Below are 144,179 nucleotides of genomic sequence, written 5' to 3' on the forward strand. Positions count from 1 at the left end.
CTATAGGTTCTGTACTGGTACTAGTAGTTCACCTGTTTCAGTCAATGCAGTCTGAGCCGGAAAGAGAATTGATTAGTTCATCTCTCGAGTCTTGGGGGTTTTTGAATCGTTCGTTCATCACGTGACAGACCCATAAGCTTTAACTTATGCAGTCTGAGTCAGAAACAGACTAAATAATAATAATAACTTATTACTTATTAATAATTTATTACCTTTGTTACAACATTCAGTGTATGGAAAATAATCATCATGACAGAAATTCACACATTTATGAACTGTAAGAAGTAAAAAGCTACAATTTGAGACAGAAACACAGTAACTGTAGAGTTAATAATAATAATAATAATAATACTATGCCCTCTTTGTACTAAGCTTGTAAATTAATTTATCCCAAGCTATGTGACAAAACAATAGGTTAAAGCCTTTTATACAGTGTATGGTTAAAGCTTATGGGGCTGTCACAGTTTTTTCCAACCTGTGGGGGCGCGGCTAGTGGGTCGCGATGGTATCCAGGTGGGCCGCCAATACTATTAAAATAAATAATATTTTGTAAACGTAAAATGTCCAAGTCAAACATAATAACATCATTTCCTATATATACTTTAAGCCCGTTATTTTCTGTTCATTGCCATTGCTAGGGGATGCGATGGAAATTGTGTAAAATCATGATTTGCCAAACGCGAATTTCTAAATTTATCAACGATGTTTCCGCTGCCCTGACCTCCCAGCATATGCCATGCAAAATCTATCAAAATGCATGCTCCTAGCGCGATAAGGAGAAACATAACAAACTGGGCATTGCCTATTAACTCCAGGTTGACAACACTGTCTGTGATGCCCTTTTTTCTAGCCCATTTTAACGGATGGAAGCGTTCACACTTTTGGACGCGGTAAAGATAATAAAAACGTGCGGAAAATAATTTAATATCTAGCACATGAGCAAAAGAGAGTTGTGAGTGAACAAGGACCCAGTGTTGAGCGCAAAAAAGTCAGTATTTGGTGCGCGTATGTTTCTTCTCTGGTGATGTGCAGCGTGTCTCTGAACAAGAGCGTCTGGTTTTGAGACAGAGCAAAATTCGTTCAGTCGTGCGTGCGGACATATTCGCGCTAGGCATTAATTTAATGTGCTTTCGCGTGTTCACTCGTTAATCAGTCAACTGCAGTCTGAGCGCGGGATACAGAACTGTTATTAGTTGCAAACGAAGTAAGTTGTGAACTTGGGGAATGTATAACAATCTATTTCATCACGTGAGGCACACCCATAAGCTTAATAAGCTCTATGACAATGTGAGGCAAAAAGAAAAAAAATAAATGGACACAGGATTTATTTATTTTATATTTATATATTTTTTTGCCATATTAGAACCTTTGTTACAACCTTTACTATATGGATTATTTTGACTTATCTGTTCTAGAGACGTTACACCTTTTGATAAAGCTGTAATTGAGTCTTTTGGAAGCTTCAAAATTTATCCTGAAACACATTAACTGTAAGAATATCTGTAATAATCATAATTGTGATTATAATCGAAATCGCAAAATTAATAATAATAAATAATGAATAATAGTTTTTTTTTTTTTTTGTCCAACTATTTGTAAGGAGCCCTAAATTCAATAAATACATTAACAATGCTAGCTGTGAGTACTAAGTGACAACCCAACAATAGCGGGGTCAGTTGTTTTTTTACAGTGGGCCGCGTTAACATATGTTTTGGGGTGTGGGCCGCGAGTGAAAAAGGTTGGGAAAATTAACAAATTCTCTTTCCAGCTCAGACTGCATGAGGACTCGATAGATAAATTAACAAATTCTCTTTCCAGCTCAGACTGCATAGGTTTAGCTTGTCATGTGATGAAAGAACGACTCAAACCTGAAGACTTGTCAGATAAGAGGTGAGGTGAGCTAATCATAGATTGAAGACCCATGTAAACAATGAATTAATCTTTTCTGTTTCTTATAGCATTATAGTTTTGTATTCTTTGTAGTGTGATCAACGTTTGAGTAAGTACTATTAGACATGTTAGGGAAGTAACAAGTAACATTTTAACTATATTTTGATAAAATGAACAAAATGACTCGAAAAAAGATTCGTTCATTTTGCTGAACGAGACTCAAAGGTCCGAGTCGGTACAATGATCCGAACTTCCCATCACTATTCTTCTCCCAACATTTAGACTGATTTCACTGATTTTGTCTGTGGTGTATAAATCTCTATTTACCATTTGTTGTTCATATAGGAATTTATAACAGGTTTTAGATCCATATGAGATATTACTTACCACAGAATTCCTATAATGTGCTTGCTTGTGTTGTGATCAGTAGGCATATCCCTAAACACCTATACAAAGTAGACACTTGTGTAGCTTTCACCTGTTGCACTTTTTTCTTTTTTTTTTTTTTTAAACATGACCATGTATTTTTTATATTTATACAGGTGTGTTGTAAATGTTATTTATGTAATGCCTTCACCACATCTGTTAATAAAACTTAAACACAGAATCAGTTTCTGTCTTTAATCAGCAAAAGCAATCTACTTTTATCTTTAAAATGAAAATATACAAATTACTGTATGGTTTGATTTAGCCATTTGTTATTAAAATGTAAAACATTTTAATTGTTGTAAGTTTGTAGAATATAAGTAAAACATTGTTAAAGTACTGTAACATTGCTGATTTCACAACTTGACCAACAAACATTTGAGTCAAAATGATTTTCATCTGAATCACAATGCACCACAATGCAGTATATGATTAAAGACAAAAATCACACGGTTAAAGAAATTTTCACAATCTTGTAATTGTTGTCTATGAAGGGTCAGAGAGCTCTCAGAAATATCTTAATTTGTGTTCCAAAGATGAACGGAGGTCTTATGGGTTTAGAACGACATGAAGGTATTTAAGTAATTAATGACAGAATTTTCATTTTTGGGTGAACTAACCCTTTAAAAGTGAAAGTGAAAGTGACATACAGCCAGGTATGGTTACCCATACTCAGAATTCATGCTCTGCATTTAAGCCATCCAAAGTGTACACACACAGCAGTGAACACACACACACACACACACACACCCGTAGCAGTGGACAGCCATTTATGCTGCGGCGCCTGGGGAGCAGCTGGGGGTTCAGTGCCTTGCTCAAGGGCACCTCATTCATGATATTGCTGGCCCAAGACTCAAACCCACAACCTTAGGGTTAGGAGTCAAACTCTCTTACCATTAGGCCACAACTTCCCCGAGGCCTAAAGCTGTTTCCTCATAATGGTTATCTGAGGGAGAAAATGCTTAAAGTCATAATATTTACTTTATCTGTGGAATAAGGTCTCGTTCTTTTCACAATATATAGTTTATCACAAAATAATTTATCAAAAAAATTTGGTTTCCCCTGTCCTTGTGTTTACGTACGTTAAGTGTTTTTCACGTTAAGCGTTTTAGAATGTCCCCAGAAACCAAATAGCTCCAACTCCACCTCCTAATATGTAACTCTGTTATATATTTCATAGCTCTGACTCCCAGGAAATTGACTGTGTATTGACCAACTTTGCATAAAAATTGATTGGATATTTGGTTGAAGTATATAAAGATGAAAGCTGAAATTTTATGAATGTGACATTAGCAAAGAAAAAATAAGGACATGTGGATGCACATGATTCAATGTAAATCATCTAATAAAATTATTAAGGACATAAAGGAATATTATATACAACACATGCATCGTGTCATTAAATAAAATAAAATAAAGGTTTATATAATAATCTCCTTAATATTAAAACTTATAAAATAATAAAAATATGTACACTATCAAAATAATTAAAATTAATAATAATAAATGAAAATCACCTGTTGATCATCGACCGGAATCCATCCAAGTTCGAAAGTCAAAAGGATTCAAAATACTGAAACAACTCAAACATCAGACACTGCGTATGAAGATGAGAAACAAGCCCCGAGCACAAATGAACCTGTGGGCTACAGAGGAAACAGGTTTCTTGTTCAGATAAATCACGTGATTTCTGGTTCACCGGAAGACACCACTCCTCATTATTCCACAATAAAAAAAACAACAAACAAATAATAATAATAAAAAATCTCCAAAAACAGAACAATAGAACAAGTATATTGACAGAGGTTAAAGAAAAAACCCTGCAAAGTCAAATAATTTAAATAATACTTCTTGTATTCCTCAAACTCATCAAACCTGACGTCTGCACAGAGAGAATGGTTTGTTTTATTTATTTAGACCTGTTTTACACACGTCATACTCCTGTACCACAAATAAAGCATTTACAAATTGACAAACCTAAAGTAGAAAAACAGACATTTCTGACAACATTGTATTGTAGAGATAAGTTATTCAGTTAATTCTAGAAATGTAACTAAATTTTAAGAAGTCTATTACTTGCACTGAAAAAAGTTTATATAGATGTTATAAAATACATGTAGATGTGAATCAAATTTTTTTAATTGGATGAATGAAACACTTTTTTCAGTATGTGTTAGAGATTAAGAGAAGGGCAAAGGATGCAATTAGATGATTTACAGCCATTGTACTGAAAAGTGAAACTGAAATCTAAAATGGAGTGTAACTCTGCCCACCAACGTGTGTTTGGCCAAAGCCACTAGAAGGAAAGCCTGCAAACCAGAGCCCGTTATTTTTAATGGATGCCAATGGAGGAGAGGCTTCACTACGCTGAATAAACAGCTTTTCAGAGGAAACAGCTTATCATTTATTGAATCGAGAGCCTGTCATCTAATCTCCAACATGTTTTACACTAAGCAATACTTTTGAATTGAACTATTTTTTAGAGTTTACAGCGAAAACAACACAGTTTTATGAGAGAAGTCACTGACTTTTTGCGACAGGCAGCTTATGGCACTTCTCATTTATTCCTATGGTATCCGTAAACGGCGATTGAGTGTTGCAAAACTTTGACTGAAATTCAATGGCATCAAGGCTGTAATGTGATTGGCAGAGATTGTCTTACTAGATGAGAGGGTCTGTATTCAGTGGCGGAGCCAGAGGGGTGTCCAAAATTTTATTCACTACTGCGAGCAGAGGACGAGAGATTATCGTTGCAACACCGAAGAATTATAAGAAAACATATTTGAAATAAGTTTTTAAGGTTTTTAACATCCGGGTTGTTTGCTCTGAATACATTTTATGAGACGATGTGTGAGTTAATAAGGCTGCAGGCTACCAGTTAATCAGAGAGATCGGTTTGCAATTTTTAGCATAACAATCCGTGCGCTTACACCTGTGCTAGTAATACATGCATATTATACCATGCCGTGTATACATTATAGTATACAAATGTTTAGCTAATGTGGGGAAGTAAGCTACAGCTGTTAGTGTTCAGCGAGTTAACATTTGACAGTTTGAAATCGATTAGGTAGCTCAGTTACTTCAGTTCAGAATAGGACTAGCAATGATCAAATTGGTAACTTAAACTGGTAGTTGATTTTAAGTTATCAGTTATGAATGTAATTTCAATTACTCTCTCTCCCCGCCATTGACGAGTTTACGGCTTTCTGTGTTTTCACTGTTATAAGGTAGGGGGCAATATTACGCATCTCCTGAACTAGTACCTCCAGATCAAAATGCAAGCAAAGAAGAAGCAGAAACAAGCAATATCATAATGCGATCACTTTGTTGATAGACTCTACTTACTCATCTGTGTTTTGATCATAATTCTGAATCTGATCTGGATGTATAGTCATTATTAAAAATGCGATTTTCTCAGCTTTTTGCTCATGTTGCTTTTTTATGAAACTTACCAACATCCAGGTGTTGATAAAAAAGGATGCACAACTTTTTTGTCTAAAAGCAGAGGGTGTCTGTTCTTTCTTTTGATATATTGCATGTTCAGATATTCATACAACAAAATATTTTGGGTTTTCCCAAAAATTTTAAAAAAAAAAATAAACTAATTCGATGATTAAAAACAACCTTTTTTTTTCTTTTTTGTTCTTTTTTTCTTTTCTTTTTTTATGCTGGCGGGAAAGAGTTAAGATAAAAATGTTGGTAATTGGATGATTAGATGTAACCATAGGCGGTCATATTTTTGCACAGGATCAGTTAAACATGAAAAGAAAGGGGGAGATTTCAGAGTTCTTTTTAAAGACAGTCACAACAGTCAGATCAGGTGCAAACAGACCCCAGCCCTTGCATCACAACTGGACCCCAGAGCAGCTCCCTACTTGAGGCTAGTCAGAGTCAGTGTGGTCAGACTTCAGGACTACCAACAGGTCAGAGCATCTACCAGACACAGGCAGTCAATCACATACCCAATTCAGGAATTTAAGTTAAGATGATTTTGTCAGATTAAAAGGATAGTATGTGTGTAAATGTGAGGGCTTTTTTTGTAAATAAATAAAGCAGTTCATAACAGACGAATGCTACTGTATTTTATCTCATTGGTGCTTAAGCTTTGTTTTCTGAAAATATTTTGGATGTTTAACACTTACAAATACAAACAGAGTGACCCAGTTCCTTCCACTGTGTGTGTGTGTGTGCCCCCTTACCCCCGAAAGTAGCAGTGACTACCCCCTGGCCACCCCATGTATAAAACTCTAGTTCTGCCACTGTCTGTATTACTTACTCTTGGAGAAAGCCTAACTGCTAACTTGGATCACGTGTCCCTTAATAACCAATCATTGCACAGCCTTGACTTCATTGAATTTTAGTCAGAGATGTGCGACACTCAATCGCCGTTTACAGATAGGAATGAATGAGAAGTGCCGTAAACTGAATCCCACCTGTCGCATAAAGTCAGTGACATCTCTTATGAAACAGCATTTGTTGTAAACTCTAAAAATAGTTAAATCCAAAAGTATTGTTTAAGTGTAAAACATGTTGAAGATTAGCAGATAGGCTGTAAGTGAAAGTGACATGACATACAGCCAAGTACAGGTGCATCTCAGTAAATTAGAATGTTGTGGAAAAGTTAATTTATTTCAGTAATTCAATTCAAATTGTGAAACTCGTGTATTAAATAAATTCAATGCACACAGACTGAAGTAGTTTAAGTCTTTGGTTCTTTTAATTGTGATGATTTTGGCTCACATTTAACAAAAAAACACCAATTCACTGGGCTTTAGACAGTGTTCTAGGTTATTACGTGCAGAGGTTTTAGGTCCGATAATAAACACCTCTGTTTTTTTTTTTTAAATCTAAGAAATTACTCATCATCAGGGTCAGAAAAACAATGAAATGCATGATTTGTACGTCACACTGATACTTTTTGAAGTGGATTGCCGAACATTGCATTCTTTTATTCCACTTGAGTGTGTATCTGTGCTGTTATGCAGTTGGTATTTTCACTCCAAAATGGCAGCCGGATTACCGAAGTGCCACCTAGAGGCTTTTCCAAATAAAAACAAAAGTTTTGCCTCTAGGCTTCTGTACTCTTTGCTCTAGTGGCATAGATGGTAAAGCGTGTATTGGGTTTGTTTTGACACGATGGACCCAAGTTCAAATCCACCTTTTTAACATCTCATTCCACATTGGAAAAGTAAGTAAAGCAGTAAATAATCGAAAAGTTGAAAATAAAGTATCGGGCAGGGTTAGGGTAGGTGTAGGGAGGACTTTATTGTCCCAATAAGGCAGCATCCATTTAATAATAATAATAAAAAAAAATTATAATTTAAACTCAATATGTTATTGCATATTATTTTATAATGTACTGCAATACTGAGGTGCAAATATTTGCCATTATTTTCAAGTAATATAAATAGCAGAAAATACTGCAATTTATACATAGTGTATTTTACATAGAAAGTTAGAAGAAAGTTTACATAGAAAGTTCGGAAGAACAGTATTTATCTGAAATAGTAATCTTTTGTAACATTATAGCACCATTTCTATATAAAAGTATTAATTTCTATAATACTTGTATATAATTATTTTACATAATTCTATAATACCCCCCGATTATACTGTCTCCAAGCTTTTTAATGGTGCAGTGTATAATGTTATAAAAGTTTTTATTTTATTTTTTATTTCAGATAAATGCTGATCTTTGGATCTTTTTCTAATCATCAAAGAATCCTGAAAAAATTACTCAACTGTTTTAAATATAATAAATGTTTTTTGAGCATCAAATCAGTATCAATGTTAAAATGATTTCTGAAGGATCATGTGAAACTGAAGACTGGAGTAAGGAGTAATGATGCTAAAAAAAATCAGCTTTGAAATCATAGGAATAAATTGCATTTTAAAATATTCAAATAGGAAGCAGTTATTTTAAATGGTAAAAAATATTTCACAATATTACTGCTTATCAAATAAATTCAATCAAATAAATCAAAAGATAATTCATCAAAAGAGAATTCTTTCTTTAAAAACATTAAAATCGTAGTTTTCAAAATTTTTTGATTGGTAGTGTATATATTATAAAACACTATTATAAGTAATATATAAGGTAACATTTAAGTTGTATCACTATATATTAATTATAAATCCCCGGACGCTTTTTTGGAACCAGCATAGGCCTACTTCAAGTAATCAAGGTTTTGGTTAATCAGCCGAGAGTTCAGGGTATATGTGACTACAAATTTACCTTGCTTTCTGGAATACACCCCTGGTTAGTATGTCCATGGTAGCCCCTGCTGGTAGACTACACCACCTAACTACAAAAAGCATCTTTCTCCACTGACAGACATTCAGAGATGCGTTTAAAGTGTAGCAAAGATGGCATCGAATGCTAACGGATAACTATTATAGAACCTATTACAGAACATGAATTGTCTTGGTGTCATTTGCAAGTTTACATAATTTGTACAGATTTAGCCAGGTTGGTTCCACTGTGATATTAAAAACTCTTGTTTGAGAAAGGCAGTAAACAAATCCAAAACAGCATAAACTTATATAGAGAGTTTGATTACAATACATTAATCTATATTAAAGGTACATGATGGAAGCAAAGAAACACTAATTTATAACATCTGTAGTAAATGATTGAAAATCCTTGAAGAGAAATAAAACAAACCATCACAAATTACCACTGTCAGATCAAGACTCCACGCCAGACATATCAGATCCAGCCCATACCCAAAACCCATTTAAAGCAAGTCTTGTCTGGTACCCAAAACTGTATTTACAGTCTTCTATCAGCCAAGAAGTTGACTGAGAAAAACAAATAAACAGCAGAAGCAAGAGAAGAAGTAATGATGATAAAAAGAAGTGTCATGATGCAGGCAGAGATGAGGAACTAAGTGCAGGAATTTACTGATAGAAACAAAACTGCAAACACAGACACTAGAGGCATGAGGAACTGGGGCCCATTTCAATAAGGTGGTTCAAATAACTAGGAGTTAAAGGAGTTCCACAGGCAAAAAAAAATAATTAAATAATTTTAAGTGTTTATCAAATTTTTCTTATTTTGGAAATAAACTGCCAATGGGGTAAGAAAAATAATCTTGTTTCCTTTTGCATTAATATTATTTTTCTTACCCCACTGGCAGATAATTTTATTGTTTTAAGTAAAATGCACTTTTATTTAGATTCCAAAATACTCACTAAAAAAGCATTTTTGCAGCATGAATGAATGAGGTATTTAAGCATCACTTACACTTTAAAAAAGAGGAGGAGACCGAAAGAAACTGGGTTTACCAAGTTCACAGAGTAAATTGCATGGTAACTGACTCTGAGTATAAGTAACCTCTCTTTCAGAAAAGGGCTTGACTTACTCTGCTTTCTCAGGTTTGACAAACCTTCCATTCTGAAACAGAAAACCCAGAGTTTCTCTCATTTCAGGGTTACTGTACTCAGAGTTTTCACTTAACCTTCTTTCTGAAACAGAACTCTAAAGAATAACATCAAACAACTGACATATACACAGATTAACAAGGGTAACAAGGGGGAAGAGCTAATGAATTACTATGGTGACTATTAGGTCAAACTATGGTAACAAGACTGGATTGTGACAAAAAGGAGCAGAGTTTATTGAATAATCTTAATTATATATGTTTCAATGCTCAGACATCGTCTGACCAGTAAAAATACAAGTGTTATTATACCACAAGCCAAAGTAATGGAAAATCACTGCTTCACAACAACGTTGCGTGATGTTGAAAACCTTGAATTTCCATAAACATTCCCTCTTATCTTATTCATGGAAACAAATAGCCCTAGAACCCACACAATCATAAGACTAAGTAACAATGGAAAAATAATGTAAAAAAAACCCCCAATAATAATATAATATCATATAAATGACTAATCAATGAATAGATCAATGAACAAAGAGTATATAAATGGCTTAAGTGATTATTATAAATGATTATATAATTAAATGGAATCATAAAATGTCCTATTATTAAAGGGAATGTTATACATTGCAAGAAAGTCTTCGTAGTATTTATAGAGTCAAATGGAACCTATTAGTCTGACTGTATAAAACAGTGTATGAAATTTCAAATAACGAGTTGAGTATTTGTTGCTAACAGTACAATCTTACTTCAGTTATTACAAAAGCAAAGATTTTTTGAAACAAGATTATTTTGTGCATTTAAATTTCATAGTTGTTGTGCACCCAAAGAAAAATGAATTATAAACCTAAATCTATAAAATAAGGTGACACAAAACTAGACACAATGATGTATCTTGGTTTGATATCCTACAGACCAATCAAATATCAGCCTGAACAGTAATCATTAAAGGGTTAGTTCACCCCAAAATGAAAATTCTGTCATTAATTTTTCACCCTCATGTCGTTCCAAACCCGTAAGACCTTTGTTCATCTTTGTAACACAAATTAAAATATTTTTGGAATATCTTTCAGATGGAATCTGAAAGCTCTCTCACCCTCCCATAGACAGAAACGCAACTGTAATGTTCCCAGGTCCAGAAACATAGAAGGACTTCAATAAAACAGTCCATGTGACATCAGTGGCTCAGCTTCAGTTTTGCAAAGCTACGAGGATACTTTTTGTGGGCAAAGAAAACAAAAATTACATAATTTATTTAACAATTCTTCTCCCCCGAGTTACGTCTCACGCCATTTTGGAGGGTATCCAAGAACATAATCAGCGTTGTTTAAGTTCGAGGGGACAAGCATGTGCATGGACGTAATTGGCGTAATCAACGTTGTTTACGCTTAGGGTAAAGCATGCGTATGCATTGTGATACTCTCCAAAATAGCGGAAGACAGTAACTCTGGGGAGAAGAATTGTTGAATAAAGTCATTATTTTTGTTTTCTGTGTGCTCAAAAAGTATTCTTGTAGCTTCGCAAAACTGAAGTTAAGCCACTGAGGTCACATGGACTGTTTTACCGATATCTTTCTATCTTTCTGGACCTGGTAACAGTACAGTTGCATTGCTGTCTATGGGAGGGTCAGAGAGCTTTCAGATTCCATCCAAAAAATATTAATTTGTGTTCCAAAGATGAACGAAGGTCTTACAGGTTTGGAACGACACAAGGGTATGTAATTAATGACAGAATTTTCATTTTGGGGTGAAGTAACCCTTTAAGTACTAAACATTTTTTTAGTACTACATAATCTATTTCAGGTTTAAATATTAGATAACTTATTTCAGTAATTTTGAGATGGCAACCCTGTTTTATTCTTGCAGCAACAGTAAAGGACCAAACCAGCAAACACTATCACTCCCACAACAACACACACAATAATGAGCACAGTCATGAACGATGAACCATAGGAGAGTTGGAATCATCTCTCATTTTCTGGAAAGTAAAAAAGAAGAACCATAATAATCATATTATTCATCGTAAGTTAATTAATATAAATTTAGAAAATGCAGCTTGCAGCATCTAAACCTAGAACAGAGATTTGAGGTGTGAGATAAAGACTAGTTATTGATGTTGAAACAGATATTTACCTTCACAGAGCTGTGTGATGTTTATTCTGTCTTCTTTCCAGCTGACAGGGTTGCTATGGTTACAGATGATGGATTCCTCACTGCAGTCCAGGATGAGAGTGTTGATCTGTGATGTCACTTCCTCTGGAGAGCATCTTTTGTTCTGATAGCTAGAGTCAATCATGAGCTCATGAGCTCTGCATGTGAAGTTCACAGTACAGGAGTCACTGCTGGACCGGTTTGAGTTCACAGTCAGCACAGGAGCCTCCACAGCATCTGAAACACATTTACTCCAAGATCACCGTCACATTCACACCAGTGATGCAGTACACATTCACATCTAAACACAACACACATTATAAACATACAGGAAAATTATTTATATGAGCAACAGTTTTTGCAGAAGTAGAAAAAATCCTACAATAAAGACAATATGCCACAAGCTGGTTTAAATGTGCACATTGTAAATAAAACAAACAAAAAAAATTAACAACAATTATGATTATGAATTTTCTCTTATCCAAGAACACATGAAATCAGACAAATAAATGAGACTCACCTATAACAGATACTCTGTATGTAACAATATCCTTGTCTGATTCTCCACTTGCTATTGCTGTGTAGAGTCCACTCTCTGTCTTCTGCATGTTCTTCAGTGTCAGAGAGAAGGTTTTATTATTGAAATCCACTCTGTCCTTGTAGGAAGAGTGAAGTCTTACCACTTTAGTTTTATGAAAATATTTAACTATACTCTCTGATTTATCATTACTCCAGTATAAAAGATCAAACTCCTGTAGTTGTTGTGTCTGTATATCCAGCTGAACAGAATCTCCCGTCTGAACAAACACAGAGATCTCAGCACTGAACCCTGAGGAGAGAGAAACACACAGTTCACAACATTTTACACCTCCATCTCACTCCGTGTCATTCACTCACACTAAATACACCTGTTTGGCTAAATAAACACACCACAAGGGGTTCATAAGCAATAAAAGTATTTTCCCTTACATAATTATATTATGTCATCTGTCACTTTAACATTGCCATTCAGTTCATTATATTTATAGTTAATATATCAACACATATATAGAAATACATGTAGGTATGTGGTCTCTCTAGACCATGAGACAAGGAATCAATGCATGGATATAAAATATATGTTTCTGTTATATGTGATTCATAATATAACTAATAATTCTAATAAATATAAATAAGATACCCTTACTGAGATGTAGAACTATAGCAAACTAAATGTAATTGCTTTTTACAAACATCATCTCACAAAAAGCACTAGAAAAAGACAAAACATAGATTAGAATTTGTAATTACTGTACATACTTTAATTGAGTTTATTACCTGTGTTTGAGATAAGGAGAAGGATGAAGGATGCAAACAGGTGATGTACTGCCATCGTAGCAAACATCAAGATGGTTGATGGTGTATTCTTAAAACAGGAAGTTGAATATGTGTGCAATGACACTCGAGGAGCCTCTTTATAACTCTCCCATCACAAACACATCAGTTACTAATCAATTACTACCAGATATATATGTTGATTGTTTTCCCAAAAGATAACATTCTCAAACATCCACATAGGGTTTTTTTTTGTTATATTTAGACAACTTTACTGCACACACACACACACACGCACACACCACTGTGTAATGACTGTTGCTAAGGCTGAAACAAATGAAAACGTCTCGTCACACTCAGTAACAATGTGTGTGGTTTGAAGTGCTGCATTCAAACACTATTTTGCAGACATCAGCAAAGACTTTATTTAGAGTGAGGAGGGATTTCTCGCAATAGAGTTATAACATTGAAATTATGATAAACAAGTGAACATCTTCCTGCACAGAGTTCTTTTGCAGACAGCAGTGGGCAGTAATGAAGTACATACAATCTGAATTATGCAATCATATTTACCTAGACTAAGGACATTTTAAAATGCACATAACCCTATTAAAAATACATCTCTGTGTGAATACTGAATATAGATAAAGATACTTACATTGAAGACAGTGTGTATGATTCCTCAGTTGATCACATACAGAAAGACCTTTTCAGTGAGGTGCATGGATAAAATTAGGAATGTAAAAAGCTCTGCCCCACTGTGGCAACAAACAGCTTCACATCCAGTCGAATGAATGAATGGGAGAAAATACACTCTACCAAACTCACTATAAAAGCTAACCTTGTAAGGCAATTTAGAAGACTATTTTTTGTTAATATATATATATATGTAATTCATTTTTCTTTTTGACATTACACAGAAATATACAGAACAGGCATAATCATAAGCAAAAGTCAGAAACAAATAAGTGAGACAAATACATTACATTTAGCTGGCTTTTGTATTTACACTTTGTGATATTTTTATGTAGTGTTTATTATTATTATTATAGTGTTTTTAATGTATTATTTAAATGAACATATGTAATAACTTTTTACAATAAAACAAAATACAGACAGTAACAAAAAAAGAAAACAGAAAAGAAAAAAGGAAAGAAAAAGAAGGGGATTGAATGTGGTGTAAATTAAAAAAAAAAGTTTTGACAATAAAAACAGGAAAATAATTTCAAACAGATAATGTCTTTTTTGTTCTTGGAGATTTAATCGCTGTGAGGTATTGTTCAAATTCTTTCATGAAAACAAAAAAGAGAGATCTAGAATTGTAATATTTAGATCTGTGAATGTGGAATTTGGCAAGCAACTGAATCAGACTCATTACGGTGAAATCAGCAAAAGTGGGACATCAGCTAAAATGGGACAAACAAGCTTAGTGCTTCTTTAACCCTTGTGCTGCATTAGGGACCTTTTTGCTCATTTGCAGTTTAATTTCTTTGACCATTTTGGCTGTTTTAATGCAAATGTATGTAATTTGGCAAAATTGTGACTTTTTGGATAAATGTAAAAAATCTGATCCCATTTTCCAAAATATGTATAACGCACACTGTGTAGATCAAATAGTAACACTCAGCACCATAATGACAAAAAATGGCCCATTGAAACCCATTAAAACATTAAAGCCTGGGCTGTCATTAATACATGAATCATGATTTATGTTGAAACATCCTTTCATTTTGAAGCAAAAGCATTATATTTGCATTATATAGTGTATTCCACCAGATGACGTCACTACATAGGTATTCCCTATGGGTGGAAATGCACGTTATTTTCCTGGTTTCCACTAGGGGCACTATTGACTGTGTTATGAAGCATTTTAATGGCTCAATGATATAAAATGATGTTTCTGAGTATGTGTGGATGTCTGAAAGCAATGTGTGTCTGCGTTGACAAAAGTGTGTGTGTGTAGGGCCTAAATATAATACATGGTGTTTAGGCGAGTGACAAATCACAATATCCTGAAGGTCATATTTTACCCTTTCTGTCTACTCTCTCTCTCTCCCTCTCTCTCCGTGTGTGTGTGTGTGTGTGTGTGTGTGTGTGTGTCAGTGGTGTAGGCTAATATTTGACATATTCAAGACTGTAATAATCCAGAGCCAAGGTTTTCACTTTGCATTTAGTATATGGAAAATAATTACATTTTTGTGTTTTTTCCTCTTATACAAATTGATGGTATCGTCACCAAAACTGGAATTTAAAGGGTTAAAATCCTGAAATTAAATAAATATTTGATAGTTATGATGAGGACTGATGCTGGTTAAAAGATTTAACTTAGTAAAAGTGGAAAATAATATATAATATTTTAGGCAGTGTTTAATATGTGACCATTTTTGGTCATTAATGCAATCAACGGCGTAAAATATATAATGCAGCACAAGGGTTAAAAGAAATACTGATAATAAAGGGTGCTGTTGAAATGATGCAATAACAGTATTTAATTTGAATATCAATATTTGATTGGTCAAATGTAAATCATATGGGTGTGGTACCGCTCCAGTGCTGGAAAGTCTGAGAAAGTACATAAGTGCCCATAGTTTAAGTCTATTAAAATGTTCAATTCAAACAGTATTTCAATCTACAATATAAACGACATTACTTGTATTACACGTGTTCATGTGATTATTCAATTTTATGCAATGATGTGGAAATGTATTTAATTAATTTTTTTTAAATATCAAGTTTTGTTACTGTCCCAATTTACCTTAACATGTTAAATTGGTACAGTTGCATTCAGCTAAAGTGGGACATCCTATATACTAAAATAATAAAATAATTCATTGCTTAATGTGATAAATTATTTTGTTTTACAGAAAATGTCACAAACTGTCGTTGTCTTTGTCCTTCTGCTGGGGAGTTTTAATCTTTAAATTACATTTTTATCGAACATTCAAATTGAAATGACGAAGAAATGTGCCGTCAACATTCCACCTCAAAAAGGACCCCATTGGAAGCCCTTCATACCGCCTGCTAGAAACTATACGGATAATTTAACGCATTAAACTATGTGTAAAGCTCGGTTACTATTCAAACGGAGCATTTTCTCAATATAAAGTACGATCGTTTTACCCTAAGGATTATTACAGAATTGATTTGAGAGACATTATTATTACAAACATTGTAGCTACCTATTTACGCGACGCGGCGCCGTCAGGACCTGAAAACATGGAAACGAAGAAGCATCGTAGGAGCCGATCGCGGTCCCGCTCTGTAGAAAGATCCCGTAGACATGTCCGCTCACCCGAGGACAGACATGCTCGTAACCGCTCTCCCGTGAAAGGTCCTCGCAGACGAGCGCGGTCTGACAGCGGCGGCTCCAGGAGCAGCGGAGGTTCCGCAGGCGCGAGCCGACACCGAGGGCCAGAGTCCGGCCGCTCCAGCGACTCTGACCGCGATCACAGACACAGAAGAGCACGATCACACGGAGGATCGAAAGACAGGTAACGGTTCTGAAAACCGAGATATTAAACAATCCAGTAGGAATTTCAGTTTTTATAATAGGAGGGGGTCCGTGGAAAAGTTTAGAGAAAAACAGTGACAAAATGATTTATGTAAGATTGAATGAATGAATGAATGAATGAATAAGTAAGATTAAATTAAACGAACGAATTTAGTTAAAAATGTTCAGAATAACTGCATAAAAATATATTAAAATAACAAAATAAACAAACAAATCAACAATACAGTACATGTTGATCCAGCATCATGATTCCCAAACCCTGATTGTAAACATAACTTTTTAATTTCTTTATTGTTTAAGCTCTTCAAGCGATAATCACAATAATCAGAAGAAACATAAGACGAAGAAGAAACACAAGGATGAAAAGAGCAGCAGGAGGAGGAGCTCCAGCTCAGAGTCCAGAGGCAGAGATGGTAGGAGCAGCGAGAGAGAGCGGAGGAGACGACAGAGCAGGAGCTCCAGCCGAGAGAGACGGAGGGAGAAAGACCGAGAGGGGGGGAGGAGAAAGAGCAGAGAGAGGGATCGAGACAGATCCTTGGATTCCTCGAGCTCCTCCGCTGATTCTGATCAGGGAGGGAAGACGGCACAGGGAACCTCCTCCACCAGAGAAGACAAGAAGAAGCAGAGGGAGATGATGAAGTCGCTGGAGACCCCGGAGGAGAAGAGAGCCAGACGTCTGGCCAAGAAAGAGGCCAAAGAGAGGAAGAAGAGGGAGAAGATGGGCTGGAGTGAAGAGTATATGGGCTACACCAACGCCGACAACCCGTTTGGAGATAACAACCTGCTCGGGACCTTCAAATGGCAGAAGGTCAGAGAGATGTTTTGGATAGCAGAGTTCAAATATGTGTTGATATTGCAGTGATGTTGCAACGCAAAGTATGGTTCAGAAATAAACTTCACTTACTGGGGAAGTCGTGGCCTAGTGGTTAGAGAGTTTGACTCATAACCCTAAGGTTGTGGGTTTGAGTCTCGGGCCGGCAATACCACGACTGAGGTGTCCTTGAGCAAGGCACTGAACCCCCAACTGCTCCCCGGGCGCCGCAGCATAAATGGCTGTCCACTGCTCTGTGTGTGTGTGTTCACGGTGTGTGTGCACTCTGGATGGGTTAAATGCAGAGCACGAATTCTGAGTATGGGTCACCATACTTGGCTGTGTGTCACTTTCACTTACTGTGTGTGTTTGTGTTTCTCAGGCTCTGCAGAAGAAAGGCATCGGGCATTTGTCAGAAACAAATCTGAAGGAGAGGAATAAACACATCCAGCAAGAAAACCGCAGGGAACTACAAAAGGTACCAAACAGTTTTTAATAATGAGACCTTTTTTGGGGGGGAGGTGGGGTTTAAAGTGGATTTTGAAATTTAATTACGAATTACTACAGAAAAGATAATATATACTTAAAGGGATACTCCATCCTAAAATGAAAATGTTGTCATTAATCACTTACCCCCATGTCGTTCCAAACCCGTAAAAGCTCCATTCGTCTTCGGAACACAATTTAAGATATTTTGGATGAAAACCATCCACGCCACAAGGATGCGCTGTTTTATTTTTTCAAATCAAAGCTAAATACACATAGAAACAGCGCATCCTTGTGGCGTGGATGATACAGAAGAGCATACACAGCATACGGTGATATTGAGAGACACAGAGGAGACTGTTGACAAAGGAATTATTGAATAAAGTCGTTATTTTGTTTTCTTCGCTTACAAAAATTCTTCCAGTCACTTCATATAACCCAGATTGCACGTCTGATGGCAGATGGAGTATTCTGAAGACGACTTTCATATCTTTTCTGGACCTTGACACTGTTATTTATTTGGCAGTCTATGAGACAGTCACAAGCCTCCCGGTTTTCATCCAAAATGTCTTAAATTATGTTCCGAAGATGAACAGAGCTCTACGGGTTTGGAACAACATGGGGGTACGTGATTAATGAAAAAATGTTCATTTTGGGGTGGAGTAACCCTTTACAGATTCAAAAAGATGATATAGAGTTATAGTATATAGATGATATATAGAAAAACGTATTTGGTTATGTATCAAGTGTATATTTTCTACAATCAGTTTCAAAAAAAAAAAAAAAAAAAAAACTTCAAAATGTTGTTAATGAATTGTTAATGACTAATGAAACATTTAAAATTTACAGTAAAACTAACAAATTCAAGTTTTTAGTTAACAGGAGGAACCATAAAGTAATATATGATAATATATTTTTAATAATTTCATTAGTCATTAACAAACATGCAAAGATGTGTATATATATATATATATATATGTATATGTATGTATAATTAACATAATAACATAATATTAATTACTTTCTCACAAAAAAAATACTGCATTTTTGTAGTATTTAAAATATTTTTTAATGTCTAAATGCTGCAACCAAATTGCATTTGGGAAATGAAGACAAACTAAACTGAAGTAAAGGTGTGAGATCTGTGCGTTCAGGTGAAGCAGCTGCGTCTGGAGCGAGAGCGGGAGAAGTCCATGCGTGAGCAGGAGCTGGAGATGCTGCAGAGAGAGAAAGAGGCTGAACATTTCAAAACGTGGGCGGAACAGGAGGACAACTTTCACCTGCAGCAGGCCAAACTGAGGTCGCACTCTTCAGACGTGTAGTGTTTTTATACATACATATGTGAACGGACCATTTGTAACGTGTTTCTGTGATGTAGGTCTAAGATCCGTATCCGTGACGGCCGAGCGAAGCCCATCGACCTGCTGGCTAAATACATCAGCGCTGAAGATGATGATCTGTCGGTGGAGATGCATGAACCGTACACATTCCTAAACGGACTCACCGCCACAGACATGGACGACCTGCTGGAGGACATCAAGGTGTGTGATGAGAGAGAGATCAAAAATCATTTTAACACTTTTTACACAAAGTAGAATTCAAATGTAAAGTAACAATATTTCTTACACAGGTTCTGTGAAGGTTTTGGTGTTTTAGTGTGTTTTAACAGCTGTGTTACTGGCTGCAGGTGTACATGGAGCTGGAGCAGGGCAAGAACGTGGATTTCTGGAGGGACATGACCACCATTACTGAAGACGAGATCAAGAAACTGCGCAAACTAGAAGTGTCAGGCAAAGGACCAGGTGATGACCTGCACTACATTTACACCCTGGATATAGTTTACAGTTGAATCATTTCAGAGTAAATGTTTACTCAATTTCAAGATTATCTTTCAAAAATCTTGGGGTCAGCTTTTTTTCTTTTTTTTTTAAGAATTTTTTTTTTTTTTTGTCAGAATGGATTCAATAAATTGCTTAAAAAATGTTTCAAAAGATTTCTACTTAAAGTTCTTTCGAACTTTCCATTTATCAAAGGATCCTGAAAAAAAATGTAACCACAAAAATATTAAGCTGAACAACTGTTCTAAACAATGCTCATCATAGGAAATATTTATTGCGCATCAATTCAGCATATTAGAATGATTTCTGAAGGATCATGTGACACTGAAGACTGAAGTAATGATGCTGAAAATTCAGCTTTGATCACAGAAATAAATTACGTTTTAAAATATATACAAACAGAAAACAGTTATTATAAATTGTGATAATATTTCACAATATTACTGTTTTTACTGTATTTTTGATCAAATAAATGCATCCTTGGTGAGCAAAAGAGACTTTTAAATGGTGGTGTATGTTTTTACTAATGTATTATAGTTTATTATTATTATTATTACAGTTTTTAATATATTGGCCACTAGTTACCCTGCTCACTACTAATTTACTAACTAATTTAAAATCTGTAAATTCATGAAACAATGCAAATGAAATGTATATGTAATCTGTGAAAATGTTATATAGGTGATATATGAATATTATTCAACCCTGTAAAGCATTATAATTTAGTAGATTTAAAGACAACCCCTCGTTCACCTCTGTTTTTGGTGTCATGTCAGGTGACCGTCGTGAGGGCATAAACACATCCGTCAGCACAGACGTGCAGAGTGTGTTTAAAGGGAAGACGTACAGTCAGCTTCAGGCTCTTTATATGAACATTGAGAATAAGATCCAGGCCGGAGGCTCCAACCTGGACGTCGGCTACTGGGAGAGTCTCCTGCAGCAGGTGCGGGTCTACATGGCACGAGCCAGGTGCGTATCAGACTAGAACTGTAACAGGGCCTCTGGGGATTTTCAGAGTTCAGTGATGTCTTACACTATGGGTCTGTGTGTGTTTGTGAAGCTGAGAGAGCGGCATCAGGACGTCCTCCGGCAGAAGCTGTATAAACTCAAGCAGGAACAGGGTGTGGAGAGTGAACCGCTTTTCCCCATCATCAAAGAAGAGCCCGAGAATGAGCGGCCCATGTGAGTGATTTCACTTCTACTTGAATGTTCAGACAGAAATTTTCATCGAAATTTCCAATGTACTGAACTTATGACACAACACAGCCTGATCCTGCTAAATTAAATATGCAACAGTGAGGTCATGTGACTATGTAGCATGCTACATTTTAAAAGTTTGTTGCATTCTGTATACCGTTTCACATATAAAATATGCATTATACAGTTTTTTAATATGCATTATACAGTCTATACTACGTATCATCAATATATACTAATATTCAAGGGATTTCATGGTGATAGAAAGCCTGTAACTATTTGGGAATTTTAACATAATTGGGCCTGGTAATATCAGACATTTTAATACTATCATAATATTAATATATGATTAATATATTTTGTTTAATATTAATATATTTTTTTCTAGTTTTAAAGATCTCAAATTACTAAAGTTATTCTTGGAATGTAACAAAATAATGTTCAAAAATTAAAAAATAACCATCACAAACAACTGGAAAATTCAGTGAAATTAACTGCATTCAAAACACAGCCAATGTGTGATTTCTTAACATTAAAACTTCTGCATATAAATGTCTTTAGACAAATTAGGATGGCTGATAAATGCTAAATTACACTATTTCTAAGATTGAAATGAACTGGACAACCTTAAACATGCAACTTAGTGCAGTCATGTAATGAAGTAGTTTACTACAATTTGAAATAATCATTGCGTTCTGCATTTTTTTAAAAATAGCATGCATATACAATATGTACTTGTCACTAAGCATTATGCTTATATATCATATATAAGCAGAAGAATGTTATATAAATTATATATACAGAAATGTTATATAAATTCTATATAAATAATCTTATCACAAATGTCTGGATAATTAAATGAAATGAAATGCATTCGAAAACATACCCAGCGTATGTATGATTTGTCCATTTTGTTTCCCAGTAGCCCTAGAGCAGCTGAGTCTGCAGACGAGGAGGCGGGTAGCTCTCGGCAAAGTGATGATAGAGACAGACGGACCGAGAGGCTGGATGGAGAAGAGGGTGAGCGGTCTGGAAGGAGCAGTCCTGAGAAGAGGAAGGGAGGGGAGGAGGGAGAGAAAGATGAAGCACAGGAGGCCGTGTTAACAGAGGAGGATTTGATCCAGCAGAGTCAGGCGGAGTACGACTCCGGCCGCTACAGTCCCACCCTCCTGCAGCCCTCAGAGTTACCGCTGGACACACACGTCATCAACGTGGAGGAGGACCTGCAGAGACTCGTGCTGGCCCGGACACAGCTGCAGGTGACCGGTGCGTATCGCTCTGCTGCTTCAGAACCATAGTGAAATTACACACACACCACATGCATTAAGATTTCAGAACTTGATGTGCAGCAGGAAAAAAGATCAGATTTGAAAGTTGAAAATAATGTGCACTTTCATTGTTTGAAATTTTTTATAGACCTTGTATAGAAAGATGTTTTTTTATTTTAATTGCCACCCTGTTCTATTTACTATTTTTTTCTGCGTTGCTTAACATAAAAAATTTACATTTTACCCATTTTTTCCGCAAATTCCCTGCATACTGGGTGCCCAGAAAAGGTCAAATAACATGTAATTGTAACATTGGCCACAAGGAGGTGCATTACATTTTTGTCCTCCCTTCATTTTGTAACTCGCCCTGATGTATAAAGTGGATGAAAGTGCAGGAAATAGACTTAAGCACACACTTAAATTCACCAAAAGAGTAAAAGTGATTGGAAAATGTGTAAACAATTTGGGGGTTACAAACAGCAGAAATACAGGAAATTTACTCACTTAAATTCAACTTTAAAACCCATCCTTTAAGGCTTCCATTCTAATGGGCCGATGGTTACAGAAGAACATGTTTAACTTTAGAAATTTTCAGATTTCCATCCAAAGTGGAATATCCCATAAAACATTTGTGAATGAAGCACTTTTTCCATCCCATGTACTCAAGAGAACAAACTTGTCTCTTCCTGGGAAAGTATCAATAATAAATTGGCAAAGCCACTGTGGCTCTTTTTTTTTTTTCTTCATAATAAATTAGTTGCACCTCAGAGTGCCCCGACAAAATGCAATAAATGCTTTCATGTTATCTTGCGAAGCCTGATGTTTGGAAACACAATCATGTAAGACAAAGACCAAATTAATTTATAACACACTTTGTCTCAGGCATTTCAGAATGACTAAAACAATATTCGAGATGGTGTAGGCTACAATGTGATTGGTCCACTGGTTACTCCAGTTATCCAGTCTTAATAATCTTTTGAGGCAAAATCAAATCTTTAAGGAAGTTTTCATTGTAGTTTATGCAAGTCGTCTTATTGGATAGCGCATCTTGCCATTTCCATCTAGTGTTTTTATGCAATATCACACATTCACATAAAAATACATGGATAAAAAACAAGTTCTGAAAAAAATGTGGCAAATTGAATAATGTGGTCAACAGCCCTGGAGTTGTTTCATAGACCTATAATTATAGAAAATTAATCAACATGCCAGCCAGCCAATTGGAAATGAAGAATAGAGTGATCTAGAAGTATGTGACTGTAAAGATCTTCATTACTGTTAGGAACACAAATCTAGTTTAGTGAGAGTCTACATTTGCTTTACTCATACTAATGCTTTTTCTTGAACAGGCGATGCAAATGAAAGCGCTGAAGATGCATTCGTGCGTCGCGCTAAAGAGGGCATGGCCGGCGACGAGGCCCAGTTCAGCGTTGAGATGCCTTTGACTGGAAAAATGTACCTGTGGGCCGACAAATACCGCCCGCGCAAGCCCCGCTTCTTCAACCGCGTCCACACCGGCTTCGAGTGGAACAAATACAACCAGACGCATTACGACTTTGACAACCCGCCGCCCAAGATCGTCCAGGGCTACAAGTTCAACATCTTCTACCCCGATCTCATCGACAAGCGCTCGACTCCGCAGTACTTCCTCGAGCCCTGTCCCGACAACAAAGACTTTGGAATGTTGCGCTTCCACGCCGGACCACCGTACGAGGATATTGCGTTTAAGATCGTGAACCGTGAATGGGAATATTCCCATCGCCATGGTTTCCGCTGCCAATTCAACAATGGAATCTTTCAACTGTGGTTCCACTTTAAACGATACCGCTACAGACGATGAAGAGGACGAGGTTGAGTTGAATTAGCAAAGTGATGATTATCAGGAACACTGAACGTTTATCTTCAAATGCTGTAAAATTGGTGTAATTCTAGAAATGGTAGTACAAACTCTGTTTATTGATGCCGTCCGTGTCTCCTATTAGTGGAAGAACGGGTTTTGAATACGGAAAATCCAGTTTTGTACATTTTCTGGTTTGCAGGAACTTAGCTTGCATTCGATTCCTTTTTTTTTTTTTTTTTAAATCATGTTTGTTGGTTGAGCTTGAAAAATGCTATTCTTGTACTATTTGTTTTTTGAGATGATACATTAAAGATTGCTTGCTTATTTTTAATTTTTTTATAGTCATCATTTGTGCTCATTTTTAAAATATTTTACACCATGACATTTAATTTGTTCATTGGGTTTAGGTATTTAAAAATACATTTTACAGCATTTTAGGTACAAAGATGGTATTAAAGTTAAAATTACGTTTCTGCAGTACATTCATAAAAAAAACAACATAAGCTGCATTAAACTTTGATATTTGACACTTGTCTTGGCATCCTGAAGATACAGGAAGTTCATTCTTGTCCATGTGGAGAGGCAACATACTTGGATTGAAGCAACAACCATGGCAGGTTTTAACAAGACACCATGTCTCACTTTTTGTCCTTAAATGGAATTACAAATGTCCAAATGTTTTTTTTTTCTTTTTCAGTCCACCTGGAAACAAAATCACTTTTACAAGATGCCAGGTTGATAAAATTATAACTTTTGAGCAAGAACTAATCACTGGTTTTGGGATTCAGCTTTTTTTTTTGTGACTAAAGTTTTTGTAGCAAGTGAACTACATGATCATAAGCAGAACTGTATTTTCGGCCCATTCACCCCCAAGGATGGTAACTATGACTAAAGTTTTAATAATCATTCTAATTCTTTGAAAAAAAAAGGAAGTCTACACCACAGCTATAAGCATAACAACAGAGAAATGATGTTGCAATCTCAATATCGCCAATGAGAATCAACCTGAATGTAATGAGCGAGCCTTTAAAGTGACAGACAATGTAACTAAATCACATGCTTATAATAAACAGAACATTATCTTCTATTGGTGTGAATGCTAATATGGTTATTATTGTTATAGTTATCATTCTTGGTGTGAATGGGACTTTAGGCCTACTTTTGTGGTATCCATTTCACATAAACCACACAAAAATACACATGATCAGACTGCCATTTTCTGTGTAAGACAGTCATTTCCTATAAGACTATACAATTTTTATACAATTTTCGCCAATTGCAACAGTTCATACAAAAACACTCAGTGTCCTGAGACTCGTGCTTAGCAAATGCATTTTAATGTTACATTTTAACTCTATTTTAATGTATGAAACAGCATTTATGAGGCGGTTTATGTTAGAATTTTGAAATATTGCCAAGCAGTTCTTAAGATTTCACTATTTCCCCGATCAAGCAGATAGAAGTTGGTTTTGCTTGACTGAAATAGCTGCCTGGTGGCATTGAAAATATGGCCACCAAGTGATTTGACTGTCTTTGAAAAGTACTTTGGTGATTCTTGGCCAAAGCAAGCTGCAATGTAGACAAACTTTATGCAAAAATGCGGCCACTGGACATGTTGGTGCATGATGGTTGAATGATGGTATTTGGAAGAGAATGTAAAGATTCATCAAGGATAAAAAGTGGGTCAAAACAGCAGTTTAGTCAAAAGTTAACAGCTGCAAAAGAGGAACCAGCACCAGGTGGCTCGGTCTGCATATAAATGATGATTAGCAACATTAGCAAGTCTGCATAAAAACATCTTAAATCTCAGATTCACCGTCTCTATATTTCAGTGAGATCTGACCTGAGGAACCAACAGTGGATGAGAGTCTGTCTGTTTCTCTAGAGCTGGAATGCCTCTGGACGTTCACATGGTTGTTGTTGCTGTTCATGTTCTCCGTTGGTGATGCTAGTTTATGTTCTGGAGGCTGGTTCTCATATAAACTTTGCTCGCACACGTTTGCTGTGTCCTTTACCCTGCTGTGGCAAAACGGCAAAGATAAATGCCCTTTGCACAGGTTCCAAATGACTAGCACAGCTAGAATTAGTGACAATACCACCACTATAGCCACCAGTGTATTTTCCTTTTTACAGATCTTTAGATCATACGCTACGTGCTGGGTTGTGTAATTCCTCTCTACAGAACTGCAGGTGTAGTGGCCGCTGGTGTCTTCAGAGGCATTGAAGATCATCAGGCTGTCGGAGAGGATCTGGAAGGTGTTTGATGCTTTGATGGGTTGTCCGTTCAGCTGCCACTGGACCTGAGCCAGGTTGGAATAAGGCTGGCACCACAGCTTCACGGTATTGTCGTGGAGAAACGAGACGCTGACTGACTTACTGTCATCTGTAACACAAGGTCTAGATGTAACTTTTAGTGTTTCTACAAGAACATAGAGCATGAAGACTCTGGGGTATAATGCAAATACCTGTTTGTGGACATCGTCTGGCATCACCATCACTCAAACTCTGAATCATGGTGCTGTAGAAGAAATAATATTACAGCAATCAGCAATATGCCAATATCAATTTTCATGCACACAAAAGTTTGCATTAAGAACACATTTCTGCATTTTCCTGTGAAATTTCCATTACCATAAAGTATGCAGATATTTTACTTTTAAGAATAAGGTGAACTGCAAAGCATCAAATGATAATTCGGTAACACTTTAGTTGTGGGATCACTTCTCACTGTTAACTGGTTGCTTATTAGCATGCATATTACAAGCATATTGGCTGTTTATTAGAACTTATAAAGCACATATTAATGCCTTATTTTGCATGGCCATATTTTAGATCCCTTAATAATACCCCATACCTAAACTTAGTAATACCTTACTAACTATTAATAAGCAACAAATTAGGAGTTTATTGAGGCAAAAGCCACTGTAGTTTATGGTCATTTAGAAGTGTGAGAAGTGAGAAGTTGTCTCCAAACTAAAGTGTGACTGGTAATTTTCCCTAATTTATGCTGTTAAGTTTAATACAATACAGACAAAGCATCAGACATTAAAACAACTACCATGATGTATTCATAATTTACTACTTAAATATTATTAATAATAGATTTCTATTTTATTACAGTAAAACAATGCAATTTTTTGCATGACAAATGAGTTTAAATCTTATTAAAATAATGTGGAAATACATTTTTTTTTTTTTTTGTAAATATATTTATTTGTCTTTTCACCTGGTTCTGGTTCTGTGTGTGCTGTTTATGGTAGAGCACTTGTCAGCATTGAGGTCCCAGCCACAGTACGGATCCCTGGCCAGAACACAGTCCAAACACTTGTGGTACCGCCCACATTCGCTGATGGACAGCTGAACCACGCCCACCTCCGAACCCACGTACAGCTGTTGTTGGCATGACATCACACATAACTTAACATAACATCTCTACAGACAATAGAGATTACAATAATTTTGACTTGCTTCAGTTTAATGTATATAAAATATTCCTATAAAACGGCACAGTGGAGATACACTACTGCTAAAAAGTTTGCGTTCAGTAAGATGTTTTGAATTAATAGTTCTATTCTGAAAGGATGCATTACATTGAATATATATATATATATATATATATATATATATATATATATATATATATATATATATATATATATATATATTTTTTTTTTTTATTACTTTCTGTATCCACGTTTCCATAAATTAAGCAGAACACCTGTTTTCAACATTGATAATAATAAGAATTTTTCTTGTGCATCAAATCAGCATATTAGAATGATTTCTGAAGGATCATGTGACACTGAAGACTGGAGTAATGATGTTGAAATTTCAGCTTTGCATCACAGGTATAAATTACTTTTATAATAGAATACATTGGGAAACAGTTATTTGAATGGTAATGTATACAGAAAATTAATGTTAATAACTGCTATTTAAACTTTGACTTTTGAGTTACAGGAATACAATTAGCTTTGCTGAAACAAAACAGACACACACAGCTCATGATGTTGCTAAGTGAGCAATAAACATCAATAAATGCATCTGCTTATTACCTTGGTGTTGGAAATTCGCAGTATCTTCACTGGCTCTGAGGGCTCAAATAGCTGAATCTCTTCCATAATGACCATCTCGCCGTCATAATTCACAGCTTTCAGCACTGAGCCGCTCTCTGATACATAACAGAACACAATACAATGCAGAAGACAAGACAACAATTTCAGTTAAACATACTTGGCTGAAAATATTATATATACTTTTGGAGGGTTTACTGATTATAAACACCACAGATTTACATAAAGGCATCTTTACTTGTTCCGATGAACATGACTTGATGGCTGGTCCCGTTCAAGGCCGTTGCTGTGGCCACCACAATTCTAGTGAAAGCAGTGCCTCTCTTCACCAGCAGGGGTTTCTCTTCACTGGCCTTGACGGCCTGGTCCATCAGAGGCTTGTCTTTGATAAACTGCAAGGTTTTGTCTGGAAGATCCAGAGAACTGGTGAAACCCATTCTCCTGGCATTATTATCAATGCACTGTAATTGAAAACAAAGTGAAGGTTAGTGAACTCTGGCAACTGAACAAGTGCTGAACAGAGTTACTGAACAGAAGACTCACTGCTCCGGGTCGGGGGTCAGGCACATCACCTGAATACATCACCCACTTCACGAACGACGTCTCAACAGTAACAGGAGCCTTAAATTTGCCCTTTGAGAACACAGTCTGGATGTCTTCAATTTTGTATGCGCATACCGCAGAGTACTGAAAAGAGTCTCTGTTGATCAAACACAGTGTTTTTATAAATAATGAACTGTACAACCTCGACACTATTATTTAACTAAACTGAATCAACAAGGAACTGTCATAAGCTGAATAATGACACTATTATCTTTTTTAAAGCTGCTTTACTGTAGAATTTGGATTGGTCTCATATCTGAGGAAGTTTGTGTCATTGATTCTGCTATTTTCTTGTTCATTACTGTCCGTGAAGCTGGTTTGAAACCATCTGTATTGCATATAGCAATATATATATATATATATATATATAAATAAATAAATAAAGGTGACTTGACACCATCAATTAAGTTCACTGGGAGAACACAAGATTTGTTTGAGGCAGTAAGCAATCAAGATGCTCAAGGATGCTGTTTTCAAAGTTTAACAAAAAGATCACAAATTTACAATTGTGAGGTAAAGACAGCATAAAACACGCAGGTGGTCCAGTTGCCGGGGCACAAGTGGAACACATCCTGGACCAGAAGCGGCAGGTTGTTGTTTGGAATGGGACAGTCGAGCCTTGCTTTTAGAAATGAAGTCCACTTCCTCTGCAGCGTCCTCAGCCCACCCAAGTCTCCCTGAGAGGAAAAAAAAAGACATTTTGCACTGATATAATATGTAGTACAGACAGGAAATTCTCAGTACGGCTCATTCACATAAATATTACTCCAAGGCAGTTCACCTTGCACACACGAGCTATTCGAGAGACGTCCACCTTGGTGTATGAGTCATATTCCACTGCTGTCTCACTGAAGAACAGATAGATCTTGTCATCGTCCCCTTCAGGGGTTGAATCTCCCTCACGTATATGGGCCATGTGGATAAAATTTGGTTCTTAAATGACAAAAAAACAAACATATTTCACCTTCCTGTCCACGACAAGGCATTTTCACCCACAATCACTGCTGTTTTTTTTGTGTGTGTGTGTGTGTGTGTGTTTTCGCAACATTCTCTGTAAATGACTGTCATCAGCAGACACTCAAACCACTCCACAGTGAAAGTATGTTCTATTATACACTTGTGTTAATGACAACTGAACTGCTGTTATACATTGGCTTCTTGTCACATGATTGGTTGGTTAGATATTTGCATTATCAAGCCTTTGGACTTCAGTACCCAGGCTTGATTGCTTTGCAAGTAGATGGCATAAAAAACCCATTATGTGGGCATTTTATATTGATGGTCAATGAAAAGTAGAATTCAAAATCTGCATGGCAACTGGTAAAAAAAAAAAAAAAATGCAGGTTTTGAATGCACCAACCAAGAAAACTAATGGAAATGCTACAAATAGTATATTAGTACTAAATAGTCATTAAGTGCACAAAATCTTTGACTAAAAAAAAAATCATATTGGGAAAAAATTGTTGACATTTTCTAAAGAAAATGTAGTGGTGTTTGCCTGTAAAAACCTGTTTTGGTTTGTTGCAAGGGTGCTACGATGAGTTTGCTAATATGTTCTGGCTGTTTTTGACCATACTGGGGTTGGAGGTTTGGTTAGGTGTCATCTTTATTGGATCTCACCATTGAGCCAGGTGCTCGCAAACTCTGTTCGTATGGATTCCTCTGAGCTGCGCATCATAACTGGCTCTGAACCCCGGAAGTTCATTGAAGTTGCAGAGTACAGTACTCCATCTGCAATAGACAAAAAACAAGAGATTGATGATGCTGAAAACTACTGGCACCAAAGTAACTCCATTATATGTCATGGCTATACTTTTGAAACAGTGTGATTCATTATAACTATCAAGACATTTACAATTATGCATTTAGCAGATGCTTTTATCCAAAGTGACACTGCAAGGTACACATGTTCTTTTATCATTTCTTGCTTTTTCTGGAACCCATAACCTTGGTGTTGTTAGTGTCACACTCTGGTCTATAAGAATATAACTTTAACTGGCAATATTATAAATGAAGAGGCAGTACCTACCAACCATCTCTGATGTGTATCGCTGAGAAGGATCAAAGGGACATTTCCCCTTCCCATCTTCTTGTTTGCCCTCTAAAATCAGATTGCCATCTGCATAGGACTAAGAGAATAACATGCAACAAACATAACATAAAACACTTTATACTGCACATTTTACATTTGTAGTCACTAATACTTAATGAGACTCACCATATAGTCACAGGTTGGGATGAAGGCTTTGGTTCCGCAAACATACATTCTGTCATCGTTTCTTTTATGAAGAATTTTGATATAATTTTTGCAATCATTCTAAAGAAAAAACAAACAATGTGATCAAGGGGCACTAATAAGTGATGTGACGTGATGTGAAAAAATCTGACCAAGCACAAGCAGAACCAAACAGTTTCCTGCATGTTCCTAGAATCTGCATTTTCATTGGTATTGGCTTTTACTTAGTATTTGATTTTTATCTGTTGATATCTGCTGTAGTTATCAATAAGAAGAGGAATCACTTTCTTGCATGTTGCTTTGGTTAGACAGTCTTAAAACATCCTTAACCATCTAGTATCCTTGATAATTGTATAAATTATGAAATTCATGCAGAGCAAATCCATGCATATGACACATTTTCTATTTATGTAAAAAATATAAATTATCCCATGAAAAGAGTGTTTTGAAAAGTACATTTTGCTAAGATATTCAACATTTTACCGAAAAATGTCTTAAAGCTTTAATAAACTGCATTCTGCCCACTCATAATAAAAACATATATTAAAAGCACAAAAGATGTGAAAACTCACTGCAGCATCTTTTCCCTTATTGGAACAGACTTTTTGCTCCTTATTTGTGACTGGCCAATACACCTGTGGAGAATAAATACAATTTACCATCATCTCTATATACAAAAATAAAAATAAAAATAATAATAAATAAATTTAAAAACTGGCTACAGAGTAATATTTAATGACTTAGCAAACAAATTGAATCGTGGCATAAGACGTGTATGTAAATATGCATTTAAGACCTCACCTTGGCCTTTTTGACTGTAATGTCATCAAGATCAAGGGCAAAAATGGCTTCCCTGGCACCCAGGATGAGCATGTTGAGATCTTCCCTCAGAAGCATAGTGGTGTAGTTCCAAACACCCTCCTCACGAAACAAACGTCCTCCATTACCTAGCAACACATGAAGACCACAGTCAAGGGCAGGAGTAGCTAACGTTTGCCAAAACTGGACGTCACACACAGAACAACTAAATGTTGTTTGAAGAAAGAACTATGGTCCTGTAATATATATACAAAAATAAATTAATAATTACATAAATAAATCTAATGTTACTCCAATGAAAATACTGGCCTGCAATAGAAAAAAAATATATATATATATTATTTTGGACACTATCATGGTATAGTAATACCATAATATTTTTTAAAGCACATTACCTTTTAATTAAAGCACCTTGATATATGAAAATGTAAATAGAACACCAAGCACCAAGGTATACCATGGCTTTTACACAAATTGTTGCAGATGCCACCTTTTGATTTAATATATTTTTGTATCTAATTTTTAGGAGCCCTAATATTTTCTGAGACCACTTAACATCAAAGTACCAAAGTACATGGTATTTTGTAACGATGTCCAAACATAATTATCATAAAGTCAACTTACTACTAACTGGCACTGTTTTGCGAGGTATGGTATTCGGTGTGGATCCCAATCCACCGGTCAGAGTTGCCGGACTCCAGACGCACAACACGCACAGAACACCCAGCAGAAACATCATACAGCACTTCAGTAAAAAAAATCAGTCCGTGACTTTGGTCTAAAGACTGTGCGAGTGCTAGATTCCTGTGTCGTCTGTCTGTCAGAGTTTCCTCATCCTTGCTTCTCCCTCGTTTCAGTCTGGAGTGCTTCCATACTGAGATATATGACTTCAGCTGCAAAGAACACTCTTCAGCAAAGAACCCTGTGAGACCATCTGAAAGAGAGAGAGAGTGTGAACAGGCAGGGGTGCTGGCAGCAGTATTTCTGCCACTGCTATAGTGATGCTAATGAAGAGGATGAAAGCTTTTGCTGCTCTAGGACCTTGACAGAGACATACAGTTCTGCTTTTCAAGCCACAGAATGACTGAACATAAAAAAAGCCCCCACCACATCCTATGATATGTCTTAAAAACCTCAAGAACAGTTTTCACAAGTAATTCGCACAGATGCCCAATCTGAAAAGTTATTTTAAAAAGTATTTAAAAAGTAATCTCTCATTCTGATCTTGTTAAAGATGACAGACTGATAAAAACTCCCAGGAAATATCTATTGTCTGAAAGCTGTTGCTAACTACCTGACGTGATGAAGAAACAGGATGAACAAACCCATCATTTTGCAACCTGCTTTTGCTAGGAAGTTGCTTACTAACCCATAACCTCTATATACATGTGGCATGTAAGTATATATCTATCCATTTTATTGCCTTCCAGACAAAAAATATTTTTGCAGATGCAGAAAAAAAATTATGTGCTTAAATTTAGTACTTGCATGTACTGTACAATATATTAATGACAGGGAGTAAATGTAAATGCATGACAAGTTTTGGGTTTCAACCAGTCAATCAAACCCTATCCTGTCCTATTAAAACCAGTAACCCTTTGTAAGTAAAGACAGAGCTGCTAATTTCGACAGAATGTCTGTATTGTAACATTTGATTGCAATGGCGGTTGTTTACAATGCTGACTGAGAGCATGATTATGGCATGTCAAGAGAGATGAGCTGTAGCATGAGCGTTGATCTCATCAGATACCGCTCATATTTCACCATAACATGCACATGTACACACAAGCTTATTTTTAAATCATCAAGGGGACTTCCTACCCTAATAGATGCTAATATAGGCCAATTATAATTACCACAACCTTACACACTACCAGCCCTAAATTGCACCTTTTGGGAGTTTTTAAGATACAACATGAGTCAAATATTTTTTAATCCCTTAAATGAATCATATTATGTCTAAGGACACCCATATAAGGAAGTCATTTTCAGAAACTGCGCAGGTTAGCTCAATCTGCCCTCAAACAGGTTTCTTACTTCAAAACACCATCAAAGGCATTGTGAAAATATATACATATACACACACACACACAAAATCTTATTAATTTTATCCAAATCATATACTTATTCAGTGTATTTTATCACTTTGACAAGTTGAAGTGTGATTTTTGTGCCACTATGTCAAAAACATTGACTGGAATTCTGAATAGCATACTAGGAATACCACAAATAAGAGTAGTATGCTAGTAGTTTATCTTAAATAACATGCTGCCGGAATGAGTCCTAAAATCCAGGGACAAAGATTTGACTTTTTTTTTAACCTCCAGTTCCATCATCAGTTTTTTTTTTTTTCTGCTAAATACCTGAAATAACATAAGCTGAAGATATTTTCACGTTTTATTTTACAACATAAAATACAACAGTAATACTCACTTGTGATTTTATTTTAAGCTTTTATGCGTCTTGAAAAAGGTGGCTGCTGAGAAGCAGCTAAATAGGACTACAGAGGTTGTTGGGACTTTAAATGTAATTATGTAAACTCATCTACTCACTTGTCCACTTTTACAGATTTTTTTTGTTTAGAATTGTGCTTTTGCAAATTATTCTAGCCCAAACTTTACAACTTTAGCTTTCTACTTATACCAACTACGATTAGGCTTGGCGATAAAAGTTGTGCTCATCTGTGGAGATTATCTTGATAAAACAAAATGTTTAAGAATCATAAACTTTCAGTGGTCACAGAACTTATTTCCTGCATTAACCTGGCAAAACCCACCAAGTTATTATAATACAAATATAGCATTATTGGACAATACATGATGGTATTTTTTAAGTACTGTACAGAGTTATTTACAGTGTTGTTAACCGTATTTAATTATTTAATGTTAACTAAAACTATAAAATAAAATGTAAATATTAGATGAAAAACTTAAACTTAAAAATGTAAATTTAAATTTAAATGGAAAATTTAAAAAAAATGTTGCATTGACAAATAGCTGAAAATAAGTTAAGCATTAAATTACTAAATCTGAAACTGAAATAAACTAATAATGGCAAAAGCACATTACTACTTAAACTTCAATTAAAACTACATTTGAAGAAATAATAATGACATCTAATTCAAAACAATAAAATGCAATAGTAGTATATACATAATTCTTGAATAACATTGGAATAACACAAGCAGACAGCATAAGGACATCACAAATGATACCAAAATCTAATTTTTAATTAGTGATGTTTACACATCAACACATTAAAAGAAAAGTGTGTGATCAGTGAATGCCTCTTTAAACCTCACAACAGCTGTTTCAACTGTGTTCTTTTCAATACGGTTCTCAGTTCCTCTGAAAATAAAATTTAAATGCAGCAATGGCTGAAAAATATGGGTCAGCAGCAACTCACCATGCAACCAAATTTTCAGTTAGAATCTCAGTTCTCCTGTGCCCGCATGAGTGGTTCCTCTTCTCACACACACACACACACACACACACACACACACACACACACTCACAGTTCCAGCCCTCCGGTGAAGAACAGATCAAAAGTTGTCTAAGTCTCAAAGGCAGCAGAGTGTGAGAGTCGTGGCTTTGCACTGAATGGATCTCATGGTGTCTTCTGCTTTGTGTGAGAGAGCATTAAACTGCTCAGATCCTGCAGTGTGAAGTCAAAGACATTCTTCTACTGGAGAAGAGAGAGAGTGAGAGAGAGAGAGAACATGCTGTAGTGCAAGTCACTACAAGTGTCAGCAAGATATTGTGTGTGTGTTGTAGAAAGAATAGTGTAGGAGAGGCTGTATTGTGTTTTCTGGTCTGATGTTCAAGAAAATCTAGTGATGTAGTAAACAAAAGAGATACATTTCTTGATTTCCTTTGTTACAACAGTTTACAACATTCCGTAGAGTTTTTTTGAACAGTGGAAATTCTAATATAATAAATAGTATTTAGTGTATATAGCAAATAAGTTTCTATATACTGTGCAGAACCCTTAAGCTCCCAGGTCACTGGTACAGAACTCGATCTTGAAGGTAAAAAAAAAAAAAAAAAAAAAAAAACACCCACTAGGCTGAGCTTGGAAATATAAAACTATTTAATACAATTAACGCAGCATCCATTTTTTCCGTCATAATTATCATCATAATAAAAAACACAAAAAATGGCATCACTGACCATTACTGTTCCTTCTTGCGATGGTTTTTGTGTTTGTTTGTTAATCAATCCCTATAGGCAAAAATTGGCACAAAAAGTACCTGTTCTTAATAATTAAGACATATTCTATTCATCAATTATTGTTTTGTTATTGTTTTTTTTTTTAAAGGGACATATGCTATCCAAGAAAAGGTCATTATTGTTTAACATTCACATTTTTAACATGTTGTGATAACTATCTATATGTCCCTAACTGGGTGAAATATTTTCATGGCCAGTGTCTGAACAATCTACCCATAATTATTATTTTTTGAGTCCCCGAGCTTGACCAATATGCATTCCTAATAGTTAAATATGTCACTATTTTGGTAGAATGCAAAAAAAAAAAAAAAAAAAAAAAAAAAAAAACACTTCCAACACTGAAGCCAAAACCGCATAGCAGGAAAGACCCATAACATGTGAAATAAATCATAATCCGTGTATTACGAATCGTTTTACAGGTATGAACGGCTGAGGTAAGAGTTGCAGGCGTAGTTACTGACGCCCTCTGGTGTTCCTGACAGGATTCAGTTTCACCTCTCCTGAAGAGATTTATTTTGCGATAAACCCCTTGTGATATTGTCAAATAACCGGATATTTACCGAATAAATAAATAGTTTAAAGTATTTTATGTTTTACTTGTATATTAGCTAAGCTTCCTCTAAAACAGTCCATTATAACATAAAAACAATCGCCCCAGCAAAAAAGAAAATCCCCTCTAAGTTAGTTTTTTTTTCTTACTTGAACTAGACTCTCCTGAACTTCTAGTCGATTATCAAAAGGTAACGTTATATGCTCACCACAGAGAGAATACGGAAGATCTCCTGGTCCGACTGTTTTCAGTGCCGCTAAAGAGCTGTGGGCAACGATCAAACGCAGTTCACAACATGTAAAACTAGAACAGTGGGTGAATTCTACAAAACCTTCCCTTTAATTCCCATAAATATCACAGTTCTAAATAACAACATGATTTTAACATCACATGACGTATCTACAAAGTCACAGTAGCACCATGCATGTTCATAAAACTGATAATGATATAATGACACAAATGCAACGGTCTCACAACCTATCAAACTAAATGCTTACAAATCTGACAAAGTCTCACCTCTAGAAGGCTGAATTGTCCTTTATATTCAAATACCATTTTTTATGAGCGCAAAACCTGCTTCATATAGACTTGGACGTTTCCCCTGCAAATGTGTCCTAAAGCATCATACACATTTCAAAACATACTAGCAGATCTACTGAGACACTAGGAAGCAGGGTCAAAAATTAACTTTATGACACACCTCTCAATTTTTATGGCCACAAATATTTCCTAATGGCCATAAACTGCTTTATTTCTGTTTAAGGAAATATATATATAAGTTGTATGGCTGGTTTTAGCTGCTCTTCCAGCCTTCTAATAGCTGCTTTGCAGGCTGGTTTTAGAGTTTTTTTGACAACTTTTTTATCTGGTCAGGCTGGGAAACCAGCTAAAACCAGTTTATAATTTTGGACCCTACCTTAAACATCACCAGATTCACATTCATCTGAGCTTATAGATAAATTCTCTCCAGTTCACAGTTAGTGTTTGATTAAAACCAGTAATAAAAGTCCTTCATTTTAAGACAAGTTTGATGTGCTTCTTTCTTAAATGTGTGGAAATGCGCTCTCGACTCATGGTTTTGTCAGTCTAAACCTGAGTGTTGATGTCTAATAATTAATAGAACAGAGAGTGTAAGAGGTATCGAGAATCTTGGCTCAGACTTTTCCCATTTAAATTACAACAATCTCAAAGGAAACTGCATCATTCTGTGACAGCATTATTATGAGGCAGGATATGCTGGTGGACCTCGGCTCTTGTGTCATTGATTATGCCAAATAAAGTGGCATTGTTTCAGTCACACTGAGGGAAGAATGTCGATTAGAGGGAGTCCTGTCTGTTCAACGGGACATCAGTCTTTATTGGAAGGCACTGGAAGAATGAGACGACGAAGGGTGGGGAGAAACGAGGAGGAAATCACTCTTGACTGGTCCGTCTCTTCTCCAGCTTCTGTTTGAGCTCGTCTGTTAGACCTGATGGCAAGAAAACTTCCTAGTCATCTTTTAAATATACAGTCATATTTTCACCCTGTTCTGTTTATATTGATTTTACTTTCTGTATGTTTGGGGTCCCTGAGACAAAAGTGCACATCGGAAAACAATATACACTACTGTTCAAAGATTTAAGAAATGCTATTAAAAAAAGTGTCTTATGCTCACCAAGGCTACATTTATTTGATCAAAAAGTTTTGTTAAAACAGTAATATTGTGAAATATTGTAACAATTTAAACTCTATTTTAATATATTTTAATTTGCAATTTGATACAAAGCTGAATTTTCAGCATCGTTACTCAGTGTCACGTGATCCTTCAGAAATCATTCTAATATTCTGATTTGGCACCCAAGAAACATTTATTATTATATTTTTGTGGAAACAGTTTTTCACAATTCTTTGATGAATAGAAAGTTCAAAAGAACTGCATTTATTTGAAATAGAAATCTTTGTAATGTTATGAATTTCTTTACTGTCACTTTTGAGCAATTTAATGCATCCTTGCTGAAAAAAAGTAATTTCTTAAAAATGTAATTATTATTTTTAAAAATTATATTATGTATTCATACAATTTAAAATATATTATTCAATTATATTTATTATATTTTTCCTTCCAAGATTTTCATATTATTGATATTCTTTCTGGCTATTTGAGTCCATATGTTGGAAAACACAATAAAAATCAGAAACCCCCTAAAATGCTGTCCATTGAAATTTTATGATAAACAGTTTTGGAGCCGTTTAGAAAATGCCCTTGGGGTCTTACACTGAGAGAGCGGTGAGGGAGACAGAACAAGCCTTCTCATGGAGTTGGACGGGGAGCCAGGTGGGGAAACGGATCTTGGTGAGGAACTGGGAGATCTCGTCTGTGACCGCAGAGACCATTTGTCTGTACCTACTGAACACACACATACAAACTCACTCACTTAGTCAAGAGAATCTGAGGTGGACATAGGCAAACTGTACTGTATATTGATCTGGATAAAAGCATTCACTAGTTCACATTGACTTATAAGCATGGGCAGCCCTGCATTTAGTGTTTCCAGACAGCCAGCAACATCTCCCAGGGTTGTGCAATTCCTACAAGCCACACATTCCTACACAAATTGCTCAAACACACAGATTGAGACTTGTTTCATACTTTTGCAACAAGAGTCACTACAGCATTCAAGTGTAACTGTTCCTGCATGTTATTTGGCAGAGGCACTGAAACTGACATAACAGACAATTCATTATAAAAGTCACTATTTGACCATTTAGTTAGCAGCTCTTGTACCATTTAAATCATATGACGCTGCAGCAATCTCAAAATATGAACAAATGGCAGCAGATGTAGTTGTGTGAAGCTGTGGAGCATGAGATGTGTGGTACCTTGTTTAGGCGGCAGTGATGGAGCACGAGAAAGAGGTCCAGAGAGAGCAGAGTGCAGGGTTCGCTCTCCATTCTCATCGTTGGAAGACACAAACGCTACAGGAAAAGGAAATTTGAACACTGAATTCAGAATGTGTTATTTTATGGCCAGACTCAACAATGTAGATGCACAGATTGTGAGCATATACAGTACATGTGTGAGCGTGTTTGTGACGTACTGATGTTCTCCTCATAAGGCTCTTCTAATATAAAGGGCTGAAGAGTCCCGGCAGTTTTCTCCATCAGTGCATTGATGACATCATGCAGTGTGGGACAAGGGATCTGCAGGAAGAGACCAAGAATAAGAGGAGTGAGATTTCCCCAAGGCTGATGTTTTCACACAGATTCCCTTTATTGAGAAAGACATTTTCACATACTGGGTTTTCCACGTCGATGATGTAACCACCCTGCTGCTTCTGTGTCACTCTGTAATGCCTGAACACTGATCTGAAACAGAGAAGAGAGACTAATAATACATGACTCTGTTCTGATGTGTACCAATGACATCCAGTGCAATGTTGTTATTGTTAACTCGAACTATTATTTTTCCCCCCATTATTTGAAATAAAAAAATCTAAATAGTCAAAATACACGTCCTTGTCCACAATGACACAATTTAAGTACTAAAATTACTAAAACTGAAATTAAAATAAAGCTAAATAAAAATACTAAAAATAAAAATACTAAAATTAAAATGAAAACGAAATTTAAAAATAAAAGTAAATTAAAAATATTATAAAATACTATAATAGTACATAACACCAAAGTAACACTGATCCAGTGAAATTAAGTGGAAATCCAGTAACAATTACATAATAAAGGAAAATTCAGTCACGTCTATTCATTTGGTCAAAATGAAATCCAGCAGCATGTCATTATGATAATTTATGGAGTCATAATGAAATCAAGTGATGATGTCACAACAGGCACTTTTGATTTCATAATGAATTGTCCTAAAGAATACATTGCACAAACCTCAGTGGAAGACAATCCAAGCTGCCAGATCAGATCAAATGAAATGTCAACTATATATGCTTTGTATATTTTATGTTCTACTGGAATTAACTGGAGTCCAGATTCATGTGTACTACATTTCATGAGCATTATTTGTGTAGTGTTCAGAGTTGCTATCTATTAAGAACATCTAATTAGTGACTAATGAGGTTTTATGTGGTTTAAGATGCCTATGTATACAGTCGACAGCAAGACATCTTACTAGATTATAGAACAGAGCCAAAGTGTATTTTTGGAGGTTAATGCTCTCAATGATAGGAATAAATCATACTGAGAGAGAGAGAGACAGAGAGCCGTTTCAGTGTTTTTACCCATTCAGGTCTTGTCGTGTGGTGACGGCGAGTGAAGATCCGTCTCGGCCTGGTCTGAGCAGCATGTTCCCGCAGTCTGGATGTCTTTCTAACAGCACCTCAGCTTCAGTACGAGACACAGGCCTGAAACACCTGCCAAATAACACAGAAGCACAACTTCATTAGCATTTGTCTCAAGTATCCACTAAGAATCAGATTATTCAGTTAAGTATAATAACATTTTGGTTAAAAAAAGCCTAAAAATTACAATCTACAAATAGAGAACAAAATAAAATAAAATAAAATAATCTAATCACAGCCAACTTTAGTTTGGAGTGTTATTTTAACATGGCAAGACATGACAATATTAGTCTGTAAATAGATGAGAAGTTATAAATAACACATCAGCCACAGTGCACATACCTCATAAAACATACACCTTCAAAAAAAAAATCCAAATGAAGATAGGATAATCCCTAAAACATCTCATTTATTTGAGTTTGACATATGAAATTAGTTTTACATTGTTGTTATTGTTTATTTTTATTACTGGGTAGGACACATTTTTCATCTGTTTTATAAGGCAGGCAAAATTGTTTAAAAATACCAGCCCTACTTCTATAAGAGCAATATTAAGAGTGATGTTTTAGCTATGTATAAACACTCAGACAGTCAAGAATGTCATCTATGAACCTTCTCCACCCAAACGCACTCGCTCACATAAACAGATACTCACGCAGGTATTTCCCCCACCAGCGGGAGCGAGAGGGGGGACGAGGGGGCTCTGGAAGACACGCGTGCCTTTCGACGCATTTTTTCTTTCTCCACGACTTCTTTCAGCATGTGCAGCTGCCCGGGCAGCAGGGTGAGAGACGTGGGCACAGCCAGCTGGAATCAAACCCAAAGCATATGTCATTCTAATCTGCACGGTTAAATATACAGTCCATAGTGACGCTGTATGCATGGGGACTCTGATCTCTTTATCTATTAAAAACAAGTGAGCAGGATCACTAAAGCAGCGTGTGGGAGGTGTTTTGGTGGGGTTGAACTAGAGATGGTGGATATGATGCTAATAAATAGTTTTTATAATACCTGGTCATGTTTTATGATGGATGGAAAATCGACTTTATTATACATCTAAAGTCCAACAAAAACATTCATATAAACTGATTTAATTATAAAATAGATAATATAAGTTAAAAATTAAAATCTGAAAAAACATTCACAAAACTATCAACAATATTAGATTTAACAAAGTCTACAGTAGTCTAAAAAATGAGCATAAAATAAAGAACAAGTAATCTAAAATAGCCCATTATAATCCTTTTTCCCAAAAAGCTTTTGTTACTTTCATAACAAATCCTTCCTAAACCCAAAGAAACAAAGGCATCTATTGCATTGTTTAAACCTGGTTATAAAACTCAAACCCTGCAGTTCAAAGGTCTGAGATGTCATTAACAAACACAGAACAACAGTATTATTCAGCACTACGTGCTAAAAAGAATGAGTCTGATCGGAATTCATTGTTCTGCAGGAGAAGCTGTAAGTGTTTATTGACATACAAAACTTGACCTGTTTTTAGTGTGCAATAACAAAATGCTCGCGCTTTCTCACTAGCATTCTGCCCTTTTATGTAAGGGCATAAACTCACCTATGAGAATAAAGAATTTATGTCAATTTCTGTTAAAAAACATTTCCTCATTTGACTGAACTTACATCTACGACAGAGTAGAGAAAACCTTTCCACAGCTCACGCGCCTCCAGATTTGGAGCCTGAGAAGAAAGAGAGACATTGACATTAATTATGTTATTAATAACTATCATTCAATCCAATATTTCCTTTCACTACTGTATTACATTAGAGACATGTAATACCTCACAGTCAATTAGATCTCCATTACATTTATTGATTTAATCAATACTTTTATTCAGCAAGGACGCATTAAATTGATCAAAAGTGACAGTAAAGAATTTATAATGTTAATAATAAAAGATTTCCATTTCAAATAAATGCTGTTCTTTAGAATTTTCTATTCAACAAAGAATAATAACATTTCACAATATTTTAGTTTTTAATGTATTTTTGATCAAATAATACAGCCTTGGTTAGACTTCTTTCAACAACATTAAAAAATCTTACTGACCCCAGACTTTTGTTTTAATTTACACTTTTTTTGAGGTATGGAAGGGCTGCTCATGGGGTCTGTAAGAGGATGTATCGAAGTACAGTGTTTTCGTGCCTCTCTGTGGTGGTAATCTCTGTATAATCACTCTAGCCTCTGATCGGCCCTAATTCTGAATGCAGAATAAGCCGAGGGTTTCCTGAGCAAAGACTGATAGGGATCCTTCACTGTACAGTAAGTGCTGTTTAGTCTTGACCTGACCATAATATGACCTGGAGCTTTGTGGAAGTGTTATAACTGGCATCAGATGTGGTGAGCACAAACATGAGTAAAATAGTGGCCTGTGAAAGCGAAACTCTCTTTAGTGTGTCAAAGGTAAATTCCATGTTTGTGAAGACTGAAAGACTCACATTTGCTCAAACAGGAGTGAGTGAAGGTTGAGATGTATTTGGAGTGTGACTGACCACGCATTCAACCTGGAGCTTATCGTTTTAAGAAAGCTTTTGCTATTCAGTGTGCAATACACAGCAGACGGTCTGTGTGTGCGAGACTGAGATTAAGGGCATGAGAGGAATGAGATGCATGCATACTGACAGACATCTGATACTCACAGTGAGTTTGATTTCTCCATCCTTCATCCGGAGGTTCAGTCTGGCTGCCTCCAGATTCCGATCACGACTTGGGTCATCGATAAGAGACACAAACCCACTCAGATCCAACTTCTCTACATACTAATCAGAAAACACATATACGCAGAGCGGCATTTAAAGGAACAGTTTACCCAAAAATGCCTTTCCAACCCTGACTGATTTCTGTGAAACACAAAAGAGAGATTTTGTGCAGAATTTCTAATGTATATTATTTAATTTTTAAAATAATATTAAATTCTATTAATAAATATTTATATTAAAAAAATCAGGTTTGAATAATAATAAATGGTAATATATTTTTGTATTATTTAAATTATAAAAATGAAACAAATAATACATTGTTATTATATTAAATATATAATATTAATTTACAATTGCAATAATACTATTGTACAGTAAAAATGACTGTTTACTACTATTATTATTATTATTATTATTAATAGCAGTTTAGAGAACACAATAAAATTACAATACTAATTTTTTATTTTTTTTGCTTTCAAATGTTAAACTATAAAGGTCTTTTGTTTTGGAGTAAATTATTGTAAACAATCAATCAATTTAAAATAACATTTTTCTCTGATTTACACAATTCACATGGTTCATACTTTTTCTGGTGGGAAAATACAAAAACATATATAAATACAAGAAAATCACACGACTGTTCAGTGAAAAACAGTAGCTTGGACATTCTGCCTAAGATCTCATTTTGTGTTTCCTGGAAGAATAATAACCCAGGTTTGGAACGACATGAAGGTGAGTGAATGAAGTGAACTATTCTATTAATATTAAAAACACAACTCAAAATAACACACCAGAATGAACACACTTTATAAGTGATCACATTCCGTGAACATCTATGTAAATATTACACTCCCACACAGTGTGATTCTTCAGCAAACTTTGCATGTTACTCAACCCCCCACCCCCTTCCCATCCACAGCTGAGGTTAAAGAGGTTGAACTGCTATCTGATGGGTTCAGAATTAAAATCAATACTGAAACCACAATAAGTAGAGTCTGATAAAACTCTTAACCATCTGCTTTCACATGGCTGACTGCGCTTATTGAGATAAGGTTACGATGGACTTTAGACTTGAAGGGGATTTGCAGAAAAATGTCCTTCTAGATCTAGATCCTAATGCTTCTCAGACTGATATAGGATTGTATGTTGTAAACAGCTGTATGGGTTGCCAGTCCCTGAATATGTCACTTACACTTGTGTCCTTAGTGGTGTTGAAGAAGTACAGCGTGTTTCCACATAAACAGGTCCATAAACGCCGAGCAACCTGCATCCAGAGAGAACAGAAGCGATATTTCTATATCTGTTCTATAAGTAAATATAAGATCTGCATGTCAACTAATTTGCATTATATTTGGGCATTTATATAAAGACACAAAAGTGACAAATCATCTCTTTCTGGTTGGTTAAATGTCTGTTCAGGGCTCTAACACATAATTTTGACATGCTAATGTTCTGACAGCGCAGTAAATGGCAGTCATCTCTGCATAGATTACTGCTCTTCTGTCTGTAATTCTCTGCTCTGTCTGGCTCAATCCTGATCTCAGTGGCAGCTCATGGCTCCCCAGGGCACGGCTCTCACACACACAAACACACACCAACCCGGAGCACAGCTGTCCTAAATCTGAGACCCACCCCCCCTACACACGGTGCACCTGAACCCCTCTGAATATTCCCTCCTGAATATGCGGTTTGGGACTCATTTGTGTAAGTGGCTCTCTTTGTCAACACATTTTCGCTTTGGGTAATATTTTAGCTTAGAACTGAAATATATTTGTCAGTACATTGCGCTGTTTAACAGCTACTGCATATTCAGAGTTTTACATACTGCCTACGGTGCACATATATTACAGATAAAAATAGAAAATACAATGTAATATAATTTGGTTAAAATTCATTTGGTTACTTCAAGAGAAGATTACATTTTATTCACTAATCACAAAGAATACGTAAAATATTTGTCTGCACTTTGTTTATTGTTTAGTAAATATTATTGCATATTCAGAGTTTTACACACTTTCTAAAGTATCCATCTGTCTAGATATATAGAAAATATAATGCACTATAATAGAACAAATTATATTATAAAGAATGTTATAATAAAATACAGACCAATCGAAAATGCTGATACTTAAAAGGCAAATTTTTATGGATGATATATTGCTGATATAAATGAAGTCAATAAAATCAAACACTTATTTTGCACAGTATTAACTCGGTTCACTAAAATTTGCATTATGCATTGATAGTAAGGTCGGTATGTTAATGATTTCTAACCTACAGTATTTATTATTAACTTTTGCGTATCAAAGTTACATAAAAACAGAATCTGCAAATGTGCACTTGGTAGAAGTCATGCACCACTTATGAAGCCTTTCAAAAGACTGGATAATTCAATCCCAATCTATCATATTAAATTACAATTGACAAGATTAAACAGTCTGCAGCAGATAACAGTGAACTCGGATCTGCATGTAACATGATAGATGCAATGCAGCAAGAGAATGTGAGGGAATGAATGAATGAATGCTTGAGGATTAAAACACGTGATGGATCATATTTATATAAGCACACACTTCCGATTGCATGTGGTTTGCATTAAGATGTGTCCATTACCAGAGTAGCTGCCGACAATTTAAAGCACCAAACAGAAGAAACAGCTCAAATATGAGTTATGGCATTTAAAGAGCTTTCAGACAGCGGCATAACGCTAGAGAGACACCAGTGTTCTGATGATTTGTGCTACACCGGCTCATTCATCCATGAAGGTTACAATAAAATGTACAATCAACATTTGAGTGGTCACTTGGCAAACGAAATAAGGTTCAGACAGCTGATCCATGCGAACCTCGCCCATATCCACACAATATGATACGCCGCTGCGCGTGATGATATAATCTGATCAAGTGTTTGACACGTAATAACAGCCGCTTACCTTCTCTTTCGCTCCTCTTTTCTCCAGGTATCCCTCGTAATAGCAGGGCGGCAGCTGCGCTCTCGGGCTCCCGGAGCGGGGGTTCGCGGGCGCCGCCGCCATGACTCGAGCAGCTCAGCCCGGTACTGACACACACACAGCAGCGGGACAAAGAGCTGCTGGATGATGTTACTTCCAGGGAAACGACACGCCTTCTCTGGGTGAGAGATGGATGGCATTCAGCAGCTCACCCGAGTGACTACATTATGACCCGCAGGCAGAAATCTCTCATTTTTTTGGTGAAAAGTATAATTGTAAGGTTATAATACTGCTCGTATATTAATGTCTATTTCGAAGATAAGAGTTAATTTTACTGTAATTCCGTTAGAGCTGTAGGTTAGTTAAGTATATTATAAATTATATAATTTATTAGAAATATAATTATAAAAGCTATGACATTACATTAATAACTTTTATATTATAAATAACATTATTGTATTAATAACAATGTTTATATTCAGGTGTTACGATACACAAAATTATAAAATAGCCTATATAAATTACTGTTTAAACAGTATGATATAAAATAGTGGTTCTTTGCTCTAATATTTAACAAAATTGATATTATTAAAACATTTATTACTATTAAATGTTAAATAACAAGCTATACCATTTTATAATTTATATATACTATACATACACACGCATCTCATACAGGTTTTGAAAAAACATGAGGTTAGTAAATGATGACAATTTTCATTTATTGGTTGAACAATTCCTTTAACGTGCCATTCCAGTGACGCAAAACCTGAGATATATTGAGTGAAGCAAAAAATAAAAAATGAAGACCTCACTGTCGAAAGCATTCTGTAATTACTCAACTCCAGCTCCAGTCCATTCTCTCTACTTCACACTCACTGCTGAGAGAAACCTGCTCAAACTGATCACTGACCAAGAGAAAACACAGACTGATAGTTTTCCACCTTTATTTAAAATTTAAAATATACAATGTTCTCTTAACCCTGTACAATTTTATAACAAAACATAAATCACTCATGGATTACGCAGGAAATACTGATTCAAAGAAGCATTCTTTCTGAAACACTTTCTAAAAAATATTTTTAGATTTGAGGTCTAAATGTTAACCAGGGACAATAAGAGGCACAAACAAGGTTTTCCATTACATATAATACATTCTACCCATAATATAATATTATTACGTACTTTTAAGTGTAGTGTAAGCAACATCAGAGGGCATGTAAGAGGTTGAGAGTACAGTACTACAGTGTGAGGTAAAAGAGTTACCAGAGCAAGACCCGAACCTGAAACCTAGGACCAGCATCCCTCACCTGAAACACAATGACGTTTATACTTCACAAAAACTCATCACACTGGCTCCTTTCGGGATGAAACTACTGAATAACATGAAATCAGATCTGCTGACTACTGTAACTGTAATCACATGAGTAAAAGAGTAAAAAGGCACATCGAAGGAGGTGATGGCTGAAATCGTTCTTTCTGAACATGCTATGGTATATCCTTATCTACCTACCAATTATGATGCACAACATTGAACATTACGCTTTCCAACAGCTCTAATTTTCTACCGTGTTTTTTTATTTTTTTATTTTTTTTTTTCCACTACAGTAACTCTAGACAGATTACAGCCTGATCCCAGTTTTCACGATTCCTTTGTCAAGATCTCAGGAATGGGAAAGAGGGATGAAAAAAAAATAAAAATTGAAATATAATCCGATCCAAAATGCTAGATAATCTTAACCAGTCCAATCTCTCCTTTTGTCATCTAAACTACTGAGCATGGATATCATTCTAAGATTGTCCTTTAAAAAAAAAATTGGAAGTATGTACTTGATATTTGCAGTGATTATACACTGTATCTTCAAAATCAAAAAGTAACATACAAACAGTTGAATAATATTATTATTGCAATGAAAAGACTATCAAAATTCACAAATACAAAGATATAGAAACCATGTAAACATTTGTTTGGTACGGTTTATGCAAGGCAACAGATTTCAATGGTCAGCACTTTAGGCAAGAATGTCTTGTTTTGTTCCAAACATGTTGAATATTATGAATGAGCCCCTGTGAGTTTATCTGTACAGCAGGATTACAGCAGATGAACCTTTTCCCTGAGAAATAGAAACTGAACCAAGATCAGTGGCTAGAGGAACTTCGGATTTCCCTCTTTGAGGAAGTGAGACAGATTTAAGCCATAATAATCCAGAAGGCACACAAAAAAAGGCTTAAAGGCTTAAAAAAAAAAAAACAATAACAAAAGTGGTGCACGCACTTAATTTACCTTTCAAGAACTCAACATCCATGTGGAACTTTAATATCTGTAAGCTGAGGTTTTTGATTGTGTGTGTCCTACTATAGTTCTCAGAAACACAAGTACAGGTCAGAAGTGGATTTGTAAAGGTTCCCCTTTCTAGAAAAGAGAGCGAGGGGTGGTATCATGCAGAAAAATAAAAGTAAAAATGACTGTTGTGTACATAAACACAAACTGGTACTTCTGGTTCGTGTTTGGAACAGCATGAGGGTGAGACACTAAAACTTAGTTTCTATTTTTGAGGAAACTATCCCTGTTGGTGCTCATGTAAAGACACCATTTTATTTTTCTGTTGACCTTCCTTTTTGTTTTGTTGTTAGAGTAAACTCTGAATTAATTATTAATGCATAATGAGGTGTTATACACAACTGTGGCCACTAGAGGTCAGTGATTACCAACAGAAGACACTTCTTTGTAACATCATTATAGGAAACTGATATGAAAATAAAATCCATTTGACTCTAGAATGAACACTCTCAAAACAGATTTATCTTTGACATCTTCTCAGTGATGTTTATTGTACTTTGGGGAATGCTAGAGTTTCCTAAGATGAACTAAAATGCTGGACCTGAAGGCTAAGTAACAAATAATAATTCAGACTCGTACTATATATTATCCAACATTTCTTTTAGGAGGTCAAAGTGCTTATAGTGAAGTCACAAATGTCCCCCTATTCCCTGTCCTGTACCTGACATTGCACTTCCTCTTCCCGTTTTGTGTGTGATCAGTGCCGCAGCGGCACCATCACCTCTACGTAGTTGCAGGGGAACAATCCTGTCTGGCCGTGCACGGTTCCCTCGAACCAGTTCTCGTCTATTTGATTGGTCAGCGTGATGACGTCGCCCTCGTAGAAGCCAAGCTCTCCGTCGTTCTCCGCTTCAAAGTCATACAATGCCTTGCAGCATGGCTGATCTGTCACTATGGAGACGGAAGATTTCATTAGAATAGAGCAGATAAAAGGTGAAGATGCACAGACAGAGGGAGGAGGAGGAAAGGTAAACAGAACGAGAAAAAAATAACTATAAGAGGACAGATTACTGTAAGCAAGCATAAGGAACATCAAATTATAAGGGCTTTTCTAACCTCTACTTTGAACAAATATGGTACAAAATAAGACTTGAAACTGAATTATTTAATAAAGTGTTAGCAAAACTTTGTATTTTATCACGGTTTGCAACCATGTTACATGAATACATTTTCAAAAAACTGAGTTATGTAATTTTTAACTAGCATAAAGTAATCTTTACAACTGAATTGATATAATAAGGAAATCCTAGGTTAATAAATAAGGTTAATTACTAATAAACTAAAAAAAATATATATTACTTATAAAGTTCCATTTAGGTTAGGATGCTGTCTTAGAAGGTACCCTATGTAGACAGTAGACAGTGAGGCAGCTTGTTTGTGTATGTGAGATGTTCTTAAACTGTTCATGCAGATTTTAATAACTCATTTTTGAGCTAAACAAGCTCCCCGGTGGATAATTCAACACGTGGCAGATTGAGCACTTGTTTGAGTTATCTTATGAAGGGAAACTAAACGCGTCTCACTCACAGAGCACGTCATACACACGAGTGATCTGTCTGTGCTCATCATGGGGCTGTTATATGTGAGTGCGTTTAGCAGCTGGCTGATTCACACCACTCATTTTTGAAAAAAAACTGGCATAGAATAAAAGCCCTTCACCATGTCGAGTGTGTGTTTGTGTGTGACTCACTATTGCGTTTTTGACGTGAAGACGCCCTGTTAAAGGAGGGGGCCGCTGACGTAAAAGAAAGAGAAACAATAGTCAGTGTTTGCGTGGCTCCACACACAGTTCACAGTGAAAAGCAACTGGCACAGACATCCATCCACACAAACATGCACGACAAGCTCATCTTCACACAGAATGGCATACTCCCTATACAGTGAATTTTCTTTATGCATAATTACCAAAATGTGCTGTACACTACAGAGCACACTGCCTTGGACACTATATCCCACAATGCATCAGTGTTGTTATTGTTAACGGGAGCAAAATGAAAAAATAGAGAGGAAATTAAAAATGTTACATTGGCAACTAAATTAAATAAATGCATTTAAGATTAAGTGCTTATGTTACAAAAAAAAAAATAAAGCTAAATAGAAATATAAAAAATTCATAAAAATAACAACAAAGCATGAACTAAAATTAAAATGATTCAAAACATTAAAAAAATACTATAATATTATGTAACACTGCAATGTACTTAATTTGACCAGTTGAACATTTTTATTTGAATAATATTAATAATAATAAAATAATAGATGAAAAGCTTAGACTTAAAAATAGTTTAAGAGACTAACTGAAATGCAAGTTAAAGTATTACAATTACTAAAACTGAAACAAAAATAAAGCTAAACAGAAGATAAAGCAAAAACTAATGAAAATGACAAAAGCACATAACAAAATGACTAAAACTTAAACCAAATAAAAAAAAAGCTAATTCAAAATATTAATAGATACCATAATAATTATATAAATAAGAAAATAACACTGAAATGCACTCAACTTTACCACTGATGAATGCATGAAGTTTAATCACTTTCTTGACTCAATAATTGATCAAACTCGTAAAATTCAGTGTATATGAATCAACAAATAGCTGAAAGAATCAAAATGCTGTCTGATTGAGCAATTGAAAAAAGTCAAATTATTTTTTCAGCATATGAATAAACTTTTACAAGAAATAAACATATGCGTCAGTAAAAATTGGCTTTGCTATGTTTACAGCTAACTTCAGTTTTTTCTAGATTAATAGACATTACATTATTGTGCCTTGGAAGGCAGCTTGAAACCTCAGACAGTCTGTTTCCATTTTACACAAAATCGAAACACTTTTCAGTAAGTCACTGACTGTCTGGGCTGTCCGACTGGCGTAGGTTTTGGAAAGCCAGCGTTTTAAAATACTAAGTATTATACAGTATACACTCTACAGCATGTAGTGTTCCATACGGAACATGTGTTGGTTAATCAACTGCGTTGTCTTGTCTCGTCTCCGTGGAAACTAGAGACTGTATGAGAATGAACTCTGTCTGTCTTGTGCAGCATGTGGAAATCTGCTGAGCTTCTCGTTACATAAATCGATGAATACGACCTATTAGACTGACTTCCATTAACCCTTGCTCTTGATTAAAAAGATTTTCAGAAAAAAAGGTTTAATGTGTGAGCCAAAGGATCATTCAGGAAGGCCATTAAATTGCATGAAGGAAGGTCTAAAAGGAAGTTCCTAAAGGAAGGTCTGTCATTTGCACACGTAATGGCCTTCTGTGTTTCATATCTACTGTTAATATTCAGACTGTGACTCTCTGACAAATTCAAATCAAATCTAGGCCACCCCAAAAATGTTTAATTAACAGTTAACAGTTTAATTAACAATTCTTTTTTTATAATAGTTAAACCAAAAATTAAGATGTAGATACGTTTGTTTCTTTAGAAACAAAGGATATACGTTTTTAAATGTAGCATTTCATCACCTGCTCATCAATGGATGCTCTGCAGTGAATGGGTGCTGTCAGAATGAGAGTCCAAACAGCTGATAAAAACATCACAATAATCCACACACTCCCCACCAGTCCATCAATTAATGCCTTGTGAAGCAAAACCATCATTAAGGTGTTTTAACATTTTTCTTTTACTTCTGGCCAAAATATGAGTCCATAATTCATAATAATGCTTCCTCCAGTGAAAAAGTCCTTCCCCTGTTGTCCTTTCACATCAAAATCTACCCATATATTTGTTTAGAATTGTTTTTGCCTATTTTCTATTATAAATGGTGCTTAAAACAATATTCTCTCCTGGTTCAGACGAGATGACTTTCACTGGAGTTAGCATTATTATGGGTTATGGACTTTTGCTGGAAGCAACAAATTTGAGGTCAAAACATTTTAATGATAGATTTGTTTCTTATAAACACAGCTTTTTACTTCACAAGAAGTTAATTGAAGGACTGGAGTTGTGTGGATTATTGTGATGTTTTTATCAGCTGTTTGGACTCTCATTATGACGGCACCCATTCACTGCAGAGGATCCATTGGGGAGCAAGTTATGCAATGCAAAATTTTTCCAAATCTGTTCTGATGAAGAAACAAATCTACATTTTGGGTGGCCTGAGAGTGAGTAAACTTTCAGGAAATTTGTATTTTTGGGTGAACTACTCCTTGAAGCCTTATGTTAATAAACAGGGTAAGTTCACCTGTGGACGGTGATGATGATGGTGCAGCTGACGGACTCCAGCCTCCGTTGGAGTCTTCCGGCTCCAAGCAATCAAAACTGGGTCTGGACGCAGGCATCCGTTTCTGGCGTGGCTGAGATTGGGCCTTGTTTACTCTGCAGAGCACATACACAAACATGAACACAAATGCATGCAAACACAAACACACACACACACACAGGCTGCACACAGCAAAACCATCTATCAGGAGAAATAGTCTGAAAATATTTGACCAAAAAATGAATTTATTATATATAGAACACTTGAAGTATAGTGCAGAGGCCATATGGATTTCTTTAATAATGTTGTTGCAATGCTTTTGCATTCTATTTGTAGCTTGAAAGCTTTAGTCACCATTCAATGTAACTGCATAGAAAAAAAATGACTATGAACATGAATCCAAATTTCCCTTCGTGTTCCAGGGAAGAATGTCAAATGGGTTTGGAATGACGTGACAAATATTTATTTTTGTGATGAAGACAGAGAAAGATACAATGGATGTTCATCTCTAACCTTTCTCTCATGCTCTTAGCCAGCTCCTCCAGGACCTCCACAGACTGTCTGTGAAATTGCAGCTGTGATTCGACCAAAGCTGTGAGCTGACTCACCTGCTCCACCTACAAACACACATACAACACACAGCCACACACACGCAGAGCATAAAAGGATGTTATTTCCTTAGAATAAAGAGCTATATTTGTAAGCTTCCTCATTTATGTTTCACTGATTTTGCATCTCTATTTCTGTTACTTCACGAGGGCTTCAACTTTCAGGAAATATCTCAATCTCAATAACCAAATTTACTTTTACTATAGAATTGGTAAACAATCTTGCTTTTAGCTTAAACCTCACTAAATTTTGTTAACTTATTAATGAAATGACAAATGGGACACTCTACGCACCTGTGGCTTTCCACCAATGTTATTATAGAAATTAAACCTAAAACTAAACTAGTTTCAAGTTTTGTAACTTGAAATAAAATAAATGTTAACTGAAATATATATTTTTTTAAATTCAGCAAGCTGCCAAGTCAACATTTTAATTTACTAAATAACTTGAAATATAACTGAAATAAAAATTATTAGAAACTACAGACATACTGTATCTAAAAAGCAGAAACTATACAAAATGACTAAAACTTAAAAATTCTAAATAATGATTCAAAATAATAAAAGCTACGATAGTGTCTCAATGACATTAAAACAGCACTGTTTTCCACAGCATAAACATCACAACACAATGATAAAACTAGCATTGCATCAATAAATTAAAACCCTTTGAGGAGTCATACTGAAGAGTTTAAAGTACAGCTATATGCAAAGATGTTAAAATATGCTCCTAAAAACAGCTGAAGGAGCTTTACATTAAAATCATATAACACTGAGTTCTATTAAATTTTTTTTTTTATAAAAATGCACATGATGTATGAATCTTTTGTCGCTTCCTCAATTAACATTCCAATGTTGAACATCATGTGCATTTTTTAAAGATGCAATACGCAAAATACAATAAATATTATAATGTTCATGAAAATTAATGGTACAGTCTTTCCCTGTTACTTTGATATATACAGTACCACTGAACTTATCGACTATTACTGTATACATGGCAAATTGAGGAACTTTTTGTTGGCATACATTAATGACCATGTTTAATTACAGGCCTGTGTTTAAGAACAATGTAGCAAATAATCAGAAACATCACAAAGTTTTCACAGTCTCTGGCCTGCAGTCCAGTGTCGATAAAACAGACTGATAAATGTGTTGGCTGGAAAATATCCAGCACTCACTGATGTGGATCACTGTAGCAACAGTACAATTATACGACTCTCCCTGGTCCCAGACTATAAAAACTTTCCAATAGGGGGTCATTTAATTAGAATTTTAGTGCTGTTCGCTCAGGCAAGCATCACTGTTACTATTACATATTACTTTAAGCAACCTGAAAGAATCTAAGCAACCAAAATAATTCTATAGTAGAATTTATTGTATTTTGTAATTGTACTTTTATTTTTGATCATTTAGATATTTTTTAATGTTTGTGACGCTTTCCAAAATGAAGACAAAGTTTCAAATTGTAGTTTGCATATATGGCTTTTAAAACACATCTGCACCTCGACATTTTCATCGCTGTTTTACAAAAGCGATTTGTGACAAAGTCTGATTACCATTAAAAACAGCTAATAATAAACCACATCCTCAGTGTTACAGAATGCCACCAAAGCTTTCAGCATCTTAAAAAGGAGGTGATCAGAGTCTGAATTGAGCTTACGTCAGTATCCAGAAGGTTCTGCATGCTGGTTTCAGCCACTTCTTTGGACTCTTCAAACTTCTCTGCTGCTAGCTTGAGCTCCTCATCCGGAATCTTCCCCTGACGCTTCTTCTTGTAGTCGTAATCCAGTCGACGGCCCTCCAGTTTCTTTAGATGATGCTGGGGAAGAAGAATCAGAGCATATTATTGTATGTAATTATATGTAATGCTCATACATTTAGCCCATGATTCGTACATATTTAATGAATAAACTTTAATTTGATTTTAGAGTCTAACTGATTGCAATTTTCCACCTGTATGTCTTTCAGGTCCTTGTCGACTATAGTTTGGAAAGGGTCGATGAAGTTCTGTTTGACGTCAATGTCTAGAGAGTCTTTCACTTCTGCCAGTCTCTTCATGGCCTCTCCCATCTCCACTAAAGCGCCACCTATGGATCCGATGAAGAACATGCATAAAAATGTTACATTAAAAACAAATCAAAAGATACTAGATTATCTGTATTTAACAAAGAGAAATATAATACTCTTGTATTGTGCTGATACATGTTGCTGTGAGAAAATGTTCTATGCTTTGGGCAAATAATATGAATGACATGGTTTCCCATTACAGTTTTTTGTAATTGCTGGTAAGAAAGAACAGTCCTCTCACCAAAGTTGGTGTCTTCTCCCATGTCTCGGCCGTATTTGAGCATACACTCTCCCAGAAGGCCTTCTGCCTGAGGGTAACCTGGGCTCTTCACCTGCCCCCGCATTTTAGACATAGTGTTCACCATGGTCAGCCTCGCTCTTGATGCTGCAGTACAAGACAAACAGACAGATGAATACACTGAAATATACACTGCATATACACTGTTTTCCAGCACAACTCTCAAAACATACTTAAATCAAGATACATAATGACTAAGATATTAAGTCAAGTATAACAGTTCATCATTTAAATTAAAAAATTCACGCTATTTGAGATGTAGATAAGTTTGTTTGTTCATCAGAACAGAGAAATGTAGCATTACATCACTCGCTCACCAATGGATGCTCTGCAGTGAATGGGTGCCGTCAGAATGAGAGTCCAAACAGCTGATAAAAACATCACAATAATCCTCAAGTAATTCACACCACTCCATCTATCAATTAACATCTTGTGAAAAGCTGCAAGGAGCAAATCCATCAAGTCATTTTAATTTTACACTGTCGCTTCTGGCATATAATAAGAGTCCATAATCCATAAATACACTTCCTCCAGTGAAAAAGTCCAGCCACTGTTTTCCTCTCACACCAAAACCCATCAACATACAGTACTTGTTTAGAACTGCTGAGACCTTTTCCATTTGTAAATGGTGCTTGATTTGTGCATATTTCTCCCCTGAATCAGATGAGATGACCTGTTCACTGGAGAAAGCAATATGAATAGAATAGGCTTTAGCCGGAAACAACGGTTCGAAGTTAAAAATGGTGGATGTGTTTCTTACAAACATGCAGCTTTTTACTTTACAAGACATTAACTGATGGACTGGAGTGGTGTGGATTACTTGTGGATTATTGTGATGTTTTTATCAGCTGTGTGGACTCTCATTCTGACGGCACCCATTCACTGCAGAGGATCCACTGGTGAGCAAGTGATTGAATGCTAACCCCCCCGCCAGTGTAAAAATAATTAATTATAAACCGTATCTTGTACATGACTTTAAATTCAGCACATTGGGAATATTAAGTCCATGTTTTCACCTGGGTTAGGCTGCAGGTATTCAGCAGTTTTGCAGAGCACATCTGATATTGCTTTACTGGTGACGTCAGCCTTCTGTGAAGCACAAATGTCAGAGAACAGGTGTGTGTCTCACTGACAAAGAAGCGAGACAGACCTGAAACAATCAGCACCGGTCACACCTACTAAAACAACAGCCATTCAAGAAGCGGACTGATACCAAGTTAAAGGAATATTCCGGGCTGTTTACAACATAGGCTCAACAGACCGTGGCTTGCTGTGGTTTTCCACAGAAATAATGCAAATGATGTGTTTAAACCAGAAATGTAAAGCTTGTATTAATGTTAAAGCTCTAACAGGAATTAAGCAGTAGAAATATGAGTTATGAGCTGTAAAGTTGTTTGAGAAGTCATTTTGAGGTGGGGCTTCTTCTCAAGGTGGAGGAACATCCGGTTATGAATAACTGACGTACTTTGGGAGGAAGTGGTATTAACCACTTTTTATTATTATTATTATTATTATTATTATTATTATTATTATTATTATTCCAATCTAATGTCAAGAACTACTAAAGCCAGTATTGTCAATATGATACTGCAATTAAACAAAAGACTTGTGATTTTGCAGGATAAAATGTATAATAATGGGCTTTTAACATTATATTTAAAAGGCAAAATATAAAGCATTTGTTTTTTTTTATCATTTAGTACAAACAATTATCTGAACATAAATGAATTTTGTAACTGCATTTCAGTTTATGCTAAGTGGAAGTAGAAATAGTTCACATCCTATACAATTTTTTGACAATTAATTTTTTCCCACAATAAATTTGTGCTGGCTAGTAATATACAGCTTTGTGTTTGTGTCTGTCAAGGATGTTTTTAGTTAATTTTACAGCTGAATTTCTTACAAGAACGTCTTAAAAGTAGGAAGAAGGAAGTCTTGGTTGTATTTACGTGAACTTGAATATTGGCATTGCAATGTGAATGTTAAAAATGTGTTACCTTCTCAAGGTCTTTGAAGTCCTCATCCAGTTTGGTTCCTTCTGCACCTCCCACCTTCTCACTCATCATCTGAAACACACACGTCGGGACTTCTATCAGTACAAGGACTTTCAATAGACATAATGTGTGTTTTTTTATTTATTTTTTTTAGCTAGTGCTATTTTCTATCCCCCTAACCCTTACAGAAAACATTTAGCAAAACTTTCTTTTAGTATTAACCTAATAAGAGATATCATCCTTCAGGAAACATGCATGCAGTGCACACATTTAGTGAGTTTGCATGATAAAATGCTAAATGCAAGAAACATTGATTGGGTTGCAAATGGAAATTTGAAGAGACAGGCAGCAGCTTTCATCATCTCTTGTGCTGAAGCCTCAGACTTTCATCTAATTAGCTGCTACACTTTCAGTTCACGTTAAAGAGCGAGCAGGAAAGAGCAATAGTGTTTGGCATGTAAAGAACTTAAAATATGTTTTAATTTGTTGACTTTTGTGAGCGTGTTCACATAAGAAGCTGTAAAATTTTACTTTGTCACTCTAAAAAAATAAAAAAAAAATAACGACAAAAATGTTTAGATTTAAACCACATTCTCCTGTTCAGTGATATTTTAGTAAAATTTATATACTTTTATAGGTTTTGTTAATATATTAAATCTGATTTTATTTTTATACTTTTTCACTTTAAGTTAACTTTGTTGTGTTATTATTAGTTTATTTACAGTTATTTTAGCACTTCAAATTAAATTAAACTTTGCAAATAGCTGAAATGAAAATTTTATATACATTTTTTCAGTTAACGTTATTTCAAGCCACAAAAATATATTTTTTAATGTCTTTAGTTTTATTGAATAACCCTGCTCCTGATACATTGTGCTTTACTGCTCATTTGGGTGTTGCAGGTTCAAGTCTCTGTCACATTTCCCAAGTCTATTCCCAGTTTCTATCTATTATTTCATACACTCTCCACTATACTTTACATCCATCTAATTGAAAGGTTCTGGCCAAAGCATTGTTATGCAGTTGCTAAGGTGATTTTTAACTCTTTTATTAGTGGTTGCTTATTAATAGTTTTATTAACCATCAGGTGACAACTGAAAGTCAAATCACTTAGAGACCTAAAAGCACACTTCTCCTTAGCCTTAGCAAACTTCTAACAACACTTGTGTGTATAGAAGAGAAAAAAGAAATAACAGCAAAAGAAAGAAATTTGGCCAGGAATGGACTCTAGTGACAACATGTGGAGTTCCCCATCGGAACTATTTCTGTTTGTTGATTGTCAGATACTTCCTGTAGGGGCGGCACAAATGCTTTCACTCAGTTTCACACAACACTAACTTTTAAAGTATCAGGATGCTTTTATGTTTTCCACATCATATTTTTTAACAGAACTGGTCATGCTTAAGCTGCAAAAACAACAAAGTTGTGTTTGTGAGAGTTTATTTAAGCAGATAACTTTGGAAGCAGGTTTACAAGTGACTAAAAGTTGAAAGTTAATTAATGTGGAAGAAACTTCTGATCATACGGGCCAAATATTAAACATAATTGGCCTGTTTGTAAAACACACACCCTGTCTTCAGAGAGGAACACATGCATCTTTGCCTGACAGCCCTTTATACAGTGGCTCTTTATACGGCTCCGAGTCGCTAGAGGCCTAATATGAATCAAACTGAGGTGTGGACACAGATAATGATCAAGACAGATCACTTTTCTATAGAGAAATGAAATACAGTTACACAAAACAGTCTCATTTTATGACTCATCTTAAAACACTTGTTTTCATTTAAAGTAATCAGAACTTTTCAGGTGTTTTGGTCAAAAACATTCTCATTGTCAATTTTTGACCAATCCTGATTATTTACAATAATTCCATTTTTATATTGGCTGGTAACTGATATTATGACCAATATCATAAATATATATATTTTATATCCCGCAAGGTTACAAACATACCACACTTTCTGTGTTCTGTAGAATTTTTATTTAATATTTTAATTAATGATTTTGAGATTTCAGAGCTTTATTGTGAACTTTGTTTTGCTTTTAATTTAAAACAACAGTATAATTTATAAGCAATCATATCTAATCCTATATGCTTGAAATTAACTTTATATACTTGAAAAAATTAAAGCCCTTATTTAATTAAAAATAAATCAATAAAAAGAAACACTCTTAATATTTGTGCTACAAACATTTTCATAATGCGTTGCACGATGCGGAAGTCATATACTTTGCAATTTGCATAATTATCTCTGCCCTACAGCAATTCTGACAACTTTAAGTTTCTAACGTACAGGAACAAAGAAATCACACAATAGGAAATACACAATATAAGAGCCCGCATGGAAACACAGTTCAGTTCAAAGATATTGTGATATGACCATTCAAGAGATATCGGGTGCAGTAAAAACTTCGCAAAAACCCGCTTGTCAAACTGTAAATGAAATTGCTATCTAAAGAAAAAGAAGAAGGAAAAAAGGGGGGAGGGACGGAGGGAATTAGCCTGAAAGAAAATTGTCTATTTGTTGGGCATGTAGCCTATGCTGTGAACAAGAATCCAGTCTGACGACTACACTAAACTACAGTACACTGAATTCCTCACACACCTGTAAAACTTTTTCAGTGTAAACACACATACTGTACAAAGCTGGACTTTTTCAAGGCTAGCAGGTGAATTCAAAGCTGGTATCTCTATTACACAGATAATGTGATAACTAGTTTGCAGCTAGAAACAGTTAGAAAGCAGGGCAAATAGCATGCTGGTATCTGACACTGAAGTGGCAAACACAAAGGATGGCATACTTGCATTCAGTCTACTATTTTTAAATGTCTTTGGCTGTTGCATTGTATCTTTTTGTTATAAAATTAAAGTAATAGTTCACCTCAAAAATGGAAATGCACTCAACCTCAGGCCATCTGAATTATAGATGAGTTTGTTTCTTCATCACAACAGATTTGGATCCCCTGCAGTGAATGGGTGCCGTCAGAATGAGAGTCTAAACAGCTGATAAAAACATCACAATAATCCACAACCACTCCAATCCACCAGTTAACATCTTGTGAAGTGAAAAGCTGCATGTTTCTAAAAAACAAACAAACCCATCATTAAGAGGTTTTTAACTTTAAACTGTTGCTTCTGGCCAAAATACGAGACCAAAATCAATAATAATGCTTCCTCCAGTCTTATTGGATTATTGTGATGTTTTTATCAGCTGTTTGGACTCTCATTCTGACGGCACCCATTCACTGCAGATGATCCAGTGGTGAGCATGTGATGGAATGCTGCATTTCTCCAAATCCGTTCTGATCAAGAAACAAACTCCTCTAAATTGGCCTGGGGGTGAATACATTTTTAGCAAATTTGAATTTTTGGGTGAACCACCTAAATACTTTATAACTTTAAAAATAATATATTTTAGAATTTTTAGTAGAATCAGTATGCATGTTTTTGTCTCTCAAGAATTTAGCTGACAACAGATATCTCAGCTTTCAGGCCTAGTAAACAGACAATATGATCCTATTCAACTCAAACGGTGACAAGATCAAGATGGAACATGTTCTCTGTACAGACAGGCACACGCCAACAAGGTGAAATAGTTAACTAATGGCATAGTCTTTAGTAACTATGAACAACAGGAAGTTCTGCATTTTTGACCCTGCAGGGTTTAGTTTTTATTTTAATGAAGCTCAGGGACTGTAAGATCTCCAGTCTGACATTAAGATGCATGGCCTGATTCTTCTGCAACATGTAGGTGCACGTCAGACTTGTTTTGCTTAAGAACTGGAATGTAAGACTGGCTGATGCCAAAAACAACTGAATGTCCGAAATTGCATGTGCAAAAGTTAATCTACGCTGTGTTTGATAAACAGGCCTCTCTCTGACCGAATGCATGACTATGTTGGAGTAGAAGACATGGATTAAAAACTAATCCAGCTAAAAAAAAATAAAGCACATCATCTAAGAATCTCATTCAAAAAAATCACTTTCTTTATCTGCCAGGCATGAGCTTAATATTCTACACATGACTCACAAGTATCTGACAATGGGATGTTTATCAACCACACAATGAAATGCAGCATCATTAGTCACAGTCAACAGAAAAAAAAAGATACATTTGGATCAAATTACCTCACTCAAGTCAACCTTCTACAAACACATCGCAAATGTTCAATAAAAAAAAAAAAAAAACTGTGTCAATTGTAAAAGTATTTGTATATTATGGGATTATTTCTAATACTTCCAATACTTTAGAGTAAAAATCACTGTATTTCAGAATTTTGTAACAAATACAAAGAAAAAAAGAATGTAAAATGATGATGGTAATGAGAATTAGATTTTTTCATTAGAGTAAAGAGAATTTGAGAGGAAAATGTGCACAATCATCATGAGTACAGTATTCCAATTGCATAACATTGCGCTAAAAAAGGGTTCATTTTGTTAATGTAAAATACTCATTCTTATATTTTACCTCTTGACTGTGACCTGGACATGTTTTCGTACAGTATAGAGGATGAATGTTTTCTCTGCACATTACAAATTAACACCATGCATCATCTGCAGACCAGCTGAACAAAGTGAGAATTCTGCCAATAAAATACATCTGCTTCCTGCTCAAAACCCACAGTATATCATTTTACATTTCATCTGAACTGCTGACCACATGTTGGTCGAGGTGGTGTAAGCAGCTATGTGTTGCAATGTTTAAGTCATGATTCTGCATTAAAGCAAGCTGTTAACTCTTTGATATGGAGTGTCATAGCCTGTGTACTTGACTATAAAAATCTTTACAGGAAACATTTTTAGATCTAACTTTAAAGACTTCACTTCATTTGGAAATATATGAGCTTGGTTTAGTCATAAAGTGTTTGTATTGATGCTCTTTTGTAGTTCTGTGGCTGGCAAAACAAACTACTGTGTTTTTATGCTGCAACTCAAAGCGTTTACTCTTATATATTAGATGTTAATTTTAGATATATAAAAATATTGAATATAAATAAAACGAACAGAGATTGTGTCTCAAAATTTAAGGAGACGCCTGCATATACGCGTTCAAAACTTAAGTTTGATAGCCGAGTATGCTGTCTAGGTAGTGCGTTCACTTAATTTTGAAACACAGCCATTTTTTTTACTTTTACTTTACCAGAGCAGAGGAGACCCCGGATGAAGTAAGTCAAAACAAGTGGAACTGACAAAATAAATGTTTCTTTGTAACTTGCGGTATATTATTTGTGTATTGTTGTATCTAGTCTGTAAGTTTACACTTGTGTATCAGCTGACGTGGAAACACTTACCTGACTCGCTTTATAAAACTGTTTCCTTAGTCCGGCAACAGACATCTTTGCGTCGGATCCTTTCGCTTTAACAAATTTAGATGTAATTTAATTCACCCAATATTTTAAAAATTAAACTCTAGGCTTCTATAAAGCTGTGAACAAACTCTCGCAATCTCCTCTTCCTGATCAGCCAGAGTTTAAACCCGCAGTGTGCACGTCACACCCCATCCACACTGCGACGCGACGCGACGCAACTAGAACGCTCCCATTCACGCGTCGAGTTTAAAAGGAGAGTTCTGATTGGTCAATCATGTGACATTCTTATACATTATTGTTGTAATGTATTTATATTACGTATTTTATATTACTGTACATGTATTTTGTTATGTATCTCTGGCAATAGAAAAATTATTTGCGTAACTATCTGATCTGATTGGCAGATTGAGTGCGTCGCGTTGCTTGCAGAAATACAAACTATCCAGCTTCCGGGTTAAACTTTATCTACTGGGTGTTTAAGAGCAGTTTAGGTTGTGATTGTTACTACGCTTTTACTAAAAAAACACCAGTCAGACAGCATTAATTCACTAAAAAAAACACATATTAAAAAGCCTGTCCTCAACTACATTATATATATATATATATATATATATATATATATATATATACATATTAAGTCTGGTATAAGTAACTGACAAGTACCTGAACTGAAATAAAGTTCAGTGAAGCAGACAAATCACAAGGGACAACATTTCTTTTTCAAGAATAAAATCCATCTTTAGTTTTTATTTTATTTTCTTTCAATAAGTCATATTCTGTGTCTTATAATTCAGTCTGAAAGAACCTGTAATAGTACACTATCAGAAAGAAGAAAGGTCTTTGACACTTTGTGATTGACATTCACAAAAAAAAATATATATATATATTTAAATATAGCTACAGGACACAGTGATCAAGAATATGGGTCTCCTATTCCGTGCAAAGTGTGTATGTGTGTGTAATGTGTGTGTGTGTGTGTGTGTGTGTAGTCAGCAGAGGATACTGGTGAGACAGAGACCAGTCATCTTCCTGAGAATAAATCTTTGTGTGTGTGTGTGTGTGTGTGTGTGTGTGTGTGTGTGTGTGTGTGTGAGAAACACACAGAGCAGAAACATTTCTTCTACAAAAATTAAATAAACATGAAACCCCAGAAATTGCTTTACAGGGTGACTGAATGAGACAAACACAATTGCGTCTTAACAGGAAGGCATGCATCAAAGGCCTAGAGGTGGGGATTATCAAAACAACACATTTAAAAATACATTACACAGACAGAAGTCCCATACTTCTCATTCTTAAACAAGTGCAGTTTCTTGATGTGAGAGGTTGTAATGTTGGGCACACAAAAAGTAGACTTCCTCTTGTTCATTAAAAACCGAGATACAACACCATATTTTATCTTTCATACAGAATACACACTCATTCATTCATCTAAAGCGCTTAAAACCAGTTGTGTAGTATATATAGTAGTACTATAACAATACCATGAACCTTGACTCAAAGAAGTAGTGGAGAACTCTGTCAAAGCGATGTTTTGGTGCATGAGAATGGAAAAATATGATGGAAGGATGCGATCCGGGTAACAGAAATGGACAAAAGGAGATGCAATCAACAATTTACAAAATAATACAACGGAAACCACACTGGCCATGAGTTGCATGTGGGGTATCTGTACCCAAAACCTGCTGGACTGAGCTTTGAGTGAATCTCTATTTCTCTTGTTCTTTTCTTTCGATTTGTGAAAACAATGCTTTAGCATCTGAAGACCACCAGACAGGTGATCCCATACGAGGAAGGTTCTCATAACACGAGGCTGGGGTCATCAAGGTCATCCCAGCTCTGTGTGTGTCCCAGAGAACAATGTTGAAAAGCCATCCAGCCTGGCTTGGAATAACTGTCCGTCTCCTGTAAGCGTTTCATCTGAGTCACTTGTGGAGGGCAGTTCCAAAACAAAATCCATGCCAGTTCAACTTCTGGATCCAGTATTCCCATGCACATGGTGAAGGAACTCAAACGTCAGCTGATGAAAGTCCTGGATTTTTTAAACATTTCTATCTCTCTTCCTGCTCCACCTTTCTTTCTCTTTCTTATAAAATATACTAATTTATTTACATTCCTATTCAAAATAATCTTTTAGAAATGTCCATATAAATTATATGAACATTTAACTTTCTTATTTTAAAGTGGCATTTACAAGGGAAGGGGATGTGGGACTGAGGTTTCTCATTGCATTAAAAAAATAATAATGATTAAATTAAAAAATAAGGTGCAGCACCAAACACTGTCAAAATGTGCCTGAGCAAACAAGAGCATGTGTGGGTGGAACAATTGTGTCAAATATTGTATTTGCCAACAGTCTGGTTCTGGAAGTAAAAACTGAACATTTTTTGTTAATTGGGTAGTTAATTGATAGTATATTCTTTTGTTAGAATTCTTTTCAGCTTATGTTTAAAATAGTCATATTTAACATAGGAATTTGTAAGGAGAACAATTACCCATGATGCTGTGCAGACAATCGCACCAATCAGAGAGTCGCACCCAACAAATCTCATCAAAAGAGCTTGCAGGGAACGCAAATGACATGAGCCAGTCAAAATACTTAAATATTTCTGTATGTATGTGCATATTTTGAAAAAAACTTAAAATATATTGTTTCTATTGATTCAATCCAAAACTTTAAATGAATAGTTTTTTATTTCACCATCATTAACTCGATTCTCAATCACAGTGCTTCATGGGTTTGTAGATTTTCCCCTCACTAAAGACAGTAATACAATCTTGTACCTGTGTTTTTTTGTGCTTTTTGTTTTTTTTTACTAAAAGTTTGTAATGTTGTAATTCTACCTGTAGCTCATTGGTTTGGTTCATGGCTAGTAACACTTTAACAAAGACAGAATCGCTATGGGGAAAAATAATTATTGGAAAAATATACTTCCAAAACCAACACTGCTGAAAAATTGGATGGACACTAATGCACTCTATTCTTTATAGTCATGCCATAATTTGCAAACCCCTTATTCATAAGACTGTATTCTGTTGAATACGTTTTGCATATAATTACGTGTTAATGCTAAGCACTGTTGCACTCAGAAGTTGTTTACTAGAGTCTAATACTGTACTAAATGTGACAAATTCTGCTGAATATGAGGTATGAGGTCATGTAAATAACTGTAAAAGTGAGGATTTTATGGTTGCTGCTGCGTTATTGTAACAAAACAAGGTGTTTACAAATATTTGGCTATGACTGCACACTTATGGTGATTACCAGGTGGATGACTAAAAACTGGTTTGTTTAAATATCTGTAAAGGAATATTCAAGGTTAAATACAAGTTAAACTCAGATGCTATCAGATACAGTTATGAACTGTAAGGTTATGAAAAGCTGTTTTATAACTGTACAGCTGCCCCACAGACTTCCACTATAAGTGCATTTCTGTCAATACTTGTTCGTTTTCTGAGATGATTCAAAATTGTTTTTGAAAACATTTTTTCTAAATATAATATTTTCGAAATTTTTATTTATTACTGATTATTATTAAATTAAACAATTAAAAATATAATTTTTTTAAACTGAGAAATGAGCTTGACTTGTATTTAATGTGGAATGTTCCTGTTGCACTGGTAACATTGGTCCCTTCATTTTTAATAAACAATGTGGGCACATCAGTTTTTTTGTTTGTTTGGTTTTTCTGAGTGGATTGTCAAAGTTTTATAAAGCATAACGCAAGACCAAAAGTGCATTGTGTACATTCGGTCTCAAATCAAAATAAGTGCTTTTGGGATACATTCATGATTCGTCTGAGGGTGAAAAATGAGGGAGGAAGAAAGGTGATATTAGTGCTTTAAGAGTGATTCGACGGGGAAGAACGGGTGACGGTCACCTAGTATGTTGTAGTCGCGTCATTAAAGTGTTGTGCTCTCCTGAATGTTGATGTGGAAGAGAGTTTGATCCTGTAAAACTCTTAAAATGATAAAACCTCTTATAAAACTCCTTTAAATATCTCTGTGTACAGATGCAGAAGCAATAGTGCCATGCTTAGACATCAAGTTGGGACAAAAGCCATTGCAAGCATACATCTGTACATAGAAGATAATTTCAGAGTGTTTCCATAAAATAAAAATGAATTTGAGAGCGAAACTCCAGGAATAATCCCAATACGAATAATGTTTTATGTGTTGTCGAATCTGAAATATTTTGTTGGCCCCTATGTTTGTGTATGAGCATTTGCGCAGCAGGTTAAGGGTGTATGTTTGTAGTGTATTGTGTGTGTATGTATGCTAATAGTGCTGCAACAGACTGAGGATTCTCCCTGGAGGTTTTTGAAATGCTGTTTTTACACGTAATGGCATGCTTTAACACTCACTCGTAATTTCCCCTTCACACTCTGTCATCCTCTCCCTCACTATCTCCCTCTTTTTCCCCACTCTCTAACTGTTGGTGGAGTCAGGGAAGTTGATCTCACTGCCAAACACTTCCCTGTACAGAGGTGGGAAGCTGTAGGCTGTTTCTGGGTGAACCAGACGGAAGAACTCCAGCTTGTCAATATGCAGGTTACAGATGGACTTCATCTGCGGTAGTTTGGACACCATCTGCAAACACAATAGATAGACACTTTAGACAACAAACTAAAACTACTGGATGTCTTAAGCCTGACCTTTGGATTAGTGCACAAACACACTTTTTGCATGGCTATTTAGTAATAGCAAATCAACCAAACCATGGAACAGAAGTTAAACTACTGTTTAAATGTTTGGGGTCTAAACGATTTTTAAAATTGCTTTTGAAAGAAGTCTTTCTATATTCCTATATGTTTTCCTGAGGTCCCTTGTTGATCTATTCTCTAAGTTAACTCCACACCTATTTCTGTTCTCACTGATCTCTTTCCTCCAATTATTTAAGCCCTGTGTTCCCAGTTTCGTATGATGTTTGATGTTTTGTGCCCATGTGGTTGTTCTGTTCTCCCTGTGGATTTATTAAAATTACTTCCGTGGACTCTACTCCTTCGTTGTGTGCTTAATACTACAGCCACATGTAAGAGAATACAGGGCCAAAGTTTAGATTTGCAGAGATTTCTGTTTATTTTGTTTTATTTCTTTTTCTTTTTCTCCTTCCTCCCTGATGGATCTGCCAACAGTCCAACTCCTATGCCTGGAGCAGGTAGATCGCTCCCTTGAGGACCACATAAGGGACTTCATCAACCTGGTAAATCTCACCACCTTCCCGGACTGAGGCTGACTTAAGAGACAATACACAGTTAGCAGCCTGGGAAGGTGGTAAGATTTTTGGTTCTGCGCTAGCTGCCTGTGGATGGTCCTCAAGGGAGTTCTGCTGCATTTGTGGAGTAGGTGCTGGAGAATAATGGATTATATTTCTCCGTCTGCCCTGCTGAGGACATCTCCAGCCCATCTCCCGATCCAGAGCCCAGCCAGCCGTCACCATTACGCTATACGAGCGTCTGCCTGAGCCCACCGCAGACGGAGAGCCAGAGCACGCCGCGATCAACGAGCTATCGCAAACAAGAGCGACAGAGCGGATCATCGCCCTGGAGCCAGAGCCTCAAGGCACATCGAACCAGGTGCGTGAGCCGGCAACACCGTGTATCGCCTTGGGTTTAATAGTGGAGATCGACAGCTTGGAGGGGAAGTCCCGCCCACATGCCCGCCGCCGAGGGTGAGCTGCAACTGGCCTCTGGATATTATGAGGAACTAAAAGACATTTTTAATGTGGATTTAATAGACTGGTTTGGGGAGATAATACCCAATTCTCCTGAGTCTCTGCCGGTTCTGCCCAGCTCCTGTTCCCCTGTGTTCCCTCCCAGCCTCCCTCTCCCACCTCCTCTCCTAAAACCAGTCAGTTCCTCAGCCCTGTCTCCACTGTCTCTCAGCTCACCCTCAGTCAGCACCATCCCGGCACTCTGATTCGCCTCCGGTCGGCCAGTCTCCAGCTCCACCTTGGCGTAAGGATCCCCTATCTCCACCTCCGGCCTCTGAGTCCTCAACTCCACCTCGGCCCTTAGACCCATCGGCTCCGTCTTGGCTCCAAGCTCCCTCATCTCCACCGTTGCCTGTCATCCCAATCGCTCCATCGGGCTCCCTCGTCCCTCCGGCTCCAACGCGGCCTTCCGGATACCCGCCTCCGCCTCGCTCGCATGAGCTGTCTGCTCCGCCTTGGCCCTCCGGAACCTCTGTGTCACCCTGGCTCTGCGCCTCTCCGTCTCCATCCTGGGCTCTTTTTCCGCATCTCCATCTCCGTCAGTCAGCCCCCTGGTGTCGCCAGCCCTACCTCCACCATGGCTCCTCCCTCCAGCGACTCCACAGTGGGCCTGCGGTCTGGATCTCCACCTGGCTTCTCTCAGCGTCTACTCTGCCCTGGCTCAATGGACTGTGTCCTCTCCCTTTTGCCTGCCCTTCGCCTGTGCCTCGTCCTCCTCCTGAACCCCCGCCCTACATCCTCCATTGGACTGTTCGGCGTGAGGACACTGTGTTCTCCTCAGTTTCTTTGTCCTGTATTAATGATGTTTGATGTTTTGTGCCCATGTGGTTGTTCTGTTCTCCCTGTGGATTTATTAAAATTACTTCCTTGGACTCTACTCCTTCGTCGTGCGGTTAATACTACAGCCACACGTAACAGTAATATTATGAAAATTTTTACTACTTAAAATAACAATCTGTTTTCTTACTTCTTCTATTTGAAATGTGTCTTAGAATGTAATTTATTCCTGTGATGCAAAGCTGAATTTTCAGCATCATTACTCCAGTCTTCAGTGTCACATGATCTTTCAGAAATCATTCTAATATGCTGATTTGCTGCTCAAGAAACATTTATTATTATCAAAATTGAAAACAGTTGATTCACAAATCAGTTTAATCTAATAACTCACTAAATCACAAATGATTTTAGGACTTGAAATTAATTGACTGAGAACGTTTTGTTACTCTCCTCTTCTGATTCATATTATTAGTGTTTTAATTATTTAATTTCATTTTCTTAAATATTCTTGAAGTTCAACTGTTTATCTGTAAAGAGATCTGTGTGTGTGGTTTGTCACCTTATCCAGTTTCTCAGTAGTGGCTCTGTTCATGTGCAGGCTGTGCTGAAGAGCCACGTAAACCTTCTCCTGGAGCTTCTGCACCTGCTGAGACTCCGTCAACCACGGCCGATCTGAGCGCCACACAAACACAGAGCAGACGTTTCAAACTGTGAGAATGTGTCTTATTTTATTCTTGTGTGCAAGTCTGAGCATGGCACATATTATATTTTTTCAGAGAGCCTACAAACACAGCTTTATAAACCTTTGCTTCAGTAAACGAGTCTCTAAATTGGTAGCAGACATACGTGTGAGAGTCTCACCTGGAGCCAGCAGGACCGCAGCGCTGAATAAAGCCATTTCCTCCTCACTCAGCTGAAGACGGCTCAGACTTTTAGCCAATTCAAAGACAGCGTTCACCAGGTCATCACACCCTACAAAGACATGCATATGCTGGTTACCATGCTAAAGATGGAGAAACAAATTACATTTCCATTGAGGACCATAATATGCACAGAACCAATCTGTTTTTATTTAGCATGAAATGATTTAATACATCTACTGGGTTCCAATAATTATGAAGGAAATTATAAGATGTTCTGGGTACAAAGCTTTAGGTTATTTGTGAGAATAACACAGTTTCCAGCATTAAAACACAACAAGCTTTGCTTTATCATGAATATCATGGTTGGCTTCTATGTTTGTGTTGTGCATTTTATCATAACATGAACATCGCATTTAAAGTTGTGATGAAACAGAAGTGTCACTAAATATTTGTGTTATTTTCAGAAGACACAGTTATGATATTTTAATTAAACATTACAAGTCATTTAAAAAAAAGAAAGAATTAAATTTTTGGGGGAAGTCGTGGCCTAACGGTCAGAGTGTTGGACTTACAACCCAAGGGTTGTGAGTTCGAGTCTCGGGCCGGCAGGAATTGTAGGTGAGGGGAGTGAATGTACAGCACTCTCTCCACCTTCAATACCACGACTGAGGTGTCCTTGAACAAGGCACCGAACCCCCAACTGCTCCCCGGGCGCAGCAGCATAAATGGCTGCCCACTGCTCCGGGTGTGTGTTCACAGTCTGTGTGTGTTCACTGCTGTGTGTGTGCACTTTGGATGGGTTAAACGCAGAGCACGAATTCCGAGTATGGGTCACCATACTTGGCTGTATGTCACGTCACTTTCACTTTTTCACTTTCAAATTAAAGATGCATGGATTAATTGTTCACAAAATCTATAACATGCATTCAAAAATAGATAGGATGAGTTTCATTTCATGCTTTAAACATACAATTTAAAAAAAAAAGATGTGGTACAATCTACAAAAATTTTTATCAACTTCTTTCAAAAATAAAGGTTTTTATTTGATATATTATGCGGAAAGGGTGCTTTCTGCAATGCATCCATTTAACTTCAATGAGCTATTACTCACCCGAGCATCGCTTGTATTCACTAACTCGGTTAAAAACCCATTAGCTCTTGTGGCTTATTGATTCATGACGCCTCTGCTCTTGCTCTTAAGAGGCTGCTGGTGTTTTGCATTATAAGGTAAAGAGGATGTGTTTGATGTGGAATACTAGAGTACTGAATACTGCCTACTATTTTTTTTCCAAGAAGTTTCACATTATGGAACTGTACAAATTTCAAAGATCAGTTTACTGCTACATTGTTATCACATGACCTCATTACATTTGATACTTAACCACTACTTAATCTTACCTGCATGTTTAGTTTTGCAAGGGTATCTAGTTATTCTTCCAGAAATGTTATTTTGCATTAATTGCAATACATTTTTGTGTAAAACCATCTCAGTAGTATAAATAATAAAGTACCGGTAGTATGTTAGCATGCTATTCTGAGTTCACAGATTACATCTAGTTTGCATCTTGAAAGTAAAATTGAGTGCATTAAATTATGGGATGCCTGAACCCAGTATGAATGTGTTGTATATTGCATATTATATCATCCATAGCTATTCTAATGTTTACACTTTACTTAAAGCCTTTATATATAATGCTTTGTAAAAGCAGTTTTATTGCATTAATTATGCCTTGTAATGTACCTTATAATGCATTGAATGATTTCATGAGTAATTGTAAACAGTTATAATACATTATAATACTTATCTATTCACTCTGTTGCACTTTTAGAAAGTATAATGCCTTAAAACACGTGACAAACAAACCTTCAAATATTATAATGCATTTTAACATTAGATAAAATTATTTAGGAAAATATATTACAATGTATATTATCAATACCTTTATGATGCATTAAACAAAGGCTTCAAGTGTTACCAATAACTGCTCAGAGTATAATGTATACTTTTGAAATAGTAGCCATTAAAATGCATGATATTCTTTACATCTCAGGACACTCACCGAGAGCTTTGAAGAGCTGAGGACTGGCGAACTTGCCATCAAAAAACATTGTGTTATTTGAAGAGTTGTAAGCACGGCACATTCGGATCAGCAGGATTTCCAGACATCCTGGAACAGTAATAGAAAGAAAGAGAGTGGCCAAAAAACATGATGGGGGGGAAGCAGTAAAGAGAGGACAGAGACAAAAGGAAAAACAGAAAGAAAGAAAGAAAGAAAGAAAGAAAGAAAGAAAGAAAGAAAGAAAGAAAGAAAGAAAGAAGAAAAAAATACAAAAAAAAAGAGTACAGTGGAGAGGGAAGGAAAAGCAGGAATATGCTCCACCATGCAAAATTACATAAATTGCAAAAAAAAAAATTTTTAATTTCCAAATATGAGAACATGAAACATTATCAAAATGAAAAGTCATTGTGTTTGTGATTGTTTCAAATAACGTTAAGAAAAAGGAGTTTTATTTAGTGAAGGGTTTTTTCATACGGTAAGCACGAAGAGTAGAAGTAGACAGAATGTTGGAGAAACAAACACAAGAGGAGACAAGCATTAGTGCAAGTATCAAGTATAAGATCGAACACAGAAAAACATGGACAGAACTGAATCCTGTGGGGTGAATTCACAAAACAGCTGTGCATCATTTGGACATCATTCTGACGTAAAATGTGCTTTTTTAAGGTAACCACGCACAATCCAGCTTAACCAGCCACTATACGTTATAAAATATCTCTTTTGCTTGAGCATCATGTTTTTATATTGCATCTACGTAGCTCAACTCTGGAAGCAGAAAACCATTGATTGATGGTAAAATAATGAATAAGTACATTCTATCCAGGCATATATCCAAAAACAGTGCAGTCGAGCACACTGTATTTTAAAAATTATTATTTCAGGTGTTTGGTATGGAAGCTGATTAAAAAAAAAAAATTATCCACAAATTCTGACTTTTTTACCCTCAAAATTCTGAGAAAAAAGTCAGAATTGCAAGATGTTACCTCACAATTCTGAGAAGAAAGTCTTAAACTATATTATACATGTTATATTACTAGAAAATTTTGTGTAAAAAAAACAAAATTGTAATTAACTTTATTTTCCTATTTCTTAACGGAAACAAGGTTGTTCTGAATTTTTCCCCACAAATGAGTTTATATCTCGCGATTCTGAACAAAGCAGTCAGAATTGTGAGATACAATCTCAGAATTTCAAGAAAAAAAAGAGGGAATTGTGAGATGTCGCAATTACCTTTTTTTTAATTCCTTAGCAGAAATAAGCTTGTTGTTACTTTTTCCTCACAATTCTGAGTTTATATCTCATGATTCTGAAAAAAAGTCAGAATTGTGAGATATAAACTAAAAGTTTAAAGGAAAAAAAAGTGAGATAATAAGTCACAATTGCCTTTCTTACTTTTTATTCGGTGGCAGAAATAAGATCCCACAGTTTGGATCACAATGCATCCTTCACAACCAAACATTCTGCATGACTGAAACATGTCCTGTGTAAATTGCACTCAACACTAATTTTGTGTGTGTGTTTGCATTTGCCATTATCTGAATTACATGTCAGTATCTGCTCTCAGAGTATTCTAGATGTAGTATGCTCATGACAATGCTCATGAAACTGAGAGTGTTCTTGAATGGTGTTAGAACGTTACTAAATGTGATTAAACTAATAAAGAGATTGAACGGCTGCCCAGGGCCACATTAGAAACGCCACAGCATAGCGTTGAGTGGATAAGGTGATGTGAGTGAGAAATCTGTTGTATAATCTGGGATTAGTCATCTGTAATCCATGTGAGACAAAGGCAGCACTGACCTGCTTTGAGCAGGATGATCTGGTCATTCTGGCAGAGGTCCATGAATCCAGAGATGCGCTTGGCGAACTCCACGACGTACTGGATGGCGTTTGTAATGTGCAGGGCGCACTGCTGCCACATCCATTCTGCAGACTGAATGCACAGAGACTGTTAATACATCCATTAACAAAGAGACACAAACCAGCGAGCACAGTCACATGATTGACCATCTATTTATGTATTTGTCTAATATAATGTTGGGGCACATCATCTAATATGATAATGGTGTACCTTGAGCTGAAAGCTGCGGGTTTCTTCAGGTGTGTAAAGGTTCCAGGTCAGTTTTTTCAGCTCTTCTGTGCTGTACTGACACGTCTCCAGGTGAGACTTCACAACATTTTGAGTGATTCGCTCTAAACAGAAATTCATCACATGAACACATTTTCCTTTAGTATCTGTCTATCTAGACATAAATATATATATCAAACAGATATAACAAACAAATGGTATAAAAATATGTTATATAGATATACCTATAGGTACATTTAATATAGATAGATTATAAAATGGACTAATTATAATTAAATAAACACACACACACACACTATATATATATATATATATAGAGAGAGAGAGAGAGAGAGAGAGACAATTATATAATCTATAAAAATAACTATATATATATATATATATAATACATAATCTAAAAATATATTATAAAATAAATATTATATGTAAATTATACACTATACAGTACAATATACACAAGTAAATTAACATATACGGTACAGATAGATATATTTAAAGACAGATACATAAAACTATGCCTATAATTCTATCTATAATGTATAATATTATATATATAAATATATATATATACACACACACACACAATATTTAACAATATAATTATTTTAATTAGGCTATTAGATTATTGTATTTTTATTATGTTATATTACACAATTATATATATATATATATATATATATATATATATATATATATATATATATATATATATATATATATATATATATTTATTTAATTTTACTGTAATAAAAAAATTATTTGTGCCTGCACAAGATGATTTTCATTGTATTATAGAAACAAACATTTGGTGGAAAATTGTTATTAAAATAATGTCAGTATCTTATCCTTGTTATGTTAGAATAATGATTAAAATAAATAAAGGACAAGATCATAAAATGAAGATCTCTAGTGACAGCTCACCTATGTCGTGTAGAGAGCAGTTTTCTGGTAGAGATCCCAGGAAAGAGTGCGTAAGAAGACTGTTTTCAGGTAGAATATACTCATGCTTCACTTCCGCCAAATCTACAGCGCTGGGCTCTGGAGAGCTCTGATTGGACGAACTTCCACTTCCAGCACTCCCAGACCCCCCGCCACCCCCGAGCATCTCCAGAGAGCAGTACTCGCCCGCCTCCTCTGGGGTGAGAGGCAGGTCAAACAGCAAACCATCAGGCAGCGTGGCGATGTCGTCCAGGTCGCTGAGGGTGGAGCTGGAACCACCGCTGCTGTACGGCCGGCTGTGTGTGATGTCTTCACCCGTCTCTTCACGGTCACGTGGTGCCAGACCACCACCCAAACCCGCCAGGCACTCCCGAGACAGCTGCTGGTGCCGCTGCACCTCCGCGTACAGGCTGTCCCGCTGTTTCTTTGACATTCGGCCAAACTTCACCGCTACAGAAAGAAAAAGTATTACATATTCACTTAGTACAATTGAAATATCATTTATATAATTGATTGTATTTATTTACAGAATTTTAAGATCTGATTTTTTATTTTTATTTTTTGGAGAAATTAAATATTTTATTCAGTAAGAATTCAAAAACTGATCAAAAGTGGCAGCAAAGTTGCATGTATAATTTTCATTAAAGAAAAAGATTTCTATATCAAATATATGCTGTTTTTTTATTATTTCTAATCATTAAAGAATCATGAAAAAAAGTATCCATAAAAATATTAAGCAGCACAACTGTTTTCAAAATTGATAAGAAAAATTAAATCTTTCTTGATCAGCCAATCAGCATATTAGAATGACTGCATACTAATAATGACAAATGAACATTCAGTTTTGCATTACAGGAAAAATGTACATTTTAAAATGCATAGCAATACAAAACAGTCATTTTAAATTGAATTAATATTTTGCAATATTATACATTTTACTGTATTTTTAATTAAATGTATCAAGCCCTGGTGGGTATAAGAGGTTTCTTTCAAAAACATTACCAACCCCAAACTTACTTATCAGTAGTGTATATTTATTATATTTATCACTGTATATATTACTGTTTAGTATTTTTTTATTTGCAAAATATTAATGTATACATTAATAATTATATTGTATTTTTTAAAAATAAAAAAGTAAACTGTAAAGTGCATTAGTACTGTATAATATTAATTGTTGCATGTTTATAAAAAAAATAGCCAAATAGCTCTAACTTTTTTGTTCTGTTCAAAATATAATTTCTCAAATAAATATCTCACACAAATATACAGTATAGAAGTTTGATGTTAGATGTATTTTTTTTAGGGTGAAAACAAGTAGCTCTTAATTTATCTTCAATATATGGGTTCTTAAATTCACACTTCTAATTCTATTACACTGAATCATTAAACCAAAGAAACATTATATTTGTCATCTGATACACAGACCACTAAGTCCTGATTTAAGACTATCCATAAATAAAATTTATCATGACACAGGTATTTGAATTTGATGAAATCATGCACAAGTTCTTCATACATCCAATCAGGCTCACATTGTGACTGAATAATACCATGTAGTTGCAAAAATCATAATTGTGGGAAGTTGTGGCCTAATGGTTAGAGAGTTGGACTTGTAATCCAAAGGTTGTGGGTTCGAGTCTTGTACCGGCAGGGATTGTTGGTGGGGGGAGTGAATGTACAGTGTTCACTCCCATCTTCAATACTACAACTGAGGTACCCTTGAACAAGGCACTGAACCCCCAACTGCTCCCTGGGCACCGCAGCAAAAATTTAAAAACATTTTTTTTCAGAGTATGGGTTACTTTCATAATTGTTGACATGAAGTCCCCCTCAGCTGCCCTTTGACCCTGCCTCTCCTCATATAGTACTAATATTAGAGTCATGGTTCCTAATATTCAGTTTTTGTTGGGCATTTAGACTTGCGCTCACCATCACGGCTCATGCCAAGTGCCAGACACTTCTGCAGGCGGCAGTGCTGGCAGCGGTTCCTGTTGGTTCGGTCGATCTGGCAGTTCCTCTGCCGTGAACACGAGTACATGGCATTATTCTGCTGGCTGCGGCGGAAAAAACCCTGCAAAACAGAAACATGGTTACCTCAGCATACAGGACGGTTAATATCAGGTGCGGCTTTCATAGGTGTGCCCTGGTGCCACATGACGAACATAAAGTCATATATACTGACTCAGAAAACAGATGCGCACAAAAAATATCAGGATAAAACATAAGGAGGGACAGAGCACAAAAAGATAATTTTGCTTGCATGACGAACTGAACTCTAGAATGTGCACATCTAGGGTAAGAAAAAAATGAAAATACAATATTGTAATCATTAGGGTATTATGGCAGAATTCTTACCTTGCACCCTTCACATGTAATAACACCATAGTGAATCCCAGAGGATTTGTCACCGCAGATTTTACATGGTATAACCTCAATTTGAGCTGGAAGAAAAAACAAACAAACATTGTTTTAAGCATTTAAAAGCAAAAAGATTTCATGATACACAAAGAAACTCATCCAGAGTGAGTAAAAGGGCTGGCATAATCATTCTGTACCCCTCACACCCAGCCCACTTCCTCTTTGAACTGTTTCTTCTCTCAGGCCATCTACATCTACTGTGCAAAAAAACATGTGCAATACCCAACTCTCTATACTTGATTTAATATATTATACATCTATCCACATTTCCTTGCATAATTTGTGTATAGCACATCTGTACATACAATATACTATCGTCTTTTTGTCTATTGTGTATTGTTTTTTAAAAAAAATATTTTTACTCACTTATTTTTATTTTGATATCTATGTCATCCAGTCTGTGCACTGGAAGTTTCTGTCACCTAAACAAATTCCTTCTGTGTGTACACACACTTGGCAATAAAGCTCTTTCTGATTCTGACATTGTTTTGACAAACACCACAAATAATATCAACCAATGAAGATTACTGTCGGATAGAGAGATCTCTCACGCTCTGCATGGCGTGAAGGAAAGAAATAGCCAGAGGATTGATTTTCTGACTGAAGGGTGTATTATGAGGCCTTGATACGACTCATATGATCAGTGGAACACAGTGTAGTGACTTTTAGAAACTAGATGCCTGGCATCCATGCAGACAGATATATTATAACACATATTTCCTAAAATAACAGTGAAAAGTGTATAAATAGGTTTATAATTATTGACAAAAACTAAATAAAAAAAATTTAATCATTACAAAAGAAAGAAAAATTATAAAAAAAAAATATGTGCTTTGGGATAATTATTATGCAATAAAACATTTTCATATTTATATTTGTTTTTATATATGCAAACATTTATTTATTGACAAAACTACATAAATAAAAAATCATTAATAAATGAATAAATGAAAAAGAATAAACAAAATAAATAGCTCTGTGATAACAATTACACAATATGCAATAAAATAGTTTAGTGCTGTCAAATGATTAATCGTGATTAGCTGCATCCTAAATAAAAGTTTGTTTACATAATGCGTGTGTGTACTGTGTATATTCACGTTTACATGCATTTACATGTATATATATTTATATTCATATAATTTATATTATATATAAGTATATTTATATACAAAGATAACATATTTTTCTTAAATATATGCATGCATGCGTGTGTATTTATATTATGTACCTAATAAATGTACACAGTACACAAACATATATTATGTAAACAAAAACTTATTTTGGATGCGATTAATCGTGATTAACAGCACTAATATTTTTATATTACATTTATGTTTTTATATGTAAACATGGCTTTAATGATTGACAAATACTAAATAAATAAAAAGTAAATGCATTAATAAATGAAAAAATAAATAAACTAAATAAAGAAATGTGTTTTTATATATTTAATGATAACTGTTTGACCTAAAATCTTCATATTAATAAAAAAAGTTCATAAAAATGTCAAGCATCAACTTCCCATATATAGATAGATAGATAGATAGATAGATAGATAGATAGATAGATAGATAGATATAGATAGATAGATAGATAGATGAATAGATAGATAGAATTAACTTTCTTATATAGATAGATAGAATAAATCAATGAATGAAAAAATAAATAAATGTGTTTTGTGATAGTAACACAATTATTATACAATAATTTGCTTTTTTCATATTTTGCATATAGTGGTGGAATGGAAGAAACTAAGCTTGCAAAAACACGCTTAGTAGGAAAAAAACATCCTCCATTTTGTCTTTCTAGCTCTGTCAGCTGAAAGCAATGACCAAGATACACTGTGGCATGCAATGGAAAAATCTGTAAGCCCTTGGGTGCCCCTCCCGTACCGCTCTCTGTACTGTTATATAACCTTCGTCTGCAAACATTCCACAAACACGCCATTCAGGGCTGCTCAGTCTAATAATGCAGATGTTCCACCTCCCTGCCACTTCTGATAGCCTATTGGTTTATGTTTAGGCAGATGTGTCTGTGATTGGCTGGCTCTGAGTGTCGCTCTATTCGGCCTGGCTGTAAGCCCATGTGGACTTGCTGTCCTACTGACATACTTTCTCAGTGAAAAGGGGAGGGCGGCTGTGGGCGGATCCTCGGCGAATGTCATTGTGAATAGGCCTTTCCCTTCTCTTTGTTAAGGTGGAGCTGGTTTCGATGGGAACACGTAACAATTTTGACACGTCAAAAGAACAGGAACAAAACAAAATAAATTTCAAAATTTTTGTGTAAAAATACTCTGTAAAATAAATAAAATGTTATATGAATATTTATATTGTGATTATTATTATTTTATTATTATTACATTATACACGTGTAACCCCCAAAAAAGTGCATTAACACACAATGTGTGTGCGTGTGTGTATGTATATATATATATATATATATATATATATATATATATACACATAAATTTCATATATATATTACATATACACAACCGTCCTTTCTGGTTCTTGAATCTAATTAGCTGAGAGCCTTTTCCAGAGGTGCCATATTCTTTTTTTTGTAATGGCTTTTCTATTTAAACCTGTCTATTTAAAATAACTTGTGTATATATATATATATATATATATATATATATATATATATATATATATATATATATATATATATATATATATATATGCATACATACATACATCTATATGTATGTATATATAATTCATTAAACAATAATTGTATAAATTCAATAAAAAACATTTTAAATAGGTCATTCTTTTTTATATTTAAATGGCTTTTCGATTAAACCTGCTACATTAGCTGTTTAAAAACAGTTAAACATTTAAAAGTGATTCTTGAAGTGTTTCCATTGCACTTTGTGAGGAATCCTGACCTAAAAATACCTAATGTACTCATCTGTTTCATATTAGCATCACTGGGGAATCATGATCCTTTAGTTTCCACAGTCTCTTACGTTCTAAATGCCATCTGTATGATATAACGGAGAATAAACAAAAAAATGAATTTTTATGTGCATGGCGATTCAGGAAAATGTATAAAATCCAGTTTAAGTGGCAGCCGCTGTTATCTGTGTTTAGGTATAGGTGCTGTAATCCAGTCAGCTTTGAGAAAAGAACACTGTGTTAAGCAGTAAAGTCTAACTTGGTGACATAACACAAGACGGCAGATTAGATTAAGCAGAAGAGCACAACCGATTTTAAGCATTCAAGTTAATGCAAAAGGAGCCACTGACCCACCAAATGTCACAAGAACAATCTCAAACAATCATTTAAATGTAGACAACTGTGTATCATTTTTTCATTTTTGACTAAAGTGCATGTAATGAGATGTTATGCCATGTTACTAATCGCAAATGAATTTTCCCTCAATGATGTGTCTGTCTTGTCACAGTGATGAGCAGAAGGGTTTCTAGTCACATGGTTGGCATATGTAGGCCAGAGTAAAGAGCAAGCATTTAACACCTCACCTATTTCACATGACACATCCCCAGGTCTCGCTCAAGCAATGTGAAATCCTGATAGCTTCATGCAGATAGAACAGAATTACACTGTAGTTTCTGGTAAGACAGTCAGTGACAGTAAGTCACTTCTGGTTTCTGCTGTCTGATCGTCATGAAACCAAGGCAATTCAAGCCATGTTCACTTTAAAAGATGCATTGATGCCATGCCAAACCAAACAGTAGGAGAGGCAAATGTCAATGCTCTAAAATAAGATCCACTCATCTAATGGCTCTAAATGGGAAAATAGCTTCTTTTATGCATGTATTAGTCTGTATGCTTTTTCTTTAATATGAAACAATTATCATAATTTTAGTGTTGACTAAATAAAAAGGAAGGCTTATTATTAGAACAGAGAGGATGTGAGTTGCATGAAGGCCGATGACATAAAACACACCATACAAAACTTCCAGGATTTATACACCAAAAATATTCCTGACAAAGTGCAGATCTGCTCTTTTCCAATAGAGTACATATATAACCCGCTACAGCCTTCCTGTCCTCAGCTGCCCTGTGAACATGAGCCACGCTGTGTATATTTAAACACAGCCCCACCTCACGACAGTATGTCTGGACATGTACGCCTGCAATTGCCTTAAACATTTGTCCAGAGAGCAAACAAAAAGGGAGAGACACATAATCGCTTTGAGCTTACAGGCAAAGAGTTTGGATCATTGGTTAAATTAAAAAGAAAAATGATTATGATTTAAAACGTACTCAAACCCAGGTGAAGGGTAAGAAGAAGCCAAGAAGCTAAGGCTAAAGAATTCTCTGCTTTGTTAAGATTTTGTAAGAGGAGTCAGAATTTGTACATTTAATTTTATAACATATTTTAATGAATGAATGAATTACATGTTTTCACTAGAAAAAAAATGTGCAGAGTGGTATTAACCATGATATTAAAGTATAAACTTGTCATTGTTGTGGTAAATTACTGTCATAGTGATTATGATCATTTAAATGTATAATATATTTAAAAAAAAAAATAAATACTATGCACCTGAATTATTATTATTCATACTATTATATTAATTATTTACTTTGTGACAACAAAGAGGTATTAATGTGAAAACTTGTTATGTCATGGTAAATTTGTCATAGTGCTTATAATCATTTAATTACATATTACATTTAATTATAAATAAATGCTTTGCTCCAGAATTTGAAAAATTTCACTCTGTCAGAGGAAAGAAAGTACAGAGTGGAAACTCTGGAAAATCAATGTGTTATGTATTTTATCATCATTATACAAACATATTTGCTGCGGAGATATAATCTTTCATAGTTTTGGAGCTCTCGCTAATTTTATAATAGTATTTTACAATTTTTATTATAAAATGATATATAATACAATAAACATTTCCATATAATAACTACATTTTAATTAATTTTATATGTAATTCAATTTATAACATGATATTTTGGTATAATATAAAATGTATATAGAACAATAAAACTTAACTTCACGCAACAATGCGTTTAATTTTTGCATATTTTGTTCATGCATAATTAAAACGTATGTTTATCAACAAGAAATGATTGCAAGTCACCATTATGCATGCATTTGTTACATACATAGGTGAGATTGTTTATTGTCTAGATTAAGATCGGAGTTCAAGTTCAAACTCAAGTTCATGATAGAAAGCGAATGCAGAGGCAAAGGCGGTGGCCATCATCACCAACACACCGCATGGGTTTGCACGACTCCAGCAAAGCGCCTCCCCCCGTTCGCGCGCTCTCTCTCCCTCAGTCCCTCCTGTGAGTGCTGTGTAATGCTCAGTGACATAACTAGGTCAGTAGAACAGCAGGTTTGAGCGCTGCTCACACAGCCGGCCATGCTGCCCTGCGAAAACAACAACACGCAGCCCACACCTCCATCTCCAACATTTACACTCAACAAAATATCACAAGAACCGCATAAAGCGAGGAGTACACTCAAAACAAGCCGTGTTTAGAGAAACATTAAAGTTTATTAGAGTGACTGCAAGCGTCAGCACATTTTATTCACCAAATACATGTAAGTATTTATATTTTCAGGGGGTATATTATTGCTTGATACAGAAAAAAACATTCCACTAGTTTGACTCTCATTACATAAAAAAAAACCTGTTAAACATGCCAGAATCACGACCTGCCGCTTCTGTGTCAGAATTCCATGATTTTGATACATTTTTACATCTTACTCTGAAACACTGTAACGTTTGACAAAGAATGGAACGCCAAAAACGCGTAACAGAGTAACAAGTGGCCGCGCGGCAACTGTGACAAGAAAGCAGCGCATGAAAACATACGTGCACACATTTCTATAGCTAAATGTTTGAAAAAACTATTTAGAGGGCTTTTTTAAAAGCAACATGCAAAGTCGAAGTAATAGTTAAGTGTGATGCAGTGCTCCGAATATCTTACCTCTCATTTTGACCGCGGTTTCTTGATTCTCCAAAGTTTATGGGGTGCGGAGCAATACTGTTCGGACTAAGTAGCTACCATAACACAGCTACTTAAATTAAACTTTTCAGCTCCGACTGTGAGCATTATTAGGAAAATAAAATATAAGAGAGCTCCTCAAAGTAAATTCGCCTCTCTAAAGGTCTACTGTTGCGCTTCGGGTACAAAAAACGAAAAGTCGCTCTCGACGAGTGTTATGGCGCGGTATGAATCGTCGTCGTTCTCCCTCTCCTCTCAGTCTACCCTGCTAACCTACTTTCAGCCGCGTGGACTCCAGCATGATCTCACTGCCGCGCACTGCTCACGGGGACGCGCATCCAGTCAGCGCTTAAGGTGGGACTAGAATGCAGCCATTCAGAGTGCTTTTTTCATTGTAACAGTCAAATTGAATTAATTTAATGTAAACATGTTTCAAGAGGACAACGGACTTGGTCATAAAGGCATAAATTAATTGCAGTTTTTCGAGATTTTGTACAAGTCTTACATTGTCCATGCATAAAAAAATTACATTTACAAAATTCTCTACATTTTAATGCAATAATAACAATAATAATAATAAATAAAAATAAACTAAAAATTTATATTTGTCATGGCCAGCCAAATCAAAGGTTATGAGGGACCAAAAAAAAGGCTACTATGGAAGTCAATAGCTACCGTCAACTCTATGGTTTTTAACATATCTTTCAGAATATGTTATTTTGTGTTCAGAAATTAATACAGGTTTGGAACAAGTGGAGGGTGAATAAATGATGACAGAATTTTCATGTTTGAGAGAACTATCCCTTTAAAGTCATTATTAATTCTGTTACTTTCCTGTTACATGGACTACTATGAAGCAGCTTGGAAACAATCTCTATTGTACTGTATAAAGCGCTACAAAAATGAAGGTGACTTGGAGTAAATAAGCCTTGGGTTGGCTTGTCTAATGTCAGCTAACTCACACTGAGTCATTTTTTGGTGTACAGCTCACTGGAAACATTTGAAATGTCACATTTAAATGCTGGTTGGGTTTATAACTATATAATTTCCTATGCGCACGCCACCAGACACCCATTAAAGAGACAGGATTGGTCTGCAAAATGGCCATTTTATTAATCAAACCAGGCAGAAGAAATCCCTCAGCCAAAAGGTATAAATAAGAGCCGGTCCTATAATAGTTATGGCAGATGGTTATGTAATCCTTGGAGGGCTGCTGGAGTCTTGAACAGACTAATTATTCATTATTCATTTATTTTTGAGGGGGCCATTAACCCTTTAGTGAGTCTAGAGCTTCTAAATGAAATATTGTCAATCTCTTAGTTGCAAAGGGGATATAGTAATTATATGTGAACATTTCAGACAACCAAAAACATGTGTTCCACATTCTGTCAAAACAATTCAAGCACCTGAGCACCAAATAATGAGCCAATATGTTAGACAAAAACCACAAATCCACATGTTCCTCCATGTGCATTTGATCTGTGCACCTTTCAAAATCCTAAATGGCAATGATGACAAGAGAGCGACTGTGTGTGGAAAAGCTTGGTGATGTAATTCTCTGGCAGGGCTCTTATGAAACACAGAGAGAAGATTACAGTAAGTAGGTTAGTGGAACAACCAGAGAGCAAACAGAGTGCTGTGTTCAATGCGGCTCCCTGTTCGGCCTCCTCTTCCTCCTCCCCCATCCGTTGCTCCCTCACCGTTTCATCCCTGTCCGCTTCTCGTGTCCATCTTGAGGCTTGAGGTCCTGGGAGATCTGCTTTTCTCCTTGTTGCCTCTTTTCCGATTAAGTCTGTTTATTTCTATTCGTTCAGCAGACTGGCCTGCTGCGCCCCCTGGTACTATCTGTCTTTCATCTCTCCTCTCATCCGCTCATATGTCTGTCTCTCTCATGCAATAAACATCACGGTTGCGGAAGAAACTATTCCACCCATAACATAACAGCCAAAGAGTTTTATTCCTGATTAAACACGTTATGGATGATAACATTGATATAAAACATGTCTATTGTAACATCTTTTGCCTTGTTAAGTTCTTTCGATTTTCTACAAGTGTTCCCTCATGCGTGTTCGGTAACTAATAGCAACAGCCTTGACATTCTGACCCTAAACTACGCAAATGCAGTTGCGAAAGGATGGGGGTATAGGGCTGAGTCAATCCAATCGCTACCATGGGTTTGATCTGTAGAAACAGTGAGACAGAATATACAGTGGGTATACGAATTGCCCCCTTTAAAATAATCACATTTTGTTGCTTTGCAGCCTGAAATGAAGACAGTTTTTGTTTTATCCAGCTGTATTTACTCAGTGCAACTTATAACATCCAAGTGAAACATATAACACCAACATGTCAGAAAAAAATTAAAAACCAGAATCACTAAGTTGTGTCAGTATTTTGTTGAACTACCTTTTGCTTTATTAGTCTGTTGGGATATGTCCCTACTAACTTTGGATATTACCACCTCCATGCTTTACTGTACTGTAGGAATACTGTTATTTGGTGAGCTTTATTAGATTTTCGCCAGACATATTGTTTGATGTTGAGGCCAAAGAATTCAATCTGTGTTGTACCAAATACTTTCCATTTAGTAAATAATAGATTTACTGTGCTTCTAGGCATTAATAAAGCCTTTTAAATTTTTTGGTATCCTTCTCCTGACTTGTGGCTGTCCACAACTTTATCCCAGAGATCTTTTGTGCCTTGCCACCCATAGTTGATTGTTTGCTTCATTTGCACTACCAAGACTGAAATGCACCAGGAAATCTCTTTTCATGCTGAGCTGATCAAAATGACCACAGCTGATCACAGTTGATCAACTGATTGAGTTTACAAGTCATTTTTAGGAGAGGGGTGATCCTTTTTCCAACCCTGTAAAGCCTGACATATGAAATAACGGTCTGAAAATTTTAATTTTCTGAAATGGAACAGTTTATTGAACCTTCAGAAGAAAAAAAAAAATCTATAAAGTGTCTGAAAAAAAAAACCTCATCATTTTGTTGTAATAGTTGGCTTTTATGGCTCTTATAGTATTTGTATGACCAAAAAAGTATGATGAAGTTATGATAGCTTATATAACAGTATAGCAGAGTTCTTACATGAAATGCATATAAATATCAGTTGTCGCTCCATATCTCCTAATAATATGTTTTAGTAAGATTACATTTAAATGCTTAGTTTTATGATAAAGTCTCTGTATTTTTTACTATTGACATCAAGTAATTATTCATCTTGAAATATTAAAAAACAATATAAAAGTTATTTTTATATTTACATAATAATAAACAATAAAGATTTCACAGCAAAAAGACAGAAGAACCACAAGCTAAAAGTGAACGTTCTTACAATTATATTAAAATACACTTTATTTGCTAAAAAAGAATTAACTATGTCAGTCGGATGACAGATATAATGTAGAAGATTATGCACAACAGGTTTTTCAGCAAAATTTTCATCATGTTGATAATTCAGATTTTTTTAAAAAAATTTGCATATCAAATATAATACAGTAAGCTTTTTTTTTTTTTTTAAAAGAGCCCCCCCCCAAAAAAAAACAAACAAAAAAAAAACAAAACAAAAAAAAAATACTGTTAATATTATGGAAATGTTAGCTTTTCTAAAACGATTTGTCCGTGCCTCAATTCATCCTGTTTTCTTTCTGAAGGCACTGACCGTCTTTTTCAGTTATAGCTCGTGTAAGCAGACCTTGAAGCAAATTATTTGTCTGTTCTAGTATCAAAAGTATTAAACTCTTTGTACTGGGGACCGATGTACTGATGCGGTGACTGATGGGTAAATCCTCACTCTCGCTCTTCCAGTAACCAAGATGGAGGTTTGAGTGTTCACATGGATTATGTTTGATCCTGTCTTCGCATGGCGCCATAATCCCGCTCCCTCTTGCCCCCCTCTATCCCTCCCTCTAATCCCTTGCTTTTCTTCGATTTCAAAAGCTCTCTAATCTCCGCTGGCTTGAGGCTGTTTATCTGATTGGACTCCAGGCAACATGCTACCAGGTCACTGTGTCAGTGAAAACATGCTCCCTCACCTTGTGTTCTCTCCTCCCTCCTCCATTCTCTCTTGTCCTGTTCTCCTCTCTCCTTTTCTTTATTCCTCTCTCCCTCCTTCTCCCTCAGCACTCATCCTCTTTGTCTCTTGGGCCACATGCAATGTACAATTTTAGATAACTTTGTCAGAATCTTTTCCATATTTAAAGGTATTCTTTAGATGTTAAAAAAATATTTCCCAGTATCTTTTATAATATTTGGCCAGGAATCACAATTATTTGCACTTTGTATGCATTTCAAGATGTGGCTTAGTGGTAGAATCCTTACTCTGATACTTTGAGCTATGCTCATGTGAATTCTAGTTTAAGTCTGGTTCTCATGGTTTCTCAATCCCAGTTATTGTTTTAAGTGATCAAACTTACAATAATTGCCAGGTGGGTAATTAAAAAAGGGGGGAAAATAGAAAACATAGGCTCGATCTGATAGCACCATGAGCCATGTTAAAACCACCCAAAATGCCCAAGTAAATCAAATATTCTATCAGCTGCATAGAAATACCATTACCAATGGAAAAACCATTCAAAATACCTTAGCAACTGCATTCCAACGCCCTGGAAACCACCCAAATGCCCAAGCAACCACCAAAATGATGATGATGATTATTATTATTATTATAAATCAGAAAGGAAAAACAGCATAAGAAATCTTCTATCCATACCAGCGATATTTTAGTATTATTTATATACTATTATAATATTTAAAATTAATAATAATATTTAAAAATATTGAATATTTATTTATTTCATTTTAGTTTAGTTCATTGTTTTTTTTTTTTTTAGTTTTGCTTAGCTTTAGCTTGCATTTTAATTTTAGTGTAAGTTTTAGTCATTTTAATGTACTTTTTATTATTTCTATTTTTAACTCTATACAACTTAAACCTTTTTAAACCTAATTTTAACATAAAAAGTTTTTTAACCTTTTATATATATATATATATATATATATTTTTTTTTTTTTTTTCAGTTTTATTTCAATAGATGAAAACTATTTTTAATCATTTTAGTTTTAGCCAACAACAGCAACACTAATTCACGCACTAAGTCATAGTATGTAACTTCGACACACCTTTGTGGAAAAGCTTTTTAAACATAACTCCACCTATTGATTCAGACTTCACACTTGTTAAGTATCAGGAACATGATGTAATTGTTATCTGCGGGCATGAACCAACCTGCTAACTACAGCCAAACCCATTTCACATTAGCTAATTTGACCATTAAAGAACGAACTGTCTTTTACCTCAAGAAACAAACAGTTAGAAAGCATCAACACTTGCGGTTTTAAAGTGAAATCAGGAGGGAAAAAAATGGCTTGGCTATTGCACTTTTCAACAGAACTTGATATAATACAAGGGAAACTTCCAAACGAGATTGTATTGTTGTAGAATATCTATAGTATGACTGGCATGTGTGGATTTGGTAAACAAAGCATTTAACAACAACATCTGCATTTCTTCTACCTTCACAGAGAACAAGAGAACAATATGCCTGCTTCAAAAATACTAAATGACAGGAATTTGAACGTCAGCAATGACAGTGAAACCCATATAAAGAAAACGAAAGAGAAAAGCAAGCAGAATGTTAGAGTCTTGACCCATTTGGAAAAGAACATCACCACATGTACTGAATGTTGCCATCAAGGTGGCATCTCTCTGATTTGTGAGGCAAATTTCCCTGCAAATGTTCCGGCAGTGAGAGGAAGCAGATGCTTGCGGAGCAATTGAGAACACGTAGAAAGGGCAGGGACGGTGTTGCTGTGGAAACGGGTGAGCAAGCAAGCCTGTTTACCAGCGTTGAGTCAGCCAGCGTGCCGTGCTATGTGAGACTGACCCATATAGCAGCAGGGACAGGCTGATTAGTAGCAACACCCACTCGCCTCCTTGTTAGTGTACACGCTAAAGCACACATGCACGCAGCTCTCGTATTCTTCCATTTTCTAAAGACCTCAAAGATACAGATAATAGAGTTGACTAACACCTAAACCTCACTGAGAGCAAATCACAGCTGTATAACCTGCATGTTTTGTTATGACTCACTTACTTTCTTTCAGTTTGGGGTCCCAATGTAAAAAAAAATAAAAAATTATATATATATATATATATATATATATATATATATATATATATATATATATATATATATATATATATATATATATATATATATATATATATATATGTATAACTATATAATGCTGAATAATAAAATAATTGATTAACTTAGCAACACTGATGTCCAACTCCAAGTCTCTATGATATCTATTTTAAGTTATGGCTCAGATTCTCCAAGTCTCTATGATATCTATTTTAAGTTATGGCTCAGATTTGATGGCTGTGGGATAGGGCTGTAAAAATGGCTAAAAAACTAAATTCGAATTTTGTGTTTAAATTATATTCGAATTTAAAATTCATAATTTCAGTTAGGGCAAAGAAAAGCTTTTGGCTTTTCTCCTGAGGCCACAAGAGGGCGCATCGAGCATAAGATGACTATCCGTGAAAAAAAAAAGTGCATAATGTTTAAAATAATGTTTATAAACCAATTATAATTAATTAAGTTGCTTAAACAACTGTTAACAAAACAGCATCATGTATGTAGCCTATGTATAGTTTAATACAAAGGGCCAAAAGCCAATCACACAGAGAACATTTTTTAATTTAAAACAGGAGCTGCAGTGGGATGGGGGAAATACCGCCATTAAGTCTCAAGATATGTTTTTTCAAAATTGAACTTGCATTAATTTAACATGGCTTTTGTGCGAGACGGGAGTGCAACGGTGATAGATCCCTCTAGAAAATGTGCGAAATATGCAATTTAGCAGCGCAGCATCTAGTGGCTTCATCTAAAATGCATTGACACTAGGCCTACATCGTCATCGCATCTCGTGCGCCACTGATCAGGCAGCCTCAACAACGGTTTTGCATTTGAATGTGGATTTTTATTTAAAATTCAACGATTTTTCTACCCGCTTTATGACCTATACTCTTAAATGCGATTTAAATTTTTCCTTTCTCTTTGGAGTGTTTCAAGCTCTTGGTGCATGAAGAAGATTTGTAAAATTGCAAAGACTAAAGTCTCAAATCCAAAGAGATATTCTTTATCAAAGTTAAGACTCTGCCTCACCCCCAAAACGGCTCATTCAAACATGCCTCACATCTCTACGTCACGAGAGTCATCTCTACGTTTTATTTTTAAGAGTGTGCTAGATAAAAACTGTAAGTTTGGTCACTAACAAAAGTAATAGCACATAATTTCTCAATTATTTTTGTTATAATTTTTAAAAATAATATATATATATATATCAATGGTTTTGTGTTTTTTTTCCCCCACAAAATTTTTGTGTTTGTTTGCTAAACTGCAACGTGAGGTGGGAGGAAAAGCAGTTCTACTTGTGGGTGAACGCAAAGTTTCTCAGGGGAGCAAACAAAGTTCTTTCTTATTTTCTTATCTCTTATTTGTTCATCACCACGTCTGCTTAGATACTCTCTAAATTACTAATAAAATAGACAGGAAGAAAGAAAGAAAGAAAGAAAGAAATAAAGAAAGAAAGAAAGAAAGAAGCTGGATCTAATATCATCCAGATACAATGAAATAAAAGCCAAGGAAACAACACCTATGTACGGATGAACTAGAAAGATGAAAAAAACTCTCTATCTGGTGACCCGATTTTACTGTAACCCCCCACAGACCCGGTCTCACCTCCTACAAAGACCACTATGAGCTTGAAACATCATACACTCTCTTCCTGTTTATCTCAGTTAAACACAACTAGTTTCTGTCACTCTGATACTATTTTCTATATTTTTTGCTGCTCTCTCTCTCTCACCTCTTGTTCCCTCCATGTCCTTCTCTCAAACAATAGCAGCCCATCCTTCAAAAATATCCTCATCTTTCCATTGAGCTGGTCTCCATGGCTACAGTTGTTCTACTTCCTTTTAATACCATAATTCTCACTTTCAGTTAAACAAGACAGTCTCACTTTCAGTGCTTCCTCTTTCTCGTTCACCCTCGCCTTGAGACATCTCAAACTTCAGGGGTTGTTCAGAGGTTACACAGTTTCATTTCATTCTCCTCCCACTATCATATTCCAGAGAATCGGTGAATTCTATAAAATAGAGAGGGAGAAAGAGAGGGATCTAATGCGTCCTGGTGGTCAGGGCTTATGTAACAGCTCTCTGAGGTGTTAGTGCTAGCTTAGCATATTCACATCGCACTTGAGCTGATGTAGGATTCCAAATCAGTATTCACAGCGAGTGGCGCATGCAGCAGGGCCAAGCCAGCACACAGCACATAAGCAATTCTACCAACAGTTTCTGACAGCAAGCACTGTGTGCTTCACAGCAGAGAGAGAGGGAGAGAGAGAAAACATATATAGCATATTAGCAGGAAATTAAACCACAATTGACCATATGAAGGTAAACAGAATGGATGGACAGAAAGACAGAAAGATATAGATAAAGACAGAACAATAGACAGATAGACAGAAGTGACAGACAGACAGATACAATAGATAGAACAATGTATGGAACGACATATAGAAAGACAGAACTATAGAACAACAGACAGAATGATAGATGGATAGATAGAAAGATAGACAGAATGAAAGACAGACAGACAGACAGACAGATTGATAGACAGAACAATAGATGATTATATATATATATATAATGTGACGAGCACTCCCAGAGGAATCAGCGTCGCCCTGGAAACCAAAGTAAAACACCTGCACGTCCTCGTCACCGGCTGATCGGTCACAGCTGCTCCCCATCAGCCAGCACGTTTAAAAGGAGCACATGTTTCACACAGAAGGGGTTCTCGAACCGAATGCACCATTGGACTAATCCCCCTCTCCTTCTTCCACAGAAAGCAGCGAGTGACCGACAGCCCACACCCTTGGGAGCACGTCAGGACACCCACTTTCACCCTGAGTGGCACCGAAGAGCACGGAGAGCACACGGGAAGCACCAACCAGCGGAAAACGGATCAGGACACTTCACCAGGCACCCTTCTCTTGTCAATAAACCCACCCTCCGGGGCATTTAATTCACGCACCTCTTGTCGAGTGTTTCTTCACCCCGTGACAGTGGTGGAGAATGCGGGCATTACAGTGAGGAATCACCTACAAGATCACCGCCCCAACGCTTAATTTTTTTTCCCTTTCTTTTTTCCCCTTGTTTCTGTCACCAGCACCACGGAAGGCGGCACGCGTGCCCCCGCGATGGAGGACGTCTTACAACGCCTCGCTGAAGTAAGCATCCGCCAGCAGCAAATAGCGGAACACCTCGCCACTCGCCTGGGCCGGACGGAGGATGAACTCGCCGCCGTCCAGGCGGCCGCGGCCCAGCGCGTTCCGCTACCTGAGCCTCGGGCACAAGCTACCCGTCTGCTACCGAAGATGACGGCCGAGGACGATGTGGAAGCCTTCCTTCAGGTCTTTGAAAACACCGCCCACCGAGAGGGATGGCCAGAGGACGAGTGGGCACGTGCGCTGGCACCCCTCCTCACCGGTGAAGCGCAGAGGGCTTACGTCTCGCTCCCCCTGACAAGTGCCGACAGCTACCTCGAAGTTAAGCGAGAGATCCTGGCGAGGCTGGGTCTCTCTCCAGTGAGCGCCGCCCAGCAGTTCCACGAGTGGGAATACAAGCCCCGGGTGCCAGCCCGTGCCCAGGCGGCCGAACTCAGCTGCATCGCCCAGCACTGGCTGTTGGACGGAAACCCCACCCCAACGCAGGTAGCGGAACGAGTGGTGGTCGATCGCCTCCTGCGCGCACTGCCTCGCGCCCACCGACAGGCCGTCGTTATGAGAAACCCACGTGATGTCCGGGAATTGGTGGAGGCGATCGAGCTGGCGGATGCTGTCCATCCCAGCGGGGCAGGGGACCGGCTGCCGCCATTCCCCCGGAGGGTGGTCCAGGAGCGACGCCTGCTCGAAGGCACCGCGCGACCAGTCAGCAGGCCGACGGTTCCCCCACCGCGAGATGAGCCCATGCCCAGTGCAGAACCACCGTCACCTCCGCGAGCCTGGCTGGCAGGCTGCATCCTGCACCAACGGGTGCCAGCGGGAGCCCCCGAAGCAGAGGTGAAGGTTGATGGAAGACGGTTCCGGGCCCTATTGGACTCAGGCAGTGCGGTCACCCTCATCCAGTCGCGACTATGCGCCCCTCGAAGCGGACGGAAAAACCTCCTACCGATAACCTGTGTGCACGGAGACACTCGCCAAGTACCGGCCCGTGAGATGGTGATTTCATCCCCCCAGGGCACCTGGCTGGTGGAGGTTGGCCTGGTGAAGGACCTGCCGGTGGCCGTACTGCTCGGAAGGGATTGGCCCGGCTTCGAGAAGCTGCTGTCCGCCGCCACTCAGCCTGCCAGCCCCAAGGGGAACCGTCGAAGGCCGAGGCGGCCGCCTGGACCCCCGCCGCCGACCGGCCCTGCTCGCCTCCGACAGTGGGAGAGAAGGTGAGGCCCCCTCCCGGTCCACTAATCTGTTTTATGATATCTACCAACAGGCCGCTGGAGGGGGCTCTTTCGCCAAGGAACAGCGGGAGGACGACCGACTCAAGCACTGTTGGAGCCAGGTGCGAGTCGTGGATGGAGAGGACGTCCTTCCCCGGCCCCACCCTCTCCCACATTTTGTTGTAGAGAATGGCCTGCTGTATTGTGTCGCCCAGCAAAGGGGGGAGGAGAAAAGATTACTAGTTGTGCCGCGGGCCAAGACCGAGACCATTCTAGAGCTGGCCCATTCCCACCCCATGGCAGGACACCTCGCGGCAGCCAATACCGCTCAACGCATCCGCGACCGCTTCCATTGACCGGGCCTGGGCGCCGAGGTAAAAGCGGTTTTGCCAAGCCTGCCCGACCTGTCAGGCCACGTCGCCCAGGACTCCTCCCCCCAGCCCGCTCATCCCGCTGCCTATCATCGAGGTGCCCTTCGAGCGGATAGGAATGGACATAGTGGGGCCGTTGCCGAAGTCTGCCCGAGGGCACGAGCACATCCTGGTCATCGTCGACTATGCCACCCGGTACCCAGAAGCAGTCCCCCTGCGGAAGGCCACCGCGAAGTCCATCGCCCAGGAGCTGTTTCTGCTGGCCAGCCGAGTCGGCCTCCCCTCGGAGATCCTGACTGACCAGGGAACCCCCTTCATGTCCCGGCTAATGGCTGACCTCTGCCGGCTGCTGCGGGTGAAGCAGTTGAGGACCACTGTTTATCATCCCCAAACTGATGGCCTCGTAGAGAGATTTAACCAAACCCTCAAGCAAATGCTCAGACGTGTGGCGGCGGAGGAGGACAAGCGGGATTGGGACCTCATGATCCCCTACGTACTCTTTGGGATCCGCGAAGTTCCCCAGGCCTCAACTGGCTTCACCCCCTTCGAGCTCCTGTTCGGCCGACAACCCCGGGGCCTCTTGGACGTGGCCCGGGAAGCGTGGGAGCAGCAGCCGGCCCCGCATCGTACCGTCATCGAACATGTCCGGCAAATGAGTGAACGGATCGACCGAGTGATGCCATTAGTCCGGGAACACCTCACCAGGGCCCAACAGGCGCAGCAACGTCATTACGACCGGGGCAGCCCAACCACGGGAGTTCCAACCGGGAGACCGCGTCATGGTCCTGGTCCCCAGCTCCGCCTGCAAATTTCTGGCCTCCTGGAAGGGACCCTACTCGGTCGTGGAGAGGATTGGACCGGTCACCTACCACCTGAGACAGCCGGGATGACGGCAGGCGGAGCAACTCTACCACATCAACCTCCTAAAGAAATGGGTGGGGACCCGGGACCAAGTAGCGGCCCTGAGTCTCACCGAGCCCGTGGTTGTGGATGTCAACCCCCACCTTTCGGCTGCCCAGAAGACGGAGCTAAAGCGCCTGGTCAGTCAGTTCCAGGATGTGTTCTCCTCTCAGCCCGGGCAGACCAACGTGATACAACATCATATCCGGACGCCCCCAGGAGTCGTTGTTAGGCAACGGCCCTACCGAGTCCCGGAGGCTCGTCGGCAGGCTATTGAGGAAGAGGTCCAACAGATGCTAAAGTTGGGGGTAATAGAACCACCCCGGAGTCCGTGGTCCAGCCCCATTGTGATGGTCCCAAAGCCGGATGGCACCCTCCGCTTTTGTAACGACTTCCGCCGCCTGAACGAAGTCTCCGAATTCGACGGGTACCCCATGCCTCGGGTGGACGAACTGCTGGACCGGCTGGGAAGGGCCCGGTATATCAGCACCCTAGACCTCACCAAAGGCTATTGGCAGGTACCGCCCTCTCTGAGGCCGCCAAGCCGAAAACCGCCTTCTCCACCCCCAGTGGCCACTGGCAGTACCGGACCCTTCCCTTCGGCCTACATGGGGCCCCCGCGACGTTCCAGCGGATGATGGACATCCTCCTGCGGCCTCACCAAGCTTACGCGGCCGCCTACCTGGATGACGTCGTGGTCCACTCCGAGGCATGGGACGAACATCTGGATCGTCTGCGAAGGGTGCTTTCGGAGCTCCGGCGGGCTGGACTTACCGCCAACCCCCGCAAATGCCACCTAGCCCTCTCTGAGGCCAAGTACCTGGGCTACCAAGTCGGCTGAGGACTCATCCGGCCGCAAGACAAGAAAGTTGAGGCCATCCACGCCGCACCAAGACCCAAGACAAAGACCCAGGTACGAGCCTTCTTGGGGTTGGCGGGGTACTACCGTTGTTTTATCCCCAACTTCTCCTCTTTAGCCGCCCCCCCCCTGACAGACCTGACCAGGAAGGGGCAGCCGGAGAAAGTATGCTGGACCCCGTCGGCGGAAGAAGCCTTCTCCCAGGTGAAAGCAGCACCCACGTCCTCGCCGGTACTCCGCGCCCCGGACTTTAGCTTCCCCTTCCTGCTGCAGACGGATGCTTCCGACACCGGACTAGGAGCGGTCCTCTCCCAAATCCAGGAAGGTGAGGAGCATCCGATCATCTACATCAGCAGGAAGCTGTCCCCCGCAGAGAGGAAGTACGCCGCCGTGGAGAAGGAAGCCCTGGCCATCAGGTGGGCAGTCCTGGAGCTCCGGTACTACCTCCTAGGCCGCAAGTTCACCCTGGTAACCGACCACGCGCCCCTACAGTGGATGGCCCGCGCCAAGGACACCAACGCCAGGGTGACTCGCTGGTTCCTAGCGCTCCAGGACTTACACTTTGAAGTCCGCCATCGAGCTGGGGCTGCCAACGCGAACGCCGATGGCCTCTCTCGGATCTGGACAGCTTATGCAGGTCTGTCAGGGGTCATTCCCCACCCTCCCCTAATTTCACCCCTACTGTCTACATGTCTTCGCAGGACCAGAACGACGCTTAGGGGGGGGGAATGTGACGAGCACTCCCAGAGGAATCAGCGTCACCCTGGAAACCAAAGTAAAACACCTGCACATCCTCGTCACCGGCTGATCGGTCACAGCTGCTCCCCATCAGCCAGCACGTTTAAAAGGAGCACATGTTTCACACAGAAGGGGTTCTCGAACCGAACGCACCACTGGACTAATCCCCCCTCTCCTTCTTCCACAGAAAGCAGCGAGTGACCGACAGCCCACACCCTTGGGAGCACGTCAGGACACCCACTTTCACCCTGATTGGCACCGAAGAGCACAGAGAGCACACGGGAAGCACCAACCAGCGGAAAACGGATCAGGACACTTCAACAGGCACCCTTCTCTTGTCAATAAACCCACCCTCCGGGGCATTTAATTCACACACCTCTTGTCGAGTGTTTCTTCACCCCGTTACAATATAAAAAAAAAAAAAAAAAAAAAAAAAAAAAAAAAAAAAAAAAAAAAAAAAAAAAAAAAAAATGAAACCTGTCTATTGAAAAAATTGTGCATTTTCATAAACTGGTGTTTTTGGTGATGAGTAAACTTGATGAACAGCAGCAAATATTCACAGCTTCATTAGCACAATGTGTGAATATAATGTGAGACCGTTTTGAGAAGTCATGATAAAATGTTTTTCAAAACGCTTTAAGCAGTTTAAAATTAGTGTGCAAGTTCCTTAAAAAATTTCCAGTAAGTAGATACCAGCAGATTAGATGATAACCCCTATCCCCCCCACAAAAATAGACTAAATGACACACTCGTGTAAAAAGGAACCTGTAGAGTCTGAAAAACCCCCCTGTGCAGAACTTACTATAAATGCTTATCGCACAAACCTGTCCTGGGTCAGAGCTGATGTCTTCATATGTGTCTGAAATCCTTCTCTATGGAGCGCCAGTGTTTATTAAAGTAAGAGAATACAAGATAGATCTTACCCTAAGGAACCAAGAATCACAGCAGAGATACAGAAGATTTTGATTTAGTTGTCAGCATAAGAACAACAACAGAGAGAGAAAAAAAACACTACATAGACAAGAGGAGGCTGTTAACAGAAAAGTGCAGGTGGTGTTCATTAGCACAATGTGTGTGAATGTTGCTACTGTATAACATCCAAATGTTTGGGGTTGTTTTTTGAAATAGGTCTTTTATGCTTACCAAGACGCAATTAAATGATCATAAAAACAGTAATATTGTGAAATATTATTGCAACCAAAATAACAGTTTATATATTATATTTCAGTACATTTTCCTATTTTATTATATTGTATATTTAATATATTTTAAAACGTAATTTATTCTGGTGATGCAACGCATTTACATGTGTGTGTGTATGTGTATATATATAACTAAACTAACAGAGTCAAGGTGGAACTCCCTGCTGCAAACTAAAGTTACAAACTAAGGTAAAACAACAATGTGGCTGTGAAAGCTGTGGCTGGCAGAGAGAGAGAGATGAGAGTCTGCCTCCTTTCACTTTATAGCCTCACTTCCCCAGCTCAGCCAATAGGGAACTAGAGAAGACAAAATAATATAACAATATTAATTCAAATAATTATTTGAGGATTCTGGCTCGGGGCATTCGCGAAACGCGTGTAACAAAATATGATAAATAAATAAACAAACAAATAAATACAATTTTTTGCTGAATTAGTACCAGGAAGGGTCTAAAAATAACAAAAATAAACTAAATTATAAATAAAATAAAAGTGAAAAAATTGGCTTTTGTGGGTCAATAAAGTTACTTGTGAGCTGAGTGCAAAATGAATGCATATTAATGCAAATATAATATATTTGTCTGCAAAATGCCTCAAAAAGCAGTAAAGTTTGATCGAATATTTTGATTGATTTGATATATGCAGGTTTATATAGCCTACCTGATTTTCCTTCAGAAGTGTTCAGCTGACCTACTTTAGATGTTCAATCATAGAAAAAAGATGCCTTTCAGTACAGACCATTCCTGAAAGAGAGAAATCGGTCATCCATTTTCACCCTCTTTCAAATCACAGAGACCCCAGACTCTGACCCTGGACTGTGTTGTAATTATTGGCCACTTTTTTCCCCAAGCACTTTTCTAAAGATGCGAAGAAAAGCAATTTTGAGATACAATAAAAAGAAAACACTGCTCTAATTCACTACATTCAGACTAGAATGTGCACATGAACAAATAAAGAAAGAAAACAGAGTGTGAGAGAGAGAGACTAGAAAAGAAAAAAGAACCAATATAACGTAGGAAAAAAAATGACACAAGTTGTGTTGTGTATAAGGCTGACACGCTGACCAGCAAATGATTCAATCAATCACTCATTAAGACAATCACTTGCCGCCACCTATTGGCGGTTGTAGTTTCATATTTAAAAAAGTAGCTTATTTCATTTTTGCAATCATTTAATATTTCTACATTAAAATGTTATATTTAAACGTAACATTTATGCACAATCCATTTATTAATTTTGTTGATAGTGATCTAATTTGATTGTTAATAGCCAGCATGTCTTTTTATTCGATTAAATTTATTGATTAAATAACACCTGACATAAGAGGACAGAGAAATGACAATAACATGTATAATACTAACAAGCCAACATCTCTGGCTTTTTTTTTTTTTTTTTTTTAAAGTCCGGCCATGAATGTATGTCTTTTATAAAATTATTCAAATATTTTAATTAAAACAATACATTCAATAATAAAACACAATCAGGAAAAATTAGTAACCAATCCAAAAAAATCAGTATCAGCAAAAATTCATCTTTGCACTACAGAGGTTGCACAGAAAAACAAAAGTGGCATTTAGGTTTATTTACAGGCTGTTTAATGAGGCTCAGAGTTGGCATGAATGCATTTAAATTCATAGCATCAATGTTATGAGATTCATGTTTTAAATATAAAGTTTTGAATTTGGAAATGATTTATAAATTATTTAAATAACTGAATTTATACTTTAAACATGAAACTAAAACCAGCCAATGTCAAATGTCAAAGTCGATGTCTTTGTCACTGAATCATTCTTTCAATTGATTCATTCAAATGGCTATAATTCATTCAGGAATGAAGCAAGTAAACATCTTTATGAATGGGTCATTGAATCATTGACTCAATAGATTTGCTCAAAAATGCAGATTAATTCAGAAAAGTTGAGTTAGTTCATATTTGACCCAAAGCATTTTTTTAAAGTGTCATTTCAGGTAACACATCTTTACCCATATCAAACTTTCTGTTATCGCATCTATAAGTTGTTCTGCAAAAACCAAGGTTCATCCCAGATAATTTATCTGAAGCAGTCTGCTTTCACAATCTGTTCTGTGAGGGGCAGAAGCATTTCCATTGGCTGCAGTCAGGTTTTATGGCCGACATTGGGCAGCTAACCATAGACAAAAATATCCATCCATATTTTTAATATATAAACACGCTATGTTATGTGCAGAACGATTTTGTATTCTATTGAATGGATAAAATATAGAAATTCCTTTCAATTCTGAAAAAATAAATAAATAAATCTATCAAAATCCCCCCTTGAAATTCACTTCCTGGACTCCATTCCCCCACCATTTCCAGCCCTTCTTATTGTGCCTTTAATTAAAAAAAAAATCAGTCAGATTCAACCAGCTCAGTGATGTGACATTATTCAGCATCAGCAGAGGAAATACGCAGACTGTCACTCATGCAACAGACAGCCTACTCATTTGAGTTCTTTAAAACGCAGCACCGCATCGAGAACAGTGGTGCTGACAGACTCACCGGCTTTTCTGAGAGAAGAACAAGCTATAAATCATGGTGAGTTGTTCTTGTTGTCAACCAGAGAAATGTAACTGGAAGTAAAGCAAAATAATTATTCTAGTAGCATTCAGGCTTGTTTTATTAACAACTTATGGATTTTAAGTGAAAGAGTTTAAATTCAAGGGTTAACAGAAGTCATGTTGATTAACTTCACCGTAATTATTTAAAACATCTAGCTGGTATTATTGTTAATTACATATAATTCATATTATATTTAATTTTAATGCCAAATGTATTTATATAGCACCTTTAGAAAAACAAAATAAAATAAAAAAAATTCAGAATTGACCAAAGTGCTTTACAATAATAAAAAAAGGCTAAAGTACAATATTAATAAAATAAAGTGCTAATTAATAGAAAGAGCAAATACTAAAATCATATAACAAATTCTCTATGAATAAATTATCTGTAATAATACACACTGTATCAGGAATATAGGTTACTGCCATTTTTTATTATTAAAAATGTGAGATTATAGCAAATTGTACATTTTACATTTTATGATTTTGTATTTAGAGCTTTAAAGCAGAAGATTACATGTCTAAAAGGCATAACCTAATAATATGAACTTTAGCAAGTTTTTTTTAATCAACTTACTATTCATTACCAACTTATTGCTTGTTAAAGCGTTGCCTCGAAACCTCGAAATGCTACACTTCCTGTCCTCATCTACCCTTTTAAAAATACTGATCAAAACACAGTGGGTTTTTGTTCTTTTTTAGCTGCATGTTTTAGTGTGCTTACTGCACCCTTCTTTCTATACTCTACACAAAGTACTGTGGTCTAGGAAGGTTATTTATATAATATTTAAAGCTGAAGTCTGTAACTTTTGGCGCTCTAGCGGTTTATAAACAGAACTGCGTGCGTCTTGCGGAAGAATATTGTAGTCGGAGCTACTTCTCTCTTGCCTTGTCCAAATACCCACACTTGCGGGTATGACGTATTTCCTGTATTTCATAAGTGAGGATGAAGACAAGTGTGTGTCGAACTTTTCTTTACCTTATCGGACACACTGATAGTGTTGTAAAAATGCAAGTGTTTACATAGCTTAATTTGAAATACTTTTATTATTTTTAAAATCAACTTCTAAATGTCTGTTTAGTAGTCCCTATAACATTACATAATTTGAATTTGTGGTGCTTCTAATTAAATAAGTGATAAAAAGCAGTTGCAAATGTTGTAAAAATAAATATCATCACTACTCATCTTTGCACCAATAAAACGTAAAAACACTGTTTTTCTAACAAATTATATGTAATATCTAATTATCATATTAAATATTTAACTTGCATTGGACAGGTTTCCGTGACCTCTCGCGAAATCTCAGCAAAAAGTCTCACGATTTATTTCCAGAACATGATGCATGATTCGAGATGGATTTAGTGTGCGTTAAGGGGATTGCGCTTTGCCATTTTTAAGACCTGGGACAGTCTTGCGCACGCGCTCTCAAGTGGCAAAGACCGCAAGTGTGGGTTTTTGGACAAGGCGTCTGTTTGTGTTTGATGAATCACGCAGGTACCGGGCTACTCCGCAGCCAGAACCAGTCTGCTTATTATAGTTTTTCTCAATTGCTTTGGCACATTTTTTCGAAACGGTCTTAACATTCTCTAATAAAATAAATCTCCTTGATTGCCGCACCCATCCCCTGCAATCATCAGCTGTGATGTCCTCACATGCAGCATTCATGGCATCCAGAGACATCTGATCTTGTGGTCTATCATATCATATACTTTCCACCTCCATGCTAGAAAAAAAACTCTTCTATTGGATTTAGGAATGGAGAGTATGGTGGAATCCTTTCATGTGGAGCAAACCAGTCCCTAACAATGTTGGTTCGATGGAAGCTGACATTATCCCAGACAACAACATAATTAGGCAAATGTGGGCTAACTAAACCTCTTTCTTGTTCTGGAATCAAGTCTCTGTAAAGTGCGTTTAGGAAGGCCAGGAGAAGTTGGGTATTAGAGGGCCCAATGTGTGCTCACACCATTCTCTGAAATGCCAGCACACATTGTAATATTGGCCCCATGTTGGTCTGGTGTGTCAGTTGTGGCTCGGTGTCCACGTCTCCGGCCTTTGGACAAATTGAACCCAGCCTCGTACACAAAAACAAGAATGTGGGTTGTCCTTCTAACTCCATGATTCTCTATGAAGAAACTAAGAAACAAAATAGTTAATTTTTATTCTAGAGTTCAGTAAATGTTTTCTTTTCTTATGGGATTATAAAACAAGTAATACAGGCATCTTAGAAGTACAGTAAAACTTAATAAGTGCACACATACATATACACATACACACATACTGGAAACCGCAGCTCCTTCACTCGTTCACTGTTCCTCTCAAAGGGCACCTCGTAGAGTTGTTTCATCATCATTTGATGTCTTTTCAAAACTATCGTGGAAATGCTGAGAGAATTTATATTTGTGAAGACTTTATTGTCATTTATGATTGCACTTTGGATGTCTCTTAGCCTGATGGAATTGTTGGCTATGACCATGTTGCAAATTTCTTGTTCTTGCTGATGGTTAAATACTTCTGCTTTGCCACCAGTGCGAGGGTGTTGTGCGGTTCTATAGAATGTACAAATAGACTTACATTTACCTTTACAATACTGTTGTTTATAAAAATGCTTCACATACTGTAAAACAAAAAAATAAATAAATACATATTTACCCGTTTTCCCTACGAAAGGTTTGCACAATTGATGACACTGTGGACCTGTTTACATTAGGCTGTACTCTTCGACCAGCCTCTTCCATTGTAAAACCACGATTTATGACATGATCCACAAGTGTGGCTCTGATTTCATCAGAGACTCTGACTCTTCTATTTCCACCTCTTCCTCTAATACCACCACCATGTATTCTTACACATCTTCCAATTGCTTTTCCACGAGCATGTTGCTGCAGTTCAGGGTTGTGGAAGTCCTACATTCTCAAATTTTAGTAATTTTGCTGTGGGCAGTATACATATATATGCTTCCAAACTTGATTGGTTAAACGGTTGAATGGTTGATTCAAATTGTATTGCAATTAGAGGTCATTTGCCAATTTAGCAGACATTACAAACAATGTCAATGGCAGATATTTATGGAATATACATGCGTGTATACCATTTTTTCCTAACTGAATGGATCGTTTTGAATGTGATGGCTCACACGATGAAAAATGATTGAGAAGTTGTGAAGAGTTTGACAGTTTAAGTGGGAATCGACTCAAGCCATATGCAATTAGTTGTTGTGCAAACTGCGGACAGTTGTACTTACTGTTTGCACACATGTGCCAAAGCATTTGCAATTTGCTCAAATCAAAAAGAAATTCCAATCTGATGTGAACAAGAAGCTAACTGTTCAGAGATCTGAACTTATTGTTTCAGAAAAGAAGAAAAAAAAATCGATAATTGAGCCAAAGCAATTGAGAAAAACTGTAATATGATGAAATACAACCCACTTTTAACTTCATACATCCACCAAAACAACTAAAAGATACTAACCAAATTAGTTCTGAGTAAAGATGCTGCAGCATTTGTTTGACACTTGCTTTGAGATCTTATCTAATTCAAAAATGCGCACAAATAGTGACAAAAAAAGCAATGTTAGTGTAGGAAAATAGGCTACCCTGCAGCATTTAAACTCGTTCATTTGAATATTTGACATGTATTGATGACATTCAGATATTTTCAGTGCAGTCTGACTGTGCAAACATTGTTGTGATGTCTTTAAAATCGTGAAACCTCTGCAAGCAGCTTCCTTAAATAACCACTAAGCCTTTGCACAATTACATTGGCTCTCTTTTAGGTTGAGTGTAACAACAGTGTGGCGTTGAACCTCACAGACACAGCGTTGAGACGGTTTGAACGTGTGGCCTACATATTTGTCTTCATAGTGGGCCTTTTCTTCAACATCATGGCTCTGTGTATCTTCTGTCGCCTCAAGCGCTGGACCGACACGCATATCTACATGTTCAACCTACTGGCTGCCGATTTCCTGGCCATTATTTTCCTACCTATCAGAATATGGGACGCCTTTTACCCAATAAAACCGAGTGAATTGTGTACATTCCTGCTGAGCACCCAATTCGCCAACATGTACAGCAGCATCTTCACCATTACAGCCATCAGCATTCACCGATTTATAGCCGTCAGGTTTCCATTTCTGACCAAAGCACTGGCCTCCAAAAGTAAGACGATTGCCATTTCAAAGTGCATCTTCATCTGGGTGATCATAACGGTGATCTGTGTTAGGAACCGGGAAGAACTTGACAAAGAAAAATTTGAGACCTGCTATGACCGAAAACTGGCAAACAAGCTCGGAATCCCCTTTATCTTGCTTTTAGAGATTTTAGGGTATCTTATTCCAGTGCTCATCATCATATTTTGCTCCACACAAACCATCTACATCCTGGTCAGATCCCTTCAGAATGTTCAAGGCAGGGATAGAGTGGAAAGGAAAAACATTGCTGCTGTTATCGCCGCGAACATGTGCACATTCATAGTTTGCTTCACGCCTGTTCATATTGGTCTTTTGTTGCAGTTTTTATCAAATAATTCACACAAAGACTTTGTGCATGTGTTTTTTAATGTTGCCACATTGATCGCTTTTACCAACTGCTGTCTGGATTCTATTGGTTATTACTTTCTGCTGAGAAGAGTTAATAAAATAAACAAGAGACCCCATTGAATGTTAAATGTTAGCTAAAATAGAGTCTGTTGATCTAGTTTAGATTGAGGCAAGTCCCCATGAGAAACACAATATAATAAAGGCTGGTCTACATCAGACTGTCTACCCTTACAAAACATTAGTCTTACCATGGTTGCAAGATTTACAACTATCATGCTGAAAATAAAATAGCATCATGGTACGCCTGTTTTTGACTGTTAGTTTCAGAGAGAAAGTAAAAAAAAATTATTTTAATATATTTTTGCAATTTAATAAAATGTTTGAATAATTATCCTCTGCACTTATTTATTTGTGCCCATAATTATTTTCACGATGAAGAGAATAGATCAATTTGGAAATATTGCATAAATAAAATTATTATATTATATATTATACAATATTATATGATATCATATTAATTAAATTTAGCTAACACTCAGCAAATGATTTTATCCAAAGTGACTTTGATCACATGCAATTTTTCATATGAGCAAAATCATACACACACACACACACACACACACACACACACACACGCACGCACATATATGATTTATGGTTGATTTCATTATAATTATGAATTATCATTATATATTATATTATTATATGATGTAGTATAAATAATAAATGTATAAAATATATATTTATTTACATTCATACATTTTATTATTATTTTGAATTTATGATGATTTTATAACTGAATATTTTTATTTATTAAATATAAAATGTTTATTCTTTTAAATAAAATATATTTATACCATGAATATAGTACACAAATATCAATAATAAAACAAACAATCAATCAAACAAACAAACAAATAAATAAACAAAACATTATTACATCTGTAATTTTTGCAGGGTTGGTTCTCTTGCCATATTCAGCAAACGGTTTGCACGAGATGTCATTTAAGGTTAAGCCGCCCTCTAGTGGTCATCTAGTGTGTTTGTCACATGCGTTGTCACTGCAGTCTGGTGCACATAAACGCATTTATTATCACATCCCTATTATCACATGAACCGAAAATTGGCCCAGTGTTAAATACCTCATGGAGAGTGGAGAGTGGGCAACCAAAAACCTCTACTATACTGCCATGTTGTTTTGAAATGTTACCATAATTATACAATATTATATATTTGTAAAGTACCTTAATCAAAGTAAATATCAAAGTTCCACAGTAGCCTACTATACTATACTATAGGAAGCTCAGTAGTTTTTGCGACATCTGGATACAAAAGTGTTAGATCTGGTACAAAATGTTACACCTTTGACTTATTTTTATTTTTAAAACCCATTAAGAAGCAAAGATCATGAATGAGTCAAATTAAACTGCATTGATTCTAAATTCCTGATGTAATTGATATGTTGATGTGTCTAATTAACTTCCAAGTAATGATCCTTTAAAACAACATCACTTTAGTCTTTGCACAGATGTTGCTATGGTGACATGGATCCTCATAGCAACAGAGAGATGCTGTGTGAAATCTCAATGTGCGTTCAGTAGAACGCCATCTACTGGAGGGTGTCGTGCAAATGAAGGAAACAACAACCTTTCTAATTGATAAACATGTATATATCAATTAGCTAGATATATGCTCTAATCAGTGAGGGACTGAGAGATTGTTTACAGTACATAATGATGTAAAAAATTTGAATATATATATATATATATTTTTAACCGTCTTTGATACCACATTTGATAGTTTTATCAGTAGAATGTAATAAGACAGACCAACTAAAACCACAAAGCATCACTGAATGCAGTCAAATAAATGTCTAATACTTACTAGTGTTTGTGCTGTTGTTTTCCTTCCAAAATGATGTCACTTCCTGGAGGATGATGCCACTGAGGAACTGGCTTTTGTTAAAGGGATTGTACAAAAAACTAACAGGATGGAAATTCTAATATGGAATATCAATAATCCTAAAAATCTTATTACCAATGAAAACAACATCCCAAAACATGTTTTGTTTGAAAATAAACATTACTTAATAAATTGCCTGTTTTAATTTAGAAATATATTGAGACAAGTCAAAAATGGCAACATCTACTCAAACCAAAGTAGTGAAATTATTTTTAAAAAATTGCACCTATGTTTAATTAATTTTGTGAAACTGGATGTATAACAATTTAAACACTATGGTGCATCAATAAGATAATCGAACAAGTACCATGGTGCCACCACTGTATGTTACCTTTGGAAAAAATACATTTATTTTTGTATGCAATATTTTGGACTGCAATAATTTTCAATATGGTTTGAATTGTGAATTAAATATTTTATTCAAAATGAGACGTACATGATGAGGACAATGAAAATGTATTTTAGTTTGCATGGCATAAAGTGATGTACTACTTTGATTAATTATCAGTATAGGCTCTTTTTTAATTAAAAATGAAAGAAAGAAAATTCATTACATGCTGCTATAACTCCCTGCTGGTAGAAATAGCCTCTAACGTATACTAAGTTTAGGAGCTAACCTAGTGATCTACAGTAGGCAGCAAAAGTCTGTTTTATAATTAACAATACAATGGGCAACTGGCACCTATATAACTCTTTATAGTGATCCTTACTGCAAACTTACAGTCTTTAATTCAGATGACACATTTAACAGAGACATAGGTCAAACAATCAAATGTGTTTATTAGAATGATAAAATCTCCATGTTGATTTATGTTTGAAAATAAGTGTGTGCTCCAATACTGAGTCGTGTGTATTCATGTGTGAAACTGGGTGTATATGTGTGTACTTCTATACATTTGAGATTATTTAAAAACCAACAAACGATCAAAACAGTTTTCACTGGATACCACCCCGGGACTTCTATACACAGGGACATTACATCATCGCCAGCGGAGGGGTGGAAATCAGGATCTGAGCTATGTACAGAGCAGCTGAGACTAGGTAAACAGCTCAAGTAACACTGATTCAGTCTTACACACAGCTCTTCGTGTTGAAGGCAAATCTGTGTCACCAACCATATCCACTTACAAAATGCCAGTTATCAAGAGATCAAGAATCCTGTGTCAACATTTGCAAAGTCTGTGGCAAACAATAAATGTGATCAAAAAAGTGAATGAAACATTGTGGAAAAAGTCAAACACACATTATTGGCCTTGATTATTGTTCTTGTTGCAGCATGATCAAAGATAAAGACACTCGGTTATGACAGCAAGTGCTTATGGTAAAAAAAAAAAATGATTTCAGTACATTCACAGCACATTCAACATTTCCCTTCGACAATAATAGACCAGAATTAACACAGATGGCACTGTGTGAAAAAGTCAATGTCACTCAATCTCACTTTGAACAGTAAAGACATAAAAACAAACCAGAAATCATCTAAACAAAAGGAAAAGTGTAAAATCATGGACATTTAAAACCATTTTAATTTACACCAAGAGACTTTCTGCTAGAAAGAAAATTCGCTTTAGGCACTGAATTTTTCAAGTTAATGTGTGGACACTTGTATCTTTTCATTGAAGGCAGTTTGTGTGTGTTTCTTGAGTCTTTAAAAAAAATAATCAGGAATTATACTGGGATCTAGACTTAACATTTTCTCAAGAAAGAACGAGCAGTGTTTTTCCAGGGAAAACACGCTTCTACAATACTAGCCTGTTGCTGTGGTTGCTTACTAGCTCAAGTCTAAATTTTCTCCTTTGAGAGAAAAAAATAGTTTTATCATCCACCAGGCAAGAAACTAAAATCTGATCATTCAGTAAGCAGCTCAATTTGAGGTATCAATAGCACAAATAGCGTGCGACAAGTAACACTTTGAAGAAACACTTGTTTTGGCATCTTCGTAGCCTATTAGCAAACTAAGCGATTCCATTTTCTGTTGGCAAACACTTATGAAGATGGATATGGCACAGTTTCTTTTGAAGATTGTGAATCTGAACACTTGAAAACTTTGAGATGTTTGTTGAAAGAACATGATATCCTTGCATTTCCTGCCGGGATCTATTTCCTGTGTTCAGGATCCTATTTCCCGCCTGGTGTATCTTCAAAGCTGAAGAGAGGAGACCTAAATACATACACAGTAATTTAAACACATAAACACACACACATAGCGCAATCAACCATGACTCTCCTTTCAGCTGGATTTATGAGTTAATCAATGTTCAACCGAGCGTAGCACACAACTGCAGGAGTGTGTGTGTTTTCTGAGAGCATCAGCAATAGCGTGTTTGGGCTGTCTAGGACAGAGGAGTATGTTTAAGTGATGTGTGTGTAGCATGTGCTTTTAATTAGAGACATATTGCAGGTGCATGAGAACCATTATTAAGTGCATTCCTGTGTACTCAAGTGTGTGTGGCAGCTAGATATCTAATCAGACATCTGCTTTCAATATCTCACAGACTGATGCTATTAGACGTTTAATAACAATGCCAGCCTATGTGGAGACGGACACTTGTGTGTGGGTCATGCAGAAAGAGGAAACTGGTGAAGAGACTGTTTTCCAAACCCTAGAGAGCCAACCTGCTGTCTGCTGTCTTTATAATCAAAATACAGACCAAAATTAACTTGTGACTGTTTTTAAATAATCTTTTAGGACAGCAACTCCATTAACAGTGCCCTAAGGAGACACACAAAGAAACTTGATTAATTCTCAAAATAAAGTTAATTCCACTAGTCTAACGATATCATGTTATGATCAAAAATAGTATATTTTTCATTATCATTACTTAATTTGAAATAAGATGGAACAATTTTCTGTCGGTTACCTTTACAAACTGTTGCACGCCATTAAGTTTATAGTTTATTCATAAAACGATTGTTTAAAATTCACATTTCAAAGACAGAGGCTTGATTCCCAGGGAATGCATGAATGGATAAAATGTATACCTTAATTGCAACGTAAGTCACTTTGGATAAAAGCTTCTGCCAAATGCATAAATGTAAACTCTGTCTCCCATCTTGAATTAAACTGCTTTAGAATTTGCTGCCTAGGTAGGCAGCTCACTAGAGTTTGGAACAGAGCCAGTGAGTGTTTCTCTGTACATTTGATTATGATACTCTTTTAGTTTTCTAATGACTTAAGGACACAGGGTTTTCTCTTTGTCAGTTCCCAGATATATGACTGGAAACATGCAATCTATGATCTCTGTTGTTGATGAAGAACTTTCAGAAGGACTTCCATGATTAAAAACCAATGCAAATAGATACAATAAGGAGGGGAAATGTATTATGATGGATATGACAAGCAAAATAATTGGTTACTTTACAGACAGACACGCACCCAATAATGTAGCTGGCTTCAAGTCACATGACATCGCTTGACTTTGTAGTCCTTGTAGTTCTCGCATTGTGATTCCTCTTCTCTGGGTTTCCATTACTGTTTGCTCTCCTTCAGAGTCCAGGAGAAACAAAAGATGAAACGGCATCTTCAAGAAGAACAGTCCAATGGTCATCAAGACAGAGTCTGTCTTACTCTGTCTCTAATTGTGTTTTTTTTTTTTTGAAAACGGCGGGTATATTTGCCTCAGTTCTCTGCTCCATGTTACATTTTACATATTGTGTAAAAAAATTCACTGTACAAAAAAGGAAGAAACAAAACAAAAAGACAAAAAAGACTTGGAATCCAGCAGTTCTCAGAGAGTTTTGTTTCTCACAGAGCTACACAGAACACAGAAATTCATGTGGCTGAGGCCATGAAACTCATCTGACCAAGTTTTCTCTCTCTCCTGTAAAGACTGAATTCAAGCCTGAGGTAAAGGCCTCAGCTCACTCGACAGAGATACAAAGTCTTAAACACAAAAGATTTTCGACCATATAACAGAAAAATCTTGTGTTTTCTATTCATACATTTTGGTCAAAGTGATGCATCAGAGCAAATGGCTTACTGCTAATCTTACAAAGCGAACTATGAGATGGGGCCCCGCCTACATATACTGATGTCACACACAAGCGTTTATAACGGAAAAAGTGTAATTGATGGAGACAGTGTTGTTATTTTGGGTAATATGGCCCTCTCTATAATTTGGTTCTCTTTATTTTCCCATTTAATATTCTAAAATATGTTCAATTCATCTTTCTATGAAACAGTGTTGAGTCTGTACTACCCATTGAACTTAAATGAGCTGGTCTTGAATAAGTCAAAGAAAATATGCTCTTGGACTTGAACTTGAGACAGACTTCAGTCTGAGTCTGATCTTGTCCAGATCAGAGTTTTACAACACTGCTATGTATGTTATGAAGATAATGTGAATTTAATGGGCTACAAGAGGTTAGCATTTTTTTAACCAATCAGTAATCACTGTTATGTAAACCAGAGAGAAGCAATTCTGTAGTAAAAGGTGTAATACAAAGTTTTGATCCAAATCTTTCCTTCTGACCAGTTGACCTGTCCAAATATACTCCTACAGCAATTACACTGATGTAAACCGGGTGTCTTGTATGCCAGTAATTACAACACTTTGTTTTGAGTTTGGTATTAACCATTACTCCAAGGAACTGTTGGGTTCTTCGTCTTATATGGAGTGAACAACTATCCCAATTCCCAAATTAAATGCTGTCATTATATCAAACTTACGAATCTGCTGAAAGGGTAACCTGATAAAGAGAGTCTAGGTCTGAACAGATTCAGGGATAGATAGTCTTCAAGATGGCTACGGTTCTTTCCTCCATCTGGTAAAAGTGCAATAAAGTTTGGTAAGCTGCACTCATAGTCAGTCAGCAAGAACGAGAGCTACAGGGAAAAGCACATCTCTGTCTACATATTTGTGTGATTGTGAGTGATAAATAGAGAGAAGAAATAGGTGCTTCCAGTATGAATGGCTGCTCTTCTCACAGTCAGTGAGGTCCATTTTGGCTTGTCCTTATGCAAGCAGTTCCAGACAAATGAGGAAAAGGATGACAAGCAGGTGAGAAAAGAAACAGAGAGAGAGAGACACAGAGAGCTTCTGTGATTGGCCAGGTTGCGCTCCGCAGTCCACATGAGGTTTCAGCCGCTCATGTTTCTACAATTTCCTGCTCCTCTCATTCTTGGTCCTCTCTGCTCACTGGCCTGTCGGTGTCCGATCGCTCCCTCCCTTCCCAAGCAGGTGGCTGAAGTCTGCCAGGTCGATGAGTCCCCGGGACCCGTGGAGCACAGAACGCGTCAGTCCTGCAGGATGCTGTGAGGCCGGGGTGTAGTGGTGGCCCGTTGGAGGTATGCCGTGACTGCTGAAGATGTAGCCTTCGTGGGTCCAGCGAAGAGGCTCTCCGCTGTACTCTATCTGGGTACTGGGGGCCGACACCACTCTCCGCCGGTCAGGGGAGTCTTGGGGAGTCATGGGGTAGTTGTATTCGCCTGCCGACTTGCGAAGAAGAGTGCCTGGGCGTATTCCCTGATCCCGGTACTTGGACAGAGAGACATAACGTTGGCGGTCGATCCCGGTCTCAATGGCTTCCTCGTGGCGTCGACCGGTTCCTTGCAGGAGTTTAGAGCTGAGAAACAATGTGGATGGTGGAGGTGGACACTGGGTACCCACCGAGCTCAAGTAGGTCTGACTCTGGTCCCAGCTGGATCCGGAATCGGACAGGCGTAGCCCACGTTTCTGCTGCAGGGGAGTTTGCTCAGGTGTAGGAAGTAGACCTGGATCCAAGTCGCCCGCTTTGACCCAACCATTGGGCATGACAAAGAGTGTCTCTCCTTGCGAGCGTGGCCGGTCTGTGCCGCTGTGTCGGGATACGCTCATCACGGAGCCACTCCTGCTTTGTCCCATCATGCAACGCTCCTTCTCGCTCTTCCGCTGACTACTGGATGAAGGAGTGTTGCTGTGCGAACGGTGACGGTGTTTTTGGCCCATGATCCAGCACACTGCCAGGCCAGAGAGTGCTGCCCCAGTGGAGAATGCGGAGACTGCAGCGACAACCAGCAGGTTCAAAGTAACAAGACTTTCAGGCTCATCCATAAAACTCTCACGCAACAGACCTGCGAGCAAGAGAGAAAAATATGATACAATACAAAAACAGCAAGATGTTTAAGAGTCTTGAAGGCCAAAACACAGTTTTAGGACTACTAAAAAACACTGTAACATCTACAACTATTGACACGATTAAGGTCGGGAGGACTAATCATTTAAAAATTGACACTTGAATGGCTTACATATGCATCAAAGAAGCTCCTCATGACTTATGAAGCGGTGTGCAATTGATCTATTGAGTTACTGTACATAACAACCCCAGCAACTGATCAGAAAACAAGAGACTGTTGACTACAGTCTCCCCTAATTCAGTAAACTAGATATAGTGTGTTTCAGTAGACTGAGGCCGTGGCCTTCCAGAGATGGAATATGACCATAGAAACCTTGCACTTAAAAGTCCTGCCTCAAGAACCGTGAACATGCAAACACCACTGTCAATCACTGACCATAAGTAACCTGTGCAATTGAGTTTTATACTGTAAATAAAAGTAGATGTAAGAAATATTCTAACTAAAGGGGTCTAAAAAGAGATCATTCTGCAAATTCAAAGAACGCAGCAGTTTTTGAAGTTGATGACTCACGCTTTTCATACTCTGCTTTCTAATCGCTTCTAATGGAATTGGCGTATGTGTAATCCTGGCCTTTCTCTTTCTCTCTTTTAACAGCATTTCTTGTACTCTTTCTTCTGCTGTTCCCTGTGAGATGTCCTTGGTTTTAACCTCTATGTTCTCAGTCTACTTCTTTTCCTCTATTATCTCCCCTCTTGGCTTTCTTCTTGCTGACTATCTCTCCTTTAGCGATGCCATTTATGTGTGGGCTGTTAGCCGTCTCAGAAATGAGAAGCTGTCAGACTATGCTTCTATCCCAGTATCCAAACTAGTAAATATCTTGACAGTTAGAGGACTTTTAAAAGAATAGTTCACCCAAATAGGAAAATTCTGTCATAATTTATTCACCCACATATCAGTCCAAATGGTTTCCCTTCTACTGTAGGCCACAAAAGGAGACAAACTGACATTGAATGAAATTAAACTAATTAAACTAATTAGTATAGATTATTTACAATTTTGAACTTTATTGCCTGTACAGATTTCCTGAACAGAAATTTATCTTTGACACTGGCATAAAAAAATACATCCTAACAGATAATACTATACATTCACATATCACATAACAAAATACAAAGAGAGAGAAAAAAAAGAATGAATACATTTGCATGCCCAAACATGTGCATACACATGTACTGTATACACACCTACCCTGAAAGATACCTAATGAAAATACCTCAATTAAGAATTTGATCTAAAACAGTCACCGCCAATGGTACAAATGATCTTTTATATAGGTTCTTTTTAGCCAGCGGTATACGCAGCCTTCACCCTGAAGGAAGGGCCTCAAAGCAGTAATGAACTGGATGAGTTTGGTCTGAATATACTGCAATCGCCTTTTTCCATAAAGTGTAAAAACAGCTCTTGCATTGTACTCTGTTTCTGGCCGGTGATCTTATTTGCTTCGTTAATTACTCGTATTAATATATTTTTCTGTCTCATTGTTAAATTGCCATACCACGATACAATATTATATGTTAAAATACTTTCAATCATCAATCTATAAACAATGTTTAGGACCCTCCTATTGATGCTAAAATTTCTTAGTTTCCTGAGTAGACCTAAACGCTGTCTCGCTTTCTTATGTATATGGTCCACATTTTCCTGGAATGAGAGTTTGTCATCAATGATTGTACCTAAATATTTAAAATTTGAAACTTGCTCTACCTTTACACCTTTTATAGTAATTTGTTCATATGAGACACCAGCCGTACCAGTCCTATTTTTGTTCCCACAGTATAGTTCCTTTGTCTTCTCAATGCTCAATTGTAGATGACTATCATCAAACCACTGAACAAGACTTTCAATATACTCAAAATAAGTTAAACTATTCATGTCCAATTGGCAAGAGATTAAAACCAAATCATCAGCATATTTGATCAGGGTGAGATCATCCCTGTTACACTGAAGTTCATTAATATAGACAGAAAAAAGCAGAGGTGATAACACACATCCCTGTGGTAACCCTGAATTCAGGACTGTATAATCAGATGAGATTCCATTGACACAGAATCGTTGGGGTCTATTTCTTAAAAATATTTAAATCCATAAAATCAACCAACTCCTAAATCTTGCAGTCTTTCTTTAAAAATTGTGGTTGTACTGTATTAAAGGCTGATGTAAAATCCATGAAAATAATTCTAACATGAGCATTTGTTTTATCTAGGTGGTGTTGGGCCTTATGTAGCAAGGTCAGAGAGGCATCCACCGTGCTCCGATCGGGCAAATTGTAAGCAAATTGTAATGGATCTACAAAGCTTTTAATTTGTGACATCAATTCTTTACATAATATACGCTCCATGCACTTGCATAGAATAGATGTTAGTGCAATTGGGTGAAAGTCTTTAAGATCTCTGGCCTGAGAAGTTTTAGGTACTGGAATAACAGTGGTGTTTTTCCATGCTGCTGGTACAAAACCATCATCTAAAAAGACCTGAAACATCCTAGTACAAACATGCCCAAGTTGTTTTGCACACTCTTTTAATACAATGCCCTTGAGGCTATCTGGACCGGTGGCTTTATGTGTTTTAATTCTACGGAGCACTTTGGTAACCTCTCTTACCTCTACTCTCATAGGTTTAGATTCAATGAGAGTATCATTATTCATATTATTAACACCTATAATATTATCAAATCGTGAATAAAAAAACATTTAAATTATTTACAAATGTATGGGGGTCATCATCAACCAGTTGTATTTGTTTCTGTTGTCTACCCATCATTAAGTTTAGTCCCTTCCATGCATCTCTGATATTACCACTTGTAAAGTGCAAGTTAATAAATTATCATTTTCGGGAGAACTGTTGAATGTTTGTGCAGAAAGAATACTATGGTACTGCCATTGTGGTAGTGTCCAGAATATGGTATTACCAAAAACAACTGCATACACTACATACACTCTTTGACAAAGTACACTTCTATTCCTCCACATGCATAGACAATGACACAGCCACACACACACACACACACACACACACACACACACACACACACACACACACACACACACACACACACACACCTTTAAATATACACACACACACATACATATATATATATATACACACATATGCATATATATATATATATATATAAATCCCAATTTTCTTATCTTTTCTTGGATTCTCTCTCTCTCTCTCATCCCCTTTCTGTTTTCTGCCATTAAAACTGTTCTAGTCTCAGCTGGGAATCGCAGCTCTCATTGCATTTGTTCATTGTAACAGCAGGAGTCTGAACACTTTTCTTAATATTTTGTTTCCTTTGAACATTCCTAAAGACTAAAATACTGCTACAAGATTGCTTATAATGTGTGTCTCTTTAGAGGTGCAGCAATCATTTCAAGTGAAAGAGACAGAAACCTCCTGATCATTGATAGGTTTCTCTTATCTCTTTGTATTATTTGTATTTGGAGCATATTTTAATAGTCTCAGTAAGATTCAGTAAGACTTCATTACGGGTAAGTAAGATTCTTTTTAAAGAAATAGATCCTTTTTTTTTGTAATGATGCATTAAATTAATAAAAAGTGTCATTAAAGACATTAATAATAAATATATAATAATAAAAATATATTATAATAAAAAAATAATAATAAATGTTTTGAACTTCATATTCATCAAAGAATCCTGAAGAAAAAAATCTATTATGGTTTCCACAAAAATGTTAATCAGCACAACTGTATAAATTGTAATGGTATTCACAATTTCACATATAACTTAAAAGTGCTGTATGTAGGATTGACTAGGTATTGCAGTGATTGAACTAGGTAATGCAGTCCAAATTCAAAATATTGGAGAGTTTTTTTCACCTGGACCCTCCTCCTCAGATTTGACACACACGCAGGTTGCCAGATTGATGACACAAACAGAAACAAGCTAACTTGACCATGAATAAAATTAAATAAGATGTGTTTTCCGCCAACTGGCAACCCGGGGTGCCGAAATACAATTGGGTAAACTTTCATGGGGCAGGTTTCACAAACCAAAACAAAGGCTGACATTCCGGCCCAGAACGCACATTTTCAAAGGAGAATTACTGACCGTAGCATTGTTTTTCAGATAAGCAAGTATGTTAAATTAGCATGTTTCTTAAATATCTGCAAACATATTATGGTATTTTTATGCTTTAGTAGAGTCAAAATCTTACATACAGCACCTTTAAATAGCTTTATAATGTCATCTGAAATGAACATTAACACAAACTCTGGCTATGGCCAATTTTAATGTACTTGGCTGCTGCTGTCAAACTCCAGCAGCATCAAACAGAGTGATTTCAAACAATCTCTGAACAAACTTTTTTTTTCTCTCTCTCTCTTTTCTGATCTTTTTTGGCATTCAGTGTTTCACTCGTCTCATGCTCTTTAAAATATGACTGAACTTCTGTGTGATGGATGGAGAGTGTGAGGACAGAAGAAGACAGGCGTTTGATGTAGATGAGAGGACAGCAGGAGTGCTGAGTTTAATGAGCCTGTGACTCTGGTTCATATATCCCAAAACCAAATCATATTAGACTGGCCAGACGGCAGCCATTTTACAGATGCATTTCTATGGGCTCATTATATTATGAATGTGCCTAAATTTCTTTTCAAGGATCTCTTTAATTAGTTCCCATTTGCCTCTTGACGTTGGGGTTAATTTTGTTCTCCATGTTAATTCCGTACTCCCCTTCCACATTCATACAAACACATCCTTCAGCCTCCAGATTTATGTTGAATGTTAATTTAAAGCGAGTAAACTCACTTTCACTGCATGTGAGGACTTAACACATTGTACAGAAGTCTGACTCTCTGGCTACATTCATACAACCATATTCACCATAACATTGTGATTATTGAACTGTATTGTACATATAACGCAGACATGAGAGGGTTGAATACTGTATGCACAGTCAATTCTCTTTGATAATTCACAATCACTTTGAGTTATTCCTGCTGCAAAGACCAACAATTCCAGTCTGGTTTGTGCTGGTTAATACTGGTTTAGTGCTGGTCTGGTGGAATTTGCTGGGTAAGGTGGTTAAGGTAAACTAAAACCGTTTCTGTTAATAAATATAAATATTTGCTGAAAAAGGCAAATCAGCAATGTAAAAAAAAAAATAATAATAATTAAATGACTGAAATAAGATTCAGTTAAAATACTAAAAATACTGAAATTAAAATGGGGAAAAAAATTAACAAATATAAAATAATTATAATGATAAAAATTACAAAAGTGCATAACTATAAATTACTAAAACTGCTAAAAATATACAAATAAAAGCTAATTCAAAATATTAATAAATACTACTAAGTATTACTAAAAAAAAATGCTGTACACAAGCACACCACAATGGCCAGCACCAACACTGTCATTTCTTTTAGCAATTTTAATAACATAAAATATAATATTATGTTGATATATTTTAAAAGACAAACATCCCATTATAATATATTTTAAATTGAATATTTGTATTTTTTTACAAAACCCACAAGACTATTTAAAAATGAATTAATTAAAAAACATAAATAGTATAATATAGTATAATGTAAATTTGTATAAACTTGTGTAATAACAATATGAATGTATGAGATGTTATGTCACACATAGGGCAGACTGGGACTAGCTGTCACAAGGATTCACAAGCTGAATTTTGCTGAATTTTGTCAAGTTGTCACATTTATATGCTGTAATTTTATACAATTTAATATTTCCCCGGTAGCCCCACTATTGCAGAAAACAAGCAGCTCTGTCATAATTACAGAAGAAATACCAGTCAATTTTGGAAATAGCTGTTGGACAGCAGGGGGCCTTGAGTCAAAAAGGTTGAGAACCACTGTTTTTTAACGCTAATGGAGCAAGTTGTTGACTGCAACTCCATTCAAACAGCACATTTCAACCCAAATGCGCTCTCAAAATTCAGTTGTGTCTCCTAAAAGCTTCAGAAAGTCACTTTAAGTCATAGAAAAGTGTCCATCATTCTTTTCCTTAAACAAACTGTGCCAAGATTAGCAATCCAAACAAGGCTGCTGTTCACCATTTTTATCGTTATAGAAACAGATTCCTTGAAATTACAAACTTACTAAGCCATTGAACTTTATTTTTATTTCATTCTGTGCTCTCTCGCTCGCTCTCTTATGTGACTCAGCTGAATCTATACGACTGCAGTGATATAACTTCTTCTGTCTGAATCTGTTATGTTCAAGTGCTCTTGAAGTTGAGACTTGAGAACCTCACTGCTGTTCCACATTCTGCTAAATCTGAACTTTGGAACAAATGTAAGCGTTTTGAGCCATGAAAACTGAAGAGATTGACAGAGAGTGTTTCATATGCTGCCAGATTCACAAAATGCCATTAAGAGCGGAAAGCGAATCTAAGCATCTGATTGTTTGGAAATATAAATCATCTTTTGTCTTTTTAACAATGTAAACACTGTCGCTAACTTGCACCCAGACACCTCGTACTTTAAAGAAATCAATGAATTTCTAAAGAGAAAAGACTCAAGGCTCTGTTTCTCTTTTATTATCTGCCTCCATCTCTCCCGATGCAACCTGTGACTTTCTCGTGACTTTGACTGCTTAAGCAAAACTTTCGAATCAGACCAGACTGGATCTTTTCTGTACTGTTGAAGAGTTGCTATAGAGAATTCTCTGGAGGAAAGACAGACATGCTGAAGGTAGACCGTGAAGCTAAAGGTCACATCCCACCAGGTTCACAAACTCACCGTCGCAGTCTCCGAGATGTGAGGTGTTTCCATATTCAACATCCTGCACGAAAGGTAATCTGCAAAACAGGAGAAAAACGGATCTGAACATAAACCGCAAATTCACCGATTAGATACACGACACACATTCTATGCAAGTAAGCGACTGCAAATGCTTCTAGTTATGCGAACTCAATTTCATGCGCCATTCCTTTTAGAAATGTGTCCGAACACAATTCAAAACACATTCGACTGTCAGTTTTCTTTTTCAGGTCAATGACTGTCATGGCAGACAAAAATTTTAACTGTCATGTTTACCTGAATAATAATACATCTGGTTTAAAGGTGAACAGTATATTTTTGTGTAAAATAAATTACCTTTTTTAGAAATATCCAAATGTAGAACTTATGTTCTAATTGGAACATTTGTTTTCCAATATTCTATAGATATTGAATATTCTATAAATGTTTTCTGAATAACACAAAGTTAAATGAATGAAAAGTCATTTTTTTTGTGGTAACGTTTCAAGAACATTATTAAAGTCCAAATAACTTTGAATGAACTTTCTATTAATGTTACTAGAAGAACGTGCTGAATGTTTAGGAAACCTATGTAAAAACATTTGCATCTTTAACACTTTACCTTTAATGGAGAAAAAATTTGAGGGTGACTCCATTGCCCCGTTGAGTTGAGTTTTGAAGGCATGCTGCTCAGTATGCACAACAGGGCACATATATTCATATTTGTGTAGAGTAATTTTCTGATTTTCTAACTAACCTGGTGCCTGGCCTCAGGAGTGAGCAGGTACTTCCTCTGGTCCAGCCACAGTATGGATCTCTGGATGCAATGCAGTTTCTACACACACACACACACACACACACACACACACACACACACACACACACACACACACACACACACAATGTTTGTCAGTGTTATTACAGAGGTCAATACGGACCTCCTCAATAATGAATACAGGAAACAAAACTGGAGAACAGAAATCATGATTTATAGAGATTTACAAAGACTGAAACAGAGAGCGAGAGAGACATGAGTCAGACATTCAGCTGCAGACTCATACTTTCTCATATCTGTTTCTCCAGCACTTCAAGGTCACTTCTCTAAAGACAGAACATACGGTATATACATATATATATATATATATATATAATATATATATATATATATATATATATATATATATATATATATATATATATATATATGTGTGTGTGTGTGTGTGTGTGTGTGTGTGTGTTTGTGTGTGTGGGTGTATGTGTGTGTGTGTGTGTGTGTGTGCATATACAGTCGAGTCAAAAAATATTGGCCCCCTTGGTAAATATGAACAAAAAGGCTGTGAAAAAACTCATCTGCATTGTTAATCCTTTTGGTCTTTTATTTAAAAAATTCACAAAAATGTATTCTTTCATTGGATAATAAGAATTTAAAATGGAGGGGAAATATCATTATGAAATGAATGTTTTTCTCAAATACTCGTTGGTCACAATTATTGGCCCCCCTATAAATTCTTATGAATAAAATATCTCTGAAGTATATTCCCATTCATATTCACAATTTTGAGCACTCCAGCATGATTAACATGAAATCATCCAGCTCTGGCTTCCTGTTTCACAGAAATATAAAGAGGAGGGAAAACAAAACCCAAATTCCCTTAATCATCCATCACAATGAGAAAAACCAAATAATATATTTCTGATGTGCAGCAAAAGATAATTAAGCTTCACAAATTGGTGAAGTGGCTTTTAGAAAAGAGCTAGAGCAGTGAAAATTCCCATTTCCACCATCAGGACAATAATTAAGAATTTCCAACCAACAGAAACTGTTACAAAACTGCCTGTAAGTGGACGTGTGTCTATATCGTCCTAATGTGCGGTGAGAAGGAGAGTTTGAGTAGCTAAAGTCTCTCCAAGGGTCACAGCTGGAGAATTGCAGAAAATAGTTGAGTCTCTGGTTCAGAAAACCTTTCAAAAAAATTGTCAAACAGAACCTACATCAACAAAATTATTAGAACAATTTACTAGCAAAATTTTTTCTACACCATTTTTTTCCAGTGTAGCCATTTCTGGGCGAACAAGTAAATCCTGCACATTTTTTTTTTAGTTTACCACCCATGGCAGCACGGGCTGCTGGTGCAAGAGTCGTTTGAGAGTCACATGGTGCTGCAGACGTTCATAGTGGATTGGCGCAGATGGTATGACTGCGCTGTACCGCATCCCACAAGACGAGAGAGAACGTCAGCAGACTCAATCAAAGCCTCTACCATTAATCACAGCTGAACTGCACCAGAACTTTACTGCTTCACAGGAAGAGACTGTTCCAAATGTGCCGTACGGGAGCTGGGCCATAAGGAGTGTGTGTGCGTGTGTGTGTGTGTGTCTGAAGGAAATTGTAAAAGCTGGGTCACAGTAATTTCAAAGCCGCTGATGAAGCAGTGTGCATTTGGGTGGCACAATTTACTTTAAGATGGAAAATGGGAATGTGTGTGAATGAGAATGCGTTTAATCAGTGTACAGACTGAAGGTGTGTATGTGTTTGTGTGTGTGATCTTACTTCATGCATCTGGAGTGCAGTTGGCAGCGTGCGACAGACACTCTCACCACGCAGGAGTGGAAGGCCAGCAGGAGCGTGTGACTGGGTTTGTCCAGGGTCAGAGAGAGAGGCTGTCTCGCCTGCACAGAGTCATCACCGCACCTACACACACACACTGAAGTCATCAATACAACCCCACATGCACTTTTACAACTAAACATTTCCTAGAACACGAATACGCACACTCATTAAAACCCAACAACTTCACATCAGTGTGAGTCATGAGCACATTAACACACAGTTTGAGCACCCACACTCAGCAGCAGGGCAGAGACATTCGAACTCATATCACATGTGAGAAGGTTAGGCAGTCACCACAAAGGTTATCTACATATAGAACTTACATACTGTACAGTATATGCCATTTACATGCAGTTTTAAAGGTACAGTAGCAAAAAGGGGTCAGGAATTAAAAATGAATGAGTAAAACAAAGAAACCTAAAGAGATTTTCCAAAAAGACCAATAGGATGGAAAGTGAAACTGGGGACAGGTAAAAAGTTTACTATTATGAATTAAAACAATATACCCAAGAAAAGGAAGGAGGAAATTAATAAATAAATAAATACATTTCAAACATCCATTCAAACCAAAGTAGTGAATTATTCAAAATTCACTCTTTTATACACTTAACTGTGATATTGTGATGAAGAATTTTAACCAATATGATATCCATCTTAAAAATGTAAAAAATTGTATATAATTAAGAAATTTCGATTTAGATCATTTAAACTATTTTAAAAGTAGTCTTATGCACACAAAGGCTGCATTTATTTGTTGAAAAATAAAGTAAAAACAGTTATATTGTGATATATTATTACAATTTAACATAACTGTTTTCTATCTGAATATATTTTAAAATGTAATTTATTCCTGTGATGCAAAGCTGAATTTACAGCATCATTACTATTTAGTCTTCAGTGTCACATGATCCACCAGAAATAATTCTAATATGCTGATTTGCTGCTCAAGAAACATTTGAAATAAATTTTTTGTGTAACAATGTAAATATCCTTACTGTCACTTTAAATCAACTTAATGAATTTTTCCCGAATAAAAGTATAATTTACCATAATGACCTCAAATGCATGAATGGTAAATTAATGTACCAACACAGAATGCATTACCTATTCAATTTATATGACTTATAATTTTGTAAATTCCACTTCCTGTCATTTAACTTTAACTTCCTGTGGGGTGTGGCCAATTCAATTTCCAACTTGTGAACTGAAACAAGGCAAATTCTAAAACTTAGAATTTTGTCAAACCTTGTTCCCGATCCTATTTCCTCACTGTCTCTTTCTCTTCAGTAAGCTCCTTTCAGCTTTCTACTTTCTGTGACTATAAAAAAAGTGGCAAACAGCCCAAAAAAATACACACTAAAAGAGATTCAGTCAGAGTTGGTCTTTTTCCAACACACATTAACTGTCAAGCTGCTAATAAGGCATTAAATTACTGCAACATCTCTGATTAAATTACAAGACCGGCGTCTCAGAGAAACTCCCCAACAGTAGGTCTACAGATATCACACATGTAATTTAAACACTGATAAATAGCTGGAAGACAAATGAGACATATAACAGGAAGTTGTGTGAGAGTTTTGGAAGCCATCCAGAGAACACCTGCGGCAAGACAGAAGGTCAAGCAGACACAGTGATCTCTTTGTTTCAGGTGTGTGTGTGTGTTTCTCAGCGAGGGCTGCGTCCTGCTGAGAACCTTATCTCAACCGCCACACAACTCGCCTTCATCTCCCAGCATGCATCTCTCTGAACCTTACTGTTCTTCCTCCAGACAGGTATTGCCTTTCATCTTCAAAACCCCAGCCATGTTTTCATCCATCAGAGCGCCACACGCTCACACACACACACACACACACACACACACACACAAATAATCAGAAACCCTGTTGAATCGTTTTGCCTCCTTTTGCTTTTGAGGACATTTTCAGAGGTGCTGCGTGTTTGTGGATAAAAAGTGTGGATTTATTTCTTCAGTTGCATTTGATACTGAATATCTTTTCCTTTGACAGTGCTAAAGTTTTTAATCCAGGGCTAAACATCAACCACAGTAAACAACTGCGAGGAACTTCTTGATGAAAACAGATTTTTGGAAGTCTGGAAACAGATTAAAGGATGCTAAGGACAAAAACAACTTGATCTCTGCTCCTTACTTTTCAATCCTGCAACAAGCTGTCTTATCAGGGAAGGCCGGAAGTCATCAAAGTATGTCTGAATCCAATGTTTGCACAGCATCTTGTCTACTAAGCTGCTTTCATCTTTTTGGATTTATCTCTCTTGGGTTGTCATATTCTTAGTGTACACTACAGGTAATAGGGTAAACATTTTAACTTATAAATATCACCATATTTTCCTCAGTTAATTCATCACAGTACATTAATGGCAGGGTAGGCGAATGAGGAGAGTCTAGCAATAGCAGGCTAGCTTTAAAAGCATAAAATCCCACCCTCCCTGCAAATCACTCTCCAAAGCCACGCCTCCTCCAAAAGACATGAACGCGCACAGGCAGAGCAGAAGCTAACCAGCGACACACTGGGAGATGGAGTTGGTAGAGGATTGAATGCAGTGCTGTCAGATTACCTCGTGTCTCATTCGCCGGTAAGAAAACGTTACAGTACAAAGCACATAATATTACAATAATAACACCTTCCATTCTCACTCGGCCTGCAGTTAGCGTAATGGAAAGCACTGATGACGTATCATCAGAGTGCACTGAGGTATGCAAATACCCATTTTGTATATCATTTTACTAGATTATTTGTAGATACATACATTGACAGGCAGGTAGGACAGCCTATCGTAGCCCTCGGACCGAGATTTTCTTTTATATAATTTAAAACTTTTTGTAAATAAAGGTGACTTTACTTAAATATTTATCAGGCAAATTATATAGAAACCCTCAGAATATAGATAAAAACTGTAAATTCTGGTGTATACAAGTGCTACTGAAGTGAAGATTTTGAGAATACAGCCTTTAAACGTGTACTGTAATTGGAATCTACACATGGAAATAGATAAAGTGTATTAAAATAAACACTTAAATGTATACTTTAGATGTTGTCGTTCCACTAATCTGACTGAAGTCTGACCCTTGCCTGTAGTGTCTTGCTTCAAACTGGTTCCAATCAAAAAATCCCTTTACCTTTCTGGGTTGTATCCCTCCAGCTCTTCCAGAAAAATATTGGTGTTGGAGTATGGGTTCTCCGGGCTGGGTGTGATGAGGAACTTGAGAACGGTTCCCCTGGTGGATCCGAGGAACACCACAGTCCGATTGCGGTGTGGGCCTGCCTCAGTGTCCACCACCATAGTGTTCAACTGGTACCTGTAAAGTAAAGAAAATAAAACAATATGCACACCATTACAGAAGCTTATTGCTTTTATAAAACAGTTGCAACATCAATATGATGAAAGACAATAAAAGAGAAATTTTCAGCCAAGAATATATTTCAACATGCTAACTGTAAGCTGTTTACACTGGCCAAATAAAACAGTGCTTTAAAATCAACACGAAACTGCATTTGCAAGCCATTTTGCATTTTGCAATGTGATATTTTTCCAAGAGAAACAGAATACTGAATATGAAAAAAATGTAACCCTGTATTATTTTCCCCATCCACACGGTCTAGTTACAATTCTGAGGAATAAAACTGTCCTTTCAGAGTTAAATCAAGGTATTCTGAAAGACATATTTTCTTTAGAACAGCATTCATTTATGAATTGTGAACCGGAAAATTAAGGAAGTAAATAGGGTTCATTTTGATTTGTTGAATGCAGCTGAGGGTCACAGTTTGTCATTTGTTTTACAGTAACTTCAAACATAAATCAGATTTTAGTGCCGCCGCTATCTATTTTAAACCATTCGTGTTGTGTTATTCTTACTACAGCTTAAGAAATAATTAAAAAGGGATGTCAGAGATAAGATGTGTAAATACTCTTTCTGTTGAGACTTGAGAAGAGTAGGTGTAAAAAGGCTTATTTGGATCAAAGTCAGCAAACACAGAGGATTTTCACCAGTGTCTCTGACGGCTCACACCAACTTGTACTTTCTGTGTACTTTTACTTGGTTGTAATTGTGAAAAACCTGAGCTGACTATTTTGCTTGAAATCTTTATGAGGAGTAATTCACTAACGTTTATTCAAGATAAACATTCAGGCAAAATGGTCTGTTATTGAATATGAATCAAATGTACACCAGAGTACCACTCTCCTTTGTGTCAATTTACTTCTAGTTATCATGAAGGAACCCAGTGGCCATTTCAATCAATTTTTTAAAAGCGAGATGATTTATAGCTATATTTCTCCTCCTTGCAGAGAAGCTTTGCTATGGTTCTGAAAGCCTCTGTCAGGGTGCGGGCTAGACAGAGGACTCAGATGCAGAGTAGGGAAAAGGAGAATCTTTATTCTCGCCACAAAACACAAAATAACATAAACAATAATCAAATGCTCTGGCGCACACAGAGATCTCCGAGCTGGCCGGCACACTGCGGACCACTCGCGCTGCCGGATCTCCGAACTACGGATCCTTAGACGGGAAAACAGAAGGTGAGAATGCAGTAGACACCACACAAACCACGGGCAAAGACAAAACAATCTACTCACGATGACAGACAGAGAGGCAGAGACATATAAGGGAGCTGGGGAACGAGCGACAGGTGGGGAAGACTCAGCTCGTGATCTGCGCACCCCCACCACGATCAGCGCTGATTGCCCAGACCACGAGCTACCGAACCGACAGGACAACACAGACCGCAGGGGAAGCCGAGAAGGCACCCTGCACCGTGACAGTATCCCCCACCTCAGGAACGCCTCCTGGCATCTCCGGAGGACTCACCATGATGCTGATAAAACTGATCAATGAGAGCGCAATCCAGAATATCGCGAGCCGGAATCCAGCATCTCTCCTCCGGACTATAACCCTCCCAGTCTACCAGATATTGATGACCTCTACCCCTACGCCTCACATCAATGAGCCGCCGTACTGTATAGGCTGGCGACCCCTCGATGAGCCTAGGAGGCGGAGGGGCAGAGGTCAGGGGCTGAAGGGGGGAGCGAAAGGCGGGTTTGATCTTCGAAACATGGAAAACCGGGTGGATCCTTCTTCTCCACGAAGAAGAACCCCGCCCCGGCTGGAGAGGAAGAGGGACGGATAATGCCTGCTACCAGAGAATCATGTATATACCTCTCCATGGCCTCCCTCTCCGGACCCGACAGAGAGTAAAGATGCCCCTTAGGTGGAGAAAAGTGCCTGGCAACAGGTCAATCGCACAGTCGTACGGGCGGTGCGGAGGCAGAGATGAAGCTCGGGACTTACTGAAAACCGCTCTCAAATCATGGTAAGCCTCCGGTACATCCGCCAGGTTAACCAGCTCCTCCTGCAACACAGAATGAGGCAAGACTGGGGAAAAATGCAGCACCCAAACACTGAGCTAAACAGAAAGGGCTCCACGCCAAAATAGAACCACGGGCCCAATCAATATGAGGGTTATGTTTAACCAGCCAGGTGTGACCCAACACCACTGGAGCGTTGGGCGAGTGAATAAGGTGAAATTTAATCTCCTCTGCATGATTACCAGACAAAGTCAGTGTGACAAACGGGGTGGTGTGGGTAATATTAGTGAGATGGGTGCCACAAAGGGTCCTGGCAGAAATAGGTTCGGCCAGCGCGACGGCCGAAATCCCCAGACTTGTTGCCAATCTGGAATCCATGAAGTCACCCTCCGCTCCAGAGTCAATCAATGCCGAAACCTGGAAAACAGCTCCCCCAAACTGTACTGAAGCTTGAAATTCTGAACGGCCACCAGGTGGCAGTCGAGTAGTAGTGACGCTCACCCTGCGCTCTCCCTTGCGTGAAAAGCGTCGTCCTGCCACAGGGCACGCCGCTACCACATGACCCGCCTCACCGCAGTAAAGACACAGCTGATTCTCCAGGCGACGGCGTCGCTCTCCTATGGTCAGCCGTGCTCTCCCGATCTGCATAGGCTCCTCCTCCGGGAGGATGCGGCGTTGAGATATCGTGTCACATGCTGCTCCACACGCGACCCCGGTGAGGTGTTCATGGGGAATCCCCTCTCTTCGGTGCCGAGAACGGAGAGTAATCCGGTCGTCGACCCGAATGGCGAGGTCGATAAGCTCATCCAAGCCAGAAGGCAGCTCCAGAGAATATATCTCGTCCTTCACATGCTCAGCCAGGCCGTGGAGGAAGTGATCCCAGAGAGCCTTCTCATTCCAGCCGCAGGACGTGGCGAGCGTGCGGAACTGAATGGAGTAACCAGACACCGACTGCTCTCCCTGCAGAAGCAGCGACAATGCTCGTGCTGCTTCAATCCCGCGTGCCGAGCGATCAAATACCTTGCGCAGCTCCTTCGAGAATGCCTCAAACGACACACAACAGTCATGCTTGCTGTCCCACATAGCCGTTCCCCACTCTCTCGCTTGACCCACTAAGAGAGTGATGACGAACGCTACCCTGGATTGCTCCGTGGGAAAACAGGAAGGCTGGAGAGTGAAAGTTAGCGAGCACTGGGACAGAAATGACCGACATGAGTTGTGCTCACCCGAGTATGGAGCGGGCGGATTAAGTCGCGGTTCCGCGTGGCGAGGAGCAGGTGGGACAGACAGGGCTGCTGAAGGGCTGGCCTGCAGCTGGTCAAGCCGTTCTGCTAGCTGGTTGAGTTGGAGAGAGATCTCTGAGTAAGCGCGCCGAGAAAGCCGCGATTTCCTCCTGCTGACGACCCAGTAGAGATCCTTGCTGCAGGAGAGCTCGGCGCAGCTCCGTCTCCTCTGCTGAATCCATTCTTTGGTGAGTAGATTCTGTCAGGGTGCGGGCTAGACAGAGGACTCAGATACAGAGTAGGGGAAAAGGAGAATCTTTATTCTCGCCACAAAAACACAAAATAACATAAACAATAATCAAATGCTCTGGCGCACACAGAGATCTCCGAGCTGGCCGGCACACTGCGGACCACTCGCGCTGCCGGATCTCCGAACTACGGATCCTTAGACGGGAAAACAGAAGGTGAGAATGCAGTAGACACCACACAAACCACGGGCAAAGACAAAACAATCTACTCACGATGACAGACAGAGAGGCAGAGACATATAAGGGAGCTGGGGAACGAGCGACAGGTGGGGAAGACTCAGCTCGTGATCTGCGCACCCCCACCACGATCAGCGCTGATTGCCCAGACCACGAGCTACCGAACCGACAGGACAACACAGACCGCAGGGGAAGCTGAGAAGGCACCCTGCACCGTGACAGCCTCAGGCAATTTACTCTCTGCAGAAGTACTTCTGGAGTCCAGATTTATATTTTAACTAAGGGTTTTTTTCCCCTCGCTAACCTTGAGAGACACTGTAGGAACGCTCTTAGCAGGAATGCTCACAGAATGATGTCCTTTGAGTGGCGGTGCTGCTAACATTACCCATACTACAGCAGAGTTCGGGCTCCTGATATCTCAACCAATTTTAGTTTAAGCAGCATGGCTTTTAGCTGGCCTTGAGAATTATGTTTCACCTTTTCAACTCTCAGCAACACACTTCATATAACAAGCATCTTGCGGTTTATTGATATTTTTCCATAACACCTGTGTTGAGTAGCTGTACGCATCTTACCGGACCATAGTCTTGACTATCCACGGTCTGTGTCCAAGCAAAGGTACCGCTTCATCCATTAGAGGATGAGTTTTGATGAAATTCAGCACTTCATCAGGAAGGGTGTTGGAGGAGCTGAATCTCGACCCCTGGACAGCACATCCTCCAGGCCTAGGAAAGTTAAAGAACCACATTAACAGTGATGCTTCACTAATTAACGCTTGACATTTCAAGCTACAAACCAGAAGAAGGCAACTAGCTATCAAGTGGTCAATCGGTAGAATGATGGATAGATAGATGGATGGTAGAAAGATATAAAAAAGAAAAAAAGAGAAAAATAAAAAAAGAAAGAACGATAGAATGATAGAAAGAATAATACAATAATAAAAAAAAAAAACAAAAATAAAATAGAAACAATGGATGGATGGATGGATGGATGGATTGGTAGAAAGATAGAATGATGGATGGATGGGTAGAGTGAAAGATGGAAGGATAGATCAGTAGAATGATAGAACGATGGATGGATGGATGGATTGGTAGAAAGATAGAATGATGGATGGATGGATAGATGGATAGATCAATAGAATAATAGAACAATGGATGGATGGATGGTTCAGTAGAAAGTTAGAATGATGGATTATTGGATGGATCAGTAAAAAGATAGGATGATGGAAGGATGGGTGTTAGAATGATAGAACAATGGATGAACAATAAGTAGAAAGATAGAACAAAGGATGGATGGATGATAGATCAGTATTATGATAGAATGATGGATGGATGGATGGATGGATGGATATATCAGTAGAATAATAGATGGATGGATGGATGACGATGGACAGATCAGTAGAAAGTTAGAATGATGCATGAATAGATAGATCAGTAGAATGATAGAATGATGGATGGATGGATGAATGGATGGATCGATGGATCAGTAGAAAGTTAGAATGATGGATGAATGGATGGTTAGAATGATAGAACAATGGATGAATTATTGGTAGAACGATATAATGAATGATGGATGTATGATAGATCAGTAGAATAAGAGAACAATGGATAGATAGATAGATAGATAGATAGATAGATAGATAGATAGATAGATAGATAGATAGATAGATAGATAGATAGATAGATAGATAGATAGATAGATAGATAGATAGATAGATAGATAGATAGATACCTGGGTTTAGGTACTTGTTCATCAGGTACAGGTGTCCAAATGGATTCTGGTGATTTCTGCTCCTTGAATCTGCCCTCAAACACACGTGCCAGCTGCTGCATGTCAAACGCACACACCGCCGAACCGGGGATGCTGGGTAGACACAGTGTATAAGAGGGTCAAGACACATCACTGATCCAATCCACATCTCAAACACACTCACTCACACACACACACACACACACACACACACACACACACACACACACACACACACACACACACACACACACACACACACACACACACACACACACACACACACACACACACGCTGCTACCCTAATCCAAAGTGACATGTCACAACAAGACTATTCGTTTTCGCATCTTATTAGGGAGCGTCTCCACAGCCACTCACATCAGATTTATAAAAACTCAAGAGAAAATTCAAGTGATGCAAATTCAAGTGACTCAACAAGCTCACATATGGACTTCAATGTATGAAAAACAAATATGAAAAACATCTTCTGTGTTTCATGAAAGAATAAAAAACCTTTCTGGAAAGACATGAGGATGAATAAATGAATAAATTTAATGAATAAAAATAATTTTTTTGAGTGAATACTTCCTTTTAAAAGCTATAAACTGAGGAAAAAAGCTACATATTATAGGTTGATGCACATGAAACAAAAAGGAAATCAAAGATTAGACACAGAAGGAAACTGCCAAGATGGGCAAGTGTACAGCCTGATGGTGTGTGTGTGTGTTCTGGTCTGCAGGTGTTCACCATGTGTTCCAGGGCAGCTTGTGTCTCTCTTCTCCACTTCCAAACGGTGGGAGGTCAGATGGACTGTTGAGGAAACTTGGATCCTCTTATCTGTCCAGATTTCAGATTTCACCCACAACAAGACAACAAATCTTATCGAAGACTTGTTATGAATGCAGTGGTATTCAGCCTTATGCAAAACATGAAATTATCGATTCTGTTATGCTCTGATACACTCAAATTAATAGTTATACATTATTGTTAAATAGTTTGTGGTGAGTAAGAAAATTTTTTTTATTTGGTCAAAAGTAACAGTAAATATATTTATAATTTAACAATAAAATTAATGCTGTTTTTTTTTTTTTTTAATTCAAAAGATAATCCTAAAAAAAGATCAGTTTTCGCAAAAATATTAAGCATCACAATTGCTTTCGACATTGATAATCATTATCAAATAAGCATGTCAATTATCATATTAGAAGCAAATCAGCATATTAGAATGATTTCTGAAGGATCATGTGACACTGAAGACTGGCGTAATGATTTTGAAAATTCACCTTTACAAGTATCATAAGAATAAATTACATTTTATAATATATATTAAAATATAAAAGTCATTTTAAATTGTAATAATATTTCACAATATTACTGTATTTACAATATTTTTGATTAAATAAATGCAGCCTTGGTGAGCATAAGAGACATCTTTCAAAAACTACAACAAAAAAATATTATCAACCCCAATCTTTTTGAAAGGGATTGCAAATAAAACTATTTTTAATTGTTTTTTTTTTTAAGTCAAATCATCTAAACACAATCTAGTAGAATTATATAAATATAAGTAAAATCATCAAAATTTTAATTTCTAAATATATTAGATCAAGTTTTAGACTTTTAAAAAGATAATAATCATTGTCAGTTTTCTTTTACCATAATATCACAATTAATTTGAAATGTATAAATAATATTAATAATAACTCCCCCCTCTCCTTTTCTTGGGAATATTGTTTAGATTAAATGTATAAATGAATTAAAAAATTTAGGTTTTTACTTGATCTTAATTAAAATCCCCATCCTATTAATCTTTTGCAAAATCCCTTTAACTTTGTAAAAAAAAAATCCAGATTTTCCTCCAAGATGTGTTATAATTTTGTTAGGAAAACAACAGCTCAAACATGTGCAAATATTAACAATGCGTTTATGACTCTTGTGATGTTGTGTGGATTGTAAAACAGGAGCAGGCTGCTGGTCTGTTTCTGCAGTCACACATGGTTCCATCAGCTGCTCTCAGAACATGTGTGTTTGGACCGCGGTGACAGATTTGGCGAGTTCTGCCTGGTGTCCCGCTGAAGCTGGAGAGAGAGGGCTTGTCTGCACCCCTCACCTGACACCAGACCTGCTGAGCCAACGCTGGACAACATTTGGCCAAAACTGTGCCAATGCTGGGCCGGAGATGAACCAAACTTCACTGTCCTTTATCTTAAATGACAGTGCTAGGACAAAACCAAGCCCCTGCACCTCCAACAAAACTCAAAAAGAGACTCAAACAAAACAAACTTTCATAGACTCAATCCCACAAACCTTGCAAACTTTGGTCAAAAACAGCAGGTTGGCTGGTTTTAGCTGGTCTTCCAGTTGAAAAAAAAAAAAACATCTTAAACCAGCATATGCTGGTTGGCTGGTTTTAGCTGGGTTTTTTTTTTTTTTTTTCATCAGAGAGGTTACTTTCAAACATGATTTTGTTTCCTGGAGGTCTAAAATAACCTGCAAATCAGGTTTGTACATAAATCAGTATACATAAATATATTTAATTCAACAGCTACTGAAAAGCATCAATAAAAGGTTCATTCAAGTTTAATTAAAAATTTATCATTTCACTCAGTATTTTTGCATGCTATTTTATTTGTATTAGAAAGTAGGCCTACAGTGTTATTTTAGCAGTTTTTATTACAATTTTAATTAGCTTTTATTTTCATATTTCCAGATTTCCAGATTTAATTGTAACTTTAAGTATTAGTTTTTAAAATATATATTTCTATATAGCATTCATTTATTTTATTTCAGTTTTTATTTGAGTTTTTTTACTTAGTGATTTAAGTTTAAGATTTTCATCTATTTATATTTTATTTTGGCTTTATTTCAATTACCAAAAATGATTTCCAAACCTACATAACTTTATTTCTTGTGTGGAACATGAAAGAAGACATTTTGAAGAATGTTGTTAATAAAACAGTTTCAGTTCCCATTGACTTCCAATATATGGACAAAAATACAATGGGAACCAAAACTGTTTGGTTACCAACATTCTTCAAAATGTCCTCTTTTATGTTCTAGAGATTTGAAACGACATGATGATTTGTGTGAACTATGCAGCGAGGAAGCACATTAGGTTTAAAGCTTATGATTGTATAAATTAACAAGCTATATTTTTTAATCAGACACCAAAAAGAAAACATTACTCAACCCAATGGAATCATTTAGGGAAAATATTTTTGAATAGCTACATTTTCCTGATCACAATGAGAGTGCAAATGAGTCATTCCACCTTCTACACAGTGACTAAATAAAACTGAAGCAGATAAGACAGGTCCAGTGCAATCATCACATTCGAATATGATGAGGTCTGTTCATTCAATTCTAATCATTCCATTTTTGCTCAATTCCTCTGTAATATTCCCCACTAACAGATACACATAAAATATGGGGTCTGTTAAATATGGGCTATTGGTAATTGAAGGGCTTTGGGAATGAAGGGTCTCTTTTGGAAAATTTGGAAAATGTGTGCAGATTGATGGACAGAAACGACGCAGTGGGATTGGTGTTAATGGACTGATTTGGAGACGGGCCTGAGCCCACCGCCTGCCGCCCTTATGGAGGACATCTGTGACAAAAATGACACCAAATTAACAGAGATGTCACTGAATGGGATCTTGCTCTTTGTCTCCTTTACCGCACTTGTCAGAGTAGCACAACCTTATAATTACCTTAACTATTTAAAAAGAATTAAGGGAAAAACAATAATGTTCTACAAGTGCCATTAGGGCACTGACACCTTTCTCATTTGACCTCAACAGGTGACTAAAGATGAAGGTGATTAAAAGAATAATGCAACATTCTGATACACTGTGGTTATTAGTGCATTAGTACTATAGTGTTTGCTAATTATTGCTCTTAATTAAAAGGATAGTTCAACCAAAAATGAAAACTCTGTTTTCATTTACTCCCCCTCATGTTGTTTCAAACCTGCATGACTTACTTTCTTCTGTAGAACACAAATGAAGATATTTTTAACAAAAACATAACTGGATCCCATTGATTGTAATTATACTGGCAAAAAACATATATATATATATAGATATATATATATATATATATATATATATATATTTTTTTTTTTTTTTTAAATATCACCTTTTGTATTCCACAAAGAAACAAAGTCAACAGGTTTCTACACTACCTTCAAAACATTTTGCCATCTTTATTATTATTTTTTTCAATTACAATAGTTACTATTTTACTCAATATTTTTGCATGCTATTTTATCTTTATTGGAGTACAGTGTGATTTTAATATTTCTACATACTATTATAGTATTTACTACTTTTTTAAATTAGCTTTTATTTTCATATTTTCTTTTTTTCAATTTAAAATTGTAGTTTTAGTTATTTTGTTATGTGCTTTTGGGAAGTTTTTCATTTATTTTATTTTATTTTATTATATATATAATATATATGGAATAACTTAATACTTTTATTCATTTTAATGTTTCAAAGGATTCATATTTAAAAGAAATGCAAAGGATGCATTAAATTGTTAAAAAAGACAATGTTTTATATATTTTAATATTTATTATTTTATTATATTTTAAATAAATGCAAATAAAAAATATTAATCAAATATTCTATTCAAAAAGTATAAAAAAAAGTATAGTTTTCCCCCCAAAAAATGCAAAACTGTTTTCAGCACTGATAATAACAAGGAATGTTTCTTGAGCAGCAAATCAGAATATTAGAATGATTTCTGAAGGATCATGTGACACTGAAGACTGGAGTAATGATGCTGAAAATTTTGTATCACAGGACTAACTTACATTTTAAAATACATTAAATTGAGCATAAGAGACCATTTAAAAACACTAAATAATAATAATAATAATAATAATAATTTTTCCTTCAAAAATCAGTTTTGGATGTGTGTTGCCACTGCAAAAAATGAGATGGGCAGATGGGGTCCGAATAGCAGCCATTCTGAGAACACCTCTTAAGCCAATAAGCTGTCAGAAGTTTGTGGCCTCCAACTCTAATCCAGCCAATGAGCTGTCAGATGCAGTGATCTACAGCCTTGTAAACCTCAAGCTAGACAAACGAGCTCTACTTTCACCCTGTTCTCTCTGGCACTCAGCTCTGGTCACCTATCGTCCACTACTTTAAAGGCTTTCTGGCGCCGTGCCTGTGTAACTGCCCAGCCCAGTGGGCTTGAGGTGAACAGGCCAAGATATCCTCATCACACAAAGCTCTGCGGCAAAGCCTCTCACGCCCATTTGAGACAGGACACGACGGGGGGCTGAGAAATGAGGACTAAATGGGAAAGTGGACACGGCGCAAAGCAGGAGGGGCTTAATGCTTTTTGTACTTTGGCATAGAAACTCAGCTATAACTCTAGAGCGAGTAACACAGACAGACCACAGCACATAATAACTCTCCCTTCAGATGATACTGCGAAACTACTGCGAAAAATAAAAATTAATGTAGAAAACAGACAGCTTGGCAACAGTAAACAACTTAAGTTACACTGATAAACTATATTACTTGCCAACATCATACTTTTTTGTACGATTGAATATTTTTTTTATTCTGATGATTATTATTATTATTATTATTATTATTATTATTCATATTTGTAAAATAATACTATAATATAATTCGAATTAGTAATAAAAACACTTCTTGCAACAAATAACATAGTTCATTAGCCTAATTGTAGGCTGTTGTTGATGGTTGCAAACAAACATACAAAATATTAATACATAAATCAGTTAGCATTCAATAATAACAACAACAACAACAAAACATTTTTTTTATTATTATTCAATGTATGGTTGTATATTAATAAATGGCTTATATACGGTTATTTAATAATAATAATAAAAGCGAAACAAAATATTAATAAAGAATTGAGAGACTGTTCACTACTAACAATAATAATCAGATTGATTAATTCTTGAGCCAAACAATATACTTTATTATCCTAACTGTTGCGTGTTGATGGTTACCAAGTAAAATACAAATATTAATATAGAAATCATTTAATTTTCTATAATAATAATAATAATAATGATAATAATAAAATATTAAAAATGTAGTAAGCCAATGAAGGCTGTGTGTTACAGTGATTTGTAATCACTGTTATTGACAGCTACTCATGGCATATCGGGTTATTCTTCATTCACATGGAGAGGACAAAACCTAGACCAAAAGTGGTCACAATATGCCCATAAATAAATGCATATTTCAGAAAATTCCCTATTCATATTGTTCTCGTTCCTTTCTCAACGGTTGTCCTATAATTTGCTCTTTCCTAGTGAAAAAATGACCACATCCAGCAGAGCAGATACAACACCAAAAATATTCCCCTGGAAGCTGATGAGGAAGCTCATTTTTATTCTAATCATAAAAACACAATGAGAGGTAATCTAGTGAAAACGTCCCTCATCATCTGCCTGATGGACTGCAGTATATCATACTGAACGCATACTCGTCGCGTGCTTACCCGCGGAGCCTGGAAGACAAGTGGGAGCTCTTACAGTGTGTTACGACACAAAGAGCTGACAGAACAACATTTGGGCTGGTTTTATGATGTACTTGACTGTTTATCCATTTAGCTCGGCACAGAACAGAATGATTCATTCTCTTTGATAAGCCCATGAGCTCAGATTATCGGCCGGTTGTTCTACAGTATCTTCTGCCATCTCTCTTGCTTGCTTTGTATCCATACCCCTTTTATTTTAGTCTACAGTATGTAAATTTCTATTCTCTATTGGGAGTTATTTCAAGCTTCTGACAAAAAAGCTGGAGTCGTGCTACGCCAAAACACAAATGCAATGTGGAATTCAACATCAAATCTTTCGTTTTTTAGCTTGTTCCATTGATCATTTCTTTCAAGGTACTCCCAGGTATGCTGTGCCATTGTAAAAAAACATGTTACATTTACTATATATGTCAATCATGGAATCTTTGGCACCTATTTTGAAATGTTATGCCACTATTTCCTCTGAGGGGTTTCAGTTTCCACAGAGATATAAAATGTCAGTGTGTTTCATCTCTTACCTTCCCCTGCAAATCAGCCTGTGGCGGTACTTTCGTGATGATAAAACCATGGTGCTTTGTAAGATAATTATTGTAAAATAATTATCATAAACATCAGCAAATGAGTTAGGACTAATGTTGCATCACATAATTACTACGGTACTGTCTGAATACCATATTAATACATACAACTGTTTTATGATGTTTTTGAAAGAAGTCTCTTATGTTCACCAAGGCTGCATTTATTTGATTAAAAATCTGGTAAAAACTGTAATATTGTGAAATATTATTACAATTTAAATGACCTGATTTCTATTTTGAATATATTTTAAAATGTGATTTATTTCTGTGAAGCAAAGCTGAATTTTCAGCATCATTACCCCGGTCTTCAGTGTCACATGATCCTCCAGAAATCATTCTAATATGCTGATTTGATGAAGAAATATTTCTTATTATTGTCAATGTTGAAAAAGATTGTGCTGCTTAATAATTTTGTGGGGAAAAAAACCCTGATTTTATTTTAATTTTAACGAATAAAAAGTTGACGCTGTGAATAGAAAGTTCAAAAGAACAGCATTTATTTCAAATATAAATATTTTGCAATATTTGAAATGTCTTTTTCTGTCACTTTTAATTAATTTAATGAATCCTTGATGAATAAAGTGTTAATTAAAAAAAAAAAAAAAAAATTCTGAAATGTAGTGTACCATGGTACAAACTGCTTTAGTGTCTGTCATATGCAGAAATGTAAATAGACCATGCAATATAAATGGTACTGTAAAAAACCTCATAGAATACCATGGTATTACCATCACAATAGTGTTCAAAACCACTACTACTGTATGCCTACAGTTCAGGCAGAAGCACATTCTCTAAATGTATACAGATGTTTCCAGCACTCTCTTTCTCTTCGCACATTTTGACAGATGTCACAACTGCTACTGTAAACTACAGCACTATGTGAGCTGGCTATTTACAATCCTGTGCAAAGCAGATCAGTGTTTTGCCTTTGTTAAAATGTGTTTATGCCATTTCTTAACATCTCTGATAGCAGAATTTTAAAGAGTTTTTTTTTCTCCTGAGACAATCAAACTCTCACGACTCTTCACTTTGTCATTCTACTAGAGAAAAACAGCCCTTTAGGCAGAATATCAAAAGAACAAAATCCAAATTGCCTTGAAATTGGATTCATTCGTGCTGCTCGGGTTCAAAACAGGCTAATAAGAAGCTAAATCACAGAGGAACGTGCGTACGTGTGTGTATAGAACCATTTTCCATTTCCCTTCAATTTAGTTACGTCTGGTAATCTTTACACATTTACAGAGTGAATGTCACAAAAACATGCCCAGATCATATTTCACCCCACAGGAAATTATATTTTACTTAAAGAAAAGCAAGTCTATTTTAGGACAGTATTTTAATGACAATTAAGATCTTTCTCCATCATCACCTTAATGAAAAAAAAAATCTCATTTTCATAACCGTGCATGGATGTTTTACTCATTTTTGTGAAATTCTCATTGTTGTAAATGGGGATTCTATTTAGATTCACTAGATTACTTTAACAATGTAGTGCAAAAAAATAAAATAAATAAATACTACTATATGAATTACAACCAGTACATACTTTAAAAGCATCTATATATATATATATATATATATATATATATATATATATATATATTATATATATATATATATATATATATACAGTATATATATATTATATATATATATACATATATATATATAGATATATATATATATATATATATATAATATACTTGGATAGAATGGATTAATTATTTTACATTAGATTTTTTCAATACAATTATGAGAATTTGATGGGAAAATGTTACTTAATACAGCAAAAAAATAAATAAAATAATACAATAAATCATTGGGCATTATTTTAATTACTTAAATAGATTAACTAGAATTTTTTTTTTCATTATAATTATGAGAATTTGGTGGGGAAAATATGCTAAATTGTCATGAAACTAAGAAAATAATATCATAAATAAAAAAATAAATGCATAAATGTTATATATATATTATATATTACAATTATAAAATTATTGTAATGAAAATAAATAACAAATATATTTATGATATTTAAAAATAAATGTAATATTGTAATTAAAATAAATATTGTATCATTATTTGTTTTTATTTTAATTACTGTAATTACAATTAGATTTTATTCATTATAATTATAAGAATTTGGTGGGGAAAATATGTTTTATTGTCATGAAAATAATATCATACAGCAATAAACAAACAAACAAACTTTTTCTGCTGCAGGATATTACTGACATGAAAATAAACAATTAAATATATAATTATTATAATGATGTAATTATTGCAATAAAATAAAATAAAATAAAATAAAATAAAATAAAATAAAAAATAAAATAAAAAATAAAATAAAATAAAATAAAATAAAATAAAATAAAATAAAATAAAAAGTGAACCAAGTAAGTTCTTTAGAAATTCACCTTTACAGTGTCTTACACATAACAGTAACTGGATAGATCTTGGAATGGAAACTGATAAGACAATAAATGGTGCCAATATGATTTGAGGAAATAACCTTCTCTAAGGTTTTTGTCCTTATTTGCATCAGGGCTGTTAAATCACATTACTGTCTCATCTGCATTCATCGTTCACACACACAGATTGCACTATAATGCAAATGATCACACCGTCCTCTTTAAGATTCATCCTGTATGAGTGTGTGTACCTGTTGGAGGGTGTTGAGAAGACCCCCAGGATGACATCCCTGCCCTGCATGCGTATGATGGGGCTGGTGGACTGCAGCAGGTTGAAGTAGAAGTGCGAGTCTCCCGGGATCGAGCAGTTCAGACGCGCTTTCAGAAACGACGTCCACTGGCGCTCCAACACACGCTGAGAGCCGCCCAAATCACCTTTACACACACGTGCCACACGGGACACCATCACCTAATGCACACACACACACACATATTCAAAAAGTAAACAGTTCAGTTTTTATTCCACACAGCATCTATTCAGTTCTACAATCAAAGTGACTATTCACCGGAGAACTGCTTTTCAACCTCACACATCATTCGAGAGAATTCAGTCATTTGATTATAGCGTAAAAACTTAAAGGAACCATGCTCTGCCCTACTGCATTTTATTTGTTTTGACAGTCCAATTATAAAGTTGGTCAAGTCTTCTTGTGCCAATAGCAGTCATAATTTAGTTTTACCCCACCATTTTCTCACTTCTGTTTCACTTGAAGTATCTGGAGAAAACAACATTATGGATAGAGTACAGACTGGTATTTTGGCCAGTTTGAAGAAAAACTTATTAATAATGGATCTGTTTCTTACAAACATGCAGCTTTTCACTTGATAAGATGTTAATTGATGGACTGGAGTTGTGTGGATTACTTGTGGAATATTGAGATGTTTTAATCAGCTGTTTGGACTCTCATTCTGACGGCACCCATTCACTGCAGTGGATCCATTGCTGAACAAGTGATGAAATGCTACATTACATAAAAAATCTGTTCCAATTAAGAAACAAACTCACCTACCATCTTGAATGGCCTGAGGGTGAATACATTGTCAGCAAATTTTCATTTTGGGGTGAAATTTTCCTTTAAATTAAAAATGTTTTGATACCAGACCTTTACAGTACTGTACCTTTAATATGTAAATGAACTCTATTACGATTGGCTGACTTCTGAGTATTGGGCGGTGCACTATCAAGTTCCTCAATACTGAATTATCATGGATGGCTATTGATGGGCAGTCATTTATTAATGTGCAAGTTATGAGCATGGCATTATAACCTTGATTAATTTTGAATTATTAGTTAAGCAGTTTACTTTCAATAAACGGAAAGAACAGATTGTTGGGGTCAGTAATCTTTTAAAGAAATTAATACTTTTATTCAGCAAGAATGTGATAAAACTTTCTATTCATCAAAAAATCATGAATGATTTCAGAAGGCTCATGTGACACTTAAGACAGGAGTAATGACGCAAAAAAATTCAGCTTTGCATCACAGGAATACATTTTTTATTTATTTATTTATTCAAGCTGTTATTTTAAATTGGAATCATATTTCACAATATTACACTTTTTACTGTATTTTTAATCAAATAAATGCAGCCATCATAAGCATACGAGCCTTCTTTCAAAAACAACAAATTTTATCTACCCCAAACTTTTGAACAACAGTGTAAATCTCCGCCTGTACTTTTCTTTTTTACCTTCTCCAGGTAGTTGAACTCCATGGCCATCTCCCTGAAGAAGAAGTAGATATGAGGCCCCCATTCCACGGCGCTCACAAAATAAGGCTCTGTAAGACACACACAAACACAGGCTTTCATTTTACAGTCTGAGGGCGTCCTATGGAGAAATTGCAGCTCGAATAAGTAAACACTCATCAGTCATAATAAAGACATTTCATCTGAACAAACAACATATGCACAGTCCCAAAGAGAGGGAGGGAGAGAAAGAGATATACAGCGAGAGAACTGAATGAGGCAGAGACAGTCCTCATAAAACATGCATGTCCTCTTAAATAAAGCAAAGAGAGTGAGGACATTCAGAGGTCTTGGCCTCTCCTCTTTCTCTCTCTCCTTGAGCAGTATGTGTTTTATAAAGCATTCACAGGTCTTTGTGGCTCAAAACGGGATGTCAGTCACACTCTCTCTGTGATTCTTTAATAGAGATATTCAACTCATAGCTCTCCAGCATTCAAAGTTCAAACAGAGAGCTTTAAATTATACACACATCCAGCTTTTCTCATCTGAATGAGGCTCCAAGAGCTTCGTGCAGTTTCCTGTGGTTACAAGGTCTCGCATATTTGTGAAAAACAACTCAGGTAAAAAAATAAATAAAAATCCCATTTGGTTTTGTTAGCGCTCTCGGTATGTCTGGTGTGAAATCACACTCAGAATTCAGTGCTGTGTACTGCTTCCTGAAACTATTTTAAAATCGACAAAACAAACCCCACTTCAGGCTGACAGGGAGATTACAGAGCGACACGGATGAAACCCATTTTACTGAA

At 36.8% G+C, this 144,179-nt stretch overlaps 7 protein-coding genes across 16 annotated transcripts in view; 2 read left to right on the forward strand and 5 right to left on the reverse strand.

Moving 5' to 3' along the window:
• Positions 1–16,266: 16,266 nt before the first annotated feature.
• On the forward strand, positions 16,267–24,447 carry LOC109062698 (cactin-like). 2 transcript variants are annotated; one of them, XM_019079766.2, is made up of 10 exons: positions 16,267–16,656; positions 16,977–17,484; positions 17,870–17,965; positions 19,128–19,273; positions 19,352–19,514; positions 19,661–19,775; positions 20,588–20,780; positions 20,871–20,993; positions 21,934–22,274; positions 23,626–24,447. In XM_019079766.2, the coding sequence occupies exons 1-10, from the start codon at positions 16,382–16,384 to the stop codon at positions 24,114–24,116; spliced, it is 2,451 nt and encodes an 816-aa protein (XP_018935311.2). In that variant the 5' UTR covers positions 16,267–16,381; the 3' UTR covers positions 24,117–24,447. The 2 variants fall into 2 exon arrangements, with proteins under 2 accessions (XP_018935311.2, XP_042567676.1); XM_042711742.1 differs by having other exon boundaries at positions 16,271–16,656; positions 21,931–22,274.
• Positions 24,448–25,431: 984 nt separating this feature from the next.
• On the reverse strand, positions 25,432–37,279 carry LOC109076507 (semaphorin-4E-like). Of its 3 annotated transcripts, none has more exons than XM_042711761.1 (17): positions 37,143–37,279; positions 36,835–36,890; positions 35,253–35,528; positions 32,472–32,781; positions 31,830–31,975; positions 31,601–31,663; positions 31,011–31,109; positions 30,822–30,921; positions 30,413–30,523; positions 29,574–29,725; positions 29,297–29,469; positions 28,733–28,889; positions 28,428–28,650; positions 28,172–28,287; positions 27,343–27,506; positions 26,582–26,634; positions 25,432–26,499 (listed from the first exon to the last, which is right to left on the reverse strand). In XM_042711761.1, exons 4-17 carry the CDS (start codon positions 32,584–32,586, stop codon positions 25,916–25,918), a joined length of 2,256 nt encoding a protein of 751 aa, XP_042567695.1. In that variant the 5' UTR covers positions 32,587–32,781; positions 35,253–35,528; positions 36,835–36,890; positions 37,143–37,279; the 3' UTR covers positions 25,432–25,915. The 3 variants fall into 3 exon arrangements, with proteins under 3 accessions (XP_042567695.1, XP_042567690.1, XP_042567703.1); XM_042711756.1 differs by having other exon boundaries at positions 35,253–35,531; XM_042711769.1 differs by lacking the exon at positions 35,253–35,528.
• LOC109062696 (signal-transducing adaptor protein 2-like) lies at positions 36,943–46,743 on the reverse strand. 4 transcript variants are annotated; one of them, XM_019079764.2, is made up of 11 exons: positions 46,556–46,736; positions 44,816–44,887; positions 43,564–43,683; positions 42,546–42,602; positions 41,566–41,717; positions 40,851–40,982; positions 39,903–39,972; positions 39,705–39,807; positions 39,487–39,582; positions 38,882–39,013; positions 36,943–38,095 (listed from the first exon to the last, which is right to left on the reverse strand). In XM_019079764.2, the coding sequence occupies exons 1-11, from the start codon at positions 46,655–46,657 to the stop codon at positions 38,040–38,042; spliced, it is 1,092 nt and encodes a 363-aa protein (XP_018935309.1). In that variant the 5' UTR covers positions 46,658–46,736; the 3' UTR covers positions 36,943–38,039. The 4 variants fall into 4 exon arrangements, 2 of the variants coding, with proteins under 2 accessions (XP_018935309.1, XP_042567804.1); XR_006153163.1 differs by lacking the exon at positions 36,943–38,095 and adding an exon at positions 39,111–39,212 and having other exon boundaries at positions 38,880–39,013; positions 46,556–46,743; XR_006153162.1 differs by lacking the exon at positions 36,943–38,095 and adding an exon at positions 39,111–39,224 and having other exon boundaries at positions 38,880–39,013; positions 46,556–46,743.
• Positions 46,744–48,548: 1,805 nt separating this feature from the next.
• On the reverse strand, positions 48,549–63,629 carry LOC109062684 (endophilin-A2-like). 2 transcript variants are annotated; one of them, XM_042711850.1, is made up of 10 exons: positions 63,382–63,629; positions 58,093–58,161; positions 57,112–57,184; positions 56,039–56,182; positions 55,684–55,817; positions 55,391–55,549; positions 53,633–53,736; positions 53,102–53,235; positions 50,605–50,649; positions 48,549–49,805 (listed from the first exon to the last, which is right to left on the reverse strand). In XM_042711850.1, the coding sequence occupies exons 1-10, from the start codon at positions 63,424–63,426 to the stop codon at positions 49,612–49,614; spliced, it is 1,101 nt and encodes a 366-aa protein (XP_042567784.1). In that variant the 5' UTR covers positions 63,427–63,629; the 3' UTR covers positions 48,549–49,611. The 2 variants fall into 2 exon arrangements, with proteins under 2 accessions (XP_042567784.1, XP_042567790.1); XM_042711856.1 differs by lacking the exon at positions 50,605–50,649.
• A 513-nt stretch (positions 63,630–64,142) lies between these two features.
• LOC109062683 (nuclear receptor ROR-beta-like) lies at positions 64,143–84,569 on the reverse strand. 3 transcript variants are annotated; one of them, XR_006153154.1, is made up of 11 exons: positions 84,186–84,569; positions 78,199–78,284; positions 77,773–77,914; positions 75,823–76,290; positions 74,884–75,005; positions 74,613–74,745; positions 72,813–72,920; positions 70,751–70,861; positions 70,449–70,561; positions 69,290–69,954; positions 67,852–67,989 (listed from the first exon to the last, which is right to left on the reverse strand). XR_006153154.1 is itself a non-coding variant. In XM_042711826.1 (10 exons), exons 1-10 carry the CDS (start codon positions 84,190–84,192, stop codon positions 67,828–67,830), a joined length of 1,452 nt encoding a protein of 483 aa, XP_042567760.1. In that variant the 5' UTR covers positions 84,193–84,556; the 3' UTR covers positions 64,143–67,827. The 3 variants fall into 3 exon arrangements, 1 of the variants encoding a protein (XP_042567760.1); XR_006153155.1 differs by having other exon boundaries at positions 67,858–67,989; positions 69,351–69,954; XM_042711826.1 differs by lacking the exon at positions 69,290–69,954 and having other exon boundaries at positions 64,143–67,989; positions 84,186–84,556.
• A 16,695-nt stretch (positions 84,570–101,264) lies between these two features.
• On the forward strand, positions 101,265–106,511 carry LOC109074129 (G-protein coupled receptor 35-like). The gene is made up of 2 exons (XM_019090170.2): positions 101,265–101,340; positions 105,140–106,511. The coding sequence occupies exons 1-2, from the start codon at positions 101,338–101,340 to the stop codon at positions 106,019–106,021; spliced, it is 885 nt and encodes a 294-aa protein (XP_018945715.1). The 5' UTR covers positions 101,265–101,337; the 3' UTR covers positions 106,022–106,511.
• A 2,112-nt stretch (positions 106,512–108,623) lies between these two features.
• The window catches only part of LOC109089842 (semaphorin-6B-like), a 111,874-nt gene continuing 76,318 nt past the window's right edge, over positions 108,624–144,179 (reverse strand). The window contains exons 9-17 of the mRNA XM_042711907.1: positions 143,377–143,465; positions 141,877–142,094; positions 132,084–132,215; positions 130,928–131,077; positions 126,459–126,638; positions 123,263–123,403; positions 121,469–121,546; positions 120,712–120,770; positions 108,624–113,915 (exon numbers count right to left, since the gene is read on the reverse strand). Of these exons, the coding sequence (XP_042567841.1) occupies positions 112,999–113,915; positions 120,712–120,770; positions 121,469–121,546; positions 123,263–123,403; positions 126,459–126,638; positions 130,928–131,077; positions 132,084–132,215; positions 141,877–142,094; positions 143,377–143,465 (1,964 nt within the window). The 3' untranslated portion in view covers positions 108,624–112,998. The remainder of the gene's footprint in view (positions 113,916–120,711; positions 120,771–121,468; positions 121,547–123,262; positions 123,404–126,458; positions 126,639–130,927; positions 131,078–132,083; positions 132,216–141,876; positions 142,095–143,376; positions 143,466–144,179) is intronic.

The sequence above is a fragment of the Cyprinus carpio genome, chromosome A2 (genome assembly GCF_018340385.1).
Source record: "Cyprinus carpio isolate SPL01 chromosome A2, ASM1834038v1, whole genome shotgun sequence".
In the NCBI taxonomy this organism is placed as follows: domain Eukaryota; kingdom Metazoa; phylum Chordata; class Actinopteri; order Cypriniformes; family Cyprinidae; genus Cyprinus; species Cyprinus carpio.

Coding starts and splice junctions, on each gene's coding strand:
- LOC109062698 (XM_042711742.1), top strand. CDS start 16,382: ATGGAAACGAAGAAGCATCGTAGGAGCCGATCGCGGTCCCGCTCTGTA. Junction 17,485..17,869: donor GGACCTTCAAATGGCAGAAG/GTCAGAGAGATG, acceptor TGTGTTTCTCAG/GCTCTGCAGAAGAAAGGCAT. Junction 20,781..20,870: donor GTCTACATGGCACGAGCCAG/GTGCGTATCAGA, acceptor TGTGTTTGTGAA/GCTGAGAGAGCGGCATCAGG.
- LOC109076507 (XM_042711769.1), bottom strand. CDS start 32,586: ATGATGTTTCTGCTGGGTGTTCTGTGCGTGTTGTGCGTCTGGAGTCCG. Junction 27,507..28,171: donor TGCGAATTTCCAACACCAAG/GTAATAAGCAGA, acceptor TGCCAACAACAG/CTGTACGTGGGTTCGGAGGT. Junction 26,500..26,581: donor CAGACGATGTCCACAAACAG/GTATTTGCATTA, acceptor CTTGTGTTACAG/ATGACAGTAAGTCAGTCAGC.
- LOC109062696 (XM_019079764.2), bottom strand. CDS start 46,657: ATGGCGGCGGCGCCCGCGAACCCCCGCTCCGGGAGCCCGAGAGCGCAG. Junction 44,888..46,555: donor AAAGAGGAGCGAAAGAGAAG/GTAAGCGGCTGT, acceptor CTCTGGATGCAG/GTTGCTCGGCGTTTATGGAC. Junction 40,983..41,565: donor CTGGTGGGGGAAATACCTGC/GTGAGTATCTGT, acceptor GTTATTTGGCAG/GTGTTTCAGGCCTGTGTCTC.
- LOC109062684 (XM_042711850.1), bottom strand. CDS start 63,426: ATGTCTGTTGCCGGACTAAGGAAACAGTTTTATAAAGCGAGTCAG. Junction 50,650..53,101: donor ATCATCATCACCGTCCACAG/GTGAACTTACCC, acceptor CTTTTACGTCAG/CGGCCCCCTCCTTTAACAGG. Junction 49,806..50,604: donor TTCACGTCAAAAACGCAATA/GTGAGTCACACA, acceptor CCGTCTCCATAG/TGACAGATCAGCCATGCTGC.
- LOC109062683 (XM_042711826.1), bottom strand. Junction 75,006..75,822: donor CTGCTCTCTACACGACATAG/GTGAGCTGTCAC, acceptor ATTTCTGTTTAG/AGCGAATCACTCAAAATGTT. Junction 70,862..72,812: donor TCAGCTCTTCAAAGCTCTCG/GTGAGTGTCCTG, acceptor ATGTCTTTGTAG/GGTGTGATGACCTGGTGAAC.